Source organism: Dunckerocampus dactyliophorus, chromosome 20 (assembly GCF_027744805.1).
Source record: "Dunckerocampus dactyliophorus isolate RoL2022-P2 chromosome 20, RoL_Ddac_1.1, whole genome shotgun sequence".
Taxonomy (NCBI): domain Eukaryota; kingdom Metazoa; phylum Chordata; class Actinopteri; order Syngnathiformes; family Syngnathidae; genus Dunckerocampus; species Dunckerocampus dactyliophorus.
The window spans coordinates 3,053,474-3,196,724 of record NC_072838.1 but is presented as its reverse complement, the minus strand read 5'-3'; the positions used below and the strand labels follow the sequence as shown (position 1 = coordinate 3,196,724).

General features: G+C 42.4%; 6 protein-coding genes across 24 annotated transcripts in view; 5 read left to right on the top strand and 1 right to left on the bottom strand.

Annotated features, from left to right (window-relative positions):
- Window positions 1–2,167, bottom strand: part of crtap (cartilage associated protein) — a 5,713-nt gene extending 3,546 nt beyond the window's left edge. The window contains exons 1-3 of the mRNA XM_054764317.1: window positions 1,478–2,167; window positions 866–1,015; window positions 622–793 (exon numbers count right to left, since the gene is read on the bottom strand). Of these exons, the coding sequence (XP_054620292.1) occupies window positions 622–793; window positions 866–1,015; window positions 1,478–1,945 (790 nt within the window). The 5' untranslated portion in view covers window positions 1,946–2,167. The remainder of the gene's footprint in view (window positions 1–621; window positions 794–865; window positions 1,016–1,477) is intronic.
- Window positions 1,466–24,284, top strand: fkbp9 (FKBP prolyl isomerase 9). Of its 2 annotated transcripts, XM_054764316.1 has the most exons (11): window positions 1,466–3,145; window positions 3,236–3,572; window positions 4,692–4,837; window positions 7,000–7,189; window positions 8,192–8,337; window positions 10,024–10,213; window positions 16,074–16,219; window positions 16,384–16,573; window positions 16,653–16,798; window positions 19,006–19,169; window positions 21,447–24,284. In XM_054764316.1, the coding sequence occupies exons 2-11, from the start codon at window positions 3,370–3,372 to the stop codon at window positions 21,624–21,626; spliced, it is 1,701 nt and encodes a 566-aa protein (XP_054620291.1). In that variant the 5' UTR covers window positions 1,466–3,145; window positions 3,236–3,369; the 3' UTR covers window positions 21,627–24,284. The 2 variants fall into 2 exon arrangements, with proteins under 2 accessions (XP_054620291.1, XP_054620290.1); XM_054764315.1 differs by having other exon boundaries at window positions 1,466–3,572.
- A 29,500-nt stretch (window positions 24,285–53,784) lies between these two features.
- Window positions 53,785–101,155, top strand: LOC129172948 (uncharacterized). Of its 10 annotated transcripts, XM_054763244.1 has the most exons (30): window positions 53,785–54,007; window positions 74,868–74,930; window positions 75,422–75,490; window positions 75,608–75,632; window positions 75,742–75,762; window positions 76,172–76,237; window positions 76,634–76,770; window positions 76,936–77,040; window positions 77,176–77,233; window positions 77,315–77,362; window positions 77,601–77,669; window positions 79,169–79,305; window positions 80,640–80,765; window positions 80,844–80,901; window positions 80,988–81,068; window positions 87,277–87,717; window positions 87,789–87,929; window positions 88,048–89,646; window positions 89,728–89,849; window positions 89,932–90,042; window positions 90,118–90,175; window positions 90,239–90,358; window positions 90,460–90,516; window positions 90,759–91,358; window positions 91,428–91,517; window positions 91,594–91,727; window positions 91,800–91,934; window positions 92,008–92,065; window positions 92,146–92,217; window positions 92,380–101,154. In XM_054763244.1, the coding sequence occupies exons 1-30, from the start codon at window positions 53,963–53,965 to the stop codon at window positions 94,674–94,676; spliced, it is 7,143 nt and encodes a 2,380-aa protein (XP_054619219.1). In that variant the 5' UTR covers window positions 53,785–53,962; the 3' UTR covers window positions 94,677–101,154. The 10 variants fall into 10 exon arrangements, with proteins under 10 accessions (XP_054619219.1, XP_054619220.1, XP_054619218.1 ...); XM_054763245.1 differs by having other exon boundaries at window positions 53,785–54,064; window positions 89,756–90,042; window positions 92,380–101,155; XM_054763243.1 differs by having other exon boundaries at window positions 89,756–90,042; window positions 90,762–91,358.
- Window positions 101,156–102,818: 1,663 nt separating this feature from the next.
- si:ch211-199g17.2 (uncharacterized) lies at window positions 102,819–113,958 on the top strand. Of its 7 annotated transcripts, none has more exons than XM_054764167.1 (13): window positions 102,861–102,962; window positions 106,635–106,743; window positions 107,655–107,733; window positions 107,815–107,886; window positions 107,992–108,134; window positions 109,284–109,406; window positions 109,490–109,547; window positions 109,614–109,862; window positions 110,947–111,083; window positions 111,188–111,304; window positions 111,365–111,422; window positions 112,354–112,416; window positions 112,508–113,958. In XM_054764167.1, exons 3-13 carry the CDS (start codon window positions 107,709–107,711, stop codon window positions 113,470–113,472), a joined length of 2,010 nt encoding a protein of 669 aa, XP_054620142.1. In that variant the 5' UTR covers window positions 102,861–102,962; window positions 106,635–106,743; window positions 107,655–107,708; the 3' UTR covers window positions 113,473–113,958. The 7 variants fall into 7 exon arrangements, with proteins under 7 accessions (XP_054620143.1, XP_054620138.1, XP_054620141.1 ...); XM_054764164.1 differs by having other exon boundaries at window positions 107,638–107,733; XM_054764169.1 differs by having other exon boundaries at window positions 102,862–102,962; window positions 107,638–107,733; window positions 108,002–108,134; window positions 112,508–113,956.
- Window positions 113,959–114,248: 290 nt separating this feature from the next.
- On the top strand, window positions 114,249–125,114 carry LOC129173349 (regulation of nuclear pre-mRNA domain-containing protein 1A-like). Of its 2 annotated transcripts, none has more exons than XM_054764171.1 (7): window positions 114,249–114,594; window positions 121,238–121,367; window positions 121,449–121,555; window positions 121,636–121,730; window positions 121,953–122,079; window positions 122,990–123,165; window positions 123,362–123,760. In XM_054764171.1, the coding sequence occupies exons 1-7, from the start codon at window positions 114,444–114,446 to the stop codon at window positions 123,419–123,421; spliced, it is 846 nt and encodes a 281-aa protein (XP_054620146.1). In that variant the 5' UTR covers window positions 114,249–114,443; the 3' UTR covers window positions 123,422–123,760. The 2 variants fall into 2 exon arrangements, with proteins under 2 accessions (XP_054620146.1, XP_054620145.1); XM_054764170.1 differs by lacking the exon at window positions 123,362–123,760 and adding an exon at window positions 124,611–125,114 and having other exon boundaries at window positions 114,251–114,594.
- Window positions 125,115–125,863: 749 nt separating this feature from the next.
- Window positions 125,864–140,735, top strand: si:ch211-13c6.2 (uncharacterized protein LOC100000125 homolog). Of its 2 annotated transcripts, XM_054764288.1 has the most exons (13): window positions 125,864–126,181; window positions 126,291–126,359; window positions 129,038–129,062; window positions 133,371–133,457; window positions 133,535–133,680; window positions 133,758–133,877; window positions 134,738–134,777; window positions 135,601–136,414; window positions 136,480–136,603; window positions 136,683–136,748; window positions 139,881–139,982; window positions 140,064–140,265; window positions 140,354–140,735. In XM_054764288.1, the coding sequence occupies exons 1-13, from the start codon at window positions 126,122–126,124 to the stop codon at window positions 140,605–140,607; spliced, it is 2,109 nt and encodes a 702-aa protein (XP_054620263.1). In that variant the 5' UTR covers window positions 125,864–126,121; the 3' UTR covers window positions 140,608–140,735. The 2 variants fall into 2 exon arrangements, with proteins under 2 accessions (XP_054620263.1, XP_054620265.1); XM_054764290.1 differs by lacking the exon at window positions 129,038–129,062 and having other exon boundaries at window positions 126,102–126,181.
- Window positions 140,736–143,251: the final 2,516 nt, after the last annotated feature.

Here is a 143,251-nt window from a genome sequence, read left to right as displayed (position 1 = left end):
TCTTTTAAATTTTCTTCTTGTAATTACAACTTAATTCCCATAATATTTTGACTCTCGTGACATTGTTACATAGTTTTGTCCGCAACCTAATTGTCCCAAAATTACAACTTTATTCGTAGCGTTGTTGTTTTTCATAATATTACGACTTTTTTTTACAACTTTATTTTGTTTTGCTTCTATAGTATTTCTACTGTTTTAATTTATTCGCATAAAATTGAAACTTTTTTCTCTTAATATAATTTTGACTTTATTCTCAGAAAATTACAGCTGTTGTTTTCCCATTTCTGCTGTTTTTTTTAATCTTCTAACTATTTCAACTTTCTTCTCGAACTATGACTTATTCTCATACTATTTTGACTCTCATAACGTTATACGTTTTTTTCCGCAACCAAATTTTCCAAAAAATACAACTTTATTTGTGTTTTTCATCATATTACAACTTTTTTAAAAATAACATCTTTCTTTAATATTTCAGCTTTATGCTACTAAAGTGACAGTACGACCTTTTCTCGTTAGATTACAATTTCTCTTTATATTTTCACTTAATTTTTGTATAATTACTGCAAGTGTCGAAAATGAACATAAAGCCTTGTGTCCCAATACTTTTGTGTATTTACCAACCCGCTATGGAGGCGTAGAAGTCCTTAAAGTCCTTCACGTCCCTCGGGCCCTCCGAGGCGGCCAGACACTCGTCGTAGACTTTGAAGAAGTCGCGCAGCGCCAGCTCCATGTCGGACACCGACGTGCGGAAGTTGTCGCCGTTGTACGCCCGCACCGCGCGCACGAACAGTGTCTAAGAACAGTGTCACAACACAAAGACTGCCATATGTGTCGCATTTGGAGCGTTACGCTTGACAGGCAATACCTCGTAGGATTTGGTCTCCAGGTCTTTAAGGTGCTCCTCGGCCCCCGGCAGGCTCTTGTAGTAGGCCATGTTCTTCTGCATCATCTCGTCGTTGGGGTGCTTGAGGAGGAAGGTGTGGGCGGCCGACACCGCCTTGGCCAGCTTGTCGGACTGACAACGACACACAACAAATGACATGTGCGGCGCCCCCTCTGGGTTGCTTTGAAAGACATGCTGGCATCCTTTGCTTGATGGCGGCCATGTTTTTCAACCAATTGTGCTCAAATTTCACAGACCCCTAAAGGTGTGTACCAAATTTTGTGGCGCTTTGCCTAAACACCCTAAAGTTAGAGTGGGCTTTATGTAGAGCTGTGTGAGAAATTTCAAGTCAATGCAACTTATGTGGTTTAATAACAGCGCTACCGTGTGACGCATCTGTCATAAACTAGTAGATCCCTCCTTTTTAGTGCAGGAGTGCATCCGTGGCACTCATGTGACGTCATGACGTGTTCTGCGTCAGCACTCACGTAAAAACAGGAGTTTTCAACGTTGTTATTCGGGCACTGCCAATCAAAACAGGGCACAGGAAGACTTTTCGCAACATATTAATCGCGCATGCGCACACCCACTCACCTTAAAGTAGGCATACTGCAGGTACCTGTACGGCTCCCTCCTTTCGAACTCCTCCAGCGTCTCCCTGCTGGGCATGGCCTGCCTGAAGGCGGGCAGGCCGTGCTTGCACCGCTTCAAGCACCGGGCCCGCTGCAGCACGTTGCCGAAGGCTCTCAGCTCCGGGAAGTCGGCGAACTTGTCCTCGTCGTGGCGGCGCACGGAGCTGCAGTTGAGGTTACAGAAAGCCTCGCTGTCCCGCAGCAGCCGGTAGAGACGCAGGGACACCTCCATGTACTCCACCGTGTCCCCCCACTTCTCCCCGGTGTACTGATCCAGCGCGTACTTGTAGGCCGACTCCAGCGGCATGAGTTCGTGTCTGGGGAAGCTCCGGAAGCTGTACTTCTCGTACTGGCACAGAACCGAACCCAGGCCGACGACGACCAGGACCGACGTCCAGAGGAGCCGAGGTGGAAGAGTGGAAGGTGCCATGTTGTTGTTTTTTTTTTTTTTTAAGGGGGGGACGAGCACCGCCTAGACTTGTAATCGGACCAAGACTCTCCGGGTATAGGGGTAGATCGATCCAAATATAGATCTAATCGATACCAAGGGTAGTATAGTATCGAATAGATTCTAGCGTGACGAGATCGATATTTTTCAGCTATCGTCTTTCGTATGTTTTTTATGTCTGTTGATATTGTTACATTGATATCAATGGTAGTTTTTTGCCTTGTTTTGAAACTTATTTTGCATTATTGACGTTATTTTGCTCAAGTAATTGTATGTCATCAAATGTAATAATTGTATCGTTTTGTTTATATTCTGTTTATGTTGTACTCAATTGTTCACAAACAAGTTTATTTGTTTGCCTTTATTTTAACCATCAATAAATTAAAAGCAAAATAACAAAATGTAAAAAATATCTATCTGCAACACTGCTCTAGCTACTTGGTATCGAATTGATACCAAAATAAGCAGTATAGCCCGTCCCTACAAGAGGAGGGTTGCTGGAGCTCCTCCCACACTGAAATCACTACTTTTTATTATTTTGTTGTTGCGCCACAACTTTCACAGCCAAATACTACAATACTACAAGACCTAACTTAACAAGTCATTTAAGTAGTATAAGTTGTTCGAAAGCTGAAAAAAGGCGGCAAGTTTGCTCTTGGTGGCTAATTAGACCCCCGGCGAGGTGTTTGCCCTGCCCACTGCCACGTAGAGGCATTCCTGTCCAGCTCACCCCCATCCGAAACCTTCAAAGTAATCCCCAAATTTTACTCACTCATAATCTTTCACTATTATGCCGTCAAAGCGCGCAAACACTGCACAAGTTTAGTTTTACGATGTGCACGCGAGCGCGGCTCAACCCGGAAGTACGTAGGGGGCGTGTGTTCCTGCGTGGAGTTTACGTGCAGACCCCTACCACCTATGCCTACCACGTTGACACTTGGCCGAGGCTCCACTGCGCATGAGCAATACGTGGTAACCCCGCTAAAAAACTACCCCATTCAAGCCTGTTGGACTTATCAAGTCCACGTTACGCGAAGGTAACTTAGACCGGAAACTATACTTTTTGTTTCACAATAAGACATCAGTAATCTCACTGTAATTTAGCTCTGTTTGTTTTTGTCACTCACGATGAGATTATTTATGATGACTCCATGATTGTTCTACTTCGTTACATACATTAAGGTGTGTTAAATGGAAAGGTGAGCTCTCTTGTAGTCGAAGCTTAACCGGATGTGGTGTTAATCCATGCACCTTTACATAATATCTTTCAAGCGCTTGGACCGGGAAGGCAGGACGTCGGTCCAACTCGGCGTAGACTACGAGGAAACCACCCGGGAGACACACACGTACACGCCACCACGATAGTTACTTTTTAACCCTCCTCAAAGTTTAACCCCAGTCCAGAAATGCTGCAGGGCGTGCACAGAGTGGCGTGTCTGTCGGTTCTGGTGGCCTTGGCCGCCTGCAGCGCTCCCCTGGTTCCGTTAGACGACATCCTGATCGAGAAGACGTTCGTGCCCGAGCAGTGCGTCCGCGCCGTCAAGGTGGGCGACTATGTCCGGTACCACTACAACGGCATGTTCCCGGACGGCAAGAAGTTCGACTCCAGGTAAGAAGTTTGGACCTTCCGCACCGTCCGTTAGAATTGACCGGGGTTCTGGTTTGAGGGTGCTGAGAGCCACGCAGGCAGGCAGACTGAGCTGTGGGGCCACTCATGCTGAAGCAATTTCAAGTTTGGGTCCATTTTTTACAGTCTAAAAAAGTGGTCTCCAGCGTGTTTTCTTGGGAGAGCTACTTTTACAAAATGAAAATGGCCGAGAGCTACTCCTTTTCGTAACATTTACTTTCACAGCTTTTTTTCAACCCAAACAAACAGCATACAGTATGCGTGTTTTACCAGAACATTAACTCACATTTCGTATTTCAGAATGCATTTCTTTCTAGTGTTCTCACATAACTGAAAACCTGAATGAAAAGCAGGCTTGCGGGCGTCTCATGTGGTCGTGGGGGGGTACCTGGTGCCCGTTGGCACCGCGTTTGGGACCCCTGGTCTAATTACATCAAAAGGAGCCAAACCAGTTTGCTTCAAGTTGTTGGAACAAAGTGGCTCAGGTTCACTTTGCCTTGTTGGTGTTGTACGGCCCGAGGCCCATTCAGACCAGAAGTGGACCAGAAGGAGAACTGGCTCTTCTTTAAAGTTAATATCCAATGTGAACACTCAATCAAATTGAATCCACTTTTCGTTGAGTGTTTTTACACATACAGTCCTTGGTATTGGTACTAAAGTGAACCAACAGTAAAGGGACTCAACCCTTCTTACGTTCACATTGTGAAATCATTTGAAAGTGGTTCCAGGTGTCCTTCTGGACCACATACTGTAGCAGCTGGTGTGACTCCACAGTTCATAAGAGACAAATTAAACCTGAACCGCTTTTTGTTCACGTTGCTCAGGTTCAGCACACACCAAATGTTGACCTTTTAGTCCACTTTTTTAAAGGAATGAGTTCAGAATGTTGAAACAGTTTCCACAAATGAGTACTGGAGTAACACGGGAACCAACAGAAAAAGGTGAGAAGGAGGCCTCGCGGTTCATGTAAAGTGGCATCAGAAAGCAAAGACAACCTGAACCACATTGTGTTCACATTGCACCGGTGGGGTAAACCACTTAGTCAACATGAAAAAGTGTGATTTAGATGAATGGAATCCTGATGAATGCATTGTGTTCCAGCTACGACCGAGGGAGCACCTACAACGTGTTTGTGGGCAAGCGGCAGCTGATCGAAGGCATGGACAAAGCTCTGGTGGGAATGTGCGTCAACGAGAGGAGGCTGGTGAAAATCCCGCCGCACCTGGCCTACGGGAAGCAAGGATACGGTGCGTAGCTTCACGGTCTGGCACGCCACGACCCCTTCCAGCTTCTGGCACGCCTTCAGAGCGGTTGTGGCCACACTTGCGGAAGAAGAACAGCGTGTAGGGATTGTAGTCTTTGGACTGAATGTGGTTTTGTGGCGTGCTGAGGAATCCGGCTCCAATTGATGCCTTTTATTCAGTCACAATTTCAATGAACTCCACAAGAGGGCAGCACCTGCTTTTTGAAGTATCATGAGCAGCTTTATCTAGCTCTGCATGCTCTTGAAAATCTTGCTACTCAGCTGTTGGAGTGAAAGTCATCCATCCATTTTCTATACTGCTTCTCCTCATTAGGGTCGCGGGGGCATGCTGGAGCCTATCCCAGCTGACTTTGGGCGAGAGGCGGGGTACACCCTGGATTGGTGGCCAGCCAATGGCAGGGCACATATAGACAAACAACCATTCACACTCACATTCATACCTATGGACAATTTAGAGTCGCCAATTAATGTTTTTGCATGTTTTTGGAATGTGGGAGGAAACTGGAGTACCCAGAGAAAACCCACACACACACACGGGGGGAACATTCAAACGCCACACAGAAATGCCCAAGGGAGAATCGAACCCAGGTCTTCCCGATATCCAGGCTCTTACTGTGTTGCACAACATGCTAACCACTAGACCACCGTGCAGCCTGGAGTGAAAGTCATGTTTATTTGAACTTATGTTTTATATAAGATGTTATTCAAATAATTCTAAGGTCAAGAGTGCAGTCGGGGTGGAACGCTACGCCACAGTCACGGTTCAGTACATACAGTCATGGAAAAAATGATTAGACCACCCTTGTTTCTTCAGTTCATTTTAATGCCTGATACAACTAAAGGTACCATTGTTTGGACAAATATAACAATGACAACAAAAATAGCTCATAAGAGTTACATTTTTTGGCAGTATAATGCTATAACTATTCATGTAAGAACTTAAATGATTTTGGTTGTTATCAAGAAAAGCACGGAAGTTACTAGATATCAGCTCTTAAATGAAACTTTTATGAGCGATACTTGTTTATCATCGTTATATTTGTCCAAACAAATGTACCTTTAGTTGTACCAGGCATTAAAATGGATCAATGAACTGAAGAAACAAGGGTGCTCTCATCATTTTTTTTTCCATGGCTGTACATCAGTTTTAAGGTCATTTGGGTTCATTTTGGGTACACTGTACAAGGGGTGTCCAAACTTTTTCCAGCGAGGGCCACATAGTGAAAAATGAAAGGATGCCACATGTAGATATGTTCAGAAGTCATATATATTTCACGAAAAAAAGCATCTCAACTTCACTCTTAGCGCTTTTTCCCCATTTTTTTGTGTTTTTGACATTTTCCAAATATTTCAACTTTCTTTTAAATAATAAAGTCGATTTTCTTTTTTTTTTTTTTAATTATATCTTTAAAAAAAGAAAATCTGTCTTAAGTCTGTTCTCCTAAAATTGTGTTATTTTTCCTCATAATTTGAAAAGTTTGTTTTTGTATAAAGTTGTGACTTTTTTGTTAGAATTCAACTTTTTTCTCTTAATTTTCTCTCTTTTTGACTTTATTCTTCTAAAATGACAGCCTTTTTTAATTTGTGATGTTTTTTAAAAATTTTCTAAATTTTTTCTTAATTTTTTAAATAACTCATTCAGCTTTGTTCTTGTACATTTCTTCTTGTAATTATGACTTCTTTCTGTAATATTATGAATTTATTCTCATGACATTCAAACTTTTTCCACAATCTAATTTTTCAAAAATTCCAACTTTATTTCTTGGAAAAAAAAAAAAATTATGCAACTTTATGCAACTAAAATGATATTTTTCCTTATATTATTATGACATTATTCTCGAAAAATTACGACTTTCTTGTTATATTACAATTTTTTCTCTTAATATTTTGACTTTATTCTTGTAAAATTACGACCTATTTTTCCACTTTTAAAATTTTTTATTGTTAACTTATTTTTAGAATGTGCCATGGGCCAGTAAAGAAAAACAACAACCACCACCGGCCGCAAGTGGCCCCCGCAATAAAGCAACAAGGCAACAAAAAGCAAAAAACAAACCTGCTTAGCTTTGGTGTAAATTAGCATTACATTTTTTTTCCAGGGTATTTTCAGGGTTGTAATCTACCGTGTTCCGCTCTGCCTTTCAGGTGACATCATCCCGGCAGATGCCATCCTCCACTTTGATGTCCTCTTGCTGGATGTGTGGAATCCCGAAGATGGCGTGAAGATCGACACCTACCACACCCCCGCCACCTGCTCCAGGAAGGTGGAGGTGTCCGACTACGTGCGCTACCATTACAATGGCACGCTGCTGGACGGCACGCTGTTTGACTCCAGGTAGAGCACGCACACACGTTAAACCAGGGGTGTCCAAACTTTTTCCACCAAGGGCCGCATACTGAAAAATCAAGATGTTTGTGTTATCGTTGACAAAGCATATTAGTTTGAATTAACTTTTTCTCTTCTTATGTTACGCTGTTTTTGCTCGGTTTTTCCATTTTTGCTGTTTTTATTTCTTTTTTTTTCAAATATTTCCTGTACATTTTTTCTCCTAATATTATGACTTTTTTCTCCTAATATGATGTCTTTATTCTTGTAAAATTACTGCTTTTTTCCCCCCCATTTTTGCTGTTTTCATTTTTTGTATTTCCTCTTGTAAATGTTTTTCCTCTTAATATTAGGCCTTTATTGTCATAATATTTTGGCTTTCTTATCATCATTTTATAACTTTTACTTACAACCTATAGTTGGAAAATGACATTTTTAATCTTTACCATTTCAACTTGACAACTTCTTGTACATTTTCCCCTCTTACTATTATGTCTGTATTCTCATAATATTTTAAAATTATTATTGTAATGTTATAACTTTTACTTAGAACCTACATTTCTTAAAATTGCAACTTTATTTTTTGTTTTGGTTTTCATTGTGTTCCTATTTAAAATGATATTTTGAAGTCTTTAATATTTCAACTGTATGCCTTTTTTTCTTTTAATCTTAACTTTTATTCTCCTGATATTTTGTTTTTATTTACATAAGATTTCTTCTCTTGTGTATGGCCCCCGGCCCGCACTTTGGACACCCCTGCGTTAAACACATGCATGTAGTTTCCCTGCTGCAAACTGAGAAAACTTATTAGAAAGATTTTAGCATGGAAACTGAAAGCATGAACTGTTTTCGTGGAAGTGGATTGCTCAATTTTAAATACATGTTCAGTGGTGGTCAAAAGTTTGGAGACACTTTTGCATTGTGCTGAATGAGATAGTGTCTTCAAACTTTTGACTGGTGCTGAACACAATCCACGTGTGATACAACGGCGGTCCCCGCTGTGTCTTGCAGCCACACCCGCATGCGGACGTACGACACCTACGTGGGCATCGGCTGGCTGATCGCCGGCATGGATCAGGGCCTGCTGGGAATGTGCGTTGGCGAGAAGCGCATCGTCACCATGCCACCGTCCCTCGGATACGGCGAGAACGGAGACGGTGAGCAATCACGAAATCCTATTTGTTGCGACTAACCTTGCTCCTGACTAAATCGGGCGCTTCGATACGCCCCCTAGTGGCTTGTGATGACATCGGCGGACGTGCTTGGATCTTCTGGTGATCGATCCTTGCTTTGGGTTTTATTCTTCTTCATGCAGAAAGTTCCAGAAAAACTAAATAAGCTTGCTGTGCTTAAATTAGTCCGTTTTGTAACAGCCTAAATGTGATGGACAGAGGTAATAATACATTCACTTTTTCATTAAAAATGTAAACGAAAGCATGTTAATGTTAATATTATGAATACAAATAACCATAACAACAACAATAAGAATAGGAAGACTGACAGTAATAAGACAAACGTCTTATTTGTCAGGGTTTGTATAGTTGCATCTATTTGGTACTCATCTTTTATATTTGCATTGTTCTTTTTGTAATCCTTTAACTGTTTTAGGAAGACAATAACATCTGTCCAGGGACATTAGATGAAAAATAGCTTTTTGGCTAATTGTGGTGCATTGCCAGCAATGCTATTTAATGTACACTCTCCCCGTCAAACCAATTTCAAAAAATGTAATAATATAATAACTATAAATGAACTGGACTCCCTCGACAGCTGGGCTGCGCCTCGAAATTCTGTCCATGAAAATTATGAAAAGAATCAGTGACATAGGGCAGCCTTGGCGGAGTCCAACGTTCACCGGGACAGGCTGGACTTACTGCTGGCAATGCAGACCTGCCTCGGTTGTAAACGGACCAAATGGCACTTAGTATCATATAATAAATGCATATTAATAATAATACATAGGACTATTTCATTAAAAAAAGACTATAATAAGATATAATTATAATATAATTATACATATAATATCCATCCATCCATCCATTTTCTATACCGCTTCTCTTCTTTAGGGTCGCGGGGGTATGCTGGAGCCTATCCCAGCTGACTTCGGGCGACAGGCGGGGTACACCCTGGACTGGTGGCCAGCCAATGGCAGGGCACATATAGACAAACGACCATTCACACTCACATTCATACCTATGGACAATTTAGAGTCTCCAATTAACCTAACATGCATCTTATCAAACAATATGATATACATATACTGTATATATTATAATACTAATAAATAAATAAATAAACAATGCATAGAATTTGTAAAGCATTTTTCTGAGTTGCTTTACAGCACTTTAATATATGCAATAGTGAATGCAAATACAGAATAATATTACAATTAACACATATTTAAACTGAATTATTAAATAGTAATTATATTATGAATATAATGTATGTGCATATTATACTGTATTATTACATGTAAATTCAAAGTAAATATGTATTTAGCAATTTATCACAATTTATTCTTATTATTACATAGGGATTACAACAATAGTATTTTTGAGACATAAAACAAAGCATTTGTAATGCACTTTTTATTCGGAAACGTCAAGGTGCTATGGGGAAACCATCCATGTTAGAATATACAATCAAAAACAAAACTAAAAGAAGCATATTAGTTATTTAAACCAACTATGAACACAACCAAATTGTGGGTAACATTTATTTTAAGGCCATTTATTTGAAGTATTACAGAAAAATACATCAATAGTTTGTAAGAAAAAGCTGACATATTTGTGTGTGTGTGTGTGTGTGTGTGTGTGTGCGTGCGCGTGCGCGCGTGCGTCCAGGTAGCGACATTCCCGGCCAGGCGTCTTTGGTGTTCGACGTGGTTCTGCTGGACCTCCACAACCCACGAGACGGCATCGCCGTGACCAACCAGCAGGTCCCAGAGTCGTGCAGTCGCAAGACGGTGGAAGGAGACTTTGTGCGCTATCACTACAACGGCAGCCTCCTCGACGGAACCTTTTTTGACTCCAGGTTAGTAGCGCACGTGACGTTACCTAAAAAGCCTCAACGTGTCACTCCGCTCACAGCCGCAAGGTGGCAGCACCCGTACGTGTGCCGAATTGAGCAGGCCCACAACTTCCGATTCGAGTAAGGACCACTAGTAAGTACTGGTCGCACCCGCCCGTGCAAGCCGCTGAAGCCAAAGAGACGCCATCTTACTACTCACATCGCGACTACATTGGCACAGCGTACATAGTGTACAAAGCAGATGAAGAGGCTCGCAGAACATCTATATTTGACTTTACAAAGCGGGGAGATTCTCCCATTCCTTCAAGTAACGCAACCTTCGTCCCTTAAAAACGATTTGATACGTTATTCTCTATCTTTTGGCTATATTAAATGTACTTTTTCCCCTTCCAATTCTCATTGCCTTTGGGACAAAATTCTACTGTGCACCCTGGCTCAGCACTCCCCTGTAGCAATGATAGTTTTACTCCTCTAGAAAGAGATTTTAATTTTAACTGCAATCCCATCCCTTTTTCCACTAAAATCCATGCTCATGATCCTTTACTTTTTCTTACCTTCATACAATTCACTATATGCTCTCGTCTGTACAAAATATGAATCATAAAAGAGAGAGTTTTAAAATCATTTAACATTTTGCTGATTTTTTCAGATTTTTTTGTTTGTGTTATGAAATAGAAATAACCCCTTTTCTGATATAGAAATATATTTTAACAAAAACCACAGGAATAATATGTAATATAATATGTAATAATATATAAACATTGTCTCCATATGGGGGTTCATTTGAAATTCGGGTAAACAAAAAAACCCCGTATTTTTTAATATTTGCAAGCAACCGCAAATGATTTAGTAGTCTAGTCGCGGTTGTTTGTTTACATATCCCCCACGGCCCCCCATGTAAAGCCGTTATGACTCAGGTATTGTATGATATCCACAGAATTTTTAAAAATGATCATACCCGCGTCCTTATGACTAAGCTCAAGCACACCTGTTGTGCGACGTTAGACTAACCTCGCATTTTGTGTGAGTGGGTAACAAACTAACAACACACTTAACAACTCACAAGTTCTCACATAAGCCATTGTCCGAGTGTTTCGGAAGAAGTGTTTCTTGCGAGTGGCAATATGGCGACCGCGTGGCTTCACAAGTCATCGCCAATGAGCTATCCAGATATCTTGTCAGGAGTGGCTGGAGCCACGTCAGAGGGCTTGGATCCCAACGCAAGACAAAGAGAAAAACTTGTAATAAAAAAGGTTTAAGAAAACAAAGTGTCCACCAGGGGAAAGTACAAACAAAGGAAAATCCACTACGGGTAAGAAAACACAAAACACTGACAGCAGAAGGCTGTCAGGAAAAAAACTACAAGTAACAACAATAAACACTGAAGGCTAACCAACAGGAAAACACTAAGGCAATACAGAGCAGGTCAATGCAAGCAACACTAATGAGCCAGAAAGCAGGGCAAGGGTCGTGGAGCCGGACTGAGCGGGAGCAAGGAACAGGAGGTCAGGGAGTACAATCTGGCGCCGAGCAAGGGTTTGCACACAGCTTAAGAGTCCTCTGTGATTGAGATTGTCCACAGGTGCGCTCTGTTGACTCCGCCCTCGCCTGCTGAGGTTGCACTGGAAACAAATGACAGGCAGGCGGCAGCAGAGCGACAAGCCAAAACGTGACATATATTATACAGATCAGTGGTAAGGACACGCTGGAGCACACTTTCACAAGTAATTTTAATTTGATTTGGAATTATTTTCACTTGTCAACATGAAGACAGTTGAATCACTTGGCGAATGTTTTCCCTGTTCATATATGATAAGTAAGTAAGTAATAGGTTGTACTGGTACTTCTAAGCAATGATGGGAAACACTGCCGTGAGTAGAGTTCATTTATCTGAGTGTGTGTGAAACAAAAGCGTTCAAGGTCGTCCGGAAGCAATGCGTGCGTGGGGGTGCAGCTGCAAAGATACGGTAGGCGAACGCTAACAATCAAACAGGAGGGAAAGAAGCCTTGCATCCATGCGTGTTGTGACTGCACGATAAGAACAATGGACCAACAATAAATTCAGGGCCGCGGCGCTGAAGGGAACACAACAGAAAAGTATTATCCTTGACATAAACATTTCATTCTCTACTCTTATGCCACCGGCCCGTGGCACATTCAAAAAGTATCATTCAACAAGAAAACAACAACAGCACAAAAGGGAAACATTTGTCAAAATATTACGAGAAAAAAAGTTATCATCTAACGAGAAAGAGACATAATTCTATGGGAACAACAAATAATGTCACTTTAGTAGCATATCAAGTTGAAATGGAAAAGAAACAAACAAAACAACAAAAGAAGGTGTCATTTTTGGACAATTAGGTTGCGGAAAAAATTATAATATTACAAGAATAAAGTGAAAATATTATAGAATAATATTATAATCATTTTTAAATAATTTTTAAAAATAAATTACAAGAAGAATATCTACAGGAAGAAAGTTGGTATAATTGAAATAAATTAAAAAAAAAAAAACAGCAGCAGAAATAGGAAAAAAAAAACAGCTGTAATTTTACAAGAATAAAGTGAAAATATTAAGAGAAAAAAGTTGCAATTATACATGAATAAACTTTCAATATTGTGAGGAAAAATCATGTCATTTTAGTAGCAAAGAGATGACATGTTAAAGACATTTTTTAAAAAGCTGTAATATTATGAGTGAAGAGACCGACACCCGTCCTCGTTCGGTCTGGTCGTGGAGCGGGTCGAAGCAGTGAGGAGGCGATCCGGTGCACACAGGAACTTTATTTTCTGAGCTCAGGATGTCACATAGAAAACAACGATACAGGAATGAGTGATCTCTGCAAAATGACACACCAAGGGATACCATCCATCCCTTTTTATACTCTTCTGCTGTACTTGCTGTTTTTCTATGGTTATAAAAGTTATTACGTTATCATACAGCTGGAAGGATGTTTTTCACTGAGATGCAGGTCAACATGACTTATTGCTGCTTTTAATATCTTATAATGCATCCTGTTGTCTGGCTGCTGTTCACCAAGTCATACCACATCCTTTGTCCCAAACCTGACCTCAGCCGACTCATATAAGTGTTCTATATGTGAATATATCCAATGAGTACATGTTTTTATCCATTGAAACCCTTCATGAGGAAAACACTTTTTTGTGAAATTAGGTGGGGAAGAAGTTATAATATTATGGGAATAAAGTCATAATATTCCCAGAAGAAAATGACCGAAGATAATTTAAGAAAAAAGTTGCAATATTTGGAAAATGTATAAAATAACAGTAAAAATGTCAAAATCAGCAGTAGTTTTGCAAGGATAAAGTCTGGATAAAGTGGTAAAAATTGAGAAAAGTAGATAATTTTGTGGGAATAATGCTGTAATGTCGTGAGGAAAAATAATGTCATTTTAGGAACATAAAGTTGAAATATTGTTTTTTTATTTTATTGTTTTTTTATTGTTTTTTATGTCGTAATATTGTTTCTAATATGATGAGAAACAAACAAAACAACAAATAAAGTTTAATTTTCGGCCAATTAGGTTGCAGATAAAAATGAGATTGAGAAAAAAGTGAATATTTTAGTCATAATTACAAGAAGAATATTTACAGGAAGAAAGTTGGAATAATTGGAAAAAATCCAAAATACACTAAGTCCCCAACTTACGACCACAATTGGTTCCAGACGACCGTTCTTATGTGGAATTGTTCTTAAGTAGGGGAAAAGGTAATATAGCAATGATATAGGTACTACATGTACGTGTATACATATACAGTATATGTGTATGTATGTAAATATGAGTTTGGATGCAGTAGTAATATTAAACCAGGATAATTAATGAAAAAAACAATAATAAAAATGATACAATAAATGTTATTTACCTTTGAAGAGGAGTGGTCGAGCATACGTTGTTGTGGTGGAGCTGGAGGAGGAGTTATTGAAAAAAAGGACAAATGGTCGTTGTGGTTAGACTCTTCTAAAAGAGGTAGTGTTCTGTGGGTGGTGTAGAATTAAGCAAGCCTATTAACTCTTCATAAACTTTAATCACACGCTCTGTCCGGGTTGTATAATTTAGCTTTCCATTTAGCTTTATCTCCCTAGCGTCTAACTCTTCCTCTGTTGGTCCCATTAGCTCTAAGGCTGCATTAGCAGTGTCACAGTGCCCTCTACTGGTCAAGCATGTACAGTAGCAGTAGAAATACTGATTGAGCGACTACAAGGCAAAATAAAATAAAATATACTGTAGACCAGTCGGCTTGTGTTCGTATCCGCGAGTGTTCGCTAGTCGGGTGTTTGTAAGTTGGGGACCTAGTGTATACAGCAGCAGAAGTGGAAAATGCAGCAGTAGTTTTACAAGAATAAAGTTAAAATATTAAGAGAAAAAAGTTGCAATTCTACCAGAATAAACTTCTACTATTGTGAGGAAAAATGATGTAATTTTCATAGCATAGAGGTGAAAAATTAAAGAAAGGTCATTTTTAAAAAGCCATAATATTATGAGAAACAAACACAACAAAATAAAGTTGTCATTTTTCATAAAATTACGTGTGTGCGTGTGTGTGTGGGGGGGGGGGGGGGGGGGGGTTGGATTATAATATTATGGGAACAAATAATATTCTGAGAAAAAATTACTGAAGATCATTTAAGAAGAAAGTTGAAATATTTTATTAAAACGTATAAAATAACAACAGCAAAAATGTAAAAAATCAGCAGTAATTTTGCAAGAATAAAGTTAAAAATATTCAACGAAAAAAGTTGTAATCTAATGGGAAAAAGTTGCAATTTTATGGGAATAGGGTTGTAATTTTATGAGGAAAAATAACTTCATTTTAGTAGCATTAGGTTGAAATATAATTTTTTTATATATTATGTTACGGGTGTAAAGTCAAAATATTATGGGTATAAAATCCTAATTCTGAGACGAAAATTTACAAGGGAAAAGGGAAAAAAAAACCAGCAGAAATGGGGAAATAACAGCTGTAATTTTATGCCAATAAAATCAAAAATATTGAGGGGAAAAAAGTTGTAATCAAATGAAGAAAAAGAATAAACTCGTAATTTTATGTCAAAACATGTAATTTCAGTAGCATGGAGTGTAAATATTTTATATGTTTTTATATTTTTCTTTTATATTATATAAGTAATTTTATTTGTTTTATATATTTTTTTAAAGTTCTAACATTAGGAGAAAACTAAATAAAATAAAGTTGTCATTTTTGTGAAATTGGGGTGGGGGGAAAGTTATAATATTATGGGTATAAAGTCCAACTACTATGGGAATGAAATCATAATACTACAAGACGAGAATACCGAAGAGTATTTGAGAAGAAAGTTGAAATATTTGGAAAATTGGAGGGGCGAAGTTGATATTTATTAATAGGCTTTTCACACCACTGCATATGACACAGCTGACATGCTTTTTCTTTCCCTCATTGTGTGCGGGTCCCTGACTCCCTCAGCCCACCAGGATGAGTTACAGCAGGGGTCGGGGACCATGAACGCCACATGCTTGAAAATGTATTCCTGTGAGAGCCATATCATATTTTTTAACATCCAATACAAGTAAATGTGTATCAGCCAATGCCGATACTGATCGGTGGCCAATCGATCGGAGCACCCTTACTCACTATAGTCCTTGGCACCGTTGCTAAATAGTTCCATTCTATCTAGTGACCCCATATCCACCCCCACCCCCGACCTCCCCATTCATTGCACTGCTAGTTTCATACCATACAATTAATACGTTTTTATTTTATTATTTTTTATATTCATAAAATATGACTTTAAATAACTTTTTGTGTACTTTTATTTATGTAAAATATTTACATTTTCTTGTTTTAAATGTATTTTTGGCAGCTACTCTCGTAACCGTACATACGACACCTACGTGGGGCGGGGCTACGTGATCGCCGGCATGGATGAAGGTCTGATTGGCGTGTGCACCGGGGAGCGGCGCACCATCACCATCCCTCCGCATCTCGCCTACGGAGAGGAGGGCACAGGTACGAGTCGCCAAAACATCCTCGCCCGTCACGTTGGCTTCCTTTCCCGCTTCTTTCAAGATTCGGAGGTTCCCTTTTCATAGCTTGAGTCACAATTTGGCGTGCATGGGAAAGTGGAAGACGTCAGGAGGTTGCCCACAGCCACTTTTCATGCTTCTTTCCAGGTTCCAAGATCCCCGGCTCGGCCGTGCTGGTGTTCGACGTGCACATCATCGACTTCCACAACCCGGCAGACACGACGGAGGTGACGGTCACGCACAAGCCGGACGTTTGCGAGAAGATGAGCAAGAAGGGTGACTTTGTCAAGTACCACTACAACGCCTCGCTGATGGACGGCAGCGCCCTGGACTCCACGTCAGTCACATTGTCTTTGATCCTGCTGTCATGTGTCATGTACACCTGGCATCTCTCATGTGCGTTTTTTCTTTTTCAGCTACAACTATGAAAAGACGTACAACATTGTCCTGGGAGCCAACCAGGTGGTCCCCGGCATGGAGGAAGGGCTGATAGGAATGTGCGTGGGCGAGCGGAGGCACCTCGTCATCCCTCCTCACCTCGGCTACGGCGAGGGTGGCGTCAGTAAGTCCGATGCCCAACAACATCTCATGAGTTCATACACAGCAGCCAAGCCCTTTCATACGCATCACGCGGGTCAGCAAGAGCAACATGAGCCCAGCAGAAGCCTCAAAAAATGAGGGAAAATAAAAGAATATGTTTTTCATTTTAGAAAGCAGCTGCTTTGTGGTACTCACTGTTGATTTTGACTTAAAGAAATACGTGAACTGTATAACCAGGGCGTACAGACGGTTACCAGCGAGGGCCGCATACATACAATTGAAAGGGTGCTGGGGGGCATTTTGAGACATTTTGTGCTTTTTAAAAATGTAGTTATCTATTTATCTATGTATGGATGTATGTAGTTATCTATTTATTTATTATTATTATTATTATTATTTATATTTTTTAATGTCTTTTTACATTTTGTATTTTATACAATGTTTATGCATATGTATATATGATTTAATACTTGTATATTTTCATTTATTCATCTGTTTATCCATAAATACAGTATATATATATATATATATATATATATATATATATGGATGCCATAAATATTAGCACCCCTGGTTAAGATGCGCTCTTTAGCTTCTAATACATTTTTTTTGTTTTCTAAAAAAAAATATCGGGCGGCAATGGAAAAAAAGAGGAAAATCCCAACTTTAATTCAAGTACATTTTAAGAAAATGAATCATCAAATCATGTGAGCCACAATTATTAGCACCCCTGATGTTAATACTTTGTGCAACCCCCCTTTGCCAACAAAATGGCACCTAATTTTCTCCTATAATGTTTCACAAGATGGGGGAATACAGAAAGAGGGATCTTTGACCATTCCTCTTTGCACAGTCTCTCTAAGTCATCCAGCAACCTGGGTCCTCTCCTCTTTAGCTTGCTTCACAGCTTTTCAGTGGGGTTGAGGTCTGCGGACAGAGATGGGCATGGTAGGAGCTTGATTCTGTGTCTGGTGAACCATTTCTGTGTAGATTTGGCCACATGTTATCTTTCTGAAAGACCCAGTGACGATCCATCTTCAGCTTTGGGCAGAGGCCACCAGATGTTGCTTTAAAATGTCCTGGTATTTCAAAGCGTTCATGTTCCCAGGGCCTTTGGAAGAAAAACAGGCCCACAGCTTCACCGATCCTTCCCCGTACTTCACAGCGGGCATGAGGTGCTTTTCCGCATCCTCCTCCTTTTGCGTTGCGCCAGACCCACTTAGAGTGTTTGTTGCCAAAAAGCTCTAACCTTGGTCATCTGGCCAAAGCTTAACGAACGGCACACGTTTACGTTTACGATTGGGAGTGAGAAAAGGTTTTTTCTGTCCACGCCTCCCAAACAGCTTCTTGGCATGTAGATAGCGCCTGATGGTTGTTTTGGAAGCTTTGTGACCCCAAGATGCTACCATTTGTTGCAATTCTTGAACAGTGAGCTTTGGAGCATTTTTTAGTTCTCTTACCATCCTCCTCACTGAGCGTGGTGGCAAATTAAACATGCGTCCTCGTCCAGGCTAGTTTACCACTGCTCCAGTTATTTTAAACTTGTTCATGATTCCTCTGACAGCAGATATGGGCAGGTGCAGGTGAGGGGCTGTTTTCTTGTAGCCATTGCCTGACTTGGGAAGGTGGACGCACATCTGGTGTGTTCCTTTTTCTTTCCCATGTTGAAGAGTGGATAATAGAAATGGCTTCTGTGTCACGTCAGACTTATACCCCAAAGAAACAGGAAGTGATGAATTACTAATTAAATGTTCCTCAATACGCTGGTCAACTTTGTAAACTACTGTAGAAATGACAGAAATACTTCAATTGCATTTATTTCCTCGGAATTGTCAGGGCTGCCGATAATTGTGGGATAGGTCATTTTAGGAAAAATAATTATTTCTTAACTTGGGATTTTTTTTTATTTTCTCAAAATTCACTTGAGATGAAGGTTACATTTTTCCCCAATTTTCAGTATGGGCCTATATTTTTTTTAGAAAAAAAATCAAATTATTAGAAGCTAAAAACAAATCTTAACCAGGGGTGCCAACAATTATGGAGGGCGCTGTAGATAGAGAGAGATTTACCCGGCCCACAACTTGAGAGTATTTTATCAAAAGAACTTCCTAGGAAGTAACATCATTAAAAAAAACAAAAACTGAAAAGAGCAGGATGGGACCCCCTTAAATACAAATCCAGTCATCATCTAGACTGTTCAGTCATGGCTGTGTGTGTGTTTGCGTGCAGCTGGTGAGGTGCCGGGCAGCGCCGTGCTGGTGTTCGACGTGGAGCTGGTGGACATGGAGGAGGGACTTCCTGAAGGCTACATGTTCATCTGGAACCAGGACGTGTCAGCTGACCTCTTCACAGAGATGGACAAGGACAATAACGAGCAGGTGGAACCTTCTGAGGTACGGATACCCTCCCGATACTTCATTAACCATCACACGTGTAACCGTTGGGAATATACCAATTCATAAATCTTGCTGTTAAGTTGGGATGTCGGCTGCCGATCCGCTGTATTTGTGAAGATCGGATAATATCGGCTTCCGCCATGAGACCAGGCCGATCCGGTTGCCATATCACGTTCATAACTCTGAGCCACATTCCAACATGGTGGGTGCAGTAATGCGCCTCAAAGCTGGAGTCCCTAGAAGAACGAAACGCAACACCACCATGCAGGCATGTCCGTGGTGAAGTTAGTTGGACGTTGGACGTGGGATATTCGGCTCCGTAGCCTCAGAGGTACGTAGTTCCCTCTCACTGTGCCCGGTGAAGGGAAGTGCCGCTCTAACCGCTGGGTGCTTGTAATCGGGACCGCACAAACACGACTAAACATGTGGAAAACTCCTCTGTTACGGAGCGTGAATGGAAGCTAGCAGAGTTGGCCTACTTTAGCTAGTGCAGCAGTGTGTGTGCACCCGGCGGGTATCAACCATCAATTGCCATTCTCAACACACACGACACATTCCGGGTTTCAAAATAAGAGCGCCCTTTGTCACATTTGTCATTGTGTAAACAAAATAAGGGTGTCATTCAAATATCTTACATTAATAACGCGACTGGAATGACATCTGTGACTCCATCTTCCTCAACCACAAGCACGGCCATTACAGTTTGTTGAAGGTTTTGTAGCGATATGTGACAAAGTTAGCCAAGCTACAGTACATCCATTTCTCAACGACTGGACAAAATGGGCCATCAATAAATGGAAGGATTTTTGCATTTTATTCACTACCCCAAACAGCACACACTCTATGCTGGACAAATAAGTGGAGAAGATAAAAAACTGAATTCTAAAACATTAAAACGGGGAAAAAAATAAAACGGATTTCATAGGGTCTAAGAGAGTTTGTTAAAAAAAAAAATCGTATTCTAAATCACACCACAAATTGATCTATAATCACGTCAAATGATTAGCCCTGCCCTAAAAGTATCTTGCACACCCATTTTTTTCCAATTTGATCTTTTATTGGATCATTTATTGGATTAGGGACCTGAGGTTGGTTACAAAAGCCAAACAATATTGTTGGTCGTGCTGTGGAATAAAAAAGTGCATTCAGCAATACTTTGTTTGCATTTGAAGAGTTATTTTCATAACCACATTCAATTCCAAAAATGCATCTTTGTAACAAAAGTTACAAATGATTAAAACAAACAAAAAAAAACAAGCAGAAAAAACAACAAACGATCTGTATCGGATCGTATCCACAAGACAATTAAAAAAAGTAAATAATTGGATCAGCTCGGAAGCCCAAAAATGTGTATCCGGACATCCCTACTGTTAAGTGCTTGAATACAGCCTATAATTAGTCAAAAAAATACGCATATTTAAGAAAATGTTTCCTATTTTTGCCTAAATGAAGCATTCTCAAGCATTAAAATGTCTAAATGAAGTAAAATAGAAATATAAGGCATTCAGAAGACACATTGAAAGACGTTGTGATGCTACGTAGTATTCTACACTGGTCTCTAGGTGTCGGTAATGTTACCTTGATGAGACAATAGCCACCACCGGAAGAACTGAACAGAAACGGGAAGTAAAAATGGAGCAACAAAAAGGACGCTAACGTGGGAGTCTGTTATGTCTTATTTATGTCTTATTTTCTTGAATCATGTCTATAATATTGGGTAATGTTTGTGTGACTATAGGGCTGTTATTTCATGGCTACAGGCTCTAATAATGTTTAAAAGGGTATTTAGAAGGTTGTAAACAGGTTTCCTGCCAAAATAGTCATACTTCTCCACACACGGGGACAGGTGGCTGACAATGTTGACTGACAGCCAGCTATTTGTGGAACGTGTGTAGGTCCGTGTGCTAACTTTACCCTGTTGCGTGTGATTGATGTGTAGCGAGCGCTGCAGGAACGTAGAAGCTCATCATGTCTGACTTTCGCGCCCCACAGCTGTGTCGCAACATTTTAAAGCGCATGCAGAGCTGAAGACAAAGGGATAAAGACAAGATGCAGGATGCTGAACCCTCGTGACTACTTCAAATGCAGCTACTGCCAATGTGTGGAGTCAGGATGTCGCCTACAGCCACAGCAGTTAATGCCAATTTTTTATATTTTTTTTACCTAATTTGAGACCCCCGCGGTTATTTGCTCTTGTCGACCACGCCGCTGCAACCACAGGAGACGATACAGCATATACTGTAGTGGATTGACTTGTCTTTTTGTCTTGGGTAGTTCACAGACTACATCATGCGGCAGGTGAGCGAGGGCAAAGGTCGCCTGGCCCCCGGCTTCGACCCCTACCGCATCATCGACAACATGTTCAACAACCAGGACCGCGACGGCGACGGCAAGATCACGGCGGCTGAGTTCCGGCTCAAAGCGGACGAAGCCGCCGCCCATGACGAGCTATGACGGGGCTTGAGACCCGGGTCAGCGTCTAAAGGAGCGGGGGCGGGCTTCAGAGTGTGGGGCTTGTACTTTTTTTTTTTTTTTTTTGTACCGATTAGATTTTTTATTTCTTTCCACTAAGTGGATGCTCAAATGAGCCAAATGAGTCCGGACGTTTTATATTGTTTTGTTTTTTTTAATGGTTACAAACGTGTAAAACAACCAAGCCAACGTCTGCTTCACCTATTGCACCTTCTCCAATGCACGGTACCTGCTTGCTTCTCTCATGCACAGTACCTACTGGACGGTACCTGCTTGCTTCTCCGATGCACAGTACCTACTGGACGGTACCTGCTTGCTTCTCTAATGCATAGTACCTACTGGACGGTACCTGCTGGCTTCTCTCATGCACAGTACCTACTGGACGGTACCTGCTGGCTTCTCTCATGCACAGTACCTACTGGACGGTACCTGCTTGCTTCTCTAATGCACAGTACCTACTGGACGGTACCTGCTTGCTTCTCTAATGCATAGTACCTACTGGACGGTACCTGCTTGCTTCTCTGATGCACAGTACCTACTGGACGGTACCTGCTGGCTTCTCTAATGCACAGTAACTACTGGACGGTACCTGCTTGCTTCTCTAATGCATAGTACCTACTGGATGGTACCTGCTGGCTTCTCTGATGCACAGTACCTACTGGACGGTACCTGCTTGCTTCTCTAATGCACAGTACCTACTGGTGGATACCTGCTCGCTTCTCCAAAAGCGTTTACAGGTGATGTAAACCACCGCTTTCACTGTTGCTGTCCTGTATTCTACTTCACAGTCCACACTTTGCTGCCCTCTGTGTCCTCTAAAGATAAAACGTGCCTCCTCACGCCAAGACTGATGCGTTCAATGCGGCGGGGTTTTCCTAGTTTCCTGCGATACTGCGTGGCGGAGAAACGACACATTGTCGTTCGGTTGAAGTCCAATCGGTGGCATTGTTTGAGGAGACCTTCTAGAAGGGGCAAACACACATGCTAACGTTAGCTTTCCCAGTCTCCACTTGGATGAAACGTGGCTTGGCTTTTGGAGTTTCCTGCAATACAAAACTCATCAGGTTTTTTAGCTTATTATTTTTGTTCTTTAAAATGTCCAAATAGCTTGTCTGTTTTCACTTATGTGGTATGAAAGTGCGTTGTGGATTCACGGCATCAACACGACACTCCATGGAAGGATGATTCCGTGTAGGAAAGTGTGACTGCTTTGTGCATTTTATTTCTATTCCATCATGTTGGCGGAATATTTAAAGTTGTGTTCTTATTCCTTCAGAGCAAAAAGGTCAAATGCGTGTTTGCTCACATGTTTTTTTTTTTTTTTCAAGGTTTATACAATAAGTAGGATTTTTACCCTTTTAAGCAGCGGACTGTCTCGTCTGCATAGGAGCATGTGTGCCGCAGCTCCCCCTACAGTCCCCAAGTGGCATTTCCCGAAAAGCCAAGAATATTCAAACGTTTCCTCCAAGAAAGTTGAAACTCAAGGTGAAAACTGACTCACCAAAGATGATACCTCTTCGCTCTGAGGCCTCCCATGTGACACGCGCTTGTGTTTTATGGCCTCGGGCTGCTGGCATGACGTTAACGACACTTTGTTGTCTGTGGGAGTGTGCACTGCGGGGGAGGTTACACAGACTATGTAGTGGGAAATGTGATTTTTAATAAAAGGTGGGAAAAGATCAAAGGCTTGTCTTCCATCTTGCAAGGTCACATGAGCACAGTAGTGAAGTCCGGATCCATCCTGAAATATCGATACTTCCGATGGTCACACTTTCCAATAAGGTACACAGAAACACTGTAGTTACTGAGGAACTAATGAACTGATGACTAAGACGCATACATTTAGACAACTTACTGAGGAACTAATGAATAACTAATGAGTAGTGGTGAGGGTTAGGTAGGTTAGTTCCTCGTCAACTACTGGAATTTTGTGTACCGTCCCTTATTGTAAAGTGTTACCATTCCGATACCAGCCCTTCATCCTCTAAAATCAATTCTCAAGTAAAAAATGTATACTTTTGTCAGGCTCAGGGAGCCGTGTTACTTGGATCCCGGAATGCAGACACAGGGGTTAGTCCAAAAGTTCAAAATATATTTAATGAACAACAGAGGAGGCACAAAACAGGAACTCAGGGTGACGGTGCAAAAAACTAAGGAGGGCACCGTGGGCAGAAAACAAGAACAGCTATGAACTAAAGAGTGCTGGAGCTACCACTTGAGCTGGACGGAGGTCTGGTGTAGCAGGTGGACTTAGCTGGTTGAAGTAGCGTGAAGAACTGCAACAGGAGAATACAGGTAAGCAGGAGAAGTGCACATGGTCTGGAAGCACCAACATGGAGAAATAATCCAGCACTGGCTAGCTGCAGGTGAGGAGACTAAAAAGGTAGCTGATTGAACACAGCTGCAGGGATCCGGTAGCTCCGCCCAGCTCAGGAGTTGTCACAGTCTGAGCAAGTAAACAGAGGAGAGGTCAGCAATAACATACAACATAATGGAAAACAGCACAAAACTAAAGCAGGCGACAAGTGTCACCGTAGCGCGTGACAACTTTTGGTACTTCAGTCATTTGCGGTAATGGTTGTCTGTTGAAACGATGACCGATCATCAACAGAGCCATGTGTGAATTCTGAATGAAGTTTTCATGCTTAAGTTAGTTCATAATAATTCATCATTTATTTAATGGTTTCATTATTGTACTTATTTTCCTTTTTTATGTTTAAAAAATCATTTTCACATAATTTATATGATTTTGTTCTCTGTTGTATATTAGTTATATTAGGCTATATTGTACAACACCCCACTACCTCTATATACTTCAGGGTTTTAAATAAAAGACTTCAATTCATTATTAATTTATTTAAATGTATTATTTAAGTAATTGATCAGAAAATAGTGACAAGGTTTTTGAACTTTTCTTTTGCTATGCAATCCAAGTTGCCAACATGTTGCGTATTCGTCTCCGTTTGTGTATTCTCATTATTTATGTTCAGATTTGAGCACCAAATGATTTCATATACCGATCAAGTTCATTCTGCAGTTGCATGTATTAGTTTTTGATTGAGAAATGTATTTATTTGTTTGTACACTAAGTCCCCAACTAACGAGCACAATTGATTCCAGACGACCGTTCTTCAGTCGAAACAAAATTAATATTAGCAATGATATAGCCTGGAGGAGGGGCATGATGGCGAGCGTCTGGTGGCCGGGCCTACGCCCATGGGGCCCGGCCGGGCACAGCCCGAAGAGACAACATGGGTCCCCCCTCCAATGAGCTCACCACTCATGGGAGGGGCCAAAGGGGTCGGGTGCAGAGTGAGCTGGGTGACAGCCGAAGGCGGGGACCTTGGCGGTCCAATCCTCAGCTACAGAAACTAGCTCTAGGGACATGGAATGTCACCTCTCTGGTAGGGAAAGAGCCTGAGCTGGTGCATGAGGTTGAGAAGTTCCGGCTAGATATAGTCGGACTCACCTCAACGCACAGCAAGGGCTCTGGAACCAGTCCTCTTGAGAGGGGTTGGACCTTGTTCCACTCTGGCGTTGCCAGCAGTGAGAGGCGACGGGCAGGTGTGGCAATTCTTGTTGCGCCCCGGCTTGTGGCCGGCATGTTGGAGTTTAACCCGGTGAACGAGAGGGTAGTTTCCCTCCGCCTTCGAGTGGGGGGATGGGTCCTGACTGTTGTTTGTGCTTATGCACCAAACAGCAGTTCAGAATACCCACCTTTTTTGGAGTCTCTAGAGGAAGTACTGGAGAGTGCTCCCTCAGGCGATTCCCTTGTTCTGCTGGGGGACTTCAGTGCTCACGTTGGCAGCGACAGTGAGACCTGGAGAGGCGTGATTGGGAAGAACGGCCCCCCTGATCTGAACCCGAGCGGTGCTTTGTTATTGGACTTCTGTGCTCGTCACAGATTGTCGATAACAAACACAATGTTCAAGCATAAGGGTGTCCACATGTGCACTTGGCACCAGGACACCGTAGGCCGCACTTCCATGATTGACTTTGTGGTCGTATCATCGGACTTGCGGCCATATGTTTTGGACACTCGGGTGAAGAGAGGGGCGGAGCTGTCAACTGATCACCACCTGGTGGTAAATTGGCTCCGATGGTGGGGGAGGATGCCGGTCAGCCCTGGCAGGCCCAAACGTATTGTGAGGGTCTGCTGGGAACGACTGGCAGAGTCCCCTGTCAGAAGAAGTTTCAACTCCCACCTCCGGGAGAGCTCCGACCATGTTCCGAGGGAGGTGGCGGACATTGAGTCTGAATGGGCCATGTTCCGTGCCTCTATTGTCAAGGCAGCTGATCGGAGCTGTGGCCGTAAGGTGGTTGGTGCCTGTCGTGGCGGTAATCCCAGAACCCGTTGGTGGACACCAGTGGTGAGGGATGCCGTCAAGATGAAGAAGGAGTCCTATCGGGCCTTTTTGGCTCATGGGACTCCGGAAGCAGCTGACAGGTATCGGCAGCCCAAGCGGTCTGCGGCTCTGGCAGTCGCTGAGGCAAAAACTCGGAGATGGGAGGAGTTCGGAGAAGCCATGGAGAACGACTTCCGGACGGCTTCGAAGAGATTCTGGACCACCATTCGGTGTCTCAGGAGGGGGAAGCAGTCCACAGTCAACACCGTGTATGGTGGGGATGGTGTGCTGCTGACCTCAACTCGGGATGTTGTGGATCGGTGGAAAGAATACTTCAAAGACCTCCTCAATCCCACCGACACGTCTTCCTATGAGGAAGCAGAGCCTGGGGACTCCACGGTGGGCTCTACTATCTCTGGGGCTGAGGTTGCTGAGGTTGTCAAAAAGCTCCTCGGTGGCAGGGCCCCGGGGGTGGATGAGATCCGCCCGGAGTTCCTTAAGGCCATGGATGCTGTAGGCATGTCTTGGTTGACACGACTCTGCAGCATTGCGTGGACATCGGGGGCAGTGCCTTTGGATTGGCAGACCGGGGTGGTGGTTCCTCTTTTTAAGAAGGGGGACCGGAGGGTGTGTTCCAACTATCGTGGAATCACACTCCTCAGCCTCCCTGGTAAGGTCTATTCAGGGGTTCTGCAGAGGAGGATCCGCCGGATAGTTGAATCTCGGATTCAGGAGGAGCAGTGTGGTTTTCGTCCTGGTCGTGGAACTGTGGACCAGCTCTACACTCTCAGCAGGGTCCTTGAGGGTGCATGGGAGTTTGCCCAACCAGTCTACATGTGTTTTGTGGACTTGGAGAAGGCATTCGACCGTGTTCCTCGAGGAATTCTGTGGGGAGTACTCCGGGAGTATGGGGTATCGGACCAGCTAATTCAGGCTGTTCGTTCCCTGTATGACCGGTGTCAGAGTTTGGTTCGCATTGCCGGCAGTAAGTCGGACCCGTTTCCAAGGAAGGTTGGACTCCGCCAGGGCTGCCCTTTGTCACCAATTCTGTTCATTATTTTTATGGACAGAATTTCTAGGCGCAGCCAGGGCGTTGAGGGGTTCCGGTTCGGTGGCTGCAGGATTGAGTCTCTGCTTTTTGCAGATGATGTGGTCCTGCTGGCTTCATCAAGCCATGAACTTCAACTTTCACTAGATCGGTTCGCAGCCGAGTGCGAAGCGGCCGGGATGAGAATCAGCACCTCCAAGTCCGAGTCCATGGTTCTCGCCCGGAAAAGGGTGGAATGCCATCTCCAGGTCGGGGATGAGATCCTGCCCCAAGTGGAGGAGTTTAGGTATCTTGGGGTCTTATTCACGAGTGAGGGAAGGATGGAACGCGAGATCGATAAGCGAATTGGTGCGGCGTCTGCAGTGATGCAGACTCTACATCGGTCTGTTGTGGTGAAGAGAGAGCTAAGCCAAAAGGCAAAGCTCTCAATTTACTGGTCGATCTCCGTTCCTACCCTCACCTATGGTCATGAGCTTTGGGTAATGACCGAAAGGACAAGATCGCGGGTACAAGCGGCCGAAATGAGTTTTGTCCGTAGGGTGGCTGGGCTCTCCCTTAGAGATAGGGTGAGAAGCACTGTCATCCGGGAGAGACTCGGAGTAGAACCGCTGCTCCTCCGCATTGAGAGGAGCCAGATGAGGTGGCTTGGGCATCTGGTCAGGATGCCTCCCGGACGCCTCCCTGGGGAGGTGTTCAGGGCAAGTCCGACCGGTAAAAGGCCTCAGGGAAGACCCAGGACACGTTGGAGAGACTATGTTTCCCAACTGGCCTGGGAACGCCTCGGGATCCACCGGGAGGAGCTGGACAAAGTGGCCGGGGAGAAGAAAATCTGGGCCTCCCTGCTTAGGCTGTTGCCCCCGCGACCCGATCTCGGATAAGCGGTAGAAGATGGATGGATGGATGGATGGCAATGATATAGGTACTACATGTACGTGTATACATACAGTATATGCGTACGTATGTAAATATGAGTTTGGATGCAGTAGTAATATTAAACCAGGATGATTAATGAAAAAAACAATAATGAAAATGATATAATAATACGTAATGATAAATGTTATTTACCTTTGAAGAGGAGTGTTTTTTCCATCTCTCCCATGCATTTGCCTCTCCTCTTTGTACTGATAGTGGATGCCATTGGTGCAGAAGTCTTCACATGTTCCAGAATTCCAACCTTGCCTTTGTAAATTGTTCCTATGGTTGAGCGATTCACTCCATAAGCATGCGCTACATTAGCCATTTTCTCGCCATCGTCCAACTTCCTGATGATGGCCACCTTCGTTTCCATAGAAATTGCTTGAGGTTTCCTGCCACTACTACTAGCACTTGCACTCCATTTATCAGCCATGATAACGGATAACAAACGTCTCTGTAAAGTATCGAATGGGGTACAAACGGCGTGCTCTGAGATGTTATCGGCGACGAACTGAGAAAGATCGCGCGAGAGGGATGCTACCTACCATTCGTAGCGGCGGAATGGCGCGCAATACAAAAATAGTGCCTTTGTATTTCGAAAAAATGTAAATGACAAAATATGGCAATTTTCGAAAAAAATCATGAAAAAAATAGACCAGTCGGCTTGTGTTCGTAAGTTGGGGACTTAGTGTATTGATTTTCTATGTAGCCTGGTTAGCATTGGCAACACAGTAAGGAAGGGAAACGTTTCTTTCATACTTCTGCAAAGACTTTTATGTCGCTGGACTGTCCAACGCTCATCGTCACTCTACAAATTTTCCTACTCCATACAATGAAGACATGTTGTTGGAGGATTGTGCTTATTGAAAAGTGAATGCAGCTTTGGTGAGGAAAAGAGGCATCATTTTTAAAGAACTCTTTTATTGACGGTTAAAGGTGGTATCCATCCTTGTAAATCACGCTTTTTCACTCAAAAGTATAAGAACACCAGCAAGCAAAAAATGTACACACACACACACCAAGTCTGTATTGTGAACTATTGTGGTTTGAGCCAGGCAAAAAGGAATGCACAGGAACGCACGCATGTACGCAGTCTCACAAACACTATGGGCAATTAGCAGTCATGGCTGAGCAGGAAGCGGGGGTGGCATAAAGGCTGTTGGAGCGTTAGCGCCCCCCATTGCAGTACCTAACCCTGACAGGATAAAACAAAGGATTAAATGTATCATTTGAAGTACATAAGTGAGGTCATCATACAAATCAAAAATGTATATTTTTGCATAAAAACAGATATAAAAGCTCCTCATTGTCGTCGAGTGAGACCAAAGCATGCTTTCTCCATCAGGTCGTGTATTATTGCTTCGGCAGCACCAAGAAGTCTCTCTGTACTTATAACAACGTATCCTGGTTCTACACATGACAGCTGCTGAAGTGCGGTTTTCGGGGTAGGACGGAAAACGTAAAAAGTACCCTGCTGTAGTGGTTGATGTAAAAGACACTTCCTCGTTCATTTAGACATGAATGCTGCACATGGTTTGGATTTTGTGTGATGCAGCCTTTGCATTCAGATTGTGCTATTTCCCACGCTGCGTGATTCAAACATTTTTTCAGAGGTTCGAAAGAGGGTGATCATGTTTGCAATGAATCTTGTCGCCCTTCCAATATCTTCAGATGGGGCTGCGTCGCCGCCGTTCTTGATGATTCTTGTACGATTATAAAGAAAATAACGAGATTAGAAATAAAAAAACAAGATGAACTGTATTGATGAGAAAGTATGTTTTGCTGTGGGTAATGTATCTGTTATTTACCAGTAGTCTTACGAATTTGCCCGGCAACACAGGAGTATCAAGCATATTTTGATGAGGATGTCAGAGATAAAAGGAAATCTATATCATATGTATATACAGTCAAACCTGTCTTAGCGGCCACCTTTATAGAACGGCCACCTGCCTATAGCAGCCACTGAAAAATCCCCCGCAGCAAATTTACATGTTATAGACCCTGTGTATAGCAGTCACCTGTCCAACGCGGCCAGCGGCCACCCATTTTGTCTCCCTTGGTCAATATCTGACTGCATATAGCGGCCAAATTACCGACTCAAGTAGAAGCTTCATGCACGAAAAAGTTTAGTTTTTCAATCAATGAAGCCGTCGTGTGTAGACTTTAATTACTGAGTCCTAGCTCAGTCTCAATCATTCACAAGATCCACACAAACTGTCAGTTGTTCCACATAAAAAAGCCGTCTTCTTTTGAGCTTGCTATTTCCTGGTCAAACATGTAACTTTAAGAGCATTTGCACCAAAACATTACCGCAAAGTAGGCTGGGAACAGGACGTGCTCCCAGCGACGCTACAATAAAAAAAAAACATACGCTAGCATGCATGCGGCAGCGGGAGCAAAACTGAGTTGGGTTGTACTTAATTGAAGTATTTTAGAATGTACTCACGTTATTTTTCATCAATCCTCATCCACAAATCCATCAATGTCCTCATCTTCTGTATTCGACACAAACAAAGCCGTCTTCTTTGCCGTTCGCTACTAGTCTGTTAACTTGTCAGTGTTATTCAGCTCCGAAGCAAAGAAGGAAACTTCTCCTGTTGCTTCTGCCAACTTTATTTATTGAACGCGGCCACCAGACAGCAGCTCAGAACACACACACATCTCTCAGCATCGTCTCTCCTTCCTGCTTGCCCACAAGGCAAAGGTTAAACAAGCCCCACTACATAGCTGTCCAGCCAATGCCTGTAACAAGTGACACCGTTTATTTCCTGGTGTGCACTGGTCAATACTGTAATGCCGCTTGTTGTGGGGAAGGAGAGACTCACGTCGCCGATGCACTTTAATGGCTTTATTAACAGCGGAGAACACTGCAGGACTTTACATCCACGCCAACATAAACACACTTCCCAACTCTCTCCAAACTCACAGCTAGCACTGAGCCTAGCTCTCCTGCTCGGGACGCCCACCGTCACTTCCCGTCACTTCCTGATGAACTAAAGCTGTAATGACACTCTGCCGTATAAAAAGTAAAATATTAAAAACAAGCGTAAGACATTATTAGCACAGCTTTGTTCTGTGGGTCGTGGATAATAACAAGCCTAGTACTTGTAGTGCTGTACAACTTTTATCCGCAGTCCCACAGTGCCCTCTACTGGTCAACATTCAAACTGGACGCCAACCTGTCTATAGAGGCCACTCTTGCAGTCTCCCTCTAGTGGCCGCTATAGACAAGTTTGAGTGTATTATGTTATATACTTTTATCTAATGAGCCCTTTTTAAAAACAAATATTTGTCAAAGTTGATAAAATAGTGTTTTAGATTGGGTTAAAATACCGCTATAGGAATTTCTTATGATGGGAATTTTCTCAAATGACGGGTGATGGGTTTGTGGTAGTAAGTAAAGGGTGAATATTACCTGAAGACTTCTTCTGCGCCGTGTTAGGGGGAAATAGGGGGAAAGAAAGTGTCCTTCTCTCAATCAAGTCCCAGATGACGGTAGAATGTAGTGAGTACAGTGGATGGTTTTCAGGTGTCTGTGAAAAGGGGGTGGAGACTGAGGAAGCATAGCTTGCCTCCTGACGACCCCCGTGTCCTGGAGACCAGTCATGACATGTTTGTTTTTGTTTTTTTTTAATCAAATAATGTCTGCTTTTGTATTTGAACGCTTACAGTATTCCGGCAATGTGGAGCATCCTGTTGTAACGAGTTTAAAACTGTTGTTAATTTCACCAAAACGCTTACAGCATAACTGTATTGTTATATTTTGTATGGTGCTAGTGTTGCGTCAGTGTGTGCTGGAGCGTGGTGACGTAGTTACGTGACGGTGCGTGTGCGTTCTCGTCCACAAGACGTGAAATGTGCTCTTTCCCTGAAAGTTGCGTGAAATGTGTGTGAAGAGTTAATGTGCTGTGTTGTATGTAACATTATGGATGTCTAGTGAGAGTTTGCATCATATCAGTACCTCAAGGTTTCATACAGATTTCATGCACGGGTAGCATGCGTATTGTGTCATTACCAGCCCCTTGAACGCAACGTTCTAGCAGTAAGAAAAAGAAAAAATGAAGAAAGAAGTAAAAGATGAATAGTACACGTAAGTACTAATTAACTGTGATTAAAAAGGACACAATGAAAGAAATAAATAGGACTAATACAAAACATCATATCTGGACAGCTACACAAAGAATAACAATAATAACAACCACTAACCAATCTCTTTGGGTGCATTAACACTCAGTCTACCAGAATTCTGCAACTACTAGAATGACCATAGCAGTCATTTGGACTCTTTGTATATAATTTGGATTATCATTAAAAAGATCTAAAAATAAATTGGTGGAATAGACAAAAAACACATCAGGACACTAAATGAAAACTGTAGTGATGGAGTGTTTGATTGAACTGACACAACATAACTTCTCTGCAACTACACATGCAAACTCCAACTGCAACCATTTTGTCTGAAGCAAGGCTAAAGCCTCCATAGCTGTCACCTTCTTTCTACTTGTCATTTTTGTCTCTCTTGGGTTTAGAGTGACGCTACAGCTAGGTTTTAGCATCACAGAGCATAAAAAACAAACAGCCAATAGAGCAGGAAGAAGGGTGGGAAAAATGTAGCAAATGGTGAAATATGACACCCCCTGTAAAAAGCAGGCAGTGAGTTTGACTGCTATGGTCATTCCAGGTAGTAACACTCAGATCTCTTTTGTGTTTTGAAATTTTAATGATAAAACAATGTTAGAATAAAATATAGACACATTTAGGAAAAGTCAGGGTCCTATGGGTACATAGCTTTTTTTTAACCAAGTTATGACATTGCAAATTTTGAAAACAGTCAAAATGACTAACTGAGTGTTAAAAGACATGACGGTAACAGTTTAACTGGGAAAAAACACATTTTGGACAATGCAAAAACACTACATTTGGACAATAAAGGTACATAACTACAAATCTGGTCTTCTAAAAACAATAAATATTAAAGGTAATTTTTTTAAGTACGTACCAAATTAAACTGACATGGAATACATGGAATCAGAGATCAGATAGGCTGGAAGCGGAGGAGGCACTGTGGGGGATCGTCACCCCAAAGAAATGGGCGGTGAAAGGATATATTGGTCTTCTATTAGCATGCTAATGGGAGTGATAGCGTTATATGTAGTATGGCTTTGGTATATATATATATATATATATACACATAGTGATAATAAATGTAATATTGGTCATATGTAAACAGTATATGTGTCTTTTGTTTCTGTCACTCACATTGCTGGAATAAATCTAAGACGGTAAATCTGAAATGTACTACTGCTTGGTGAGTCTTCATTTCGAAAATAAACGAACACGGTGGGAAGAATACGTATAGTGCATTCTTGTATTTGAGCACTTGCAGTATACTGGTACTGCGTTTGGAAAGAAAGAAATAAAATGGACGTAAAAACAAGGAATAGAAATAAAACATTGTCCTCACTGGGTGGGTGTACATTGGGATTTTTTTTCCTGCAAGACTCGATCAACATTAAAGCAGACACGGTGGGGGACGTGGACATCCTTTCAACATCCAAGGTCATTTCTGTTTTTCTTACATAGTCTGCACTTTAAAGTTGAATAAGTATTAAATGCCCAAAAATACATGAATTACCATACATACATAATATGCTTCCATTGCCTTTCAATAAATAGAACAGTCATAAAAGGAACAACACATAAAAAACAAAAGATAGTTTGATGAAATGATAGCTCTTTCACATCGAGAGGAGCCAGTTGAGGTGGCTCGGGCATCTAGTCCGGACGAGGCAGACCTAGGACACGCTGGCGGGATTATGTCTCACAGCTGGCCTGGGAACGCCTTGGCCTTGGCGTGGAGCTGGAGGAGGTGGTCGGGGGCCGGGAAGTCTGGGCTTCCCTACTGAGACTGCTGTCGTCGTGACCCGGACCCGGATAAGCGGAGGAACATGGATGGATGGATAGTTTTTGTAAGTATCACTTCTCACACACATAAAGTATGTCTGTGTGCCGGACCCCCGCTGTGTCAGGCTAAACTATTGTATTGACCAGCGATTGATAAGTCATGGGGGTGATGAGACAGTTGGCCCCATATTTCCTGTTTTTTATGGCTTCCTGGCTCCTTGGTATGTCGCCTTTATTTGTTTTCATGGATAACGTCTGTTTTATCCCGTGGGAACCCCAAGGGGTCAAGCTGATACTTGTGTTTTCTCAACAATCATAGTATCGGCTGGTTGGGGGGGCGGGCCTAGATGGGGCCTTCCTACTTTGCTCTTGGAGAAACAAGGCTGGTGGATGGACGGCAAACAGGTAATCATGATGTTTTTAGCTGTAGTAGAAAGGTGGTAGCTAAGGATGTAATGTTTTTTGTAAAAGCACGTCGTCATTAGGTCTGCTAAACAATAAATATAGATTATAGTTGGAAAAGTATTAAATTGGGTGGACTAAAATACAAGAAAGTGGTTTGCAATTGACTGTTTTAGCGCTTTATTGGTTTGTATTTTTTAAATGGGAATGTGGTAGCTGAGGATGTCATGTTTTGACTGTTTTAGCGCTTTACTGGTTTGTATTGGCCGCACGGTGAAATGTACTTTTCCCATTTAAACAGTGCAAACCATCCATCCATTTTCTATGCCGCTTCTCCTCATTAGGGTGGCGGGGGCATGCTGGAGCCTATCCCAGCTGACTTCGGGCAACAGGCGGGGTACACCCTGGACTGGTGTCCAGCCAATGGCAGGGCACATATAGACAAACAAGCATTCACACTCACATTCATACCTATGGACAATTTAGAGCCTCCAATGAAGCTAACATGCATGTTTTTGGAATGTGGGAGGAAACCGGGTGAACTTAATTCAAAAAATGAAGACATTGAAATGGTAATGGTGCTGAGGCGCCATGACGGGCCCAAGAGACATTATTATTTGTTGTGGGGGTTTGGGACCCCCAAAAGGCGGGAATATATTGTAAAGTGACGCTTTTCTTGTGTAAACTTCAGAAGACTCTTTTTCTTCTTGATGAACTTTGGTCCAACTTGGGAAGTGACATGTGCTGATGGAGGCTACGTGACTCAATGGTTGTACACGATATTTGGATGTTATCAAATTCCAAGATGTTCTGCCAAAACAAGTCATTCCAGTCACAAGTTATTTCCAAATATGGGCCGGATTTTGATAATTCACATCATTGTTATTGTCCACGAGGAGCATTTCAGTGGTGTAGTGAATCAACGAGGGAGCTCTTCTCCCCCAACTGCAGAGACGGGTTGTGTCACATTATTGGCCGACAGCGCTTAACTTAAAAATGTTCTAATTGTATTCTGCGACAAATGAAGCTGAACGTTTTACGAATTACAACACGCGAGCAATTAACAAACGACACGATTAAAAAAAATGTTTTTGTTTAAAAATATTTTGCTCAGCACAAGCTGTTATAGTTTGGGAAAATACTGAACGTCGGCTCGCCTTCAAAGTAAGGGTCCTAGGGTTCAACCTACTATTGGTGCCAAGATGATAATACGTACTGTATAATAACGACACATGACACACAATATTTATCAAATGTATGTTTTATTCGTTATTTATGCGTCTGTGTAGGCTCTCAGTCGTACAGGAGTTGTCCATCGAGGAAAAGGCTTCTTGAGACGTCATCTGTACTTCTGTGAAGAAGGTGTCGGACGTTTCGCTCCTCATCCGAAGAGCTTCGTCAGCGAACTAATAAGTGCTGGTAGCTTAGGCTTTAAATACAGTAAGAGTGGGCGGAATTGGTGTGCCAACACCCTCCTCCTATTGGTTCGTTACACTAAGCCTGGGCGGAGTAGTGGTATAATCCTATCCTGTTATTAACACCTCCGATAAAAGGGAAGTGTCGCTCCCTGAATAGGGTATGAACGACTCTGATACTGGCTTGTTAGCATCTATTGTTCTGGCTCGGCCCTGCCTTCACCTCATTTGCAAGACTAAGAGCTGTGGGTTTTGGTCTCAGTAACCTGCTGAACACAGGGTCCAAATTAAACCTCAAACCACCATTCCGATTCAATGATGGGTTCTGTTGTTTGACAAAAATAGCTTCCTTTACTCCTCTTTCAAACCATCTGTTTTCTTTGGCCAAAATCTTTACCTCGCTGTCCTGAAAAGAGTGATTGGTAGCTTTCAGGTGTAGATGTACTGCTGATTGAGGACCACTAGCATTGTCCCTGCGATGTTGATAAAGCCTTTTTTGGAGCATTTGCTTAGTTTCCCCAATGTAGTGCTCTTTGCATTCCTCATCTTTACAGTGGATGGAATAGACCACATTGCTCTGTTTCTGGTTTGGAGCCTTGTCTTTAGGATGCACTAATTTTTGTCTCAGGGTATTTACTGGTTTGAAATAGGTAGGAATTTTGTGTTGCCATAAGATCCTCTGGAGTTTTTCGGAGACCCCCGCTACATAAGGGACTACCACTCCTCTCCTTTTTGCTTCTGTGGGCTTTTGGGTTTCTTTCCCTACTCTCTTCTTTTGGCATTTGTTAAAAGCCCACCGTGGGTACCCACAGGTTGAGAGCGCTCTCTGAACATGTTGTGTCTCCTTTTTCTTTCCCTCAGCACTAGTTGGTATTTGTTCCGCTCTATGTTGGAGGGTCCTAATAACCCCTAGTTTATGTTGTAGTGGATGGTTTGATTCAAAAAGCAGGTATTGGTCAGTGTGTGTGGCCTTTCTAAAGACCTCTGTAAGTAGCTGTCTGTCCTTTCCTATAATTACCTTGCAGTCTAAGAAGGCTAGTTGGTTTTCTTTAGTGTCCTCGCGAGTAAATTTGATATTGGTGTCCACCGCATTGATGTGATCTGTGAAAGACTGAATTTCTTGTTTTTTGATTATGACAAAGGTGTCATCCACGTATCTAAACCAGTGCCTTGGTTTTGTCCCTGAGAAGGATGTGAGAGCCTGTTTCTCCATCTCTTCCATGTACAGATTCGCCACTATGGGTGAGACTGGTGAGCCCATCGCACAACCATGAATTTGTCTGTAGAATTTCCCTCTAAACTGAAAATATGTGGTGTTAAGGCAAATTTCCAGTAATTGGCAGATGTGGTCAGCACTAAGTTTTGTTCTCCGATGCAGAGTTGAGTCCTCGAGCAGTCTCTTCCTCACCACCGAGACTGCTGCTGAGGTGGGGACAGATGTGAAAAGTGAAGTCACATCATAAGACACCAAAGTTTCCTCTGGCTCCAATCTGAGGTCTTTGATGCTCGCCACAAACCCTTTTGTGTTCTCTATATGATGATCAGTGTTGCCTACCAATGGGGATAAGACTGTTTTTACATATTTCGCTACATTGTACGTGGTAGAGTCAATGCTACAGACAATGGGTCTGAGGGGAAACCCTTCCTTGTGGATTTTTGGAATCAGCAGTACATCTACACCTGAAAGCTACCAATCACTCTTTTCAGGACAGCGAGGTAAAGATTTTGGCCAAAGAAAACAGATGGTTTGAAAGAGGAGTAAAGGAAGCTATTTTTGTCAAACAACAGAACCCATCATTGAATCGGAATGGTGGTTTGAGGTTTAATTTGGACCCTGTGTTCAGCAGGTTACTGAGACCAAAACCCACAGCTCTTAGTCTTGCAAATGAGGTGAAGGCAGGGCCGAGCCAGAACAATAGATGCTAACAAGCCAGTATCAGAGTCGTTCATACCCTATTCAGGGAGCGACACTTCCCTTTTATCGGAGGTGTTAATAACAGGATAGGATTATACCACTACTCCGCCCAGGCTTAGTGTAACGAACCAATAGGAGGAGGGTGTTGGCACACCAATTCCGCCCACTCTTACTGTATTTAAGGCCTAAGCTACCAGCACTTATTAGTTCGCTGACGAAGCTCTTCGGATGAGGAGCGAAACGTCCGACACCTTCTTCACAGAAGTACAGATGACGTCTCAAGAAGCCTTTTCCTTTATTCGTTATTGTCACACGAGTGTACAGAACACAGCGTTCAATACATTGCAAAGGCAAGACTACATACAGCATGTGCACCATCAGGCACGTATGCTTACAATTCCTCTGGAAAGCTTGAAAAACAATGTAACTATCTCCTCAAATTGCAAGTTCATAAAAATATAATCTTGTGACGGCGGTAAAGCCTCAAATAGCTCAATGTACAATGATTCATGACTAAGGTAGAATGTGCAAGCTTAACACGGTTCAATGAAATAGTTTCCTTCTAAAATCTAGGCAGTTCAAAGCTTTTTTTTCTGCTGAAAAGCTGCAATGTACACTAAAGTGTGAAGTAATGCACCACGCAGACGTCAGCAATGCCCACAATGAGACATGCCAGGATGGCACCTACACTTGGCCATTGACGAGTGAGGTGAGTTTTGTGTGTCTGTTGAAAGTACGTTACACAAGTCAATTTATTCAACAATAGTCTGAATGAAATTCCCCAAAATGATTTAAAAGCACATTTTACAAACTAATTGCTGTAGTCATACCAGGAAGGAGTCACTAATGTGTGAGGTGAGTTTTGTGGTCCTGCACGTTACTGAAGTGAATTTATTAACAACCTAATAAAAATTGCCCTAAATTATGTAAAAGTCCATTTTCACAAACTTGTTGCTTCGTAACCTGGGTTGGATTCTCCCTTGGGCATCTCTGTGTGGAGTTTGCATGTTCTCCCCGTGCGTGTGTGGGTTTTCTCCGGGTACTCCGGCTTCCTCCCACATTCCAAAAACATGCATGTTAGGTTAATTGGTGACTCTAAATTGTCCATAGGTATGAATGTGAGTGTGAATGGTTGTTTGTCTATATATGCCCTGCCATTGGCTGGCCACCAGTCCAGAGTGTATCCCGCCTGTCGCCCGAAGTCAGCTGGGATAGGCTCCAGCATGCCCCCGCGACCCTAATGAGGAGAAGCGGTATAGAAAATGGATGGATGGATGTTGCTTCGTATATAATTTTGTAGTTCTAAACATAATCAAGGTGTTTTTATTTAGTTTTTTAATCTATCATACTTGTTTTGTTCCTACATCTCTGACAACATCATATGCAAACGATATGCAAACTAGCCAACGACATCATCTATGGCCTTCCAGCCAATAGATCCTTGTCTTACTGAGGATTTGTCAACATTGATGCCAACCACCTAATACAGAAGAAGAAGAAGACATTTGTAGACAGTCCCTGCGCTCCGGTCTCGCTGCCGGCTTCTCCAAGAGATCAATGTAAGTCAGATGCACCGAAGACGGCTTGTTTTGATAAAAACTGTGTTGTAGCTGTTTGTCTGTGTTGCCACGGTTGGAAAGCGGTATGGTTGAACCATTCACTTGGGAGTTATTGATCCCGGAAGTTTGAATATGTGAACATGTTTCTAACTTTACCGCAGTCTCTTAAACAGTTTTGCGTTCTCTTGCAAACGTTTGTTCTTTTTTGGGGGGGGATATTTTTTTAACCATCATATTTTTTTTCTCCATGTCCCCTCCGGAAATGAGGAAAAACAGGAACAATAGAAAAAACAAAGTGGAATATGTTTGGCAAAACAAAAATGGGAAAAATAAAACACAAGAAGGGAGAAAATGAAAAAAAATGGGAAAATAAAAAAACAAAACAAAAGGAAAACCTGTTTGGTAAAACGAGAACAACAGGGAAAATATCTTGAAAATAAACAGGGGGAAACGAGCAAAAAGAGAAACAGGAAATTAAAAAAAAGGTGAAAATGTTTGGTTTCATTTATTTTGTACATGCATACAGGTTACATTGGAATACATTGGAACACATTGGAATACATTGGAACACATTGGAACACATTGGAATACATTGGAATACATTGGAACACATTGGAATACATTGGAACACATTGGAACACATTGGAATACATTGGAATACATTGGAACACATTGGAATACATTGGAATACATTGGAATACATTGGAACACATTGGAACACATTGGAACACATTGGAATACATTGGAATACATTGGAACACATTGGAACACATTGGAATACATTGGAAGACATTGGAATACATTGGAACACATTGGAATACATTGGAATACATTGGAATACATTGGAACACATTGGAACACATTGGAATACATTGGAATACATTGGAACACATTGGAACACATTGGAACACATTGGAACACATTGGAATACATTGGAATACATTGGAATACATTGGAACACATTGGAATACATTGGAAGACATTGGAATACTCCATGTTATAATTGTAATTACACACAAGAAGCAGAGCTTACTTAATCCTACCCACTCTTTGTTTCACATCTCTGGCTAATACATTTGTTCAACATGCACTATTTACATTATTCTTCCATATAATACAAGCATGTGATTGTAAAAAAAAATAAAAAAGTTCCTTTGTCGTTGTGTAGCATTCTCCAATCAATCATTTGTAGTCTTTAAAGCTAAAGGTTATATATATATATATATATATATTTTTTTTTTTAAAAAGGAAAACGGGAAAAAGAAAAAAATAGGAAAAATAAAAAACAAAACAAAGTGAGAACCTGTTTGGTTTAATAAAAGAAGTAAAAAATGGGGAAAATAAAAAAAAAACTTGTTTGGTAAAAACAGAAAAATAAGGAAAATCAAATTTAAAAAAAGAAAAAAATGTTTGGTAAAAGAGAGAAAACTTGGAAAAATAAATTTTAAAATGGGGAAAATATTTTTAGAATATGCAGAATGTGCAAGAAAGTGGTAAAAATTGAAAAAATTTAAAAATGTGAAAAAGGAGAAAAAAACACAATGAAAAAGAAAATCTTTGGTAAAAATACAAAAATTTAGAAATATTTTAAGAATAAATAAAGGGAAACCAGTAAAAAAAAAAAAAGAGAAAAATTGAAGTAAAAAGAAAAAAGAAAAAGGGAAACATTTTTGGTAAAAAGAATTTATAAAATACATTAGGGGAAAATGTTTGGTAAAATTAAAAAAAAGAGAAACATTTTTTTTTAATTTAAGAGTGAAATGGGGTAAATAAGTGAAAATAAATAACTATATTAAATAAAGTAAATAAAGTGTTTGGTAAAAAGAGAAAAACAAGGAAAATATTTAAATAAGAGGAAACTAGTAAAAAAAAAAAAAAAGAAAAACAAGAAACATTTTTTTAATAATAAAAGAAAAAAGGGTAAAATGTTGGATCATGTTAGATACTTTATTCATCCCCAAGAGAATTTCACTTTTCCCCCTAAAATCTATCACTTTTTCACCTCACATTAGAACTACTGAGTCTCCCGCAGGGGAGCAGCAGCCGGCCTGCTGCTTTCTGAGGTTTGAAAAGAGGAAGTCGCTTCATACTGTTGTTTTCCGCTCGTTTTCCGGAGACTTCTGATCATGCAACGTGCAAAATGCAAACTTTCCATTTGCAGTTCCCTTTCTAACCGGTTCTATCTGGTTTGCAGTGCTTTGCACATCTGCAACTGCAAAGGGCATAATGCTAATTATTGATAGTTTGCGGTCTTTTCTTTTTTACCATTTCCTTGGTAGAGGCCACTGTACAAACGTAAAAGTGTCACGATTCACGCTCCCTTGTTTTGTCAGCCAACCTATATGTGCCCTGCGATTGGCTGGCAACCAGTCCAGGGTGTACCCCGCCTCTTGCCTGACAGGTGGGGTCCACCCTCACATTCATACCTATGGACAATTTAGATGAGGGCTCACCAACGTTTTTCCTTGTGAGAGCTACTTTTACGAAATGAAAATGGCCAAGATCTACACATTTTTGTAACATTTATTTTCAGAGCTTATTTTAAACCCAAACAAAGCGAATATGCTTGTTTTACCAGAACATGAACAAAATGCTGGTGTCCACAACTCACATGTTGTATTTCAGAATGCATTTCTTTCGACTGTTCTTTCATTATTAACTGAAAACCAGCTTGCGGGCACCTCATGTGGTCATTCAAGATTCAAGATTCAAGAGAGTTTTATTGTCATGTGCATGTTAAAACAGCAGTTATACTATGCAATGAAAATCTTATTCTGTTCATTCTCCCACGAAAGAAAGAAAACACAAGAAAGAATAAGAACATAGAAACATAAACATATATACCAATAAATTAAGCAGCAACAAAAAGAAGAGACATTAATACAAATAAATATACAAATAAATAAGTAATAAATAAATAAAGTGCTATGAGTGTGTGTTGCGTGTGGCGTGTGTGTGTGCTTTGTTGAGAAGCCTGATGGCCTGTGGGTAAAAGCTGTTTGCCAGCCTTGTGGTCCTGGACTTCAAACTCCTGTAGCGTCTGCCTGACGGTAGGAGTGTGAATAATGAGTGTTGTGGATGTGTGCTGTCCTTGATGAGGTTGTGTTCTTCGTAGGACTCTAGTTTTATAAATGTCTTGCAGTGAGGGGAGGGCCACCCCAACAATGTTCTGTGAGGTCTTGATCACCCGCTGGAGTGCCTTCCTATCACGTGTTGTACAGTTACCGTACCAAACAGTGATGGAGGCGGTAAGGACACTTTCCATAGTGCATCTGTAGAAGCAACTCAGGATTGTGGTGGACATGCCAAATTTCCTCAGTCTCCTCAGGAAGTACAGTCTCCTTTGGGACTTCTTCATAATTTGTTGGGTGTTGTGAGACCAGGTGAGGTCCTCGCTGATGTGTGTGCCAAGGAACTTGAAGGTTTTCACCCTCTCCACCTCAGTCTCATCAATAAACAGGGGTCTATGCGGCTCCTTTTCCCTTGTTCTTGGGTCGATGATCATCTCTTTAGTCTTATCTGTATTGAGAAGGAGATTGTTATCACGACACCAAGCTATGAGGTCCGCCACCTCTCTTCTGTATGATGATGTTTCAACACCACCAGTGATCAGTCCGATGACTGTAGTGTCATCCGCAAATTTAATGATGCTGGTGTTGTTCTGGGAGGCCACGCAATCGTAGGTGAAGAGTGTGTAGAGGAGCGGACTCAGCACACACCCCTGTGGGGTCCCAGTGCTCACAATTCTTGAGCTGGATGTGCGATTGTGGACTCTGACTGACTGGGGCCTGCCTGTGAGAAAGTTAAACACCCAGTTACAGAGGGAGGGTGACAGGCCAAGTGTGAGGAGCTTATCTGTGAGTTTGTGGGGGCAGACTGTATTAAAAGCAGAGCTATAGTCTATAAATAGCATTCTGACATATGTGTCCTGGCCCTGTAGGTGAGAAAGGGCTGTGTGGATGGCAGTGTTGACTGCATCATCCGTGGACCGGTTCTGGCAATATGCAAACTGTAGAGGGTCCACAGTTGCCGCCGGGATGCTCTTTTTGATGTGGGTCATGACTAACCTTTCAAAGCACTTCATAACAATAGGAGTGAGTGCTATAGGGCGATAGTCATTCAAGCAGGTCACGTTGCTCTTCTTGGGTACGGGCACTATGGTGGTGGACTTAAAGCAGGTCGGTACAGATGCTTGTGCAAGCGACAGGTTAAATATGTCAGCAAGCACATCAGCTAGATCTGATGAGCAAACCCGAAGTACACGTCCTGAGATGCTGTCTGGGCCTGCTGCTTTTCGTGGGTTTGTTTTGTTTAGAACCCTGCGCACATCAGCTGATGTCACCATGAGAGGTGAGTCCTGTGTGCTCCCCAGGTTCAGCCACCCTCTCTGCTCATCAGGAGTTTGGGTGTCAAAGCGGGCATAGAACTCATTCAACTCATCAGGAAGTGTGGTTTGGCTGGACGTGGCTACGCTACTCTGCTGTCGATAGTCTGTGATGTGCTGGAGCCCCGCCCACATGCGCCGAGGGTCTGAGGTGGAATAGTAGCCCTCCAGCTTCTGTCTGTACTGTCTTTTGGCCTCTCGTATGGACCTCCTCAGGTCATATCTGGCCTTTTTGTAGTCATCAGCGGTGCCCATGACAAATGCAGTCGAACGAGCACGTAGCTTAGCCCTTACATCACAGTTCATCCACTGTTTTTGGTTAGGGTATTTTCTGTAATACTTGGTGGTGGTAACAGTCTCTATGCATGTGCTAATGTAGCCAGTAACAGCAGAAGCATATTCATCCAAATCAACAGTACAATCTTCCCTCCCCGCTGCAGTTTTAAACACATCCCAGTTTGTGCAGCCAAAGCAGTCCTGAAGTACTTGATCAGTTTCTTCATTCCACACTTTAACTGCTGTACTTACAGGGGGAGCTTGTTTAAGAAGTTGTCTGTATGTTGGATAAAGGAATATAGAGAGGTGGTCAGCCTTTCCAAAGTGGGGTCTTGGAACAGCCTTCAAAGCACCTTTCATGTTGCTGTAGACTTGGTCCAGGATGTTATTTTCCCTTGTGGGAAAGCTCACATGCTGGTAATATTTGGGGAGGACAGTCCTGAGGTTACAGTGGTTGAAATCGCCAGATATAATAAATACAGCGTCTGGGTGTTTGGTCTCGTGTTTATCAATGATGTCATGCAGGAGGCCTAGTGCGTTAGCGTTGTTAGCTCGTGGTGGGATGTAAACAGCAGTTAAATACACAGCGCTAAACTCACGAGGCAAATAAAAAGGTCTGCATTTCACCATCAGCAGCTCAATGTCCTGCGAGCAGTGCTTTTCCATCGTCTGTACGTCTGTGCACCACCGTTTGTTTACGTAAACACAGACGCCGCCACCTCTGTGTTTACCAGACGCTAAAGTCCGATCTCCCCGGTAAGCAGCAAATGATTCCAACTGGATCGCCGAGTCCGGTATATCCTCCGTCAGCCAGGTTTCTGTGAAGGTGAGGACACAGCATTCCCTGATCTCACGTTGAGCTGTAATCCTTGCTCTTAGTTCGTCCATCTTGTTTTCGAGGGAGCAGACGTTGGCTAGCAGCAGGCTTGGTAGCGGTGGCCTAGTCGCTCTAGCTTTTAGCCTAGCATGCAGGCCGGCCCGCTTGCCTCGTTTACGCCTCGGATGCTTTGCTCGCCGGGTATTCAGCTCACCAGGCCCGCAGGCTACTGCGTTCTCCCGGCGCAGAAGAAAGGCAAAGTCTGAGAGGCTAAATGAGAGTTCATGGTGAACCCTGCCGATGTTTAAAAGTGTCTCTCTGTTGTAATGTACTGCGTGAGTGTGTTGAATGTCCCAAATGAACAATAAAATAGCAAAAAATAGAAAAAAAGCGGGAGAGTGTCACAGAGACGTCTGCCACGGAGGGCGCCATCTTTGATATGGGGGGCTAACTGGTGCCTGCGGGCACCACGTTGGTGACCCCTGATTTAGAGTCTCCAATTAACCTAACATGCATGTTTTTGGAATGTGGGAGGAAAACCCACGCACGCACGGGGAGAACATGCAAACTCCACACAGAAACGCCCGAGGGAGAATCGTACCCAGGTCTTCCCGATCTCCAGGCTGTTACTGTGTTGGCCAACGTGCTAACCACTAGACCACCCTGCAGCCCATTTGTCCAACCCGTTATTGAATATTATTTTAGAAAATTGTGGTAATAAGGAAACTGGTCGGTCATTTGTAAATTGATGTTTGTCGCTGTTTTTGATGATTGGAACTACTTTAACTGTTTTCATTGTTTGAAATTTGGGAGGATTTTAAGGATGTTAAGCAGGCAGTGGCTGGCATTAAATCACATAAGGAAGACGTAGTCGTCTTTTGTGAGGAGATGGAAGCTCTCGGAGCATCCTATTATCTGAACGGAATGGAAGTTCAGCAAAGATGGATGACAGCACTGTCCATAGATTGGTGTACCTGCTGTGGTGATTGGAATCCTCGGGGAGAGGACGGAATATTACCACAAGACAGCAGAGAACTGGAACACCGAGTGCAAGGATTGATCAACCGAACCATTCGACGTTTCCGAAAACGAGCAGATTACACCATCATAGGTAGAACTCACAGCAACCATGTGAAACATTACAGAGCCAGAATAATAGCAGTGTTCAAAACAAACAGCGGCTTAAGCGAAAATGATGACCCACAGGGTCCTTTTAAACAACAGCTGAAAAATGCGTACACGCTAACTCAAACGACGCTGTAAGAAAACATTACATAAATCAGGCACAGGCACGCTAGAAGAATATGTTAAACATGCCATACATGCCGAAAACATGACAAAGGAAAAAGTAGAGGCTCAAAAATGAGATACCTTCATGACTGAAGAAGGTCAAATCTACTTTCAAGGTAACATACCAAACAGGGGCAGAGGCGTGTTTCGAGGCCGAGGATAAAGAGGGCATGGCTGAGGATTTGGAAGAGGACAGTTTAAACAAAATGCGTCAGGCTGTTGGTGTTGCGTGAAAGAAGGGCATATTGCACGCAATTGTCCAGAAATGAAAAAAACACCAAGAATAACACAATGCATGACTAGGCCATGGAAAGGCATGTCAGTTGGTACCACAATGTCCTGTCAGTCTGCTGGGGAGAGATGGCTTGTCAGTCCCGGGACTAGCTGTAGTTCCAACTAGTGATGGAAACATGAAAGAAAAGGTTCATTTGTAGTAAATTCCCCTCTCACTACTACTCATTCAAGAGATTCAAGAGAGTTTTATTGTCATGTGCATGGTAAAACATTGGACATACCAAACAAACCACGATGTGTAGGAACCAACCTCCTACAGGAGGGACAAACATTACAGCAAAATATCGAGGACGAAATGTTACGATCTATGGGTTAGCCCGCCTGACAGTTTAGTGTGTTTACACTTTTATGCCTTAGTTCCTGTTCTATGCTCTTATTTTGGTAGTGCTTCCTGTTTTGCCTGGTTTGTGTCCGCCCGCTTTGCTTTCTTCTTTATCTCTTGCACCTGTTGCTAATTTGAGTTGTCCTTCTATTTAGTTCAGGTGCGTGCATCTTACTTGTTGTTGCATTGCGTTTGTGTTCGTGTAAGCCTGACACGCTACTGCAAAGCTTTCTTTATTGAGCTCCTGCCGCTGCGCTGCAGCCATCATTAAAAGATAAGTTTTTCCTGCAACTAGTGCCTGCTTTCTGCTTACTGGGGTCATCGCCACTATGCCAAAAACAAGACGGGACACGAAATGTCAAATGAAAATCTTCACATAACCTGATATTACCGAGGTACTCTCGGACCAAATGCAGGACTCACCTCTCCACATCAGGCCCACCGAGCGCATTAATCCGGCCCACCGGGCATTTCAAAATTCCTTTTTTCGAAGACTTGCAGAACTACTGTGGCACGCTGGAGTCGCCAAAATAGTCAGTAGACAATCTGTAGCTTGTACAAAAAAAGCCATACAAACAACACAAAACAACACACACGACGCACAAAGTCAACTACCTACTGCACCATGTGGACATACAAATAAATATCTACGCACAATACCCATGCCAAAGAACACCCATACTGTATATTCCTGTCGCAAGGTATGCTGTGGTACATTTTGCCGTGTTTGCCACATTTTTGCTTGATTGTAAAATATGTTGAGGTCGTCAGAGAAGTAAACGAGGAGTTAACATACTCTTATATTCAATGTTTTATATTCATATTGTTGCCACTGGACTACCCAGCATGCCTTGCGGGCATTTGGAAATGACAGTTTTAAGTTACGTGTTATGTTTAGCTCTTAGTTGTTTATCCCCCACATAGTAGTTGATCTGTGATGCATTAACTTGCTGTGGGTGGGTTTTTTTGCACCCTGAGCGAGCATATCACTCTGCTTGACCACCTACATATAAAAGACCCGTCAATTTTTTAACACAATGTGGCCCGCGACTCAAAAGGTTTGCCCACCCCTGATCTACACCGATAGCCAATATGCATATGCTACTGTGCATACATTTGCCCAATATTGGAAAAACAGGGGCCTGGTGACATCGACAGGCAAGCCAGTTGCACACGCGCGCCTGTTACAGGAGTTGTTAGATGCTGTTTAATTACCATTAAAACTTGCAATTTGTAAATGCGCTGCACACACCAACAGCACTAATAAAATCACAAAAGGAAACGCATTTGCAGCTAAAATGGCTAAAGCTGCTGCTGGAAATGAAATGGCCGGATTGACAGCACAACAACAACACCAAGATAATGAGGTTCTCAAAGGCATGCAACAACAAAGCCCGTCGTCTGAAATTGAAATTTTGGAAAAGACAAGGGGCTACACTAAAAGACGGCATCTATGTTGACCAAAACTTGAAGCCTATTTTACCCAAAAATTAAATTAAATAGGCGGTTATTTTGAGCCATGGTGTGTCACATGTCTCAACAGGAGGGATGCTTAGTCAGATACATCAAGATTTTACTACCTATGGCTTTAATTCTTATTTTAAAAAATGTTTGTAGAGCCTGTCTAACATGCGCAAGGCACAATCCGCAAGGCAATTTGCGCCTGCGACGTGGTCGTTTTCATTTTCCAACACCACAATATCCTTTCCAGGTAATACATATGGACTTCATAGAGCTAAACAAAAGCGAAGGAAAGAAGTTTTGTTTGGTCATCACAGATGCATTTTCTAAATGGATAGAACTATTCCGCTTTGACGGTGGCAAAAGCACTATCATACCAAGATATGGCATACCTGAAATGATTTGTAGTGACAATGGCTCCCATTTTGTAAACCAGATAAGACAGAAAATAGGAATATGTTCAATATCAACCTGAAAAATCATTGCGCTTCCCCCCCTCAAAGCGCAGGACTAGTGGACCTAGTGAATGAACGGCACAATACAAAATAGACTCAAAAAGTGTATGGAGGAAACAGGGAGACCACGGACGCAATGTCTTGATCTCGTCAAGTAAACATCAATATAACTGCTTCAAACGGACTAACAGCATACAAAACCTTATTTGGAAGACCATATAAACTACCATACTTCTAAAGCCAATGGGATGCTAAGGACTCTAATCTCGCCGACTATATGAGACGCTTATTGAAAAGACAAAATAATATATGTCAACCTGCTGAGGATTCTTCTGTCTCCCAGCAGGAAACCCAGTTAGTTCAACCAGGCGATTGGGTCCTCATCAAAAGCATCAAAAAGAAGCACTGGCATTCACCAAAGTGGGAAGGTCCCTACTAAGTATTGTTGACAACACAAACAGCCCTACAAATAGCTGAAAGATCAACCTGTATACATTTAACACTGTAAAAAGGTCCTTTCAGCAGAAAACCCCAACGGGAAAGGTGAGCAAACTTCTGACATCAAGGTGGGTGCAGACATATAGAGTCTGAAAATACCTGACGGTCAGTGAAGAAATTACAAGACACCAATCCTACTAGAGGCGGGAACTTCTAATGTTTTCTGTGAAATGACGGTAATAAGAGCACAGTATTTTGTAGGGGAATGGGTAACTATTATGTTCATTATGGGCATAGGGCTGCTTGTATGGGATCAGACTAACAACCTCAAAAATATAGACACACTTGCCGCCAATGTAACCCCACTGACAGGCCAAAGCAAAGCACATCAAAGACAGTACATTCTGTACACCATGGATTATTAGTTAGCCTATAACAATTCCATCCAAATGACTATTGGTCTGAACACAACCACAGTGGATGGGTGACCAGGATCCCACATACATTGATGCCATTGGTGTTCCTCGAGGTGTGCCACATGAGTATAAATTGGTTAACCATATTGCGGTTGGATGGGAATTCATACTTCCATGGATTACTGTCAGTAAAAACGTAGACAGGATTAACTACATCCACTACAGTGTTCAGAAATTGGGCAATTGGACACAAGTCGGATTTGAGGCGGTCAGAGAACAACTTAAAGCCACGTCCCTGATGGCTTACCAAAATGGGATTGCGGTGGACATGTTGTTAACAAAGGAAGGAGGTATGTGCAATGTTTGGAGAACAATGCTGTACCTTCATTCCTAACAACACTGCTGCTGATGGCAGCCTGACACAGGCCATTGAAGGCCTCCGCACCCTGAATGGTAAGATGAAGGAACACTCTGGGGTGGATTCCTCATGGTGGGACAGTTGGCTTGACATGTTTGGCAAGTACAAATCCTTGGTGTCATCTCTATTGTTGTCAAGTGCTGTTTTTGCAGCTATCTTAACCTTGTGTGGATGTTGTGTTATTCCCTGTGTGCGTGGTCTTTTCAACAAATGAAAAAATGCAGCTATTCTACCCATGGAATCTAAAATGGCACAAATGAATTTTTGTTGGATCCGGAAGGGAACGAGAAAGAGATGGAGACAGCTATAGACATGGAGGATGACTTTCACATGCCTGATCTGTTTCCAGGCCAGGTGACTATGAGTAAAATTCACATTTGACTCTTAGTGTAAATGTGTTTGTGTTCATAAAAATGATTTCTTGACTGAAAATCTGAAAGGAAGTTGTTATAGAATGATATGAGAATTTGAGCAAATACAGTAGACGCCCCTACAACGTAAATAATCCGTTCCAAGAACCTTTATGTTATAGTGATTTTATGTTATACGAAGCGTAAAATACATGTAAATAGCCTAATCGGTTCCAAGATCTTCCCAAACTCACCCCTTTGGCACTTCAAAATATTCAAAGTCCACCAAATATGGTGGGAAAATATAAGAAAACATTAGCATAAACATAGTAGAGTAACATTCCAATATAAAATAAGGTTACTGTAAATTAATAAAACTGAAAAACAAAAACAATCCTACCGTTCACGAGATGTCTTGATCAGGAGCGCAAGTGGAGGCAGGAAGGAGGAGGAGGACTAGCCTGAGTCGAAACGCGACTCAAAGAGTCTAAGAGTCAGCTGGTCTCACAGACAAACGCACACGCACTACACGATAATGCTGTGTGCAAAAGTTTCATTTGTAACTTCACTTAATTGTTTAAGTTGGTTTAAGGGGGACTATGAAGAGGAAGGAGTTTGAAGGGACGAGCCTGTCTCTCACACAAACTCACGTACGTGCTGTATAACTCAGCCAATGAGATGAGAGCGTAGGCGGTGCCCCGAAAATCAGCCAATGAGAGCGTGATGCGTCAGAAGGCGTCACCAAGTGTTAGTCTGAACTTGCACCGACTTGAGGCATTAATAAAGTTGATTGGAAAAAAAAAAGACTTGCACTGACTTGACGCTTCATGTTATATGGAATTTCTTCTGTAATACGAAGCAAAAACTTTATATAAATTCTTTACGTTCAGTGGAATTTACGTAAAAGGAGGTTTATGTTATGCGAGGTACTACTGTACACGATAAACAGGAGGGAAGTGTTGGAGAAATGTATATAGATCTTACCATATATTTGTTTAAATAATGTATCTTCCTTTGTTTGAACCGCTATAACCACTGTATGTGTGTGCGTTAAGTAAGGTGATTCCTGCAGCCATACAGAAGAAGAAACAGGAACTGCAAAAGCACAGAGATGCTTGGAATGTTCCGCTGTAACTGTTGGGTTTATGATGATGATACACACAGACACACAGATGCTGCGTCATCCTGTCCACCTGAACTTTTGAACTTCCTGTTTTTGAGCCCGCTGCACGACAGCAGCTGCACACTCTTGATTGTTTGTTTGTGCATACACACGCACACACACACACACACACACACACACCCACACACACACACACATGCACACACACACCCGCACACACACACACACACACACACACATACTGTACACAGAGAGAGAATGTGCTGACATGTTACAGCTTGTGTGCTTCCCCCTCCTTAGAGCTGCAACGTGCTCTGTGTAACTAGGGAACGCCCCAACAGAATAAAAGTGAGGAGATGGTAGAGTTTACTCAGAGCGGGTGGAGGTTGTAAACTGAGTACATCTCTGTCCGTTCTCCTCGCGAGTAAAAGCAATCTCGTTGTCTTCTTTGGGGAGCACACAGGACTCACCTCTCATGGTGACATCAGCTGATGTGCGCAGGGTTCTGAACAAAACAAACCCACGAAAAGCAGCAGGGCCAGACAACATCTCAGGCCGTGCACTTCGGGTTTGCTCATCAGAGCTAGCTGATGTGCTTGCTGACATATTTAACCTGTCGCTTGCACAAGCATCTGTACCGACCTGCTTTTAGTCCACCATAATAGTGCCCGTACCCAAGAAGAGCAACGTGACCTGCTTGAATGACTATCGCCCTATAGCACTCACTCCTATTGTTATGAAGTGCTTTGAAAGAATAGTCATGACCCACATCAAAAAGAGTATCCCGGCGGCAACTGTGGACCCTCTACAGTTTGCATATCGCCAGAACCGGTCCACGGATGATGCAGTCAACACTGCCATCCACACAGCCCTTTCTCACCTACAGGGCCAGGACACATATGTCAGAATGCTATTTATAGACTATAGCTCTGCTTTTAATACAGTCAGCCCCCACAAACTCACAGATAAGCTCCTCACACTTGGCCTGTCACCCTCCCTCTGTAACTGGGTGTTTAACTTTCTAACAGGCAGACCCCAGTCAGTCAGAGTCCACAATCGCACATCAAGCTCAAGAATTGTGAGCACTGGGACCCCACAGGGGTGTGTGCTGAGTCCACTCCTCTACACACTCTTCACCTACGATTGCGTGGCCTCCCAGAACAACACCAGCATCATTAAATTTGCGGATGACACTACAGTCATCGGACTGATCACTGGTGGTGTTGAAACATCATCATACAGAAGAGAGGTGGCGGACCTCATAGCTTGGTGTCGTGATAACAATCTCCTTCTCAATACAGATAAGACTAAAGAGATGATCATTGACCCAAGAACAAGGGAAAAGGAGCCGCATAGACCCCTGTTTATTGATGAGACTGAGGTGGAGAGGGTGAAAACCTTCAAGTTCCTTGGCACACACATCAGCGAGGACCTCACCTGGTCTCACAACACCCAACAAATTCTGAAGAAGTCCCAAAGGAGACTGTACTTCCTGAGAAGACTGAGGAAATTTGGCATGTCCACCACAATCCTGAGTTGCTTCTACAGATGCACTATGGAAAGTGTCCTTACCGCCTCCATCACTGTTTGGTACGGTAACTGTACAACACGTGATAGGAAGGCACTCCAGCGGGTGATCAAGACCTCACAGAACATTGTTGGGGCAGCCCTCCCCTCACTGCAAGACATTTATAAAACTAGAGTCCTATGAAGAACACACAACCTCATCAAGGACAGCACACATCCACAACACTCATTATTCACACTCCTACCGTCAGGCAGACGCTACAGGAGTTTGAAGTCCAGGACCACAAGGCTGGCAAACAGCTTTTACCCACAGGCCATCAGGCTTCTCAACGAAGCACTCACACACGCCGCACGCAACACACACTCACACTCATAGCACTTTATTTATTTATTTATTAGTATTATTTATCTGTATTAATGTCTCTTCTGTTGTTGTTGCTTAATTTATTTGTTAATATGTTTCTTATGTTTCTTATTCTTTTTCTTGTGTTTTCTTTCTTTTCTTGGGAGAATGAACAGAATAAGAATTTCATTGCATAGTATAACTGCCTGTTTTACTGTGCATATGACAATACAACTCTTGAATCTTGAATCTAATATTTCAACTTTATTCTTGTAAAATTCCTGCTGATTTTCCATTTTTGCTGCCATTGTTGTTTTTCAGTTTTCTTGTTAAAGTAATTTTTAGAATGTGCGTGGACAAATAAAAACACAGTCGTGGCCCACACTTTGGACACCTCTGTATTAGATAGATAGATAGATAGATAGATAGATAGATAGATAGATAGATAGATAGATAGATAGATAGATAGATATAGAAAAATTCACATTAGTTTGTTATTCTGCTGGTACACACACACATGCAGGCACACGCACGCACACACGCAGGCACACACACACACACACACGCACACAAACAAAAACATCAGTTCAAAAACAAGAATGAACCAGCTGAAAGTGAAATAATTTCCCCGCCAATGACTCGTCTGACCAATCATCAGGCTGACAGTGGCGGGGGTGGAGGGCTCGGACCCCCTTTATGAGCGCCCCTTCGCGTCGCCAGCACTCACATCATGATTTCACCTGCTGGGTACGTGCAGCTGCAGTTGCTCCTTGTCCCTCCAATTTGTTCAAACTGTTTTGATGTGCTTGTTTTACGGAAGTGCGACAGAACGACGACGTTGCGTGTGTTTTGTTTGAAGTTTTTAGTCTTTTTTATTTTTTGCTGCTAATTTTTTTCGACATGTTCTCCGGAGCGAACGTCTGGAGCTCCAGTTCAGCCTGTCAGGTGAGTGCTAACTGAACCTCCGAAGACACTACACAAGTCGTGTGAATACTATGCACAGTAAGTACACTCGCCGTGTTCACTTAGCTTACATATGACATATATGTAGATACTTTGATTGAATGAACTGTGTTTTTTCTCATTGTGTGGTTATCAATTGACTTTTGGCATTATTATGTGGACATTTTTGACGAAAAAACGCCAGCTTTAGTTGTAGTTGTAGTTGTAGTTGTGTGCGTCAGACAATGATGATTAGGAAAATAGTGCACAGGTGTCACAAGGGAAGTGATTTTATGACGCTATCTTCGAGGCTTTGACTGCTGAAGTAACAAGAAAAAGGCGTATGTTGGACATTTGAGGGAAGAATGACAGTGGATAAAGTTTTATTACATTTTAGTATGAATTCAGTGCGTCTTGATGAACAGCGGTAAGGATGCCAGGTTGTACCACAACTGACAGAGAACAGAGAAATAACAATATGGTCACAAGGCACAAATGGTTCATGGTATTAATTCATCCTGAACATGCATGAGTCAAACAGTAGCATATCACATAGTACAATTCACAATTTTGCATGTCCAAAAAGGAGTAGGAAGAAGCAAAGCTTATTTAATCCTACCCCTCATCAGTTTCACATCAGTTGCAATACATTTATTCACCTCTTGTTCTTCCAAGTGTACTTTGTAGGTCTACATGACAATGTAGTGCAATCATAGCCAAGGTTTTTACTTGCTAAAAGGAAGCTAGAGACTTAATAACTGATAGAATGGTTGAAGAAGTGTTTGATTGATAATGAGTGAGTACAGACCATGTACTCACCACTTTGAAGAGTTAGTAGTCAGTGTAGTAGTGGTTAGATATGCTGTAGTATTGTATGTACACAGTAGTTCAGGTCTCTTCTTCTTTGTAGTTTGTGAACATCAACTGCTTGTACTTTTTCTTAAAATCGCTCATTGTTGTGTATTGTTTGAGTTCCTTACTCAATCCGTTCCACAACTTGATTCCACATACAGAAATGCTGAAGGTTTTCAGTGTAGTCCGTGCATATAAGTGTTTTTGGTTAAATTTTCCCCTCAGATCATATTCCTCCTCTCTTGTTGATAAGAATTGTTTTACATTTTTGGGTAGAAGGTTATTGTTTGCTTTATGCATAATTTTAGCCGTCTGAAAGTTTACTAGATCCGCAAATTTTAATAATTTTGATTTTATAAATAAGGAGTTCGTGTGTTCTCTGTAAGCAGCATTATGGATTATCCTAAGTGACCTTTTTTGTAGCACAGTTAGTGGCTGAAGTGCACTTTTGTAGTTATTACCCCATAACTCGGCACAGTAAGTTAGATATGCTGATATCAGTCAACAGTAGAGAGTGTGTACGCTAGTGCTTTTTGGTCAAGGACAAATTTAGCTTTATTCAGTATTGAGGTGTTTCTTGCCACTTTATGTTTTAAATTTTTAATGTGAGATTTCCAGTTCATCTTCTCGTCTATTGTAACCCCAAGAAATTTATTTTCATTCACCCTGTCAATGTCTACACCATCAATTTGTATTTGCTGGTACGTTTCCTTTTTACACTTACCAAATAGCATTACTTTAGTTTTACTGAGGTTCAGTGATAGTCTGTTTTTATCAAACCATCTTTTTAGTATAATTAGTTCATCTGTGATTTTTTTAAAATTTTTTTTAAATTATTATTATTATTTTTTTTTTTACTAGCTCTGGTGTATTGTCTCCAGAACACAATGCGGTTGTATCGTCTGCAAATAATACTAGCTTTAGGTCTCTCGGGACTTTACAGATGTCGTTTATATATAGATTGAATAGTTTTGGTCCTAGGATTGACCCCTGGGGAACGCCGCATGATATGTTTTAACCCCTCGGGCGTATGTTCTCCTAGCTTCACATATTTTCTCCTGTCAGCCAAGTAGCTTTTAACCCAGTTCAAGACTAGCCCTCTGATTCCATACCTTTCTAGTTTAGTGATTAGAATATCATGATTAATTGTGTCAAAGGCTTTTGTTAAATCCATAAGTACTGCAGCCGCGCACTTTGTGATCTATAGCATTATTGATTTCCTCTGTAATTTCAATTAGTGCCATGGAAGTTGAAATGTTACTTCTGTATCCGTATTGACTGTCCACGAGTAACTCATTTTTATTTATAGAATTGTCAACCTCTTATTAAATATTTTTTCAATGATTTTGGAAAATTGTGGTAATAAGGACACTGGTCGGTAGTTTATGAATCGATGGCAACATTTCAAAGCTATGGAGCCCCCTAGGGGACGTGGGGACAAATAATTTGGATTGGTAAAAAAAATAGAGAGGGAAAAAAGACAAATGTTTGCTCGAGCTCTCAAAACTTTTGCAAGATAACTCAAGATGGGGTTGGAAAAAAGGGAAAGACTTTTCCGAGATCTCACCAGGCACCAGAGCCTCACGACTGAGCGGAATTAGAAAAAGATTAGAAGTTATCGTGCAAAAGTTTTCCGGGCTCCGTAAAAAGCGCATTTTTTTTTAAAATTGCAATTGCTTGGTCTTTAATGTTTGCTTAAGATGAGACAAAGAGGAAGTATTACTGCATGCTGACCACCCTGATTTTTTTTTTTTTTCTTTTGGCTTTCAATTTTTTGTGTCCTGCCTTTTTTTCGGACATTTAAAGGAATACGGCTGCATGAGAGGATTGCAAATGGAAGACGTTAAAATGTGCACCCCTTATTTGCCTGGATTTTTGTCTTTTTGGAATATCTTTATTTTCTATCCCAGCTGACTATGGGCTGGTCCCCCACATAGTAGTTTCGACAAACCCATTCACACCTATGGACAATTTACAGTCTGCAATTAACATAACAATCCAATGTGCTTGGGATGTGGGAGGAATGAGGAGTGCAGGGAGAAGATGCAACACTGATGTTCCAACGAAGTGGGTGGGCGCACTAAACCGCTGCACAAACATTTTCTTTTTTTGCTTTGACATTAATTTTTATGGAACAACAATTTCTGAATTTTTGGGGTTTTGGCGGTTTTTTTTGGGCTGGGGAATGTTTAGCTTTTTTTTTTTTTTTGGTCAAGATCTTGCAAAAAAAAAAAAAAAAACGTCTGACGTTGCTTTTAGCCAAAACTCTGAGGACGACTTTTTTTTTTTTTTTTTTTTAAGATTATTGTATTTTTATCTTTCCTCTTGACCATCGTCGCTTTATTAAGTACAAGTCTTCCACTCGTACTGTCTGACAAAAAAATGGAAAGTGGGGATCATGCTGACCCGTCGACTGTGGGGCCCGTTTAACTATATAGTGAGCAAGATGGCAAAATCAGAACATAATCTGATGAAAGATGGCACACTAACTCATTTCTTCAACCTTGTGTGGTTGCATGATGTGGCGGTAGAACCACCAAATGTGGTTTCAGTCGCTGTGATGGAAACAGGAAGGATGCAACTGTTTATTCTGATGAGGAACCAACATGTTGCACGCATTCTTGGTGGAAAATACATTCTTTCAAGGCAATCAGGGTTCTGGTGTGGTGTGGTGTGATGTGATCTTGGATGTGGCTAGAGAACCAGCTGGGTGAATGTTTAGGACCCAACTAACACTGGTCCTTTTTTATAAGGAACTAAAGCTGAAAGTAAGCAACTAGCATGCAATCTTGTTTGTGACCAGACTTAAAAGAATTGTGGATAGATGCATATTTTGGTTTGCAAAGTGCTGTTGGGTTTCCTCCCCTTCCCTTCCCTTCCCCATCCCATTTTTATTTTTCCCCCCCAACATTTGAAGCATTTTCTGCTTGCACTTGTATTGACTTTAAAGGCTCCTGACATTTTGCTTGGGGATGAAGATTTGCGGCCTCTCAGTTGACTGGCGACCGGATGGTTTTAGGAGGAGAGTCTTCAGTGCACACCAATCCACACTCCTGAGACATTCCGGAGGAAGGCTGCCGACGTTCTGCACCATCCATCCCGTTTTGTGTGCCATCTCTTGGTGGGAGATTGCACTTTGATTTGACTGAAATAAAAACATAAACAACCTTTTTGGTGTGCTTTACCGCTCTTCTAATATTGCAGAATTATCCTGATGACAAACGGCAACACTGGCTTTCTGGGCGTGGACACCCCCTCAATGTCGCGTTTGCTGGAAACATTGCAGGCAACAAACCAAGACTTTGTCAATCGTGATGATCAGACCATGCAGGATTTTGCAACCAATTTTTCAACCAATTCCTGAATCCCTGTGTGGCCTTGCCTCTTCGTCCAATCCCTGAAACTTCTCTGCACGCTTTGGCCCTGGAATTTGTCCCTGAGCAGCACTCAAATGCGCACGTCAACTGTCTAACCAATGAAATGTGTCCCTGCATGGCCCACCCACGTCCTCACTTTTTTTTTTTTTTTCCCCTCAACATTAACAAGAGAAATGGATGTGCGATGGTAATCTATTCTCAATTTTACAAACAAAAATAACCACGATAGATCCATCCATCTTCTGCTTATCTGAGGTCCAGTCTTGGGGGCAGCATCCTAACTAAGCAGGGAAGCCCAGACCTCCCTTTTCCCGGCTCCATCATCCAGCTCCCAGGCAGTTGAGAGACATGGTCTCGCTGACATGTCCTGGGTCTTCCAGGGAGGCAAATGCCCAAGCCACCTCACCCGGATCCTCTCAGTACGGAGGTGCAGTACTTCTCTCCTTGTCTCTAAGGGAGAGCCCAGCGACCCTTTTGGAGAAAACTCATTTCAGCAACTTGTACCTGCGATCTTATTCTTTTGATCACTACCAAGGTTTGAAAACACGGATAAACTACATGCAATGTGTTGGTACATAAGCATACTGGGGGGTGGGGATGTGATCGTTTTTACTAAGCTGTCAAAGCACTTCATCATGAGGGGGGGTGAGTGCAGCTCGGCAGAAGTCATTTTGAGAGGGGAGTGTGTGGGCTTTTTTTGGGTACGGCGATGATTGTGGCAGTCTTTAGACATGCTGGCACCACAGCCTGGTCCAGCGAGGTGTTGAAGATGTCTGAACACCCGGCCTGTTGTATTGCTTCCCGATGGGAGGGGTGGCTTTGTCTGTGATGACTTGAATACCCTGCCACATTTGTCTGGCCTTCGGTCAACGTCAGCTTTGTAGCTCCTGTAGGCCAAACCCTCACTTGCCTCAGAGTGACTGCAGTGATCACACCTGATGGCCAGGGGCTTGTATGCAGGAATTAGCATCACAGCGAGACGAGTGACACAGCGAGTGCCTTGACATGAAACGAAAATATTTCCCCACATTAACGTTTTTTCTCATGATTACAGCATTTGATTCACATTATCAATTTCCGTGCGATTCTGTTAACACGGAAATTCTAGAGCACTATATACTTTATGTGGATTTCTGTTCACTGAGCATGGTAGAGAATGTTCAGGGTCAAAGACTGCACCCGGCTCTTTTGTTGAACAGCTTCAGGAATGAGGCGATGATGGTTAACAGAATTTATTGAACAAGGTGACCTGTAAGGTCGACAGCGCTGGTATCAATTTGCAAGTACAGACGCAAGATCTGTTCAAAGTGAGCCCCAGTATTAGGTCATAGTGTCTTAAGTGTTATGGCATTTGCATATCTTGGCCAGACACAACTCCACACAGTGTCACATCCAGAAGTTCTCCGACGACACAGCCATCGTGGGTTGTGTTTCAGAGGGCAATGATCTGGAATACAGGACGGTCATCAGGGACTTTGTCAGCTGGAGTGAGCTTAACCAGCTGCAACTCAACACCAGCAAGACAAAGGAGATGATCATTAACTTCCAGAGGAAAACATCCCACTTCACACCGGTGAACATCCAGGGAGCGGACACAGAGTTGGTAGACAGCTACAAATTCCTGGGTGTTCACCTTAACAACAAACCGGACTGGTCCGTCAACACCCACGCCCTCTACAAGAAGGGCCCGAGTTGCCTCCACCTGCTGAGGAGACTGAGGTCCTTTGGTGTGTGCAGGACTCTCTTACGGACCTTTTATGACTCTGTGGTGGCCTCAGCCATCTTCTATGCTGTGGGCTGCTGGAGAGGGGGCAGCACGGACAGGGACAGGAGCAAGATTGATAGACTGATCAGGAGAGCGAGATCTGTCCTGGACGGTCCTCTGGACTCCGTGGAGGACGTGGGGGAGAGAAGGTTTGTTGGCTAAGCTGACATCCATCATGGACAACACCTCTCACCAGCTACATGACACTGTGGTTCCCTTAGCAGCAGACTGTTACACCCACGGTGTAAGAAGGAGAGGTTCCGCAGGTCCTTCATACCGACCGCTGTCAGGCTCTACAACACCTGCACCACCTGAACCATGTTGTAGTCACAATGTATTCTTTACTTGCGTATCTTGCTTGCTGCTGTAACAAGTGAATTTCCCCGCTGTGGGATAAATAAAGTGCAATACAAATACAATACAGACAGTGTGGGGCAGGCCTGTACCTATGCATACTGGGCCATTAGTTAAAGGAAAACTGCACTTTGTTTGGAGTTTTGCCCATCCACAATCCTTGAGACATGAGCATACATCCTTGTCTTTTCTGTGTGTTTGAAAGAAAGATTAAAAAAAGCGGCAGCTCAGTTGTGCAGGTGATGGATACACCAATGCTGCTTGCAAAGATCGCTACTAAAATGCCTCCAAAAACCAATAACGTTTTAAATACATGCTGTAACCATGTAGTAACAGGTACATTCATGATAACATGTAATACTTGCAGTATTGTGTATTTCGGCCATTCTTAGCATTACCGGAGCTTCCATGCTCGGTGCATTGATTTCACATAGAACGTAGATAACGCCTACACCTAGTGGTAACTTTTCCAAACTCCAAATAAACACAGCAGCAGTGCAGCATCTCGACGATGTAGCCTTACATTTTGATAGTGTCTGAGGTGGTTCATAAATACACAGGACTTGATGGAAAAAGTTTGTGCCATTAGATGGTAATCCACATGCGGCGTGGATGTTGAGTGGCGTGGGAACTATCTCAGCCATGGGAAGGTTGTACATTTTGGGACACCTCATCAGTGGTGTACCTTTTTTATTTTTTTATTTATTTTTTTTTATTTATTTATTTATTTTTTTAATCTGGGTGTCTCAGCCTTTCAACACACCATCGACACCCTCATCAAAGGCGGCCAACTACAGGCTGATCAAGCCTGAGGCTGTGTCCCATGCTCAATCATGAGTAAAGTAGTGCCTGGAAAGTGGAGAGAGAGAGGAGCTAAGCAGTAAGGTCCCGACCTGGGATTAAACAAAGAAAAACTGCCAGGTCATTGCTCGGCTTCGCCCCATGCCCCACCCTTCGAGTAAGGGCGGGGGGGGTAAAAACTTCCTTAGGGTCGTCAGGTTGCTGCCCTCCTTCATCGGTGTTTCAATGATAGGACCATGACACCTCCCAGAGAGCTCATCGGCAACACCTGGCGTCACAGGCGTGTGCCCCCCTCTGCTTGTCCTTGCGCTTGATCCATAGTGTCAGGTTCAAACAACCTAAAACATTCAAAACACGATGAGAAACAAAGAAGACAACGGGTATTGCTTTTACTCACAAGGTGAACGGACAGAAATGTACTCCGTTTACAATCTCCAGCCGTTCTGAGCGCACCCTGCCACCTCCTCTCTTTTTATTTCTTTAGGGCGTTCCCTAGTTACATAAACCACGTTGCCGCACTGAGGGGAGGGGAAGCACACAAGCTGCAACATGACAACACAGTCTCTGATCTAACTGGGTGTGTGTAGGAGTGAGTGTGTTTGTGCGTTCACACAATCAAGAGTGTGTAACTGCTGTCGTGCAGCGGGCTCAGAGACAGCAAGTCCAAAAGTTCAGGTAAACGGGATGACGCAGCAATTTGTGTGTGTGTTTGTGTAAGATAATGTACATAAGTCTAAAAGACGCCTCCGTGGTTAAGCAGTTCCTGTTTATTCTTTGTAACCACATAAATCATCTTGCTTAGCGCGCACACACACAGGTTATAGCAGTTAAAACAAAGGAAGATACATTATTTAAGCAAATATATGATAACATGTATGTATATTTGTCCAACATATAGCCACTGGTGGCTTCTTTCGGATGCTTCAGAGACCGATCTTATCTGTCGGAAAACCTGTCCATGAATGCCAAGGTCTTTTTTTTCATAAGTCTGATGGTAGAGAAGCCACAAAACCTCTGCATCATAGTTCAGCTGGATAGACCTTGGCCTTCCATCGTCGTCGTTGTGCATCTGATACCAGATCTGTGTACTCCCATGGCACTGTGAGCTCTATGATGCACCTGGTGCAGCATTTCTGACGGTCTGATTTTTAGAGTCCTTCAAAGTCATCTATAGTCCCACTTTAGAGCACTTGTATTCTTCAGTGAGGCTTGTAGTAGTTCAAGGACTCTTTTGCCATAGATTCTGATGTTCATCAGACGGCGTGGAACGCCAAGCCACTTCTTCACATACGAATTTATGTTTTGCTCCATCTTTTCTACTGTTGTTATTGGGACCTCGTAGATCATGATTGGCCACAATACTCTCGAAGTCCAAATTGTAGGCACCAGAGTTTGAGCTTCCTTGGCAGCATTGTCTTGTTGATGGTGTCCAGACTGTTGGTGATGTCCTGCCTTAATACTAGTCGCTAGCCAGCTCGTAGCGAGCCGGTGTGGTATGGCTAGGTGTATGTAGTTCAATCGGCGTAACAATGTTAGTAATGACAGTGTCGCTGTAGCTTGGTTAATATGCACCTCCACATTACATGTAAAATTTTTCAGCCAACTAAGACCACATAAGGATTGTGGATGATGGCAAAATTCCGAAAAAAGTTCAGCTTCCTGCCACTCTCCCGTTGTCACTTCAGAGGTTATCCACACGGAAACATTTTCAGGTCAAAATGGAAAAGTATTTCATGGTTTCAGCCTTTCATCCACATGGAAACCAGGGGCGGCTCTAGCTTTTTTGAAAAGGGGGGGTGTGGCCGAGGCCGTTGGCCGAGGCGTTGGAAATGGAGCGGTGGGTCTGGGGTCTGAAATTTTTTAAATTAGATCTCATTTCCTGCAATCTGGTGATTTCTGAGGCCAATTTTATGTCCTTAATTTCAAGAGTTTATTTTTATCCTTGGAATATATAGTTTAAGCCAAAACATTCTATTTATAAAATTACCGGTACTAGGAGGAACCCATTTTAGCTCAATTTCCTGAAATATTTTCCAATTTGAAGCAGCTGTAAATTCCGAGGATTTGAGTATAATTTGATGTCACTGGGGATCGCTTTTCTGGTTCATTTTCATTGAGAATAGACAACAGTTTTCCTTATAGTCATGATGCCGGAACCTTTATTTTGCACCTCCACCTGAATAGCCATGTACAGCACACGTTCAATGTCCAATGTAAATTATCAGCTTGACAGTGGGTTCAGGAATAGCATGCGTCTCGCTTGCATTCTGGCATATGCGTCCACCACGCGCCCATAATTTAGATGCATGTAAATCAACGTGTACTGGTTTAGACATACATGTACCTTCACTGGGACTGGGTGACTGGAATTATCATTTGATTAGCTTTTATTGTGGTAAAAAAAATCGTGGGTGCCTCAAAACGGGGGTACACCCCCCACACCCCCCTCTAAATCCGCGCCTGGAAACAGCGTTCTGGGTGACCTGAATTTTTTATTTTTTTTTAAACTGCTTCCAGAGTGGAAAAATCTGAATCCGCTGGCTTGTTTTTTTTTTGTGTAGACAAGCAACCCACTTTTTTGGAATACAATGTCACACATCCAACTGAGCATTGCGTTGGATGCAACTATTTACTAATCCGGTACAGTGTGGATGCAAAGTTGTTTTTTTTTTTTTTTCAATCCTCCAAGAAAAATCTCATGAGCATTCAGTGTGGACAGGGCATCAGTGTCCGTCAGTGTCCAGTGTGGTTGTTGTGGTAGCTTGTATATCTAATCAAGCCGGGTCAGCAGGCCATTGTTTTTAATTCCTCCTTACATAGCTGTTACTTTTACATTGCAATCACCCAATTGATTATCATGATGTTCAAGGGTGCTTAATATATATACAGCACGTGGAAAAAGTGTTGGTTTTTTTGCATGTTTGTCTCACTTAAATGCTTCAGATCATCAAACTAATTTTAATATTAGTGAATGACAACACTAAGTGCCCCCTAAAGCTAATAACTGGTTGGGCCCCCCTTAGCAGCAACAACTGCAATCAAGCGTTTGCAATAACTTGCAATGAGTCTCTTACAGCGCTGGGGAGGAATTTTGACCCACTCATCTTTGCAGAATTGTTGTCATTCAGCCACATTGGAGGGTTTTCCAGCATGAGGCGCCTTTTTAAGGTCATGCCGCAGCATCGCAACAGGATTCAGGTCAGGACTTTGACTAGGCCACTCCAAAGTCTTCAGCCATTCAGAGGTGGACTTGCTGGTGTGTTTTGGATCATTGTCCTGCTGCAGAACCCAAGTTGCTTTCAGCTTGAGGTCACCAACAGATGGCCGGACATTCTCCTTCAGGATTTTTTTGGTAGACAGCAGAATTCATGGTTCCATTTATCATTGTCTTCCAGGTCCTGAAGCAGCAAAACAGCCCCAGACCATCACACTACCACCACCGTGTTTTACTGTTGGTACGATGGTCTTTTTCTGAAAAGAACACACACCTTCCAAAAACTTCAACTTCAGAGTGCTTTCCCAACTGTCTTGGGGATCATAAAGATGGTTTCAGGAAAAATTGAGACGAAACTGAATGTTTTTGTTCAGCAGTGGTTTTGGTCTTGGAACTCTACCATGCAGGCTGTTTTTGCCCTGTCTCTTTCTTATGGTGGAGTCATGAACACTGACCTTAACTGAGGCAAGTGAGGCCTGCAGTTCTTTGGATGTTGTTGTGGGGTCTTTTGCGACCTCTTGGATGAGTCGTCGCTGTGCTCTTGAGGTCATTTTCTTTAGCCATGTATGCATGTTCCCCTCATTGAAATCCCATAGAGAACATTTGGGGATGGATGGCAAAGGAAGTTTATAAAAATGGCCATCAGTTCCAGATAGTTGTTGCCTTTGGTGAAGCCATCTTCACCACTTGGAGCAATGTTCCCACTAGCCTCCTGGAAACACTCGCATCAAGCATGCACAAAGCCGTTTTCGAAGTGATTAACAAGAATGGTGGAGCTACTCATTACTGAGTCCTACTGAGAACATTTTTTGTTCTGGTTTGGAGAGCTTAGTTGGTTTTTTTGAGCGATGGTGTTAGCCAGCTATTTCAGTTTGTTTTCAATAAATTACTTTTTCAAAGTGCTTTTTGTCTCACTCCCCCTTCTTGATTTTGCATATTGTAGCTCTACTTAAAACGTGTAGCTCTACTTAAAACTTAAAGCGTGCGTGGGTGCTTGTGTGCGCGCGCGCGCTTCATAAAGTCATGGGATTAAGCATGCTAACGGGATTATTAAGTCTCTTGACGCTGTCCTCGAGGCGTTGAGGAGACATCCTGACCAGATGCTCGAGCCACCTCATCTGGCTCCTCTCAATGCGGAGAAGCAGCCTGCTACTCCGACAGTGCTTCTCACATTATCTCTAAGAGAGAGCCCAGCCACCCTATGAAAGACACTAATTTCAGCAGCTTGTACCTGCGATCTTGTTCTTTCCGGCACTACTAAATTAAATATAAAGGCTCTTAAAAATAAATACTATATTGTCATAGTTAACGTTAATGAAAGTTTTCTTTAATGGAGAATCGTGCAGGTCCTGTTTGACCCTCTGCCCACACGGTAGTTTGAGGAAACAAACATTGGAATAAATATTGAGCAGAAATTGAGAAAGAAAAGGGTATATTTTAATTGGTTAGCTTCAAAGCCCTGGCAGATGTCTCTCAACAAGTCCAAAGTTAATTGTATCTACTGACGCTGTGATGTGTCACAGATTACGTCGCCTGACAGAGAAAAGCGAGAAGTTACTGGAGCACTGTCGGTATTTTATTTTAAAAATGGTATTTTAAAAAAAAAAAGGTACCCATGTTTTGAGTCTGATTGTTTTGCTTTGAACTGCAAGCTAGCCGAGGACAGCTATTTGGCCGCTTGTGTCAATGTGACCATGGCTGAAGTCAAGAATGGATGTAAATGGCATTAGCAGTGCACTAGCTAGTCACCGGGATTTCCAAGATTTTCAACAAAACATATACATAGCCATGTAAACATTACATAGCCATGTACTGTAATTCTTATTTATTATGTGTAAAACTATGACAGGAACAACATCAAATTAGAAGCACTAAATGAATACAGAGCAACCATCCACCAGTGTGAGCCTGGAGTTTGTTTTTCAGGAAGGTGCACCACACAAATATACTCATTAAGGTCATTGAGTCTCACATTTATACTTTCCCACATAGTATCAGCATTTGGGACCAAATACGAGATAAAAGAAAAAGGGTAAAAATACAGCAAATGTTCCCTTGCTCTATCGCGGTTAACCTTTCGTGGATTCGCTGTTTCGCAGATTTTTTGGTGCAATTTTAGTGTATTGTGGGAAGTTGAGTGTCTCTCTCTTCCCACTCGTCTCTCTGCACGGGTCATTGACTTCTGCGTCCTGATTGGCTGTAGACCATTGTCATTCTCCTTCCTACCGCCGTGCCGTGTCTCCTGTGTCATCACTAGCTTGCTTGCTAGCTTGTAGTCTTTGTATGTTTGCAAGTTTCTCCCCGACAAGACTCACAATGTTGATGAAACGAAACGGCAGAGGAGGATGCTAACTACCGCACAAAAGGTTGGACTTGTGAACATGCTGGAGGAATGTAATTACACGGCCGTAGGGCTCCATTACAGAATTTAATGACTCTTTGGTTCGGGGAGGACTGCAACAGGAGGATACTGCAGCAATATGTTTTAACAAGGATACAATACCTGTACAGTACAGTAGAACGCGAGGACAAAAAGGCATGGTCAGAAGAAGGAAGTACGCATGAGGCACTTAATATCTTGTGTCCAACCTCGCAGGTTGAACTTGAGTGTTTAAACAAGATACTCAATGAAAATATAAACGCAACACTGTTTTTACTCCCATTTTTTATGAGATGAACTCAAAGATCTAAAACTTTCTCCACATACACAATGTCACCATTTCTCTAAAATATTGTTGACAAATCTGTCTAAATCTGTGATAGTGAGCACTTCTCCTTTACTGAGATATCCATCCCACCTTCCAGGTGTGCATATCAAGATGCTGATTAGACACCATGATTAGTGCACAGGTGTGCCTTAGACTGCCCACAATAAAAGGCCACTCTGAAATGTGCAGTTTTATCACACAGCACAATGCCACAGATGATTTGAGGGAGCGTGCGATTGGCATGCTGACAGCAGGAATGTCAACCAGAGCTGTTGCTGGTGTATTGGATGTTCACTTCTCTACCATAAGCCGTCTCCAAAGGCGTTTCAGAATTTGGCAGCACATCCAACCAGCCTCAGAACAGCTGCTGTTTGCATAACCAAAGAATCGTAACCAACTTGAGTGGGCAACTGCTCACATTCGATGGTGTCTGGCACGTTGGAAAGGTGTTCTCTTCACGGATGAATCCCGGTTTACACTGTTCAGGGCAGATGGCAGACAGCGTGTGTGGCGTCGTGTGGGTGGGCGGTTTTCTGATGTCAGTGTTGTGGATCGAGTGGCTCGTGGTGGCAGTGGGGTTATGGTATGGGCAGGCGTCTGTTACGGACGAAGAACACAGGTGCATTTTATTGATGGCATTTTGAATGCACAGAGATACCGTGACGAGATCCTGAGGCCCATTGTTGTGCCGTACATCCAAGAACATCACCTCATGCTGCAAGGATCTGTACACAATCCCAGTTCTTGCATGGCCAGCATACTCACCGGACATGTCACCCATTGAGCATGTTTGGGATGCTCTGGATCGGCGTATACGACAGCGTGTACCAGTTCCCACCAATATCCCGCAACTTTGCACAGCCATTGAAGAGGAGTGGACCAACATTCCACAGGCCACAATTGACAACCTGATCAACTCTATTTGAAGATGTGTTGCATTGCATGAGGTAAATGGTGGTCACACCAGATACTATTTCTGAGTCCCCAGACTCCAATAAAACAAAACTGCACATATCAGAGTGGCCTTTTATTGTGAGCAGTCTCAGGCACACTAATCATGCTAATAGCACCTTGATATGGCACACCTGGGAGGTGGGATGGATTATTTCAGCAAAGGAGAAGTGCTCACTATCAACAATATTTGAGAGAAATGGTGATATTGTGTATGTGGAAAAAGATTTTCATCTTTTGATTTCATCTCTAAAAGTGTTGCATTTATATTTTTGTTGAGTGTAGAAATGTTAATGGCTGTCTGAGAAAAGTGTATGAAGCGTGTGTTGAGGGGTTTTGCAGCCTTAAAACATAATTGTTTAAAAAAAAAAAAAAAAGCTGCCTACTCAATGGATTTGACTTACTGCAGGCTATTTCGGAAACCTATCCCCCACGATAAACGAGGGAACACTGTAGTCTCTGTGCAGTGTGGGAGAATGTTAGGTGCCTTCAAGGACCGTCAAACAAAGCGGGACAAATCGCTGCTTGCAAACATGCAAAAACTGGGGGATTTATAACTTTTTTTTTTTTTTTCTAAAATAAATAAATATAAAGGGGCAACCCAAACCACCCTCCCACCCAGGGGAGATAGCTCCGCGGGGGCAGCTGGGCTCAGGCACCCGCGCCCCCACCAGGGGGAGAGGCCGGCCCCCACACCCCACACCGGACGACGCCACGCGGCAGCCGAGCAGGAGGGCCCAGGGCAGACCCGGCCCCACCCCCAGAGGCAAAGGAGGCGAGGGAGAGCCAGCGCCACCAGCCGCACACGGGGCCCCCCCAGCAGCAGTAAGCGCCCGGCACCCGCAGGATGCAGCACCCCGCCCACCCACCACCCCAGGAGGTCAACCAACGCCGCCCCCTGGACGGCCCCCCCGACCCCGACCCCGCCCCCGCCCCATCACCCGACCCGGACCCCTCCCCACCCCCACCCACCAGCCCCCCCAGGCAGGCAGCCCAGCAAAGAAGACCCGAGACACCAAGCCTGCCCCGGTCTGCCCCCGAGGTACCAGGGCCACCCAGCGACCAGGACCACACCCCATGCCAGATGAACGAGACCCCCAGGGGCAGAGACAGATGCCCTCACCCCCCTGAGAGTGAGGTCAGGGAATTAATTATTGGCGCCCATATAGACTGAAATTCTGACATTTGTTCCTTAGATTCAGCAGACATTCTCTCCATAGCTATATGATCTAACACAAGATTTTTGTAAAGAGCTATGTTCACTTTCTTCCTTGATTTCCAATTGATGAGAATGGTTTTCATGGCGATGCTTAATGCAGTGATGAGAAGCTGTGTTTGGTTTGTTTCTACATCAATTGTGGAGAGATCGCCCAGCAGGCATAGTAAAGGGGAGGTAGGAATGGAGAACCCAAGTGCCAAAGATAGGTCCTCACACACTCCGTGCCAAAATTTTTTAATGGGAGCACAGGTCCACATGGAGTGTAAGTAGTCATCTATTCTATGGTCTGAGCAGTGTGTACAGATGTTAGAGTCAGTTAAGCCCATTCTAAACATTCTATGTCCTGTGTAGTGTACTCTATGAAGGATTTTAAACTGAATCAGCTGTAGGTTGGGATTATTGATTAACCGGGAAGCATTGAGACATATTTGCTTCCAGAATTCAGGGTCACAGCTTGTAGATAAATCTGAGCTCCATTTGGAGATTGGTACTCCGATTGTGTTGTCATTTTTGGAAAGTAGAACATATAATTCAGATAATGTTTTAGGGGCAGATATTTTTAAAAATTGGTCAATAGTGGCATTGCTTTCCCATGATATGGTCCTGAAACTTGCTTTAATTATAGATTTAATTTGTATGTATTCAAGAAATTTGTTATGATTTAGTCCATACTGTGTAACAAGGTCGTTAAATGAGATAAAGTTGTTTCCTATAATTATATTTTTCATACAATTTATTCCTTTTTCGTGCCATGTTGGGAAATTTAATGGTTTCTTTTTAAGCAAGATGTCAGGATTATTCCAGACGGGAGTGTATTGGCGAGGAATGAGCGAGAATCTAGTTATTTTTAGAAATTCCCACCAAGCTGTCAGAGTGGTGCTTATATTTATACTTTTAAAACAATAATTTTTCCGGAGGATTTGGCTAATGAAGGGCAGGTTACAAATTGGGATTTCATGGCTAAGTGATTGTTCTATGTCTAGCCATAAATAATCCAATGGGTTAGGTTTGATCCATTTTAAGATATACTGTAACCTGTTTGCAAGGAAGTAGTTGGAGAAGTTTGGGGGTTCTAAGCCCCCATATTCTTTAGATTTTTGTAACGTTTTGAGACTTATTCGTGCTGGCTTATTTTTCCAAAGAAATTTATTTATATATGAATCTAATGACTTGAACCAAATTATAGATGGTTTGGTGGGGATCATGGAAAATAGATAATTAACCTTTGGTAAAATCATCATTTTCACGGTGGATACTCTGCCTGTAAGTGAGATGGGCAAGGTTCTCCAACGTGCAAGATCATCCTCTATTGACTTCAGTAGTGGAGTATAATTCAAGCGGATCAGGTCTGACAGGTTGGAGGAAATGTTAATACCCAAATACTTAATGTTCCCTGAACTCAGTGGTATAGAGGGGGTGCTCTGGAAACCAAAGTTAATGGGCAGTACTGTGGATTTAGACCAGTTAATGGAGTAATCTGAAGGTGCTATAATTGTTAATGAGTGAGATAGAATGTGACTTATCTAGGAAGAGTAATACATCATCAGCATAAAGGCTTATCTTATGATGAACATTTGTGGTGTGGATCCCTTTTAATATTTATATGTTGTTGAATTGCAGCTGCAAGAGGTTTGATAAAGATAGCAAATAGTGAGGGAGAGAGTGGACACCCTTGCCTAGTACCTCTTTGTAAAGTAAATTCTGGAGAGATGTGATTGTTGGTCCGAACAGAGGCCTTCGGGGTGTTGTATAGTATTTTAATCCATGTTCTAAATGAATCTCCAAAGCCAAATTTTTGTAGCGTTGCAAAGAGAAATTTCCTGTTTACTCTGTCAAATGCTTTTTCAGCATCCAATGAGACAATTGTGGTTTCTAAATTATGGATGATAGAGTAATCAATCAGATTGATTAGACGGCGTACGTTGCTAGTTGAGTTTCTCCCCTTGATGAATCCTGATTGATCAGGGTGTATTAGCTGAGGGGTAACTTTTTCCAGCGTTATAGCTAACGCTTTGCATATTATTTTAAGATCTGCATTAATCAGTGAAATTGGACGATAACTGGAAGGTAGTGTTGGGTCCTTATCCGGTTTCAGCAGGAGACTGATTGTAGCTGAGTTCATGTTTGGAGGCAAGCATGAACTGTCTTTAATTTCTAAAACCATTCTAAGAAATATTGGAGATAGTAATGACCAGACCAGTTTTATAAAACTCGGCAGGGAAACCGTCAGGTCCTGGTGCTTTGTTATTCGCCAACCGCTGTAGAGCGTTATGGAGTTCTATTAACGAAATGGGTACATCTAAGTTGGTCACCTGTTTGTCATTTAATTTTGGTAATTCTATGGTGTTGAGAAATGTTTCGATATCTGGGAGAGATGGTTTAATCTGAGGTGTATATAGATTTTTAGAAAAGCTCCTAAAGACAGAATTAATTTCTTCCGGGAGGTGAGTGATGTGACCTCCTGAGTTTCTAATGGAGGAGATAGAGCTTTTTTCTTTATTGACTTTTAGTTGGTTAGCTAAGTATTTTCCGTGTTTATTGCCATGCTCAAACTTTTCCAAACGTAGTCTCTGCAGTTGGAACTGAATTTTCTTGTCAGTAATTTCTTTTAAGTCTAGTTTCAGTTTCCTTAGGTTACTTAGGATATGCTCATCTTGTGAGTCAGCATGAGCTGCTTCGAGGATTTGGATTTTTTTCTCCAACTCTGATTCTAGTAATCTCTTTCTTTTTCTTATATGATGAATATGAAATGGTTTTTCCGCGCATTACTGCTTTTGCTGCCTCCCACAGAATACTAGCCGAGACACCGGGTTGGTCATTGAAGTCTAAAAACATTGTCCACTCTCTTTCAAAGTATTTTAGGAAGTCTGAGTCTTTTAGTAATGATGTATTTAATCTCCAGCATCTAGTAGGAGCGCTCATAGTTTGGTTAGTGAGAAAAAGAGAGACTGGGGCGTGGTCACTAATGGTGATAGGGTGTATGTGAATGTTTGAGATGTCTGATATGATTGAGTTGCTTGTCAAAAAGTAGTCAATACGAGAGTAGGTGTGGTGCACTGGTGAGAAATAAGTATATTCCCTGTGAGTAGGGTGATAAGAGCGCCAAGCATCACAAAGACCAAAATCATTCATGTATTTCTTCAGTATCGATGTTGATTGAGACTCACGATGTCTCCCAGCTGGGCTAGACCTGTCCACTTCTGGGTTAAATACTAAGTTGAGGTCCCCTCCCAAGATCATACTTGTATCCAAATGTGCAGAGAGAGAAGAAAAGAAGGCGTGAAAGAAGGAGGGATCGTCAACATTCGGACCATATATGTTGTCAATGCAGAAATGTACATTATCAACAGATATGTTCAATATTATATATCTCCCTTCTGTGTCTGTAATAGTGTTGTGGAGTGTAAAATTCACCCTCCTGTTCATTAAAATAGCTACCCCTCTCTGTTTGGAGTTGTAACTTGCTAAATATGTGTGTGTGTGTATGTACAAATTTTTTGTCTTTTTTCTATCGACCCAACTCCCCTAACTTTCCAAGTGACAAACTGTAGTGAGTTCATCCTACACTAGCTTTGGGTGATGTGTGTGTGTGTGTGTGTGTGTGTGTGTGTGTGTGTGTGTAAACAAGATCAAATGTGAAGTATGTGTACCTGGAAGTAAAATTAATGGGAGTATATACAGTACATTTAAATGTATGCTTAATTTGTACATAGGCAAAGTGTAACATAGTAATCCTGAATGAACTAAGCCAACTAAAGTGAGGACGTGATGTGGGTTTATGCATAAGTGAGATGAGCGTGCTTGTGAGTAGTTGTGATATCAATATCAATAGTAGAATATGATGTGTATGTGTAGGAGAACGCGTGCACGTGTGTGTATTTGTGTGAATAGTTTGAATTTGGTTGAGTTTGGACTTTGAGGGTGTATGATGTCACTGTGAAGAGATGCTGATTGAAGGAGACAGCTGGCAGACAAGAGGATATGTGACAATATGAGGAGGGGAGAAAACGTGAGACAGAGGGGGGAATAGAAGAGGAAGAAAGAGAAGAAAAAAGGACAAAGAGAAGAAAGGCTGTGCATACATACAGTGGGACAGAAAGAGGAAAAAAAGGGGGGGGAGGGGTAAAGTGGAAGCAGACAGTAAAAGAAAAGTTACCTGGTTGAGATAGAGCATTAGTTACCATATCAATACAGCCACGGTGTTACTTCCCGGTCGCGGTAAAGTTGTCCATTGACGAAGAGTTTATCCACCGTGATGACAGCTCGGCATCCCTCGTTAATGAACTTCCTCCGAACAAGGAATAGGCGTCGGCGCCTGTCGAGGATTTCTCGGGGGAATTGATCGTTGACGCTGAAGTCCGTCCCCTTCAGCTCCCGGCCTCGGCCCTTCACCTGTTCCTTCTGCTTGAAATGTTCGAATTTCGCCACAATGGGTCTCGGCCTACGGTTCTTTGGCTTCTTGGCTCCCAAGCGGTGAACGCGGTGAAAAGTGATGTTTTGGATGGCGTCCGCTGGGAGTTTAAGTTGTTGTGCCATGAAGGCCCTCACCGATTCTTCCGGGTCCTCCTCAGATTTTTCGGGAATTCCCGCGAAGACCAGATTGTCCATGCTCCGGGCCTGGAGGTCTAAGATCGTCTCCTTCATGGTCTTATTTTCTTGGACGAGTTGTGAAACTCCGTCGGTGAGGGACTTCACCAAGTCGCGGAGGGTGGCGTTCTCCGTAACCAAGGAGACGATCTGGTTTTGGCTGAATTCCAGAGATTCACGGATGGCCTGGAATTCTTTGTGAAGCACCTCGACGAGAACGAGGCGGCCGTCCAAGCAAATCAGCCTCTTGTTGATGGACTCAAGAATGTCTCTGATGTCAGTGCCTGGCGGAGATATTTCTCCAGATGAGTCCTCCGGGCGGCTCCGTTTGGGGTTTGGTGTCTCCGGTGATTTTCCCATAACTACACGTTCGAAGCACCCGTTGATGCTCTCCTCCAGATCTTCCAGTTTTTGGGTTGGTTTGGCGTCTAAGGTGTTTAATATGCTGGTTTTGTGTCGAGATATTTTGCGGATGTTTTAGTACTTGATTGTTTGTCCTTTTTTTTCCAGAGCGCTATGTTCCGCTTGTCTGTATTCCGCGTGTCACGCACACTCTCGCGAGATTACCCATACTTTTTAAAAATAAAATGGCTCATATTTCCAAAATCGATGTCCCTTTTACATACAATTTTATGTAGTTATCGTTGTAGATGTGTATCAAATTGTCTACCACATAGATTTACATCCCTTCTTATAGCTAAAAACTTAGTTCTATATGTTGATTAATTATGAGTTAACTATGGACAAAATGTGATTAATCACAATGAAATGTTTTAAATTGATTGACAGCCCTAATTAAATGCCTTAATGTGACACCACATTGTGTGTGTCAGTTACAAAGAACACTTGCATTAACAGCAAAATTATAAAATCACAAGCTGATGCAATGTTGTGGAAAAATAAGCCCCAAAACATTTTGAAAAAAATCTGGCATTTTAGGCCGCAACAATGCTCAAAATGACTTATCCTAGTAAGGAGCACCAAGACCCCATGATTTGAGGTATTCATGTGTTGTGTACTGTTTATCCGATGCAGCGTCAGCGTCGTCTTCGAGGATGGTGGACGACTCCGTACTTGCAAAGGTCTTTGACTTGTAAGGTGAGTTTTTTTGTTGTTGTTGTTGTTTTTGTTTTGTTAATCTGCTGCTGTCATTTCTTTGCAAACAAACCATGGGATTTTCAGGTGTTCTTGTTTAATAAATTGTCATTCCCGATCTGGAAATCAGATTCCTCGTTTGAACTTTGGCCTTCCAATGATTGCAAAGGACCTAATGCGTTCTTGTCGTCCGTTCTCTGAAGCTGGAGACTGAATTGTTATTGTTATGTTAAACATTGTTATTGAAACTGCCATTGACTTGGTTTGCCAAAGGTACATAGCGCTTAATGCAAGACACCTTCTGATGCTTCTTGCCCCCTTTTGAAGCATAATTTCCTTTCATGACTTTTTTGTGATTTTGCTGTCACTTGTTTTTTCCTTGGACTTCCTCCTTTGAGACGCTCTGCCTTTCAGGTCATGTGACTTCCCACAGCCCTAGCCTTAATGCTCAAAGGCCTCTTTCCTCATGACGATTTGCCCTTTTTACTTTGTAGGTCTGCCTCTTTGAATCTAAAACGTTCCAGGATTTCAAGAGCCATATCAGATCAATCAAGCATCAACAGGTGGGTCTTTTCAATTTGGCATATTCTTCCCGAAGGTTTAATTTCCCTTTACTGCTGAGTCAAGTTGTAAAAGCTCTGAAACTGTCTCTGCACGTGTCCCTTTTTTTATTGTTCCAGAAAATGAATGAAGTATTCCAGACAGGTATTGTTTGTTGCCAATTTTGTTATTTGGATAGAAGTACTACCCACATGTTGGGTCGTTTTTGTTATGTTTGTAACCACTTACCTTTCTGTACTTAATTTTTATATAGAGTCACCTGACTGGCCTGACAGTAAGTCATCTTTTTTCCCTCAAACAGTTCTTTGAGACATTGCGACTATAAAATCATTAAGTCAGAGTTCTGATGACTGAACTATGGAGCGTGACTACCTGCCGCTTGTTGAGGTAGAAGATGGTCGGGCTTTGCAGACCTTTGAGTGTTGCAGTGAAGGAACAGACAAGCAGTCATTATGTTCTTTGTTACCTCTGCCTGCTGCACACACTGAAGGTGGTTTGAACTGGTTTAAGTGCCAATCTGGCAATTTTTTGTTTTTGAGGACTGTGTTCCGACAGTTCATTGTTACTACGCCTTGCAAGAAGTATCAAGGATCAACTTGAGAGAGTGACTTATGAGGGTACTTTATAAGATTGACAGTTGACGATAACTCCTACTGAACTTGAGACTATTTGTTTCTGTACAGGCAAGCTCCCCAACATTGCCATTATGGATAGAATCATCCAACAGAACGTGCAGCAACCCTTTCTAGGTTTGTAAAATGTATTGAAGATCATGACTATGTGTAGTCCTTGTGAAGCCATCACTAATTCTTTTAGTCAGGATTGGATGGTATTTGTAACTTGGGGAACATCAACAAAGGAAAAGTAAGCCACCATAGAACCTCTACCTTGTGTCTTTTTAATGGATGTACTTCACAAAAGGGTCTGTAGCTGTGCCATTGTTGGTACCAGAGGGATTTTTGGGGCCGATACCAATATTATCCAGTCAGTTGATCTTAAGTGGTACCATTTCTTGTTTTGCTCATTTAAAACCCTCATAAACAAGCCACGCCATTGTCAAAGTGTATTTGTTTGCTTCACGGGAGAAAGACAGCCTCTTTTATAGTGCTAGCCAAATGACTGCTTTTGAATATGCATTCTTGTAGGTCTGCATTTGCTGACGGTCTGTTATAGTCCGGGAGAAATGAGCGTTTTTTACCTGTGCCACATCTGTGAGGAAATGTTGCTGGACACCCAGATATTATCTCACCTCACCTCCATTTGCCATAAATTCAACTACTTTGTGAGTTCCAGGGTATACCAAATTAAAATCAGCCAACTTTTTGTCACATTGGGTTCCAGTTAAATGTTTTGTTGTATGTGTGTGTGTGTGTGTGTGTGTGTGCTCGCTCTTGCGTGCGCGTGTGTGTGTGTGTGTGTGTGTGTGTGTGTGTGTGCGCGTCTGCAGAACTACACCGATCCAAATATGCTTGGATTCTCCTGGATGCCCAGCAAAGACTTAGCGATCAATCGAGATAGGCGACGAATGACAAACCTGTCAGGAGAGATCCAGGTGTGTATGTGAATGCACAAATATCAATGTAAAGTGAGGTTGAATGCACCAGGTAACAAAGCCAATGAAAACCAATGTTGATTTGAAATGTCAAAATCTAGTACTGATTAGGACTTTTCTCCTCTTCCTGTTCAGATGTTGAATTTGCCTGAAAAGCTGTTTGCGCTGTACAAAACATATAGCTACACTAAAGGTACACAATTCTCCAGTCTTACCAAGCAGGAATGAAATCTTATTTGGCCGTGATGTAACGCAGTCTGCTTCCTCTCACCAGTGATGTACTCTCTCAGTGAATATGACAAGCTTCCCAAGCTACTGGAAGGTAGAGACGTTCACTTCAGTACACACCTTATTTTCAACAGTGTTTCATGTCTGGCACTTTTCCTGAAAGGTCAATGATGATGCTGCTCTGGTGCCTTCAACCGCATTGCACTCTAATGATGGCATTCACTTAGGGAAATGGATTACATTATGTAGGATTCAATGAGGGGAAATGGATTAGCATCTTGACCTAAATCAGCATTCATGTCTTATTTTTTATTTTTGCCTCATGTTGGTAGATGCTGAACGAAAGAGAGTAACGATACAAAAGTACCATGCAGATGGCCAAAGGAAGTATCCACTTCTTGGTGAGTAACCATTTCTTGTTGTTCCTTCTTGAAATTTGAACTGTAGTAGTTTTAGTAGTGTTTTGGTAAAATCTGTTGGTAAAATGGCATTTGACCAAAGACAAGATGTTTATGGTTCAGAGTAGAAAATGTTTCCTTTTTTTGGGGGGGGGGGGCAAAAATACTAACTGATCCTGCACGCATCTTAAATCAGATCCATTCCATGGGTTTTTTTCTTCAAGGAGAAAGTTTTAAGATTGGGCCATTAGTTTGTCAGGAATCTCCCTTAAGAATTGAAAGCCTGAACATGGCCTTGCGCTGTTTTAGATGCAAACCAGATAAAAATTGCTTAAATGGAAATATTTTCATTTATTTGGAGACCAGAGAGGTCATGCTGTAATAAGAAAAAGACCACGAGGTTATGTAAACCACATAGCAATGATGATTCACATGAACACAATGGCAGCATGAAAACCTCAAACAGCACAAGTGCCAGGGACTTTGATACAGCTTTACAACAGTTTACCAACAATTGCTTCCAAGTTTTTCCAGGTCGTCCAACAACCTGACAGTAACGCCTTGTATCGTCCACCAAATGTTGCAAAAGGGTGTTCTGAAAGTGGAAGTAACATCCAAATGTGCACTCCTCAGGTATTGTTAAATGATAAGGGATAAGGGCCTGACCAATGTCACGATTCTATTGTGTGGTGTGTTTTTGTTCAGCAGTGGTTTGCCCAGTGTCTGTCTTATGGTGGAGTCGTGAACGTGAACATTAACTGAGGCAAGTGAGGCCTGCAGTTCTTTGGATGTTGTTGTGGGGTCTTTTGTGACCTCTTGGATGAGTCGTCACAGCACTCTTGGGTCATTTTGGTTGGCCGGCCACCTAGATACCGCTTTTAGTCAAACGAACCAAAAAACACAAGTGTAGTTGCAACTCATGCCAGATGGACATTGAGTCCATTTATAGGCGTTTTTGCACCCTGGGGGCGTATTTAAAGAGTGGAAAGTGGCCGCGAGTGCACAGGGTGTGGCGACGGTCTTGCTTCGTTTGATGTACACTTCCGAAAAGGCTGTGATTGCTCTGCTTGTCCAACATTATTTCCTGTGTGCATACAACTTGTTCAGAGGGCGCACAGTCCACCTTAGCGAATGCTTCATCTGGTTTCAGAAAAATGGGGAAATGCACAATGTAAGGAGGAAAAGCAGAAATGTGAATTTTAATAACTAATAATCCCACAAAGCTCCTGCCTGTATCAGGTGACACCTGAGATTAAGTGCTGGACAGAATCAGCGTATCGGATATCTGTAAGAAAGCCAACATCGAGCATCTACATTTAACTGGCGCACAAGTAATATGACCCGAACAAATAGAGACTTAAAGAACAAAACAAAACAAAAAAGCAAATGGCACTGGGCTTTATAGGACCTACAGCGTCAGAGTCCAATCTTTTGTCACTGGACCGGATGGTCTTTCACCTTTTGGTGTGCGTATCCAACGTCCTCTAACCACTGTCTTGTAGGCATGCAACACCTTATCGAATGCACGTGCAAGGAGACTGAGAGGACGTACTACCTTTGCACCCTCTGCAAACGGACGCTCGCTGCCCGCACTGTCATCAAACACGTCCTGAGCTTTGACCACCTCTACTGTTACTTTGTAAGTAGTGGTGACCCTACATAGAGCAACAGTGCGTGCATAGTTGGAATGTGGGATGTAGAGTACGGAGAGGAACATTTTTTTTTTCCCGGTTATCCAATTCTCCACAAGTGTTAAGGTTCTGCTGATTGTCAGGGTCAGCTACATAATAGGCAGACAGACAAATTCAAACTATAGTCGGCAAGTGATGAACAAGAACGGTGGAGCTCCTCATTACTGAGTCCTACTGACAACATTTTTTGCTCTGGTTTGGAGAGTTTGGTTATTTTTTGAGCGATGGCCTTAACTTTTGATCAGCTGATAAACAGCCTATTTCAGTTTAATTGTTGTTTTCAATCAATGACTTTTTCAAAATGCTTTTTGTCTCACTCTCCCTTCTTGTTTTTGCATATTGTAGCTCTACTTAAAACCTCAGTAAGATCCAAATGTGAAAAATGCAAAATCTAGCAATTTTTCAACTGGTCAGGAGTGTATTATGAGGACAAATATGTCATTTTAGTAGCAGAGTTAAAATTTTAAAGAAATTGTATTTTTAGAAGTTGTAATATTAACAAATCAAAATAAAGTTGTAATTTTTAGAAAATTTGGTTTGGGGGAAAAAGTTATATAATGGGAAAGTCAAGATATAAAAAATAAAATATAGTCATAATATGATAAGAAAATTTATAATTTAAGATTAATATATAATTAATATAATAATAATATAATTATTATTATTAATAATATAATTTAAGATTAATATTATAATTTAATTTAGGATTTAAGACAGTTGACCCCCCCCCCCCAAAAAAAAACACAACAGTGGGAAACAAAAGATTTTTTTTTACTGTACTATACTAAATATACCGTAGGTTGTTTCACCTGTATCACAAAGCTGAGATGCAGTTTTTTTCTTGGACAATATACATTGCTTCTTTGCATCCTTTGATTTTTCACTGTGGCCCTCGCTGGAAAAAGTATGGACACCCCTGTTTTAAATGATAACAAATGAGGTGGTATTACCAGAAAAGTTCCTCCTTTTCTTTTTCCGGGAATTGTGGAGCATTTGGCAGACCCAGATCTTATGTAAGGGGTGCAAATCAACACTTAAATGGTATTTAAAGGACAGATGTTGCACAACACTCGGGTCACGTTGACTTCCTCACTGCAGCTGGAGCTCACATGTCATGCTACAATACTGTGCCACGGAGGTCCGTGTTGCAAAAATCCATCCTGTTTAGGGAAATGGTGCTCTATGTGCTTTGAAGAACTTCTTCGCAATTGAGGGATTTTACTCAAGCGGTCTCCCAGTGTAGCGTCACAGTAAAACTGAGGTGATGTCATTGTTTGTGCAGAATGCCTGGTACCCCTGCATCTTGAAGTCTAAGCACTGTTACACCAGGTACTCGCACAAATTTGTGTCCATGATGCTCAGTTTGGCAAAGGAGGCGGAGAAACATCATGGAGCTGCAAACATGAAGGTTGACACTTGAGCTTGGTGCATTCATTCCAGTTTTCTTTCTAGTTTTTCTTGTTTTAACGTGATAACTGACTTTCAGCGACTGAGTCTGGAGCCTGGTGTCTTCGCATCAGTCAATTTCTCCTGTTATAGTGCCGGTGGGTGTTATTTTTTTCATGAATCTGTGTAGCATTTCTCTTGACTGATAGTACCTTGACTGTTTTTTATTATGTTTTTATTGTAGCTTTGAACAAACTGGAGGCCATCACAAAGGAAAATGAGGGGAGCAGCTTGAAAACCTGCCTCCACCCTGCGGGCCAACTAGGTATGACCATATTCATCGTTCAGCTGGTTGCTGGTTTCATACCACGGAAAGAAAAAGTCAAGGTTTCAAAACCACTAAAATTGTGTGTCACATCGTTTCTATGATATGAGAGAAAGTGGAGGTCCAGCGTGGCGACAATGTGGAAATACTCATATCACGGCCTGTGCTATTCCTTGCAGTTGGAACGGGGCTTCGATGTTGCCAAGTCGATAGCTGCCTTGTTAGTATTGAGCATCGGCGGAATGGCTTCGGTGTTTCCTCCGTTGTCGGTCGACGTATTACTCGCGTTGAATGTGGAGATGTGATTGAGAAGGAGACAGGAGTGGAGGATAAGTGGTATAAAGCGTTTATTCTCCACTATGCCTGTCACGATAACAAAATTTGCTGGACAATATTTGTATGACAAATTATTGTCGATAATCGATATTATTAGACAACATTTTTTAGACCATTTTTTCATTTATTATATTATATTAATGCGAGTACATCGTATCAAAAGCAATAAACCTTAATTTTGCAACACTGGAATGTCAAGAGCTTTTAAATAAAATAAACAACATAAATTCAACAAAAGACAAAAAAAAACAATTGAAAATAAAAGCAAAAATTGCACTTAAATAAAAATGACAATCATAACCAAAAATGATAAAAAAAAATAGACCCTATCTCTGTTTAAAGCCAAAAAAACGACAACTATTAAAAAAAATTGGAGTGTCAAGTCTCTGTAACAAAATTGCACTAAAAATTGCAATAAAATTGCAATAAATAACAAACATTGGGTATTATTCCTTAACAGATAAAGAACATCAAGTAAGCAAAAAAGACTGCAGACTAGCCACTGGTCATATGCAAATCTCTAGCCACTTAATTTGACAGATTGAGAGCAAGGAACACCAGCATCTTGACTTTGTGTGGTTTAAGGCAGGATCTCTATGGCGTAGCAATTTCTCTTGGAGATAAATAAAGTATCTACAGTATGTTACCAGCTGTGCCAGTGTGCCAGTGCTCAGAACTGGTACTTGTTGGACAAGGAATTGTTGTTTGTGACATGTACGTTCTCTCAGGAAATCTGTACTGTCTGTCAAACATTCCTAACACTTCCTGAAAGGTTTGGCTTTTCAACCACATTGAAGGTTGCATTTCTTTTGCAATGTAGTGAGCATGCACCATTTTGCGCTGTTGGTTCATATTTACTTTGCCGACCAAACGTCTCAGTAAACGCCCTAACTTACTGGGGATGTGGCGTTTGCCTCAGAAACCATCGCTTTTGTGCATGAGGCTAACTTGCTGCTAGTACTCTGTGTATCCACTCACGAGTAGCCCCGCCTCCACCTACTGGGACAAAAAGGCTGAATGTCCGAGAGGGTTCATTGACGGCAATGGAACTGTGTTCTTAAAAAAAAATACAAAAATAAAACTCTGTAAAACACGTGCAGAGCCATCCAAAAGCTTCAGGTCTCACTTCCAAATGCGCAAACCTCATTATCTGATGCGTTGACATTGTTTAACATGAGAATACAACATTGTCACAACATTTATAGGTCAGAAAAGAGTAAAAGCATAATAGGGCTATTTCGCAGTAGCACGCCATTTAAAAAAAAATAAAAAAATAAAGACAGCGAGACACAAAGACTTGGGGTGCTTCCGTGTAATGATACAGTACAGTTTTTTTACGCACAATATAGTACGAGACCGAGGTAAAGTCGGTCCATACAGGGGTTTGCTCCGTGGGGTCGGGTGCTGGGTTATACATCTCTGCCACCCGTGCCTCCGTGGAGAGTGTGCCTCCTGCATCCCTGGGCGGGGCGGCCATGTGGCGGGGGTTGGCCCGGGGCGGGCCGGGCTCCGCTCCCTGGGGGTGGGTGTGGTGGTGGGGGAGGATTGGCGCTCCCGGCGTGGACGGGCTTCTTTCTGGTTGTGGGGGCGTCTCTGGGCCTGCCGGTGTGTGGCCCCCGGTACTCGTCTGCCTTTGTGGGGTGTGATCTCTCGCTGGTCTCAGGGGTTGGCTGTCCTCCGGCCCGCCGGCGCACTGTCTTTGGCTGGGATTACTTCTGCGGCCCCTTGCTGGTCTTCCCGGGGGGGGGAGGGCTCTCTGGGCTGGCTCTTGGGGCGCTGATCTTTGTGCTGCCTGCCCCTGTGGGCCTGGTGGCCTTCTGGCGGCAGGGGCTCGGCCTGGCTATTTGGGGCGGGGCTCTCTGGGAGGTGGAAGGCGGCCCCTTTCCTTTCATGCATTCTCAGTGACAATTACACGCCCACACATTCTTGCACCTTTTATATACAGACCCTTTCCAAAAAATTAGAATGTCATGGAAAAGTTGTTTAATTTCCATAATTCCATTCAAAAAGTAAAACTTTCATAGATTATAGATTCAGGGCCCACAATTTAAACGATTTCAAGTGTTTATTTGTTTATTTTTACATAATTTGGGCTTCCAGCTCATTAAACCCACGAAAACAGGAATTCAAAAAATTAGAATACTGTGAAGAAATCACCATTTACTTCTCAGTTTTTGCAGGAAAAAAAAGAAATTAGGATCACATCAAATCAATCAAAATATGGTACTTTCAAAACGATATGTCAATCTTCAATACTTGGTTGGGAATCCCTTTGCCTTAATCACTGCCTCGATGCCACGTGGCATTGAAGCAATCAGCCTGTGGCATTGCCTGGGAGTTATGGAAGCCCAGATTTCCTTGATGCTTGCCGTCAGCTCTTCTTTGTTGTTGGGTCTGGTGCCCCTCATGTTCCTCTTGAGAATACCCCATAGATTCTCAATGGGGTTTAGGTCCGCTGAGTTGGCTGGCCAGTCAAGCACTGTGATGGCATGGGCATCAAACCAGGTTTTGGTGCTTCTGGCGGTATGGGCAGGGGCCAGGTCCTGCTGGAAGATGAAATCTGCATCTCCATACAGATCCTCTAAAACATTCTGGTAGACTGTTGCGGTGACCTTGGATTTAAGAAAGCAGAGTTTACCAACACCTGCACCGGACATTGCACCCCAAATCATGACGGACTGTGGATATTTCACACTGGACCTCAGGCAGCTTGGGTTCTGTTCCTCACCCGTCTTCCTCCAAACCCTTACTTTCATCGGAAAAGAGGACCTTGGACCACTGGCCAATGTGTTGGCTCAGGTTCAGAAGTGGCTTGACCCGAGGAACCCGACAGTTGTAGCCCATCTCCCGGATGCGTCTGAATGTGGTGGTTTTTGAAGCTGTGACTCCCGCCTCATTCCACTCTTTCTGGATCTCTGCCAGATTCTTGAATCTTCCCTGTTTGATAATCCGCTGAAGCCCACGGTCATCTCTTTTGCTGGTGCATCTTCTCCTGCCACATTTTGCCCTTCCTCTAGACTTTCCATTGATATGCTTGGACACAGCACTCTGTGAACAACCAGCCTCCTTAGCTATGAACTTTTGTGGCTTACCCATCCTATGGGGGGTATCAATGATGGTCTTCTGGCCAGTTGTCATGTCTGCAGTCTTCCCCATATTGAACCCAACTGAGACAATTTAATGACACCTGGGGAAGCCTGTGCAGGTGATTTGAGTTTAGTAGATGATTAGTGTGTGACACTCACTTTAAAACATTCATGCCCTGCAAAATTTGGGCTGATTTCTTCACAGTATTCTAATTTTTTGAATTCCTGTTTTCGTGGGTTTAATGAGCTGGAAGCCCAAATTATGTAAAAATAAACAAATAAATACTTGAAATTGTTTAAATTGTGGGCCCTGAATCTATAATCTATGAAAGTTTAACTTTTTGAATGGAATTATGGAAATTAAACAACTTTTCCATGACATTCAAATTTTTGGAAAGGGTCTGTATATGAAGTCTTCCCCACATACAGAGATACCTGTACATATGCACACTCACAGTACATACGTACTTCCCCACATTACTCACTGAGTTAACCAGGGTGTTATTATGTTGTTGGTTTTATTACAGCGACGGTGATATCAGCAGTATGACTATAGTTTTTTTTTTTTTTTTTTTTTACAATGATGTGCATTACAGTAATTATCATTCTGTTCACTATCATAATCATTTCATTACTACAATTATGTGTGACTGTTTCAATGCAGTATTGTCATTGTGATCACTATCATAGATAATCTTTTCATTACTACAATTATGTGTAATTGTCTCAATGCAGCGTTGTCATTGTAGTTGTTGATATTGTTTTGTCCTTATGTCCTTGTTCGTCTTTATAGTTGTCACAGACATTTATTTGCTGATGTCGTTCTGTATGTTTCTGTTGTTCTGTTATTGTTGTCACAATTGTTGTTGTTACTGCTGTTGTTCTTGTCTCGTCTTTTTTTTTTTTTTTTGTCCCCCTCTTATCCCTGCACCCCCCGCCCGCCCTCCCGTCCCCTCCTGCTCCGGTCTGGTCGCTCCAAATTTGCTTAGGCATTTAGATTTACAATTCTATCTGCTTTAAAGGCTGGACAGGACAGGGGTAAGAAAAAAAAGTTTTGGTGAAAATTATTTTAGAAAACTGGGGCATTGGAAAATTGAGGTTTTGAAATAAAATCCAATGAGAACGAGTCAATAACGAGTAAAATTGTGTTGAGTCGAGTAGATGGCGTTCAGTGGAAAAGTGTGCATTTGAATGTGCATGTTCAATGCTTTGTTTTAAAAAAAATAATTAATAAAAAAAAACACATTTGTCTCTAATATGCAGAACTGTGTCATCCCCTTTTTGAGCTAGTAGGCAATTAGTTTCAGCACGTGCAAACTTACACAAAGCTAAGCTACGGAGAATGCGTGACAATCCCTTTGGCGGCAGTACAGGCTCCGTTCTATGCCGCTTATCTTCACTAAGGTCGCAGGGGTATGCTGGAGCCTATCCTAGCTGATTTCGGGCAAGAGGCGGGGTACACCCTGGACTGGTTGCCAGTCAATATAGACAAAAACAACCATTCACACTCACATTCATTCCCATGTGCACTTTAGAGTCTCCAATTAACCTAACATGCATGTTTTTGGAATGTGGGAGGAAACCGGAGTACCCGGAGAAACTCCAGAGACTCCCGAACAGAGATTTGAACCCAGATCTTCCCGATCTCCTGACTGTGTGGCCAATATGCTAACCAATAGCACAGTGTTATTGGAATTCTGTGGAATGGAAACGATTACATCTTTTTTTTTTTTTTTTTTTTAGTTTGGACTATAAATTTATTACGTCTCCAACGGTGCAATCGAGAGGAACGGAGAAGAAGGCAGGAGAAAATCAGAGTTAGCCATCTCGGTAACAACCTAGAGCCTTGAAGTTCAGCTATCAAATTCATCTATGTTTATTCTTTTAATAGGGATTTTTTTTTTATCTCTGAGCAGTACATTTTTACTTGTTTATATTTATTGGGGTAAGAGTACGAGACTGCTTCATTATCTTTGTCTTTGTTGGAGATGAAATTCTCCACAACCTCCTAAAGGACAAAGGAACCACTTTGGAAAATTAATTAAGCCAATTTCACCTCCCCTTCACGTTCTCTTTAATCTCTAGTTATGAGAAGGAAGAAAGACTCACAACAAATTCGATTTTTTCCAAATGTATTGAAGAATAAGTCAGACATAATAATTGAAAGATAAATCAGACATAATCCCTGGTCCTTACCAAGAGAAACTAACCATAAGAGGGGGAGCAGCTATAAAGTAGAGGGTTCAGTATTGTTAAAATATAAATAGGTTACTCTATTGTCCTACCGGTCCCCAGGAGGCGTCCGGTTGGCAGATGCCCGACATTACTGCAGACGCTGCACCAATCTGCCCGCTGATCTAGCATCTATCCTGCCCTCATCCGCGAGTAGGACTCCAAGGTACTTGAATTCCTCCTCTTTGGGCAGGATATCATCCCCGGACCTAAAAATGGCCCAATACTGGTCAATTTAATGGGCCAAAGAAAAACAGTAAAAACAGGACATTTGGTCACTCTATGTGTGTCTAAAAATAGATCTTATTCAGAATCTCCTCAAAGTAGCGTACGTTAGATCTCCTTCAAACTTCCCGAAAGTATGTTGAAAGCAAGAACACAAGTTCTCTCTAAAATCCAAAGTGCATGTTTTAAATGTTTTGAATACGAATACCAACCAAATACCATGATTGTACAAAAGCTAAATAGTAGCATGTGCTAGGTATGCAAAAAATGTGCAGTATTTCTGACAGCCATGACAAATTGAAAGGAATAGTAAACACTGTATGTTCTAGTCCCGACAGAAGCCCAGATGGCATGGAACCAAGGGTACAGCTTGATGCCCTCTTGGAAGAATACCAATCAAAATCCTCCAGACACTAGTCAGAACAAGCCGCCAAAAACGTTGTTGGAGGTTAAGCCTGGCGTAGCCGATGAAGGCCACATTGAAAAAGCGTCAGCGATTTCTGTTAAGACAGAAGGGCATAATGAGAAGCCAAAAAGCTGTCACATACCGGCTAAAGCAACGACAGAACTGACCAAAGATGTCCAGATGATCGCAAGCCAAGGCGGTGACCGAAAGAGGCTGAGTGTCATCCGGGAGACAGATGTGATTGACAATGACATGGCCCATAAGAGACAGCGCCTTGACTCCAAGGACGCACCATGTGAAGAAATGTTGAATACGGCGACTGCAGCCATGGAGGAGGAAGAATCAAAAATGGTGATCAGTGAAGGTATGACGACAGCTTCTCTTGACTTACTGCCTCTCTGGAAATTTTCACCTTATTTCCGGTCATGTTCTTAGTCTCTGAACCAAATAGGTGGCATGAAATAGCCCATAAGAGACAACGACTCGACTCCAAAGAGAACACACTATGTGAAGGAACGCTGAAAATGGGGACCGTGGCTATCAAGGAGGAAGAACGGAAAACGCTGATTAGTGAAGGTAAGATTACAGCTTCTCTTAACACTATAGACCTTTTTAGCACCAATTTCTTCTTCTCAGCAGTTGAGGTTTATTTCGTCTCCACAAATCTTCACCTAATTTCCTGTCATGTTCTCAGTCTCTGACCCGCATATGGGACATGGAGCTCAGCAGCGTACTAAGCAGGAAAATACCCTGAAGATTGAGCCCCAAGAAGCCCACCTGACTCTTTGTCCCAGCAGAACAAACGTCAAAGTCGAAAGCACACGCAGCACCAAAGTGACCCTGTTGACCAAAACGACTACTTCCAAATTGCCAACACCTGCGTTGACTACAAATTTCCAAAAACGTCCGACCAGCATTACTCAATTGACTGTAGGCGCCCACAAACACAGAGAACGTGACTCCGTTAGCGTTATAAAAAGTGAAATCGCAAACACCAAGTCTTTAGTACCTGCAACCTTCTCAAAATCTATTGCAAGCACCACCAATACCGCTGCAGACAACACCGTCTGTGCTGTAACAAGCTCTCATTTTACCGCAACAACCATAAAGTCGATGATTGTTGTGGCAACTGCCATCAAGCCAACTGCACTTACCACCAGTTGTAGTGCCTCCACAAAATCCAGGAGGACGACAGCAACCAGCTCCAGTGCATCTGCTATCAGCACGACAACAACCCTTCCGGCTGCCTGCATTGCAACAGCCTCTAGAGTTGCTGCAACCACCACCAGATCAACAGAGTCTGCCGGCAGGTGTGGTAAGAAATCCTGTCGAGTTACAGCGAGCACCTCAAGTGCAACATCAGCCACCTCCAAGTACACAGCACCGACCAGCAGCAGATGTATCTCTGCTGTTGCAACAACTTCGACTGCAATCACTGTCAAGCCCACAGTATCTTCTGTGGCCTACGATGTGGCAACGTCTAAATTTTCCATCATTCCCACAAAGTCCACAGCAACAAACACCAGTGTTGCTGCAGTAAGCCCTAAATTTACTCCAGCCACTACCAAGTCCACAGCGTATGCTTCAGCAAACTCTAAACATACTGCAAATGCCACTAATACCAAGCCTACATCTAAACTTGCTGCGGCCACCAATAGATCTACAACACCTACCACCAGTTGTCCTACAAAATCAGCTAAAGTGACAGCAACCACCTGCAATGTAATTGCAACCACAAAGTCTACACTACCTACCACCAGTTGTATTACAACAGCCTCTCCAGCAGCAACAACCCCCAGTGCAATGACAACCACCAAGTGTGCAACAACCTATAATAGTACTGTACCGGCAAGCACCACCAAATCCACAGCGCATATCGACAGTTGCACTCCAGCAAGCTCCAGCTCAGACTCTAAAGTGCCGTCCACAGTGTCTCCATCACAACACCAGAAAGCACCAGAAGGCAGAACAGGAGCAGAGGCCATATCAAATGAAGCGTTACCCGTCCTTCGTAGATCGTCCACGGACATGCATGAAGTCACTGGCGGAACTGCACAGACTGCAAGGAGAAGTTTGGACAACTCCTCACACACTAGGGTCACGCTTGTAACGACTGCAGTTGGAGGCAAAAATGCAAAGGACTCTGCAAAGAAAGTACATGTGAAGGATACCAGGGAGTCAAATGCGGATGCAGAACGATGTATCCAGAAGAGTAACCCTTCTGCTAGACATGCAAGCACAGCCAAATCATCACAAAGCAAGGTGAAGCCAACTAGAAGTGTTCCTAAAATTGGTGAGTGTTTTCTATTAAAAATGCGCTAATGAGTCTTAATCATTGTTCTATGTAGTTAATTAATTTCTGTTTTAATTTTAGGCTTAAGCTATATAATTGTGGTTAACAGTAATGAAAGGAAGCAGTCCTACTGCACTTTGTGCCACATCCGATTGGAACGGTCTAGTCACACACTGGAAAACGTTCACCAGTATAACTATGTGGTGTGTACATCCTCAGAAGTATGCCATATTCAAGTCGAAGTGCTATCAGAACAATGTTCAGTGTTTTAATTTTCCAAACAAGAAATCAAGGTTCCCAGAGGTGAATGATGAGCAGCTGGCGGACATCAACCTGGAGAAGTTTGTAACCTTCATGTCTATGGCAGAGAAATGTTTAGGTCTTCGGTCCATCCAGGTGAGTTTGTGCTTTTTAACTCATAGTTTGGCCGTTAAGATCTTCTAAAGGATGTGCTTCTGCTCATTTGGTTAGACAATAGACGTGACAAACGAACAGTACAATGAGCTGTCTGATCTTCCGGAAGCCAAAGGTAAAAGAAATTAAATAAAAGTTCTTGCAAGACTCCAAACTAAGCATTGGTCTTTCTCTCCAGCTTTACACAGATTAGAGACTGTCTTTGGAGTGCCATCATCCTCCGGTAATGGCACTTCACTGGCTTTAAGACAACGGGTTTTGACTAGCCCCTCACAGGATGTTTCAAGCCCAGAATATGGTAACTGTTTATATGAAAGGAGTCACGCATGTACTCTTATAGATTGGTAGTTGATACCCAACTGTATTTACTGCCATATTAAGATGGGCACTTTTGTTTAGACACTCTACAGGACAAGTTTGAGGCCATTACAGAGGCTGACACTTCCCAACTTGCTGGTAAGTACTAAACACAGTTGGTTTGATAGGCTCCTTCCTTCCTCTACTCCATATCATTGGAAAAATGCTTAAGATTTTTCGCTGGCCTGTTGGTTTTGAGGATATTTCAAGATCTCTTCACTGGTCGTGAAACTAACTCACTGACTTCAGTCACCGAATTCTCTTCATAATGAGTTTCTGGAGCGTCGGTGTATAATTAATTGAGTTGCATCATAATCCACTGAAATGTCATCTTCTCTAAGCAGCATTAGACATAGAAGCTGAACACACCAGTGTTGCTGTTCCACTCGCTGACCCGGAACCTACTGGAGAAACTGAATCGATAGTGGAAATGGACACATCTGAGCCCAAACAGCAGCAGGAAATTGTCAATTGCGGTTTTAAGAATACCAAGGCGACTCCGGAAGGGTCTAATGACCAGTCAACATCTGTATTGATGGGACCAGATCGATCTCCTGCTTCAGTGACCAGAGAACAGTGGAAACTGGAAGGCTCTAATGGGCAGTCACCATCAGTGTTGCTGGGACCAGATCCACATCATGCTTCAGTTGCCACAGAGCAGCAGAATCTGGAAGCCGCTAATGAGCAGTCACCATCATTGTTGCTGGCACTGGATCAGCCTCCTGCTTCAGTGACCAGAGAACAGAATCTGGAAGTCTATAATGGAAAGTCACCATCATTGTTGATGCGACTGGACCCACATCCTCCTTCAGTGACAACAAAACCGTGTAATCCAGTTGGAAGCTGCCAAAATGCTGAAAGATGGTCCAGTCTGCCTATAGCACCGATAGACCCTGAATGTAACCAGGGTCGCAGTGCCTCTCAAGTGCACCCTCTTTCAGGTAGGTTCTGTTTTTACCCTAATCAAACTTTGAGAACATAGTGCCTGATTAATTACCTTGTCGTCGCAGGCAAATCAAGTAATTTGCGAACGTTCTTGTGGGTGAAGGGACTGTACAGCCCGCTGGTGAAGGAAGGATTGTACAGCCCGCCAATCGTAGGTAGGTAGGAAGGAGCATCCCTCTCATGAGCCCTTGCGGGGAATCAGTGATGTTAATGATAGCATGCTCCGATCAGGTCTGGCGTCAGTGTACGAGTGTCGTGGTGGGTCTGGCGATTCACTCTACTTGTGCAACAGCTGTAGTCAGAAACTCATGGTCAGGGACATTTGCCAGCATGTGGTTGGCCCAGACCACCAGGTGAACTACATGGTAAGGGGTTGCAAAGTCTGCAAGTGTGGACTGAGTTGCTCTCTATGGATTCAATTAATATTTTTCTTACAGCTAAGAGCATATCCACAGTATATGGATAGATTTTGGGGTGACATTAATCTGCAACCAGAGATGAAAATGGAACTCTTAGAGGCCGTTGCTGGAGCGGTCTCCCTGCAAGAGCGTGCTAAGGGGATGGATGCACAGGTAGCTTTGAGGTGCCATGACTAATGCATGCTACATACACCTGGTTCTAATTCCTTCCTTTTCTCCTTCAAAGGTGTGTTTTCTCGTTCCAGACGTGTATAACTATGTTTGTACAGCACCGTTCAATGAAGGTAACAGCATAGGTCACTTAGGACTGAGTTTACTGCCTGTGAGCAAACACCGTATCAACTGTTCATTTCTATGGTCAAAGCTCTTGACGTGCTGCAAAACGGACAGAAGCAGAGTTTCGTCTGTCAGCCCGTCATCACATTGCAACAAAAGCGTGAGTCTTGTCATTTTTTTTAGGTTTTTCCTCATTCTTGTGCATGTTAAAGACAATGGAGGGCGTAATGGTTTAAGCAATTATAAGTTTTAAAGAGCAGGAATCTTATCATGCAAGCAAAATGACACTTCTATTTTGTTTATTCTCCACTTTCTCTTGTAGAAGCAGGCCAGAAATCAAAAGAACAGATTGGACATTTGTATGTGAATGGCGTTGACTCTGTTGAGCCTTCATTCTCTGAAGCTAGCATGTCCCTCAGTCTACAAGACAACCACAGAAGCTCCATTTCAAGTCCTATCTCCAAGACAACACCTGTCTGTCAAGTACAAGAGGAACTGATGTCCTCAGAGCCCACATCACTGGGACCCTCTCGTTTTATTTCCAAGCCACCCCTTACTTTTAAAATGCAGGATAAATTTGGATCTCCTGGTCTCATATCCAAGACGCCACCTAGCTTTCAAGTGACAGAAGATCTGGTACCCTTAGAGTCCACATGTCCTGTAACTGTTGGTGCTATCTCCAAGACGCCGCTTAGTTTTCAAGTGAAAGATGACCTGTTATCAGAGTGCAGCTCAGGTGTGTCTACCGGTCGTTCGGGGAAAAAGCCACCAATTTGTCACGTGAAAGATGAACTGAGGCTGCAGCAATCTGGACCCCCTTCAACGTATGCACCTATCTCAAAGACACCGCCTGGTTCTCAACAAGTTAAAGAGGAACGGGTACTCATAGAGTGCAGATCACATGTAAGCATCTCCAAGACACTGCCTCAGGCTCAACTGAAAAGTGAACTGGTACTCACAGAACCAGCAGTTAATGGAGATCCTGGCAATCTCTTGAAAACACAGCCTCATGCTCAAGTGAAAGATGAAATGCTCTTAGATTACAGATCGCCTGCAACTACTGGTCCCGTGCCCAAGATGCCGTCTAGTTCTCGAGATAAAGATGAACTGGCACTCTTGGAGTGCAAATCTCCTGCAAATACTGTTCTCTTTTCCAAGACACCTCCAAGAGTACAAATGAAAAGTGAATTGACTGCCTCAGCATGCAGAGTCACTCCCCTCGTTGAGAAACAGTCTAGCTCAGACCCTCCCATAACTGTCGGTTCAACGATTCGCCAAGATGAATACCTTCCTACCAAGAAGAGAAAAACTCTTAAGTCTCTAGGTGAACTCATTAGAATTTATTCCAATACGAACAGAATTGATGATCCTCAGCAATCCAAATGCACACGCAACTCCATTGTTAATCCTTCGGATGATCGTACTCCTAGTGACCAAGAGGTCTCTATGGTAGAAATCCTAAACTTGGGCACAAAAACTGATTCAAAGAAACAAATTGCTGCCGTCCCTGCCAAACTTTCTGTTGCTCCAACAAAGACATGGTGCTCAAAGTCTGTGCAGTCTGTCTCCTCCAGTGCTGAAGATAGAAGGGGATTGGACTCGATGAGTTGTAAGATTGAAAGTGACCTGTCCCCAACACCTGTGTCTGGCAACAACGGCTCTCCGCAGGTGCATACCTTCATACCAGAAAACCCTTTGTTTATTTTGACGGAAGACAAGTCAACGGGCACGGACAACCCCAATGACTCCGCCTTGCTGGGAGGTTTTCAGCACAAAAACCTGCTGGATGATGTAAAACCCAACCAAAATCTTGCTCAGTTACCACAGCCTCAAGGCAGCAAAGGTGGCACAGAAGGTTTTCTGCATCAAAGCACAGTTTGGGCAAACGATATGGGTACTGAGTCAAACCATCAGCTCATTGCTGTGGCAGCAGGTCCTACGTCAACTGGCACAGACAACCCCGGTGACCTTGCTTTGCTTGGAGATTTTGAGAACAAAAACCTGCTGGGTAATGCTTCTGTGAAAACCAACCAAAATCTTGCTCAGTTACCGCAGCCTCAAGGCAGCACAGACGGCACAGGAGGTTTTCTGCATCAAAGCATAGTTTGGGCGAACGGTATGGGTGCTGAGTCAAACCATCAGCTCATTGGAGCTACAGCAGGTCCTACTAAGACTCAGCTGCCAGACCTAGGTGGTTTTGATTTCAGTTGTACCACAAATGCTTACATTGCACCTACAGGTTACCCTGTGCCTGATAATAACAATGTATCCACAGGTTACCCTGTGCCTAATTATAATGCGTCATATGTGAGCGTCAATGGAAATGAAGGCTCAAGGGGACTATATGCGGTCCAAGGCAGCCACTTAAACGACCCGCTGGCAACAAGGTGGATGAACCTACAAATACAGCAGTGGATGCAGCAGCAGCAGCAGTACTCTACATGGGCAAGGCCAGTGCAGACCACTCAAAACGTCACCAATGGCGCCACCTACTTCTGTGCTGTTCCTGCAGTGTACTCCAACTATTCCCTGGTGCTGAGAGACATGAACGTGCACGGCAACTTGGGTTCATCACAGTATAACTTTTTGACAATGGCACAGTCCTCTAAAAAGGACTGAAGTCTCTTCATCTCTTGTCCCAATGGTTTCTAAAGTTTATATATTGACATCAACACTCTTTTGCTGGTCTGCTGACTATGTACAAGTCTGGAAAAAGACTTCAGTAACTCTAATTTTTAACATGCAGCCAGTCTTCATGTCCAAGTATCTGCTGCTTTTGGAGATGCCTTTTTTTATGTTGCACATTAAAGTGTAAAAACTGTTCTTTCGTATTTTACAGTTTTACAGAGTCCCTGTGAATATATTGTTTACATGGGCAGACTTTTTTTTTTTAAGTATGTGGAAAATAAATGACACTTTCTAGAGTCTTAGTGGGTTTTGACTTTCTTTTAGTTAAAATGACCCTCTTGACAACAGTCTGCAACCTAATGCTAGCTAGGAAAGCCCAGAAACAAGACTGGCACATCCTGTACAACTAAGGCAGCACCCCCAAGCAGACTCGAGTCTCGCCACCCCTATAAAAGGGTGGCACAGAAGCTCTTTAGTTCCATCCCCAAAGACCTGTCAAAAAAGGCATGGCTTGAAAGTTCCTGGGAGCAGGAATGTGAGTTGGCCAGGACCTCATGCCTCCCGTCATCACTGATTGGACCCCGGGAGACTGAGTTGAAGGAGACCCTGCCGAACTGCCTCTGTACTGCATTTCACAGTTCCACATGTTCAAAAAGGAGTAAGAAGAAGCAGAGCTTATTTTAACCTACCCCCCCATCCTTTTCACATCAATTGCAATACATTTGTTCCCTTTCTGTATTCCAAATGTACTCTCTGCTAGTTCAATATACACAGGAAAACGATAAGGTAATGTCTTAAAATAGGAGATTCTTGTCACCATAAAATAATTTATATAAGATATAATATATACATAAAATAACTCATGAAAGGGTTAATAGCTGACAGAACATATTTGAGTGAGTACAGATGTACTGTAGATGTATTCACAAAAGAATGAAGAGTTGGTAATGAGTGTGGTAGTGCTTAGACAGTGTAGTGCTGGATGTCCACAGTGGTTCAGGACTCTTACTTGTACTTTACACACATCAACTGCTTGGATTGTTTCTAGAAATGGCTCATTTTAGTGCATTGAGTTCCTTACTCAGTCCCTTCCATAATTTGATTCCACATAGGTTTTTAACATTGTTGCATATAAGTGTTTTAAAGTTGAGACTTTCCCGAAGGTCATATTTCTCCTCTCTTGTTGGGAAGAATTATGACATTTTCGGGTAGCAGGTTGTTTACTGTATGCATAATTTCAGCTTTTGGCTTACATTTATTGACAATTTCAATGGTTTCCTTGTTTGTCATATCAGTGAGGAACATGGAATTGGGATTCCGGTCTAGAGTTTCATTCTGTTCCTCCGCTGACCAGTATTTTGGGATCCCTCAGTTTTGGGCCAATATTTACAAAGTAGTTATTAAACCTTTCAACTACCTCATTCATATCATAATTACATTTTTTCAGATCATCAAACTAATGCAAATAATAGTCAATGACAACACAACTGAACACAAAATGCAGTTTTTAAATGAACTTTTGTTAAGGTTGAAAAAAATCCATGGCCATGTGTGAAAGTGATTGTTACCTAAAGCTAATAAGTGGTTGGGCCCCCCCTTAGCAGCAACAACTGCAATCAAGCGTTTGTGATAACTTGCAATGAGTCTCTTACAGCGCTGGGGAGGAATTTTGGCCCACTCATCTTTGCAGAATTGTTGTCATTCAGCCACATTGGAGGCTTTTCCAGCATGAAGCGCCTTTTTAAGGTCATGCCACAGCATCTCGATAGGATTCAGGTCAGGACTTGGACTAGGCCAAGTCTTCAGCCATTCAGAGGTGGACTTGCTGGTGTGTTTTGGATCATTGTCCTGCTGCAGAACCCAAGTTGCTTTCAGCTTGCAACAGATGGCCGAACATTCTCCTTCAGGATTTTTTGGTGGACATCAGATTTCATGCTTCCATTTATCACAGCAAGTCTTCCAGGTCTTGAAGCAGCAAAACAGCCCCAGACCATCACAATACCACCACCATATTTTACTGTTGCTATGATGTTCTTTTCCTGAAAGGTAGCGTAACTTTTACACCAGATATAATGGGACACACAACTTCCAAAAGTTCTCGTCCCAAAGGACTTGGGGATCATCAGGATGATTTCTGGCAAAATTGAGACAAGCCTGAATGTTGTTTTTGTTCAGCAGTGGTTTTGGTCTTGGAACTCTGCCATGCAGACTGTTTTTGTCCAGTGTCTTTCTTATGGTGGAGTCATGAACACTGACCTTCACTGAGGCAAGTGAGGCCTGCAGTTCTTTGGATGTTGTTGTGGGGTCTTTTGTGACCTCTTGGATGAGTCGTCGCTGCGCTCTTGAGGTCATTTTGGTTGGCCGGTCACTCCTGGGAAGGTTCATCACTCTTGCATGTTTTCACCATTTGTGGATAATGGCTCTCACTGTGGTTCGCTGGAGTCCCAAAGCTTTACAAATGGTTTTATAACATTTTAGAGACTGATAAGATTTCAATTACTTCCTTTCTCATTTGTTCCTGAATTGCTTTAGATCTCGGTATGATGTCTAGCTTTTGAGGATCTGTTGGTCTACTTCACTTTGTCAGGCAGGTCCTATTTAAGTAATTTCTTCATTGAGAACAGGTGTGGCAGTAATCAGGCCTGGATGTGGCCAGAGAAATTGAACTCAGGTGTGATAAACCACAACACTAGAACTACCAAGAAGGGGCCATTGTAGGGGCCATGGTAGTTCTAGTGTTAAATTAGGTTTTAACGATGGGGGCAATCACTTTTTACACAGGGCCATGTAGGTTGTTTTTTTTTCTCTCTCTCTCTTAAAAATTGTTGTTCAGTTGTGTTATTGATTATTTAAATTTGTTTGATCTGAAACATTTAAGAGTGACAAACATGCAAAAATAAAGAAATCAGGAAGGGGGCAAACCACTTTTTCACACCACCGTATGACAGTACATCCATCCACTTTCTATACTGCTTTGTCCTCATTAGGGTCGCGGGGGCATGCTGGAGCCTATCCCAGCTGACTTCGGGCGACAGGCGTGGTACACCCTGGACTGGTGTCCAGCCAATGGCAGGGCACATATAGACAAACAACCATTCACACTCACATTCATACCTATGGACAATTTAGAGTCTCCAATTAACCTAACATGCATGTTTTTGGAATGTGGGAGGAAGCCGGAGTACCCGGAGAAAACCCACGCGCACACGGGGAGAACATGCAAACTCCACACAGAAAGGGAGACTCGAACCCAGGTCTTCCCGATCTCCAGGCTGTTCCTGTGTTGGCCAACATGCTAACCACTAGACCACCGTGCGGCCATGACAGTACATGGAAAAAGAAAATAATTTGACAAGCATTTCAGTACAGTACAATCCCCAGATGGGTAAGTGCTTGGTCTTGACCGCCCCACTGTTGCCTCTGCTTCTCATCCAGACTGAAATTTTTGTTTACAACTGCCGGATTGTGAAATGATGGCGGGGTAGCTGCTTCTACAAGAGCTCCTCCCATCTGGACAGCCTTTCCTTTTTTGGGAATTAAATTTATTGGCGAGCTCGCATGTTATGCAAGCAGACGGAGGTGTTTTTGGCAAACACAGATGTTATGCAAGCTACGTTTATGTAATGCAAGGGGTCACCTCGACCTCATCTCACTGAAGCTGGAGTTCATAATTAGTTCATGCTACAATACCCGTCAGTGTGACGTTCCATCATTTGCATCCCTCACCTCCCTCTCTGTTTTGGAATGTGTCCAGTCAAACCTATGATTGGGTTTTTGTAGCCATGTGTTCTTCAGTCTTCCATCTACCGAAGTTTAACAGGTAGGGCGCTAGGACCGTTTTAAGAGAGGTAGCACTTAGGCTAGAGCGAAAACGGTTGCGCTCTCACGGTAACTCCAAAGCCATGTTTGTAAGGAAGTAATTGGCAGACCGCTCAGGTATTCATGCATGTTACCAACGCTGTGGACTTTTTTTCATTTGTTATTGTTTAAAAAACATTTTCACATATTTTATAAGATACGCCTGTATATTATTATTGGAAATCACACCGCTACCTCAATATACAGTCAAACTTGTCTATAGCGGCCATGAGAGAGAGTCTGCAAAAGTGGCCTCTATAGACAGGTTGGCGTCCAGTTTGAATGATGACCAGTAGAGGAAAAAAAAGGGGGGGGGGATTTTCTAATGTTGACCAGTAGAGGGCACTGTGGGACTGCGGATAAAAGTTGTACAGCCCTAATAGGATTATTATCCACGACCCACAGAACAAAACTGTGCTAGTAATGTCTTACGCTTGTTTTTAATATTTTACTTTTTATACGGCAGAGTGTCATTACAGCTTTAGTTCATCAGGAAGTGACGGTGGGCGTCCCGAGCAGGAGAGCTAGGCTCAGTGCTAGCTGTGAGTTTCAAGAGAGTTGGGAAGTGTGTTTATGTTGGCGTGGATGTAAAGTCCTGCAGTGTTCTCCGCTGTTAATAAAGCCATTAAAGTGCATCGGCGACGTGAGTCTTTCCTTCCCCACAACAAGCGGAATTACAGTATTGACCAGTGCACACCAGGAAATACACGGTGTCACTGTCTGCAACAAGCTCCAAAGAAGACGGCTTTTTTATGTGGAACAACTGACAGTTTGTGTGGATCTTGTGAATGATTGTGACTGAGCTAGGACTCAGTAATTAAAGTCTACACACGACGGCTTCATTGATTGAAAAACAAAACTTTTTGGTGCATGAAGCTTCTCCTTGAGTTGGTAATTTGGCCGCTATATGCGGTCAGATATTGACCAAGGGAGACAAAATGGGTGGCCGCTGGCCGCATTAGACAGGTGACTGCTATACACAGGGTCTATAACATGTAAATTTGCTGCGGGGGATTGTTCAGTGGCCGCTATAGGCAGGTGGCCGTTATATAAAGGTGGCCGCTAAGATAGGTTTGACTGTATTTCAGGGTTTTAAATAACTTAAATCAATTACTCATTTATTTAATTCAATAAATTATTTACTTAATACATGAATTTACTCTCTTGTATTCTCTATACTATGATATGAAATACACAACTTTTTAAAATTGACCTGACACATTACGTGAACTTGCACAAAGTATCAGTATCAGATCAGTATCGCCAATACTAGCCTGAATTTTACTCTGTATGGGATAGAGAATGAAATCGTTGGTATTGCACTGTTTACAGCTCGAGACAGCCGAGCTAACCAGTTAGCCTCAAATTTATTTCTTCTAAACTTAAGAAGCCCAATACTTACCACTTCCACACGGAACGGGAAGAGATGGTCGTTTTTTTTTTTAGTCTATCATGTTTGTCATGCCATGGCTGACTTGATGACATGACATCATGCAGTGTTAAGTTACCAAACAGCCATCATTTAGTCATTTCTGAAAAACTGCAATATAGTGAGGGAGCGATAATTGAATCCGATATTGCGAGGGATGACTGTAGGTGATAGAGCATGTTATTAGTATCTGCTTTGATCTTTGCTCTTTTTCCAATTGTTGCTGCGTTTTAAGTCTTCCAAATATTTAAACTTTGTTCTTAAATAATCTCTGTAAATTTTCCTCTCGTAATACTGTGGCTTTCTTCATATATTCAAACACAGATGTTATGCAATATATTCATATTAAAACTTTAACCAACCTAATTTTCCAAAAATTACAGCTTTATTTTGTTTTCTTTGTTTCTCATAATAACACAATTAAAAAATATATATATACATGTTTTATCTGTGCTACTAAACTGTGCTATGACTTTTTTGTTCTCTATTTTGGCTGTATTTATTTTATATATTTTATATTCATTTATATTCTATTTACCTATTTTCTATAAGTTTTTGCTGGCGTTTATCTGTCTGGGTTCAAAATAACTTGAAAAGTTCTGAATGGATTTGGATGAAACTTTCAGGAATTGTCAAAAATGGGATATGGAAGAACTGATCAAATTTTGGGGGTGATCCAGATTACCGTCTGGATCCAGCAATTTTTTAAAGCATTCTTTAACATTGGAAGATAGGACCATTTTCTGCATTTGTGCATATAACTCCACAAAAAATGGTCGGAGCCCTTGGAAAAAAAATATAGGACAAGTTTCCAACAAGTTCTAGAAAATATCAAAGACTGATCCAAAAAAATGTATGATTAGTTTGGTGTGAATCACAATGGGGGGGGGAAACTATGGCGCTTGGCGGAGGTCTGCGCCCTCCGAGTGCAGAAGCGGGATAGAAGATGGATGGATGAGAATATAAATGCATTTTATATATGAACTATAATATAATTTATATTGTTATTTATTAAAATTACAGCTGCTTCTGCTGTTTTATTAAAATTTTCTATTTCAACTTTCTTCTTGTAAATTTTCTTATAATTCTATATTCTATAGACTATTCTATAAATTTCTATATTCTATAAATTTTCTTCTCATAATTCTATATTCTATAGACTATATTCCCACAGCGTTCGAATTTTTCTGCCACCTCATTTTCTAAAAATTACAACTTTATTCTCATAAAATTATGACTTTTAAAAAATGTCTCTGACTTTTAAAAAATGTCTCTTAATTATTTCAACTTCATGCTCCAAATATGTTAATTTTCCTCCTAATATTGCGTTATTCTTGTAAAATTACAATTTTTCATAATATTTTCTTCTTGTACAATTACTACAGATTTTTTTTTTTCATTTTTGCTGTTTTTTTCTTTTTTCATGTTTTCTTGTTAAATTATATTTTTTGAACGTGCTGTGAGCCAATAAACTCTTTGGACACCCCTGGCCTAACCTGTAATTATTTCTGTGTGTGTGTGTGTGTGTGTTAATTCAGTTTACATTCTATTTAGCATCACATCGGTTAACCCACATGAGTCATGAGCTCCGTGCGAAGCTGAGAGGCTCTGCAGGATTTGTTGAAGAAGCGAGCAAACAAGCAAAACATTTCCTGACGTAGGACCACAAACTTTTGGGACAAAGCTTTTTGAAGAAAGTTCTTTGTTCTCTTCTTTATTACAACAACATCATCTTCTCATCCAGGAAGAAGACAAGCTTGACACACATCAGGAGCAGCCAGAAATCCTCTGGACCGTGGTGACGGCCCGTTGGGCTGCCTTCCTGTCTTCTGCTGTGCAGCTGGAAAACAATAACATTAGAGACATAATCGATAAAAAGAACCCACATATTGCACACAGACACACATATTTCACAACAGGAAAAGACTATTAACAGTTGTGTGTCATAAAGTCTTATGGCTGTGGGGAGGAATGACCTTATGTAACGGATGCCAGCCTGTGAGACTGTAGGCGTTGGTAAAACTCACTCCCTCTGCCTCAAAAGCTGCTCTGAACAAGCGGCCGACAATCCGGACTTTTAGTCGCGTGGTCAGCGCCCTCGCCTCCCATTACGAAGTTATGAGTTCGATCCCGGCTGCGGGCAGGTGCGAAACAGGACGGGCTACACTTAGACCTTAGAGTGCTCCTTCATATATATAGGAAGTCAACGTATGTAAATAATGTGGAGTCATAGACACCAGTATTATTAAGACTAAAAATCAATATCGAATGTTTCATTTATTTTATCATCATATCAACTCGTGAGCTAATGTTCTTGTGCTTATGCAGGATATGCTTCTTAATAAGTGCATTGAAAAACTTGGCAGTAGCTGATAAAAGAGTGTGACCTCGTTATTAAGCACTTTTACACCAGTTGCACTCCAAATGATGAAATACCCATCATAAATTGCATTTATTTTTTAAGTATACAGACTTCCAATAGATGCACAATTTAATTATTTTTTTTCTTGGTGGATTGCAAAGGATTACAACTTTAATAATTATTACCTCGCACCCCTCCGACGCATGTTGTAAAGACCCGATTGTTTCGACTGTTATTTTACTGGCGTGCCTCTTGTATTTTGAAGGCCTAACTTTACGAGCCGTTACGGACATTACCACTCCGGTGTTGCCCGAGTGTTTCCGAGCGAACCGGAAGCTGTGCTGCTCGACCAGGTTTTTAAAATAAGTTTGAAGTACAGGAGGACACAATACGACAGTTTCCCAGTGAAAACGGGTGGGGTGATTAGTTTTTATAAAAAGTAAACAAGTCGAAAATGTGCTTTACGGATGGTATCTTGTGCGCATGCGCCTTCTTGAAAGGCGGAAGTGTATGAAGTAGATGCGAGTTGCCAAACTTTGTTGTCCATGTGGGTTTCGATTTCCCGACGAAAAGCAAAGATTTCAAACCTTTTATCCCCTTCTCGCTGACGGGACGCGGGATAAATAAAGTAAGTAACAACTTAAAGGCTCGCTTTCTGGTTGTTTCGGTTTGATTAAAAAAAGAATAAACGTCGTCTCGCGACATGATGAAGATGAAACGTAGTTTGATGTTTCAAACAAGCTAGCAAACTTCCCCCCTTTCTGTTGCATGCAGGCAAACGTTTGACTCACAACTAAGTAGATTCCTAAATTTGGCGAAGATGATCTGAATTACTCGATTTGTTTAGAAACCAACGGATGGACATTTGAAAGATTCTGTTTTTTTTTTTGGTCACATAGCAACAGGTCAGCTGTGATACACCACAGTTTTGAATAATGTTTCCACACTTCCATTCCACTTTTTGGTGGAACTTTAGAAGCCGAATGCTTGGAATGTTCCACAGAATTTACGCGACACTAAAAGCCTGGCAATAAAACACATATTTGAACGAGTTTTTGGACACCGGGATCTGTTTCGGGTCTTTTGGGGATTCAGTCAGTTGTGCTTTGGGATGGCGGCGCCATCTGGTGGACAATGAAAGCACTTGCAGGCATACTGAAGTCCATCAGTAGATAGTCTGTATAAAAAAAAAAAATCCAACATCGCTGTAATTTAACACTTTTGTGATTGTAGCGTCACCTGTCAGGAGTGTTAGGATGTTTGTGCCATTTAGTTCGTGGAACAAGGGCATATTTATTACTCCGGCCTACACTGGAATTGCTTTGTTTCAGCCTGTTAGCTTAGCACGCACATACTGGAAAATGAAACTATGCAGGACATGCTATGAAGTTTTTACATACATTATATATATATATATATATATATATATATATACACACACACACACACACACACACACACACACACACACACACACAAAACCCACTTCCAATGAAGTTGAGATGATTTGTAAATACAAACAGAATACAATGACTTGGAAATTATTTTTCACCCTATATTTAATTGAATACAGTACAAAGACAAAATATTTAATATTCAAACTGGTAAACTTTATTTTTTGCAAGTACTAGCTCTTGGAGTTTGATGCCTGCAACATGTTCCCCAAATAATGCTGGAACAGGTGGCATAAAAGACATGAGAAAGTTGAGGAATGCTCATCAAACAACTATATGGAACATCCCACAGGTGAACAGGCTAGTTGGGAAAAGGTGGTGCCATGATTGGGTATGAAAGGAGCTTCCTTGAAATTCTCAGTCATTCACAGAGCAAGGATGGGGCGAGGTTCACCACTTTGTGAACAACTGCGTGAGCGAATAATTAAACGGTTTAAGAAAAATGTTTCTCAAATGTACAATCGCAAGGAATTTGTGGATTTCATCATCTACAGTCCTTAATATCATCAAAAGGTTCAGGGAATCTGGAGAAATTACTGCACGTGAGCGGCAAGGCCGAAAACCAACATTGAATATCCGTGACCTTTCTCGCTATCTCTCTATCCATCTATCTAAGGAAAAACGGCATCTCAGCTTTGAAATATAGGTGAAAGCCTATTATTTCTATCAGCTTTGGTCTTTGCTCTTTTCCCCCCAAAATGACGTCCTCATAGTACGAGTTTATTCATGTAAAACTACGGCTTTTTTCCTCATTAGAATACGACTTTATTCCCATAATATTTTGACTCTATTCTTGTAAAATTACAGCCTCCACTGCTCCCCCATTTCTGCTGTTTTCATTTTCCAACTATTTCAACTTTTCTTCTTGTAATTTTTTTTTTCTTGTAATATTTGGACTTTATTCTCGTGACTTTTCCCGCAACCTAATTTTCAAAAAATTAAAACTTGTTTTGTTTTTCATACTATTATGACTTTAAAAAGCGAACGTCTTTCTTTAATATTTCAAATTTATGCTACTATGATATTTTTCCTCATTACATTATTCTTGTAAAATGACGGCCCTTTCTTGTTAGAAAACCACTTTTTTCTCTTAATATTTTGACTTTATTCTCGTTAAATTAGCTTTTTTTTCCATTTGTTGTTACCTCCACCAAGCGTGGAGGTTGTGCTTTTGCTGGCGTTCATCTGTTTGTGTTCAAAATAACTTAAAGTTGTGAATGGAGTTGGATGAAATTTTCAGGAAATGGGATATGGGAGAACTGATTACATTTTGGTTGTGATCCGAATCACCGTCTGGATAAAGGAATTTTTAAAAAATAGGATTCTTTAACATTGGGAGACAGGACCATTTTCGGTGTTTGTGCATATAAACTGCCGGTCAAAAGTTTTACAACACCCCAATTTTTCCAGTTATTGACAGAAATTGAAGTCATTGAAGTCCAGTGAATAGCTTAAAATGGTGCAAAGGTAAGTGAGTGGTGAAGTGCTACAGGTTAAAAAAAGGTAAGGTTACCTAAAACTGAAGAAAAATGTGTACAGTGTTCCCTCTTTTGTCGCGGGGGATAGTTTCCCAAAATAGCCTGCAATAAGTGAAATCCGCGAAGTAGCCAATTTGACTACCAATTATCATATATGTTTTTTAAGGCTGTAAAACCCCCCACAATACACTTTGTACACCATGCCACTTGACGGAGGTCTGCGCTCTCCAAGTGCTTCTCTAGTGCCCCTGAATCAGGGGTGTCAAAGTCGTGCCATGGAGAGCCGAGACAATGCAGGTTTTCTTTCCAGCCGGTCACCAAAGCAGGCGATTTGAATGATCAACACCTCCTTCAGTTTGAGAGAAGGAGCTCATCAATTAAATCACCTGCTGAAGAAACCGGTTGGAGAGAAAACATGCAGCGTCTCGGCCCTCCATGGCGCGAGTTTGACACGTGCCCGAATATATTGACTTTATTCCCGTAATAAGAAAAAAAATGACCATTTTATTTTTTGTATTTTTTATGTCATTTTTTTCTTTTAATATTTAAACTCTTGAACCAAATTTTTGTTTCTCATGCTATTATAACTTTTTTTAAAAAGTATTAAAATAATGTAGTGAAATATTTTTCTTATATTACGAGCTTACTCTTTTTTTTCCAGTGCCACTTGTTTCTCCTCAGATTTTGACTTTATGCTCTTACAATTACTTCTGATTTTTGCTGCTACTGCTGTTGTGTGTGTTTTTTTTTTTTCTTGTTAAATTATATTTTTTCTAATGTGCCGCGGGCTGCAAATGGACTAGGGCTGCAACTAACCTATTTTAATAAACCAAATTAATTGGTCGATTATTTTTTCGATTACACTAGGTCCCCAACCGCTGTCAGGCTCTACAACACCTGCACCACTTGAACCATGTTGTACTCACTATGTATTCTTTACTTGCGTATCTTGCTTGCTGCTGTAACAAGTGAATTTCCCTGCTGTGGGATAAATAAAGTACAATACAATACAACTTACGAACATCCGACTTGCGAACATTCAGAGATACGAACACAAGCTGACTGGTCTATATTTTCATGTACACTAAGTCCCCTACTAACGAACATCCGACGTGTGAACACTCAGAGATACGAACACAAGCCGACTGGTCTATTTTTTCATGTGTTTTGCCTTATAAGTCCATATTTATACTGCTACATGCTTGACCAGCAGAGGGCACTGTGACACTGCTAATGGCACCAACAGATACAGGGAGACGAGGAAGAGGAAAGAGGAAGGCTAAGAGTTTTATGATACAACCTGGACAGAGCGTGTGATTAAAGTTTATGAAGAGTTAATAGGCCTGCTTAATTCTACACCACCCACAGAACACTACCTCTTTTAGAAGAGTCTAACGACGACGACCATTTGTCCTTTTTTTCAATAACTCCTCCTCCACTACCACGACGACGTATGCTCGACTACTCCTCTTCAAAGGTAAATAACATTTATCATTACGTGTTATTATATCATTTTTATTATTGTTTTTTTCATTAATTATACTGGTTTAATATTACTACTGCATCCAAACTCATATATACCTGGTATATATGTATACACGTACATGTAGTACCTATATAATTGGTAAATGACCTTTTGTTGGACTTACGAACAAATCGACTTGCGAACGGTCGTCTGGAACCAATTGTGTTCGTTAGTTGGGACATAGTGTAATTGATGAGTCTTATTTTAAAACAAAAAAACCCACTTAATTTCCGCTTTTTTATGCAGAAAAAGGATTTGAACTGACAGAGCAAATAAGTGCACAAACACCAGGTTGCCGCTTGAATAATCTGTTTAAAAAATATGAAATAATAAAAAATGTAAATGTTTGTCAAACAGCTTCAGTGAAACGATAAATGTAGACAAAAATCCAATCATGGTCATTTTCTTGGTGGACTCATCTGATATATTCACATTTGACAGGCTGAAATGGGAGGATATTTACATATTAGTAAATATTCATAAATCAAAAAACAATCAATTACCAAAATAGTTGTCGATTAATTTGGTAATTGATGAACCATCGATTAATTGTTGCAGCTCGACTTTGGATCAATTAATTGTTGCTGCTGGACTTTGGACACCCTTGGCGTAGCGTGAGGGTGATTGATTAGAGCTGTATAAAGTGAGCGCAGCTGCGACGCCAATCATTGATGTACTTATCATTGACGTATCAGATCTCATTTGTTGTGCCGCTGATATTGTGGCCGTACAAGCTTGTGTGCGTTTCATTTTTAGCGTTTTGTCATTTTGAGTGTTTTGTCCTCCTGAAAGTGCCAGCCATTGTGGGGGAGGTCACGTTGTTCTGTGCCCGTCGTATCTTATCAGGGTTTTACGCACAGCAGGAAGCACCTTGACGAGACCGGGACGCTTCACTCTTGCTTTCACGCCGCTCGGACATGCAGCCCTGCGCAACTCAAAAAGGTAATTCAAATCCTGTGCTTTAAAGAAAAAAAAAGAAAGCACTAGTGTGCACATACAGTATTTGCCTCTTTTCTTTCCCAGCAGTCTCCAGTGAGCTGTTTGAGTCTCTGAAGCTGTACTTGAACAACAAGAACAGACTGCAGCCCATCATCGGTGTGTGCCAACTTTTCTATCCATCACTGTTCTATCGCTTGTGTGTGTGTGTGTGTGTGTGTGTGTGTGTGGTTTAAAAGAGCTGAGACTGTGCGTCCCTTTTAGGGCTGCGCAGCATCACGGAATGCGTGAAGGTGGGCTCGCCCAGCCGAGAGGTGCTGTACCTTTGCGAGGTGTGCGAATGTAGACTCAGCAAAGGCGACATGCGCAACCACATCATGGGCAGCCTGCACAGATACAACTACACCGTAAGTCCCGGAACCGTCAAAGCCTCGCTTCTACCCAAAGCCTGTGACATCATCTCAAGTATTGTTTTTTTTAAAGGCCACCTGTGATGCAAAAGTGACTTTATGATGTCATAACAGGAGTGCGTTGCCCTAGAGCCTGTTTATGAGCACCGAAACGTGCGCTCAAATGCTCCCTTTTGTAGTTACTGTACCTTCCTTGTGGACATGACGTTGCTTCAGACCCACCCCTAGCTGCATGAACCCATCACGAGGATAAGGCCATCGCTTTGTGTCTTTTTTTAAAAAAATCCAAAAACACGTGGGAGCTGTAAGTTTGATCATTTTGTTTTTGTCTGGCGTGACGTTGCTGTTAAACTGTGAGGGTCGTGTTAGCATTTTAGCATCACACAGCTATGCTAGTGTTGCTAATAACATTGGAGTCCTCCCGCCCGAGAGAATGACGTAATATTATGAGGGAAAATTATGTCACTTCAGTAGCATAAAGTTGAAATATTAAAGAAAAATGACTTCTTTTTTTTGTCGGAATTTGTCGTTTTTTAAAAATTAGGCTGTAGAAAAAATGTTACAAGAATAAAGTCAAAATATTATGGGCATAGTCATAATTATGACGCGAAAATTGACAAATAGTTGGGAAAAAAAACAATAGCGGAAATGGTACTTATGTTCTTACAAGAGAAAAAGAGAGTAACCTCATATTATGAGGAAAAATGTCATTCAAAGTTGAAATATTAAAGAAAAAAATGTGTTATGTAATATTTTGAGAGACAAAACTCTGGAAAATTAGAATAAGAAGAATAAAGTCAAAATATTATGGGAATAAAGGCCTAATTATGAGAAGAAAATTAACTTTTTAGCATGTCTTTACAGAATATCATTAAAGTGGCAAAGTTTCATCTTTTGATTTGTCACTTATTTGGCCTTTTGACCCCCCTGATATATGCCAAAAGTGCATACAGTGCACCAATCAATCGATAAAGTGCTAAATAGTGCTGGAGAGGGGAGTGCACAAACTCTGCTCATTTGTATTACTGTAAAGCCCCCCCCACACACACACACACACAACATTGTGTGCTACTAAAAGCACTATCAAACTTGTGTAAATTCCAGTTTGGGCACCTAAAATTTGGGATGTTTTCTTTGTTTTGACAGAAAGCGTGGTACCCTGACCTGCTGTCTGGCGTGAAGGAGGACAGTGACATGTCTCTGCTGGCCAGGCCGCTCATGGAGATAGCCAGGACACTGGAGGACAAGGACGGCCCCGGGGACATCAAGGTCAATCTAAGAGTTTGACACGTGCGTGCCTGCGCGTGCGTGCGTAAAATGGTATAAATGGTGACTGTGTGTTTTGACCCAAGCTGCTGGAGGTTGAGGATGCTGCGTTCCAGAGGATCAAAGGATACAGTAACAGCGAGGGTCAGTCTTCTCTCAATGTGTCCCCCTCACCCCCAATTTTGTTTAATAGCATCCTCCCCACCACAGCAATCAATCTGATCAGGCTCCTCGCGCATGGGCCCGCCCAGACCAACACCCGCTCCAACTCGGCGTGGACGGAGCAGGACGACGATCGGTCTCAGAGGGTGGTCTTTCTGGCCCACAGTGAGGTCCTCGTCCCTGCCGCTGAACAGGATACCTCGTCCGAGGGCGTGGTCCATCAAGCCCCTCTTGTGCGAGTTCAGGGCAGTGGCCGCAACTTCCTGAATGGCTACAAAGGAGGGAAGCCTCTGATTGGTGGGTGCTTTTCATGACCAGTCCATTGCCGTGTTTGTGTATACTTGGCCTCTTACCAACCTTTCTACTTCACTTCCTACTTACTTACTATACTTACTACTCCCTTTTTTTCCTTAGGTTAAAGCCATACATTTACCAAATTTTCCAGTCAAAGATCCTGTATGTGACATGAGCGCTTTTCTGCAAAAACGCTAGTCAAACATCCTTTGTAGGACAAGAACACTGCTGTTTTTAGGACTCTGCTGCAAAAACGCATGTCAAAAATCATTCATAGGATCGCTGATATTTTTAGGAATCTGTTGCCAAAACACAAGTCAAAATCCTCTATAGAACGGGGGCTCTGCTGTTTTTAGGACTCTGCTGCAAAAACGCGAGTCAACGATCCTTTACAGAATAGGAGCACTGTTCTGTTTTTAGGAATCTACTGCAAAAACGCTAGTCAAAGACCCCTTATTTGATGAACGAGTCTGCTGCAAACACACAGGTCAAAGATCTTCTATGTGACAGGAGCGCTTGGCTATTTTCAAGCACCTACTGCAAGAAATTGTAGTCCAGAGATCCTCCATAGTAGAGGAGCTCTTCTGTTTTTAGTACTCTGCTGCAAAAATGCTAGTCGAAGATCCTCTATAGGACAGGAGTGCTGCTGTTTTTAAGCACCTACTGCAAAAATGGTAGCCAAAGACTGAACAGAAGTTCCGTGCTGTTTTTATGAGTGTTGTAAAAAGGCTAGTCAAAGATCCTCTACATGACAGGAGCGCTCTGCTGTTGACATGAAAAGGCTGCAAACATACTCGTCAAGAGATCCTCTATCGGATAGTTCTGTCCTGTTTTTTAGGAATTTGTTGTAAAAAGTTTTGGAACTGGACTTGCTGTGTGGGCCGGTCTGACTTCATTTGCGGGCCACCAGTTGCCAAGCCCTGAAGCCTGACTTGCTTGAAGAATTGCACGAGTCATTGTTTTCGTTCTTCTGACAAACAATGGCAGCGGTGTATGCCTTGTTAGATTACCCAGTTTCTAGATGGGAGACGAGGAGAACGCGCGTGGTAACTAAAATGTCTAAAACGTCAGACGTTGGCTGCTGCAGGTCTTCACAGGGTGTCCGAGTGCATCAGCGACAACGGCTACACTTCCTGCTTCCTGTGCCACTGCTGCTGCACGCGAGTCAACAAGAGGGGTCTCATTGACCACGTCAGCAGCTCGGGTCATGTCTTCAACTACCTGGTCAGTGTGTGTGTTTTTGTGTGTATGTGTACATGTGTGAGAGATCCGGCTGCAGCAGGGCGACTGGGGGGAGTGTGACGCTCAACGACAAGGTCTGTGTGTAGATGGAAACCCGCCATGAGCAGGTGGAGGTCATGGGGCCCGATGTTCATAACAAATGTCAGCTTCTGCAGTCGCTGGCTGAGCAGGTGGAGCGCGAGGAGGGACGAGGAGACATTGAGGTAAATTGCTTTTTAAAAACCACCCCCACTCTTCTTCTGACGACGATGTTGTGTTCGTAGGTGATCAATGCACCCCAGTTCCTTACTGGCCTCCTCCCTACTAAAAGTTACAACTGGTGTAAGTACGCATGCTTAACCCCGCCTCCACTGCCATGTTGTTCATGTTCACGGCATGATGGCCCATGCACGAGGAACCACATTTTGTCATTGTTCCCTCAAGAAAGTTCAGGTCAAGTTTTTTTTAATAATTTTTAATTTATCATTTTATTTTATAAAAAATAAAAGAATGTTAATAATTTCTAAGAAGTATTTATTTAGCCATACACGGCAGCCAAAACAATAGAAAGTTCATGTCAAGGTTTTTTATTTGTCATTTTATTTGATAAAAAAGAAAATAAGTTGAATAATTTGTAAGGCGCTAAAGGCAGCTAAATCAAAAAAAGGTGTTCATTTCCCATACATGGTAACCACAATAATAAAGTTCAGGACAAGTTATTATTTTTTTTTGTTATTTTATTTTATATTTAAGAAAATATTTTTTTGTCTTTTATTGTGCATTGTAGCGGGAAAAAGATAAATGGATTATATTGCATTGACGAGGATTGCAGATAATTTAGTTGCTCCTCACCAGTTTTTAATGACATCCACCACCTTTCATCATAGAAATAACCGGAACAATCTTCTGTGGTAGAAATATCTATCTATCTAACTATCCATCCATCCATCCATCCATCCAATCTCGGACGTCCAAGGGCTCAAGTTTTGCTGATCATGCATGAGCACGTGAGCGAACATAAAATGTATGATATAATCAATGTGGTTGCTCCTCTCGCCAGTTATTGATGATAGCCTCCACCTTGCACAATAAAAGGAACCAGAACGACTCAAAATTGAAACGCTAAGTTTGCTCACGCACAGGCTCATCGTGCACAACCACCAACGAAGACGTGTCATATCAACGGGATCGCTCCTCCTCCTGCTAGTTATTAATAATCAGTAGGTCCTGATAAATGTTAGCATTTTATGCCTTTTTTGTTCTTTTTTTGCAGGTATCAAAAGGCTTTGGAAGAGGAGCCACCCAAACGCCCGCAGGTGGAATAAAGCCGTCCAAGGTGTGTCTTTCAAAGTCGCTCGCCGCTTTTTGTCTCGCTGTCGACTCTTCAACGTGTCTGTGTGCTCCCCTCCCCCGTCCTCCCATACAAGGTTCAAGGGTCACCAGGCCGCCCAAAAAGGGAGAGGTTCACAGGAAGAAGAGAGGGACGGAGGTGAAAAACACAGTGTTCAAGGTAAGCCTGCCTCTTACTGAAGGTCCGCTGCTGTTGGAGAGGACGTGTTTCAGCCAGGACAGCCCGCCTGGGTCGCCGGTCTCCTGGCCCGAACCCCAGGAGGAGGAGCCTAATTTGGAGGTGGAGGAGGAGCCTGATTTGGAGTGGCAGGAGCCCAATTTGAACGTTGACTCTGAACCATTTACCGAGAACCAGTCCTTTGACACCGATCGGTACACGCCAGCCGACTTGACTGTCACTCACTTTGAGCATCAGTCTGACATCGGTGGCGACGTGAATCCCGACAGACTGCAACATTTCCAGGAAAGCACAGGGAGGAACTCGAATTCTTGGCAAAGTCCCGCGCCGGTTGCCGAGTGGTCCACGTACAGTCACGCCTACTCGCGCCAGGAGGGGTACGCCCTGCAGTGGCACAACTCTTCTTTACCGCACACGGCACACCCAAGCTGCAACGCTCACGTAGAGAGACAAGACCTTCCCACTATTACTTCCCAATTCGGCTACCAGCCGCATCCCACCGCACAGCCCGCATCACACGGCATCAGCGGTGTTGCGGGGCACCACATGAGCGCACAAAAGTTGCCGCCTCCCTTTGCTTATCCTCCAGCCGTTCACGGCAACGGGACAATGCCGGGACACGGACTTCACTTTCACGGGATCAAGCAGGAACAATATCAGACGTACACGCAATTCCAAAGCGGTCCCGTCCCAGCGGCCCAGACCTACTGGACTCAACCTGTGGCTTACCAGGCCGTCCAGGGGCAGGTGTACCAGGGTTATCACGCGTCGCCCTGGTCGCAGCCCACGCCCTACTGTCCACACCCACCCAGCCATTGGAGGGCACACCCCGATGCGTTCGTCCCACCAGGGCCAGCTTTCTGAAGCCACAAGCTCTGTTCAGTCCATCCAGCAGTTGTTTATGCAAAAATACCAGTGTTATGTCATGTTACTTTAATGGACACTTTTTAGTTTTTTTATTCACTTAGTTTGGGGACTATCTCACATATGCTGAGAATATGGGGACACTGAATGTTAATTCCCTAAGAAATGCTGTAATGTTGGACATTTCAGACAGCAAGTTTGTTGTGCAGTCAGGTGACGGCACAAATATGGCCATTAGATTTATGTTTATACCGAATTGTTCACATCACTTTGAATGTGATAACTGACGCAGAAGACACTGTTTATGCTTATTGTACTAATCATAAAGTTGCACGCACGCACACACTTTTGTTTTGTGCATTGCATCAAGATTCAGGTTTGTTTTGCACCATGTTTTACCTGATGGTGCGTTTGTGTGTGAAGAGATAGAAATTATAATATTTTCTATTTTGTTAACGTTGGATTTCGTATAAAACTATCACAAGTCTGTGATGCTTTTTTGTGTTGGTGTTTACAGCTACGCCTTTTTGAAATTGTGAAATTGGCGATGTTACGTCTCATTTGAACGTAATATGGGAGCAAAGAAATATTTTAAAATAAAATTTATCGCTAATTTGGGTATAGTCATTTAATTCCCAAGTCTTACATTTCATAGCTAATAAATACACAAATAGCTGATCTATACGAAATAGTGGGAGAAATTCAGATTTCCGGTTTTATTGAACGCATCATGATGAGCATGCGGAAGTGCCCCGTTCAGGCTGCCATGCTAGCTAGGCTAACTAGCCACCTAGCTAGTCTGTGTACGCCGTTGGCAGTTGCGTCGCTGTGTTGGTATAATTTGTGCGAATTTATGAACGTCTTGTGAACACCCAAATTGAAACTACAACAAACAAGACGGGACAAAAAATAACCGAAGCCCCCCCGCTCTCGGTTGAACACGCAAAGACGACGTTTTTGGTGTGGCCGAGATGTCCTCTTTCTCCGAGGCGGCTCTAGAGAAGAAACTGTCCGAGCTCAGCAACTCTCAACAAAGTGTGCAGACGCTGTCGCTGTGGCTCATCCATCACAGGAAACACTCCAAGACCATCGTCAACGTTTGGTTCAACGAGCTCATCAAAGGTAAGCGGGCGGCACAGGTAAACGGTGGTGCGAACAAAAGCATGCTAGCATCCGCTTAGTGCAGGCTAACTTAGCAATAGCACTAAGCTAGGAACTTTTCCCATGACTAGTTTTATTTTAGTCAGTGCAAGGTTCTACCAAACAAAAAACTTTAACCTCACCAAATGTCAAAACAAGCAAGTGTGTACATGGGTCATAGGTTTTGAGGAACTACTGCAAAAAGCCAAGACAAAGCTCTTATCACAGGGGTGCGCGGTTGTTGTTATGCACCTACTACAGTGAATGTTGGTCAAAGATCCGCTATATGACAGGTGCGCTCTGCTCTTTGGATTGTCTTTGAGGACCGACTGCAAAAAGCCAGTCATAGATCCCCTGTGTGACAGCAGCTCTATATTATAGGTGTGCGCTGCCATTTTTGGGGAATCTACTGCAAAAGCGCTCGTCAAAGATCCTTAATGAGAAAGCGAGGCTTGTTGAGGACCTCCTGCTAAAATGCTAGTCCAAGATCCTTTACATTACAGGAAGCTATTTTTTAGGACTGACTGCAAAAAGACAATCCTGTATGAGCGCTCTGCTGTTTTTAGGACCTACTACAAAATATGCTTTTCAAAGATCCGCTATGTCAGTGGTTTCCAAACTTTGTACAGTGGCGTACGCCTTCAGAAATTTTACCTGAAGCAATGTACCACTACTACTGCACACTTAAAAAACATTCTTATATTAGGGAACTTGAAATAATGCACAAAGTTAATTGATTAATTAGTTTAACAGTAATTTCGTGTCAAAAATGTTTTTTGCATGGTCACATTTTGATCAAGTTTGATGACATGAGCACTGATAAATAGTTAAGTAATCATCCTGCATATTTTTTTATTCCAGGCTGATGTTGGCATCCTTCCATTTGAATGGATTGAATTTGAGCTTCACTTTTTTTGTCTGCTCACGATGGGCGTGGTTTAAGGCTGCATATTCATTTCATACCAAATTGAAGGGGAAAGTTTAACAATCATCAGTATCGGATGTACAAAAACCAATAGAAATAAAATTTTTGAGATTAAACACTTAATGCACAAAATAATCATTAAACCTACTTATTTGTTCATATGATGCACACACAGTAATGAAGAACTTCATGCTCAGGCTCCTTTCTGCTCCGTTTTCCTTGCGCAGGGAGGCGTTCAGGCACACTCGTAATTGAGAGCGTTTCATTCACATACCCATTGACATTACACGTACCCCACTTTTGGAACCTAGGCTCTATATGAAAGGGGTGTTCTGCTGTTTTCGAGGACCTACTTGCAAAAAGCCAGTCATAGATCCTCTGTGTGACAGCTGCACTCTGCTGTTTTTAAGGACCTATTACAAAATATGCTTCTCAAAGATCCCTTATAAGAAAGGGATGTTCTGTTGTTTTTGAGGACCTATTGCTAAAATGCTAGTCAAAGATCATGTACATTACAGGAAGCTGTTTTTGAGGACTGACTGCAAAAAGCCAATGATCATTTTATGTGATAGCAGCGCTCTGCTGTTGTTAAGGATCTACTGCAAAACAAAAAACACTAGGCAAAGGTCTATATGACGAGCATGCTGCTGTTTTTAAGGAGCTACTGCAAAATATGCTTGTCAAAGATCCTCTATATGAAAGAGGTGTTGTGCTGTTTTTAAGGACCTACTTCAAAAAGCCAGTCATAGATCCTCTATGTGACAGCAGTGCTCTTTATTATTGGTGCACGCTGCCGTATTCATCAATCTGCTGCAAAAACACGAGTCGAATGTCCATTATAGGAAAGGGTCACTCTGCTGTTTTTGATGACCTACTGCTAAAATGCTAATCAAAGATCCTCTACATAACAGGAAGCCGTTTTTGAGGACTAAGTACAAAAAGCCAAAGATCTTCTATATGACAGCAGCACTCTGTTTTTGAGGACCTACTCCAAAAAACGCTTGTCAGAGATTCTCTATAAAACAGGAGCGTGCTGCCGCTTTTATAGGAATCTGCTACACAAACGCGAGTCAAAGATCCTTCATATGAAAAGGGGCATCCTGCTGTTTTTGAGGACCTACTGTAAAAATGCTAGTCAAAGACCCTGTATATGACAGGAGCGCTGTGCTGTTTTTTGTAATCTGCTGCAATTCTGCTGCTGTGGCTGCCGGTTACAGCAGCTCTGTACTTTTCTTCCACCTTTTAGTGTTTTTATAGTATTTTAGTCTTCTTCTTACTTTTTCTTTTGGTCGCATCTGGTCGAGTGTGCAGTTATGGAGGTTGATATTGTTACTTTTCTAGTTTGCGCCTTGATGCTCTTTGAACTTTTCAGTTCAACTGTGGGAAACCTCTTCAGCCACGGCTCCCCATTCAACCAAGGCTCCATTGTTTACACCCGGGATCAGCTGTTAGCCCTGTGCCACACACCCCCTCTCTGCGCGGAGAGGCCGGAGATCCCCAAGGAGCTGCGGAGGAGCAGAAGAGGATGCAGGTCGGGAGTGAAGTGCAAGAAGCGGAAAAGACGGTACAAGCCATGTCTACCGTCTGTCATCATGGGGAACGTAAGATCTCTCCCCAACAAGGTGGAAGAGCTAACAGCGCTGACCCGACTGCAGAGGGAGTACCGGGAATACAGCCTCATGTGCTTCACGGAGACGTGGCTGAGTGAACTTTCTCTGGATTCACACGTCACAATGGACGGATTCCAGCTGGTACGAGCGGACAGGAATGCAACGGAGAGCGGTAAGAAGAAGGGAGGGGGAATCGCTGTGTTTGTGAATGATTGATGGTGCCACCCGGGACACATCTGTGTGAAGGAGCAACTGTGCACCAGAGACGTGGAACTGTTAGCGGTTAGCATGCGGCCATACTACCTTCCGAGGGAGTTTTCACATGTTATTGCTATGACTGTGTACATCCCCTGCTGCAGCTATAGAGCAGATCCACACCATCGTCTCTCAAGTTCAGAACCATCACCCCCAATCCCTCCTCCTCATCTCCGGTGACTTCAATCATGCTTCCCTGTCCTCTGCTCTTCCCACCTTCACCCAGTATGTCAGATGCCACACTAGAGACAATAAAACTTTGGACCTCCTGTATGCAAACATCAAGGATGCATACACCTCATCCCCCCTCCCCTCGCTGGGTCGTTCTGATCACAACCTCGTCCATCTCGTCACAGACTACACTCCAGTAGTGAATAGACAACCCCCTGTGAAGAGGCCTGTGAAGCAGTGGTCTGAGGAGAGCAGTGCTAGGCTCAGAGACTGCTTCCAGACAACAGACTGAGAAGCGCTCTGTAGTCCCCATGGCAGTGACGTTGACAGCATGACACACTGCATCACAGACTGTATCAACTTCTTTGTGGAGAACACTGTGCCCTCCAAGTTGGTGCGGTGTTTTCCCAACAACAAACCCTGGATGACCTCTGAGATTAAGGCCCTGCTGAACATGAAGAAGAGGGTCTTCAACTCGGGGGACAAGGAGGAGCTGCGCAGAGTCCAGAGGGAACTCCGGCATAAGATCAGGAAGGGGAAGGACTGCTACAGGAGGAAACTGGAGAAGCGGCTGGAGGAGAATAATGCCAGGGAAGTCTGGAGAGGCCTGCAGACCATCACAGGCCATGGCAAAGAAGTGGGGAGAGACCAAGCCAGTGGGGACAAGATCTGGGCAGATGAACTCAATCTGTTTTTCAACAGATTTGAGTCTGCCCCCCCCTCCCTCCTCTACCCACTCACCACTCTTCACCCCCACATCCCAATCCCAGCCATCCTCCACCCCCCTCTCCATAACTGATGATCAGGTGAGAAGTCAGCTGAAGAAGATCAAGGCAAGGAAGGCCCCGGGACCGGACGGCATCAACCCTAGAATCCTCAAGGACTGTGCTGACCAGCTCTGTGGAGTTCTCAGGCACTTGTTCAATATCAGCCTGAGCCTGGAGAAAGTCCCGGCCCTGTGGAAGACCTCCTGTGTGGTCCCGATACCAAAGACACCGCGTCCCAAAGAGCCTAACCACTTAAGGCCTGTTGCCTTGACCTCTCACCTGATGAAGACCATGGAGAGGATTATCCTGCAGCACCTGCGACCCCTGGTGGGCACTCAGCTGGACCCCCTGCAGTTTGCTTACCGGCCTCGGATCGGAGTAGACGACGCAGTGATCTACCTCCTGCATAGATCACTGCTACACCTGGAGGACAGCGGGAGCGCTGTGAGGGTCATGTTTTTTGACTTCTCCAGGTCCTTTAACACCATCCAGCCGTCACTACTCAGAGTGAAGATGGAGAGTGTGGGAGTAGACCAACACCTGACTGCATGGGTTATAGACTACCTCACCAACAGACCACAGTATGTGAGGCTCCGTCACTGTGTGTCTGACATGGTACTCTGCAGCACAGGTGCCCCTCAGGGTACGGTGCTCTCCCCTTTCCTCTTCACCCTCTACACCTCGGACTTCACACACAACTCCACACAGTGTCACATCCAGAAGTTCTCCGATGACACAGCCATTGTGGGTTGTGTTTCAGAGGGGAATGATCTGGAATACAGGACGGTCATCAGGGACTTTGTCAGCTGGAGTGAGCTTAACCAGCTGCAACTCAACACCAGCAAGACAAAGGAGATGATCATTAACTTCCAGAGGAAAACATCTCACTTCACACCGGTGAACATCCAGGGAGCGGACACGGAGTTGGTAGACAGCTACAAATTCCTGGGTGTTCACCTTAACAACAAGCTGGACTGGTCTGTCAACACCCACGCCCTCTACAAGAAGGGCCAGAGTCGCCTCCACCTGCTGAGGAGACTGAGGTCCTTTGGTGTGTGCAGGACTCTTTTACGGACCTTTTATGACTCTGTGGTGGCCTCAGCCATCTTCTATGCTGTGGGCTGCTGGAGAGGGGGCAGCACGGAAAGGGACAGGAGCAGGATCAATAGGCTGATCAGGAGAGCGAGCTCTGTCCTGGACGGTCCTCTGGACACCGTGGAGGAAGTGGGGGAGAGAAGGATGTTGGCTAAGCTGACATTCATCATGGACAACACCTCTCACCCGCTACATGACACTGTTGTTTCCCTGGGCAGCTCCTTCAGCAGCAGACTGTTACACCCTCGGTGTAAGAAGGAGAGGTTCCGCAGGTCCTTCATACCGACCGCTGTCAGGCTCTACAACACCTGCACCACCTGAACCATGTTGCAGTCAATATGCATTCTTTACACTGTATTCTTTACTTGCGTATCTTGCTTGCTGCTGTAACAAGTGAATTTCCCCGCTGTGGGATAAATAAAGTACAAATACAAATACAATACAATAACAAGTCAAAGATTGTCTATTTATGGCAACACTGCTGTTTTAAGGATGACCTGCAAAAATGCTATCGAAGATCCTTTCTATTGTTTATACCACAAGTGGCAAACTCAAGGCCCGCGGGCCAAATGTGTCCCGCCACGTCATTTTATGTGGCCCGCGAGAGCAATTAAATAGGTCAAAAGCGTGCTTTGATCAAAAACTACATTTCCCACAATGCCTATCAATTACAATACGAAGTGACGGCTCACCGCTACTAAACGGCAGTGTCTCCACATCAATGCCAACGAGTTCAATTGACAAATAATGATCCCAAAATGTCCAGTGAGAGAAAAGTTGATGCGGATGGAAGACCGTATCAAGAAAGATGGGAAGGGGGGTACTTGTTTGTGCTTCAAGGAGAAAGACTGGTATGTCTTTTGTGTTACGAAGCGGTGTCGGTTGTTAAAGAGTACAATCTGCGTCGGCATTTTGACACTAAACACGGAGCTAAGTACGCCAAAGCTTGTCTTCAAGAAAAGTATCAAATTGCCCAAGAATTAGAAGGCAAACTGCACTTGCAGCAGAGTGTGGTCACGAAATCCACAACCAAAAACAGTGCGGCAGTGGAAGCTAGCTTTATTGTGGATGAAGAAATTGCCCACGCTTCCAAGTGTTTTTCAGAGGGAGCGTTTTTTTTAAGCAGTGCATGCTGAAGGTCTGTGAGCAGGTGTGTCCCGACCAATTACAGATTAAAAAAATATCAATTTTTAGGTTAGTTACTAACCTAAAAACTTGACCAATATACTGAGTCAACTTTTATTTTGTCATTTTTAGTTGATTACATATTATTTCTATGTAGCTGCTGTTGCAATTATTTAGTATTTGCAGGTTTTATGTTTGTATGCAGACAAATGATTGTAGTCAAACCATCAGTTGGATGCAAGACTGTGTAGCCTTTTTTTTTTTTATAAAATGCTACATCTGTCATACAAGTGTTGATTTTACAGCAAAGTTAATGTCATCACTTGTGTTTTATGTTATTTTTCTTAATTCACTTGGATAGTTTGATCGTTGATTGATGGAGTAGTGTGGGTTTCATAAGCTGACAAATGCAAAGGATTTATGTTGTAACAGAGCAACAAGTAAAGATATTTTTTTCTATGCAACTGTAATGTTTGTCACTTGAATAAGTCATAAATTTAGAGTTATTTAACATTAAGGAGTTGTTACGTTTATTTTACATTACATTCGATTACATTTAGTTTTATTCATAAGTTACATCTGGCCCATTGAGGACAGCCATTATGTCGATGTGGCCCTAAGTGAAAATGAGTTTGACACCCCTGGTTTATACAGTGTGTGCATGTGTGCGTGTGCAGCTCAGGTATCCCGCAAGCTGACCTTCTTGTACTTGGCCAATGACGTGATCCAGAACAGCAAGAAGAAAGGACCAGAATTCACGCAGGATTTTGCGCCGGTCATCGTTGACGCGTTCAAACACGTTCACAGGTTACACATGGACTTGTTGCTGTTGTTCTTGCGTTGTTTTGCTCAGTGTGTGGATTTTAAGCGTGTGTGTGTGTTCTGCAGGGACGGAGAGGACGGCTGTAAGAAGCATCTGGGTCGGGTGTTGTCCATCTGGCAGGAGAGAGCCGTGTACGACAATGACCTACTGGAGCAGCTCTCCCAAGTCCTCTGTAAGCTAACCAGCTAACTAGCCTAGCTAACTAGTCTTCATGAATGCACATGTGTAACAGTCTCCTGTGCTCCTGTCCAGACAGCGACAAGAAACCCAAGAAGAGGTCCTACGAGTCCATCCAAGCTGCAGATGAGGACTTTGCATCCAGGAGTTCTCCAGTGGAACCCCCACAGGTTCTGTTCCTGACAGTGTAGTAAGGAAGGACACTTTAGAACATGTCCACGTGTACACGGTCCTTTGGCTTTTTCAAACTTTTTTTAAGCCCTGTACATGTGGACATAAGCTTAGGCGACTAATAAGATGTTTTTGTGAGCATTTTATTCTTGGAGCTTTTCTCCAGAACATCTCAAGCTTTTATCGGACATGAACTAAACGCGTCCGCCTCTCCTGCTCAGACGTCCGAGCTGATCCGAGCCCTCCAGGAGCTGGAGAACGCCACCTCAGGAGACTCGCTGCTGCGTCAGCGCATCTCCTCGCTTCCCGCCGAGGTGCAGGACGCATCCCTGCTTCACAGGATCACAGGTGGGGACTAATGAGGAGGCGGGGCCCAACAAGGAGTACACGCGTTCTGATGAATCAGCCAGTGGGAGTGTCTTAATAATGCAAGACACTCACCAGCCACTTCTTTCAGCAGTGTAATGATAGTTTATTCATCCTCTGAGGCCTCTGAGGGTTTGAATCTCCGTTTGGGTATCTTTGTGTGGAGTTCGCATTTTCTCCCCATGCATGCGTGGGTTTTCTCCACCCACATTCCAAAAACATGCATGTTAGGTTAATTGGTGACTCTCTGGTCCATAAGTGTGAGTGTGAGTGTGAATGGTTGTTTAAGTTATGTTTTAACTTTTCACACAGGGCCATCGAGATTTGGATTTTTTTTCTCCCCTAATAATAAAAAGTTTCATTTAAAAACTGCATTTTATGTTCAGTTGTGGTGTCATTGACTAATATTTTAAATTTGTTTGATGATCTGAAACATTTAAGTGTGACAAACATGCAAAAAAAATAAGAACTCAGAAAGGGGGACAAACACTTCACACACCACTGTGTGTGTGATATATATATATATATATATATATATATATATATATATATATATATATTAATACAATATTCTAATTTGCTGTATATATATATTAATACAATATTCTAATATGCTGTATATAATATATATTAAAATTATATTATCATTAAAATATTCTGATATTCAGCATATAATAGATTTAAATAATATGAATATAATAATAATAATAATGTTGTATTAGCCAGGTGTAGCCAATAAGTGAAGTGTCTATCCCTGTGGCGTTGGCTTGATCACTTGAAAACACGATGAAACAATGATCATTTATAGTCATTATGGAAGGAAGCCACTGAAAAGAAATATCAAAGCAAAACAGGAAGTTTCTCAATGTGCTTTGTCCTCCTGACCCTCCAGATAAGGAGTCGGGGGAGCGTATCTCCCGGCTGGTGGACGACGCTTGCATGCTGCTGGCCGACTACAGCGGCCGTCTGGCGGCGGAGGTCGACGACCGGCGGCAGCTGACGCGCACCCTGACCAGCTTCCTGCAAAGCCAGAAGGACGGCTTGGTCCAGAACGAGCAGAAACTTGAAGTGCGTACACACTTTTTTTTTTTTTTTAAACTTCAATGACTTGTTTTTTTTTTTAACATGCATGTCCTTTCAGCTTTCATGAGTGCTGCGTGTCCTGCTGCACACTGATATTGCTAACACACACTTTAAGCCTGTTATTTTTTAACACAATGCTCAACATCCGAATGAGATTTTCATGCACTTTGGTTGTTTGCAGCTGACACTCAGGAGGCAAATGCAGGAGAACGTCGTCCCTTTCTGTATTGTCACTTTGTAATAAAAACCTCAATTCAAATAAAGGAAAGTCATCTTGTCAGTGCTCTATCTTTTCTGATGAGGTACAATTTTCAAAATGAGCAAATGTTCGGGTTCTTGTTTTAATAGTTTTACATTTTTTACCATTTTATTGCACTGTATTGTTTCCATTGGAAACTTTTTATTATGTTTTTTTGTATTTTATTATACTCATCGTTTGCATAGGAAACTTTTTATTTTTTGCTATTTTATTTTATTATACTGTATTAATGTTTCAATCTGAAGCCTTTTAAAAATCATTTTGTCCTATTTTATTTTTGTTATACTGTATTATTTTGTCCATTGGAAACTTTTTTTAAAGGATTTTTTTCCCATTTTATTTTTTTTATACTGTATTATTGTTTTATTTTATTTTATATTCTATCCAATAGGAAACTTTTTTAAATTATACTTTTATTGTTTGCATAAGGAACTTTTTTGCCATTTTATTTTATTGTACAGTATTATTATTTCTATTTGAAACTTTTAAAATAGTTTTTTCCAACTTTACTTTTTTTATACTATATTATTGTCTCCATCTGAAAAGTTTTTTAAATAATTTTTTCCGATTTCATTTTTATTGTTCTGTATTATTGTGTATATTAGGACCTTTTTAACATTATTTTTTCAGTTTTATTTTATTTTATTATACTGTATTATGGTTTCCATAGAAAACTTGTTTAATTATTATTTTTCCCCATTTCATTTTATTGTACTCTTATTTTTTTTCCTGTACATTTGCATTTTTTCAAAAAATATTTCTTACCCGTTTTATTTATAATACTATATTGTATATTATATCCAGAGGGAGATCCAATCCAAAAGCAAAATTGAATGAATTTTGTTTTTGGTAAAAAGACATTTTAAAACTTTACGGTTGATGTAAACTTTACAATAAAGATGAATACAGCCACCATAAACACTTTATGATTATATATCATTGCAGAGTTCATCAAATGTGAATTTTAATGGGGGGGTTTTTCATCACTTCAAATACATGCCAAATACCAGCAATGTGTATTCTATCGGTGCTCTTTTTGGGGAGGAAATGTGTGCTTAAAATAGTTTTTAAATGTGAAATGTAATATACGTAACATGTATCAGCACAGGTGATAAGTGCAAACATTGGCTGTGAAGTCCCACCTGTGATGGATCTTTTCTGTCCTTTCCAGGAGTACAAACGCAAACTGGCCAGGGTGACTCAGGTCCGCAAAGAGCTGCGATCCCGCTTGAACAATCTCCCAGGTGGACTCCGCAACTCCTCAGCCTGATGATTACACACAGACCCACGCTGGACCCTCACTGCGTTTTCATGATTTTTCCCAATTCTTTATTCTTTTAAACCTTTTTTGTCCTCTTGGCTTTTAATCTTCATTGTTGAATGCATTGCTGTAGTGCATTAAACTCTCCCTCCCCCACACCTTTTTGTAAACTAGCTACTGTCTCTCCCCTCTCTTAATTTAAGCTGTTTTTTCTGTATGTGTTCAGGATATATTTGCAAAGGAATATTTTCAAACAAGAGAATGAGGGGGCGTGTCTCTCATGTCAGTGTACATAATAACAACCTACAGTTGCATGTAAATATCTATATTTGTATTCATGTCAGACTTCATTACACACTTGCTTTTGTTTTTTGTATATATATCTGCTGGTATTCAAATAAAAACATGATGGACAAAGTCCCTGCTTTTGAATTGTTTTTGCAGTTAAGCTTCGGGCCGAGAGGGGGCGGCCCTCCGCCAACTAGAAAAAGCTTTGTGAAAATCCATCCATTTTCTATACCGCTTCTCCTCATTAGGGTCGCGGGGGCATGCTGGAGCCTATCCCAGCTGACTTCGGGCGACAGGCGGGGTACACCCTGGACTGGTGGCCAGCCAATGGCAGGGCATATATAGACAAACAACCATTCACACTCACATTCATACCTATGGACAATTTAGAGTCACCAATTAACCTAACATGCATGTTTTTGGAATGTGGGAGGAAGCCGGAGTACCCGGAGAAAACCCACGCGCACACGTGGAGAACATGCAAACTCCACCCAGAAATGCCCAAGGGAGAATCAAACTTACGTCTTCCCGATCTCCAGGCATTTACTGTGTTGGCCAACGTGCTAACCACTAGACCACCGTGTGAAAACAATTTCGATCTATTTTGTAGCTTTCCTGACTACAAACGATGGGAATTGGTTTATATGACTCGACTCACTAAAATAAGAGTCGACTCCCAAAAAGATTTGTCATGTTTGCTTTTCTTGACTTTTTTTGCAGTATCACCGGTATCACCCAACCCTGATTACCATTAGCATAAAAGCTTAAAATAATATATGCTTACGGTATGCATGTTCTAAACAAACCATTACCAACGGATATTTCCATATTTATAGTAAGAGACCTCCCCGGAAGTCGATATTATTGACGAAGCACTAACCGGAAGTAGCAACAGTCAGTAGACGAGCGGTATTAATAGAACAAATATAATAGAAATAATAGAGTTACACATTTATTAGAACTGCCGTAATCGCTAGCTAACGGCCTCTTAATTGCGCTGCTATCCCCGCTAGCTTGAATCCAGGTCGTGACGGTTGGTCAAGCTAGTTTTGATTTAGCCTAACCTAGTGGCCAAGCTCACCGTAAAGAAACAGAAAAAAGTCGATAACGTTTCGCCGTCAAATTGATCAGCAATGGACAGTTTAGAAACGCCATACGAAGACGACTCGGCGACAGATTTCATCGAGTGCACGGTGAGTTTGCTGGCCGTGACCTGACACAAAAAAGAGAAGGCGTGTTTAACAAATGTTGCTAGCTAGGCTATGTCGCAAGCCGTTCAAGTGAGCTCCTTTTTATCTTCAGGTCTGTGACAAATCGGCAAGGGGCCTGAGTTTGTATAAGATACACGTGACGACGCAGGGACATTTAAAGGTAAAATGTAATGTGATAAAATGACACAATAAGCTGTAAAAGATCTGGTGGAAACGTGACCCAAATATGTGTAGTTTGGGCAACTACTTCCGGTTGACAGTTTTTGTTCTGTAAATGTGGTGAACGATGGTAGGTATGTATCCTCCCTAATGCATGCATTCTTGACATAAGAAAATGTTCATTAAAAAGTCTCTTGGAACGAAAAAGATTATTAATTTTGTCTGATTACATTTTTTTGTGTGTAGTTACGACGATCCAGATTCGCTAGCATGTTCATGTGCACTTGTATCTCTTCGTACATTTTGCTCCGTTGGACTCAGGAAATAATCCGCGGAGGTCCTCCTGCAGGTACACATACGAACAACGCGGATTAACACTTTCTGTTTAGGGCTTTTCTTACCCTGGCATGCCCTTTGGATATTTTTCAATAGCCACCAGCAGTGAAGTAACAGATAAGGTGTTCTACATCACTCTTTTTTTCCCCTTCATGACTGCAAACATTGCTAAACCTTCTTGGTTATCACGACTTGGCAACCAGGAGAAGAATATTCACCCGTTGAAGACAATATGTGGCCATTTTGGAAGCAGTCCAACAGGTCGTCTGCTTTTTTGGTCCATAGCAGCTCTTGAACCTTTTTCGTTTTGTGGGTCATTACCCCAACAACTCAATGCCGCTCTGCCTTACTCGGACAATGGTTCTTGTTGGTCTCTAACTTCACCTCGAGTCTGAAGTTGTCTTTTATCCTTGTTCTTATGGAAGACCTTTTTCATTTTGAAGATTTAGCAATACTTGGTCTTCTTTACCTGCAAACATGGAGGACTTCCAGTGTTTCCAACAGGACTGCCATCTATATTTGGTGGTGGTGGGTAGGGTCTACATGACGTCGTCTAAATTGCATAATTTGTTGTGACGCATGTGCATGAGAGGAATAAGGCTGTGGGAGAGACAAATAGTGAGTAAAATACGAAAGAACATTACTCTATCGCTTCTTTTGGGCATTTTTTTTAAGGTCACAAACAAGACAGAGCTTTCTGTTAGTGTTTTTAGATGGGGGAGGGGCCCACAGCACCACCCGCTGCTCGTTGAGAAGAGCAATATGTGCTTTCATGTCAGTCTCCAAAGAGACCAAAAAATGTTGGTAGATTTGGGCAGGTAGCGGCAAATGTATTTGTGGCGGCCCACCATAAAAATGTAAATGATGACCGAGAATACTTCTAGAGCAGAGGAGTCCAAACTTTTTCCACCAAGTGCCACATACAGAAAAATCAAAGGATGCGGGGGCCACTTTGAGATTTGTATTATTTTTATAAAAAAGCTAAAACATCTAACATCTATTTAAAGCCAAAGCTCTGTGTTATTATTAGTATCAAAATGTTATCTTTTTTTCTTTGCATTTTGCCTTTTTGCTCTGTTTTTCCCATAATGCATTTTTTTCGTGTTTAATTTTGTTTCGACAAAGTTGTGGGCCGCACTTTGGACATACCTGTTTTTTTAACCTCACTCGGGTAGATATGAAAATGTTTTTGTATTTAAAGAAAAAAAAGGGTTTTTTTTATCAGTGGCAAATCGTATTAGTATGAACTTTTTCTCCTTACATGACACTTTTTTCTTTCTTTTTTCTTGTACATTTTTTTTTCTTGTAATGTTATGACTTTAGTCTCATAATATTTTGATTTTATTATTGTAATATAACTTTTTCCCGACCTTAATTTTCCAAAAATGGCAACTTTTTCTATATTTTGTTTCTCATATTAAGACTAAACATTATGCAAATTTTTTCTCTTAATATAATGACTTTACTCGATTAATATTTCAACTTTATTCTTGTAAAAAAAAATAAATAAATAAAAAAAAAAATAAACAGCCATGGGCTGTAAATGGCCCCCGGGCTGCACTTTGGACACCCCTGTCCTAAAGCATTGGCGCTTCGTTAAATATTTTTATTATTTTGTTACTCCATTGCATTTATTTTTGGGAACGTTTTTAACACAACAACCCACAAGTAGTTTACTGCATTTATGAAATGTTTTTTAGGATGACCCCCAACTCAAATCACACTGGTTTTAGTATTTTATTAGTATTTTGGGAGCTAGAGTACTCCGGTTTCCTCCCACATCCAAAAACATGTATGTTAGGTTAATTGGCGACTCTAAATTGTCCATAGGTATGAATGTGAGTGTGAATGGTTGTTTGTCTATATGTGCCCTGCCATTGGCTGGCCACCAGTCCAGGGTGTACCCCGCCTGTCGCCCGAAGTCAGCTGGGATAGGCTCCAGCATACCCTCGCGACCCTAAAGAGGAGAAGCGGTATAGAAAGTGGATGGATGGATGGAGTAGGTACTGTATGTAGGTAGCTCAGGCGGTAGAGCGAGTCGTCCAGTAAACGGAGGGTTTCTGGTTTTGAATCCTACGTCCTCCATCACAGTCACTGCTGTTGTGTCATTGGGCAAAGACACTTCACCCACATTGCCTCCAGGGTTACCCACATATGGACGCAGATCCGGTCCCTAGGCGCCGTAGGATGCCTGCCCACTGCTGTTTAAATGCAGACACATTTGGCTGTACCTTGTACATGTGACAAAATTAAGACATTTCTTTTTTTCTTCTAGTAAATGACTATTAAAGATGTCTCACGGGTGCATTGATTGACTTGTTGCTCTCCTTTCATTCCTGGCAGAAAGAGGAAGCTGTTGTTGCCGCCGGTAAGTACACCTTCCACATTCAGGCCGTTGGACGCCATGATGGCCTCACGTAATGTTGGCTAGCTCACCCTTATTCTGTAAGACGGTTGAATAGAGACAGGTACACACATTGAAGGTAAGTCATTGTTGACTGGTCCACCGTGGAACTGCCCTCAAGTTGGCACAAAGGGCAGCACCTCCATGTTTGGTAGCAACCTTTTGAGGCTTTATTGCTGATCATCTCGCTCTACGTCTGTTAGTAATTTGAACAAGAAAGCAGCACTTCTTCCCTAAAAAAGGGTCTTGTTGGGGCGACCTTTTCTTGACTTTAACTAGCTTTCTGAAGTTCAACCATGAAATCCACGCTGCTGCAGCTTTATGGACCCACACCAACCAATCGCAGTAAACACGGGAATCTCATTTTGTCTGCTGTCTCTCTGTGATCTAATTCCCTCAAATCTCTCTATTCTGTGAGATTGGCTGGGCTCTCACTTAGATAGGGGGTCAGAAACTCCGTCATCTGGGAGGATTTTTGAGTAGAGCCAGTGCTCCTCCATATTGAGAGGAGCCAGATGAGCTGGCTTGGGCATCTGGTCAGGACACCTCCTGGATGCCTCCCTGGGGAAGTTTAAGGGCACTACCACCTGGCAGGAGGCCTCGGGGAAGACGCAGGACAAGGTTGAAGAGACTCTGTCTCTCAACTGGCCTGGGACCACCCCGGAATCCTCTGGGAGGAGCAGAACGAACTAGCTGGGGAGTGGGAAGTCTTGGGTTCTCTGCTTTGACTGCTGCCCCTGCGACCCTAGGTGAGTGGAAGAAGATGGATGGATGGTATACCACCCACTGCATGTGCTTTTGGCAAAAGCACCAGAAGCATTTTTCGGTGAACGAACGCAGTCCGTTGTCTTCATTTCCGCCAGAGCTTGGAACATTTGGCAAATCAGAACGCAGGGGAATGGAAAGTATCTGCACTGCACCTCCAGTCCAGTGGGTGGCAGTGACAAGAAGACCTAAGCTTTGTCTGCCCAGGCTTTCTGTTGCACTAAGACTCCGTAGTAGTTTAGGTTGGAAATCTGAAATGTGGATTGTGTTTCTGTCAGTGTGAGGTGCACTGTGGAACAATGGATGCTGCCAATGAGTTTTATTGATCGTAAACAAGATGCAGACACTCTATCTCTTTTCCACTCGGTTCCCGGAAGCTCTGAGTCTCTGTGGACCAGGCCTTGGTAGGATTTCTACCGCTGTGGGCTGAAAACTGGTACAGATGCTTTCCCAACAACCAACCGTGCTAGCACTTCACCTGTTCTGGATTGCTAGCTTGTTTCTGGAGTGTTTCAACTAGATAGTGCCCCAATTTGCTACCCAAACTTTCTTATCTTGATGATGACGATGGAGACGAGCCCTGTGTCCAGATTGTGGACGTAGCAATGGTGTGTGCTGATGTAGTGGTGCTAGCATAACCATTAACCAAGCAACTTGGATTGCAAACGTACGACATAGTCTCAGTTGGTGACTGTTTCCAAGCTGTGACTGGTTTTTGACACAAGTTAGCAACCTTTTCAAGTCTTGTGGTTTTCTTTGACAGCGTTGTCCGTCGTTCAACAACGGCCGACGCCAAATCTGCTGGCTGTGCAGAATGTTGAAACTCACTCACCTTGCTGATTGATCATTGAAGGCCTGGCAAGGAATGATGAAGTGCAATACTTTGTTGTGTGCAAGCATGCATCAAGAAGGGAATGGGGGCATGTTCAAGAGTGGATCCCTGCACATTTGCCCTTCAGCATTTGCCCAAATTCAGATTTCTTATCAAAAAATTATTTTTCCACGAAAATAGGCAGTTTTTCTTGCAGAAAGTTTCCAGCATCTCATTCACCCTAGGTCAATAATTGTTAAATATACATAGCGTGTACTTCACGCTGACATCACGCCCTGTGTGTCGCTGCAGTGTGTGTAGAGTCTACCCAGCTTTCTTCAAACCCGACCTCAAAACACACAGCAAGGTCAACACAAGTTAATATATGATGGTATGTCGTTACTGGAAGGACAACAGGCAAGCAGTGTGGATTATGTTGACGTGGCTTGGAGAAACACCCTCTCCGACAGCCAGCCGAGACGACCCACATACACTATATTACCAAAAGTATTTGCTCACCCATCCAAATGATCACAATCAGGCGTCCTAATCACTTGGCCTGACCAGAGGTGTATAAAATCAAGCACCTAGGCATGCAGATTGTTTTGACAAACATTTGTGAAAGAATGGTTAGCTCTCAGGAGCTCAGTGAATTCCAGCGTGGAACTGTCATAGGATGCCACCTGTGCAACAAATCCAGTCGTGAAATTTCCTCGCTCCTAAATATTCCACAGTCAACTGTCAGCTTTAATATAAGAAAATGGAAGAGTTTGGGAACAACAGCAACTCAGCCACAAAGTGGTAGGCCATGTAAACTGACGGAGAGGGGTCAGCGGATGATGAGGCGCATAGTGCAAAGAGGTCGCCAACTTTCTGCACAGTCAATTGCTACAGAGCTCCAAACTTCATGTGGCCTTCAGATTAGCCCAAGTACAGTACGCAGAGAGCTTCATGGAATGGGTTTCCATGGCCGAGCAGCTGCATCCAAGCCATACATCACCAAGTGCAATGCAAAGCGCCGGATGCAGTGGTGTAAAGCATGCCGCCACTGGACTATAGAGCAGTGGAGACACGTTCTTCTGGAGTGATGAATCCCGCTTTTCCAATTGGCAATATGATGGACGAGTCGGGGTTTGGAGGTTGCCAGGAGAACGGTACATTTCGAACTGCATTGTGCCAAGTGTGAAATTTGGTGGAGGAGGAATTATGGTGTGGGTTGTTTTTCAGGAGTTGGGCTTGGCCCCTTAGTTCCAGTGAAGGGAACTTTGAATGCTCCAGGATACCAAAACATTTTGGACAATTCCATGATCCCAACCTTGTGGGAACAGTTCGGAGCAGGCCGCTTCCTCTTCCAACATGACTATGCCAAGGTCCAAAAACACATGGATGACAGAGTCTGGTGTGGATGAACTTGACTGGCCTGCACAGAGTCCTGACCTGAACCCGATAGAACACCTTTGGGATGAATTTGAGCGGAGACTGAGAGCCAGGTCTTCTCGAACCAACATCAGTGTGTGACCTCACCAATGCGCTTTTGGAAGAATGGTCAAAAATTCACTCCTCAACCTTGTCGACAGCCTTCCCAGAAGAGATGAAGCCGTAATAGCTGGAAAAGATGGACCAACATCATATTGAACCCTATGGGTTAGGAATGGGATGGCACTTAAGTTCATATGTGAGTCAGGGCAGGTGAGCAAATACTTTTGGTAATATAGTGTACCATTGCTGGTTGCTCTAGAGCAGGGGTGTGCAAAGCTTTTTCCAGCAAGGGCCATCCACATGTGATAAATGAAAGGATGCAACTTTGCCACTTTGATACTGTGTAAAGCAACACATGTATAAAATTGCAACTGTTATTGCAACTTCTGCTGTTTTTCCCCCAACTATTTAAATTGTCTTGTAAATTTTTGCGTCGTATTCCTATAATGTTTATTTACTTTTAAAAAAAAGTTGTTTTGTTTCTCATATTATGACTTTTTTAACTGCCTTTTTTCTTTAATATTTCAACTTTATGCTACTAAAATGATCAGAGTCTTAATGTTGTGACTTTTTCTAGTTAGATTACTACTACTATTTTCTCAATATTTTGACATTGTTGTAAAATTACTGCTGATTTTTTTTTTTTTTGCCCTTGGCAAAAAAACCCCAGCTGCGGGCTTCCAATGGCCCCCTGTTTTAGAGGGAGGTGGAGGTGGCCCCACAGTAGACGTAAGCGTGGTTGTAGCACAAGCCTGACGACCAGGCGAAAGGCTAGACTGTGACGCCGATTCTGTTTTATCGATCGTCAGTATCATTTAGTGGTGACTAGCTACACATTTTATACTTGAAATGTGTTTAATAAGTGTTTGGCATATTTAGGGCTTGAACCTGGAGTGTGTGGTGAGTGAACAATAGCGTTTGAAGAGAGAAGGGGAGGGTTATGGAGCTGGCTCTACTATAATATCAACAACACTCACTTTTATTGTAAACGTTGATTCATAATCAGAGGAGGAGGCTAGCAGGAGGGTTTGGAGGGGGAGGAGCAAGCCGTATTGTCAAAAACAGACTTTTTTTTTATGGGTGCATCACTTTTTTGGGTTTTTTTTTCCACACAAGGTGGCTTTCAGTGTTTTTAACACAGTATAGTGTGTTAGTTCAACATATCACATCCTACCGCCTCTCTGTTGTAATGTTCCTTTCCCTGATGACTCCCTCAGGCACCCGTGTCAGAGAACGCAGCGTGCCGGTGTTTAAAGATATTTTACACTACCTGGATTACCTGAAGCTGGACGAGCCTATCATTGGTGAGTCGCACAGAGCACGCTTTTCAGCAGCACTTCCCCAAAGTTAGCTGCGTAACCATTTCGCTCTGCTGTTCCAGGCTTGGATTACGTGGAGGAAGTGTACAGACACATGCCCAATTCCGACCTGGGGCCCAAGTACACATGCATCCTGTGCAATACCACCGCACACCTGCCAGAAGTAGTCAGTCACATCATTGGGCGGAAACACAGACAGAAATACATGGTACTGCAGCAAATTGGACATCTTTTTGACATTTTATTGGCATGGTAAATACAAATCGTCTGGTTCTGTACACGCAGGAGTCCAAGCGTCCAGACCTGGTGACGTGGGACAAAGACTCTTTGATTGCGCAAGGAGGGAAGATGATACGCACTAGAGCTGAGATCATAGAGAGGCAGGATGGACGTGGACACCCCGTGGTAGGATACAGCAGTCTTAAAGGAAAACTGCACTTTTTGGGAATTTTGCCTATCATCCACAATCCTTATCTGAGGCAAATGTCTTTCGCTTTTCTGTGTGTTCTAAAGATATATAAAAACAGATAAAAAGAGCGCGCTCATTACTGCATGTATGGGAACCACTTATACTACCTATAAAGCCTTCTGGAAAAGACTCCAAAAAGCGGCAACAATGCTCCATTTACATACAATGTTACAACAACATTGTTGCGTTTATTATTATTAACATTAACATTGTTACGATCAAACTACGTTACTGGCTCATTGACACACCGGCTAGTGACTAGTTTCACCACAGACTTGCACGCAGCGCGTCAGCTTCACGCTCGGACCACTACCAAAAGGTAAGGCTACATATTTGAGCTGACACCACTGCTGCTGTGTTTTTATATTTATTTACGTTAATGCTGGGTGTAGGCATTCGTTTCTATATTGCTATGTGAAATCAATGCACCTAGGAAGTTCCGGTAATATTTAAAATGATCAAAATAGGTCAAAGTACTGTAAGTATTACATGTTATCATGAATGTACCTGTTAATGCATGATCACAGCATGGATAGAAAATGAGAAAATGTTGTGACGGGTTTTTTTGACTTTATAGTCAAAATAGGTGTTTCCCATGATGTGCATTGTTAGCTCACTCATGCTAACTTGTTTTCTCTCTTTAGAACGCACAGAAAGGGAAAGAAATGTGTGTTCATGTTTCCCCTTAAGGATTGTGGATGATGGGCAAAATAAAAAATAAAAAAGTATATTATATATAAAGTGCAGTGTATTATTATACAGCCACAAAAAATAACACATTTCTTTGTCTTTCAAGCTCTTGAAGAAATGGGAGAACATGGGGCAAGAAGTCTCAGGTACTAAATACAAATGGAGGACCTCTTTGAGCATATGGTGTGAGGTCTTTTTTTGTGGTATGCCAAAAATCCACCACCGGCTAATGCATTGCAGACCACCTAGATGGAGATTCAGACTACTGACTTTATAATTTGGTCGATAGAATACTTCTACTACTTAACATTATAAGAGCCCTCTAGACATGAAATAAGACCACTATAGTCACCTTTACACTACATAATAAGAGAAAATATGATATATAAAACATAAATTGGGTGAACCGTGATAGATATTTTTGTAGTTTCTTTTTTTTAATGTCGCAAACAAAACAGAGCCACTTGCGAGGCTGTTAGAGGGGGGAGGGGCCCCACAGCAGCACCCACTGCTCTTTGAGAAGAGCAATACGTGCTATCATGTCAGTCTCCAAAAGTCTCTTTGCCAAATTAATCGTTTTTCTTTTTAAAAGAGTAAGTAACTCGAGGGGTGTCATTGTTCCCTAAATACAGCGACAAAGCTACTAAGATGGCATCAATGATCCCTCCTGCTACATCTTATTCTCTGGCAGACCAGGTGCATTATGTGGTTTTATGAGCAACAGATTTATTTCATTCATTTGATTATTCACGACAATAATATACAAAATAAGACTTTCCAAGCATGAGCGTTTCGATTTGTGGCCCCTTTTTTTTGTTTTGTACTCTTTTTAACACATCAACTTTTTAAATTATCTTCTGCGTGCTCAGGTGTTTGCTTTCCCGTGCTTATGCATTTGTTGCATGAAATAGAAGGAGGTCTTTGCCGTTCAACTTTCTGTTTTGTGTTATTGTCCTGTTCTTTGCGTAGCTCCCCCAAGACCGAGGCAGAATGGCAACCCCCAGAACTCCCAGACTTTGTTCAAACTGGATCTTCCGCCGTGTCCGCCCAAGCGCCAGGACTTCCCAGAGTCGCAGCGTGGGATGTTGCCCCCGGACGCCTCGCACAGGACTTCCTTCCCTCTAGCTGAAGCCCGCGGGCTGAACGCCGACAGTCAGATATACCAGCAGGATGACTGGCAGAGGGAATTTAGCAGGCGACGCGACCTGGATTACCGTCAGCAGGAGTCGCAGACAAGAGGCGTTGACCCCGGGGAGGAGGTGCCCCGTGGTGGATGGGCACAGCGTTACCCAGACGAGGACCCTTCCTACAGATGGACCCCGCTGGAGAGCAGTAATGTGAAGGAGGACGGAAGGCACGGGAGTTCATCTGACTACCAGCGTCCCAGCTATCAAGAAGATGAACGCCGCTGGTCTCTTGACTCAAGCGTGAACACGATCGGGGATCGTGTCAGGCTCGGCTCCAGTGTTCCGGAGCCCCCCGAGGGGAACCTTCCCTTGATTCCGCACGTGGAGCATCCACGCGGACACGTCAGGGATTACAAACACGGCGAAGTGCGTCAAGGCGAGCTATTTTCCAACCCTGCATTGTCGGGCTGGAGCGGCCCCGTCCAGACGCCGAGAGTGGATTCCCGGAGCATGTCGGACATCCCAGAGCCTTTCAGGCGCTTCATGAAGTGGCCCGGAGATAACGACGATGACAGCGGCAAGGCATGCGGCAAAAGAAAGAGGAAGAGTCGCTTCTCAGACGCCACCGCTGAGGAAGTGCAAGTGGCGCACAAGATGTAAGGGATGACTTACCCGCTTTGGGGTCTTCACTCCTAACTTTTCTGCACTTTTTTGGCAACAGCTTGAACACTGGATATGGACCCCCAGACCCAAAGTTGAGAGCTCAGTCCAGATCAGGCGCTGGACCATTTGAAGCAGAGACCCGCGTACCCATGTGCCATCCCGACCGCTTCTTAGAATCACAGGTAGCCAATCCGAAAATAAGGATCCATCTTAGGTAGCTCTTATCCTGAGCCGTTTTTCACCACATGTTTTCCTTTCTAGGACTTGCATCGCTCTAACAGCCTCCGAAAAGATGGCCCTGAGAAAGAAACTGTCTTTGATATGCTGGTAGGATTTGGATATATTTATTACACTGTTTGCAATCTTTTTAACAAGAAGAAACAACAGCAGCAAAAATGAAAAAATCTGCAGTTATTTTTATAAGAATAAAGTCAGAATATTAGGAGAAAAAGTAATTTAATTTCACAAGAATAAAGTCATATTATGAGGAAACATAATGTCATTTTAGTAGCATGACGCTGAAATATAAAAAGGTCAATTTTTTAAAAGTTGTAATATTTTGAGAAACAAAACAAAGAATAAAGTTGTAATTTTTTTTTAATTAGGTTGGGGAAAAGTTATAATATGGAAAAAGTCAAAATATTACCAGAAGAAAATTTGCATGAAGAAAGTTGGAAAATAATTTTTAATAAAAAGCAACAGCAGACATTTTACAAGAATCAAGTAAAAATGTTTTGAGAAAAAAACTCATATTCTAGTGAGAAAAAAAGTAGCATTTTTTTGTGAATGAACTAAAAATAAATTTAAAAAAAATATGAGGGAAAAAAAAACAATTTTAGTAGCATAGAGTTTATATACTGTATATATGTTTTAAGATGTACCGTATTTTCCAGACTATGTCTTGCTTTTTTTTTTTTCCATGGTTTGGCTGGTCCAGCGACTTATCTTGGGGTTTTTTCACACTGTCAGCCTAGAGGACCCTCGAGGCTTGTGTACCAATATCTGCTACTCCACTGAAAATTTACAATGTAAACATCAACTTATAAAGACGACAAGAAAGACAGAACACAAATGCCCCCAAAAAGAAAATCATATTCTGCAGCCTACAAGCTGCAAGGAGTGAAAGATGCAGCCAAAAACGGTAATTGAGCAGCAGAAAGAAAGTTTGGAGTGAACGTGAAACCTGTGAGGGACTGGATGCTCGACTGGAGGATACTCGAACTGCAGTGAAGAAAACAAAAAAAGCTAGATGGCCACAGCTAGAGGAACAAGTTCACAAATGAGTGCTTGAACAACGTGCTGCCAGGAGAGGCTTGTCAACAGTGCAGTTACGTCTCCACGCCCAGGTAGGTGCCAAGGCCATGAACATAGATGACTTTGCGGGAGGACCTTCTTGGTGTTACCGCTCCAGGCAACACAGCTGCCTCTCTATCAGAAAGGCCGGAATAATAACCTGGACTGATGCTGAGTCTGACGACAGCCGCGCAGAAGAGGAAGCGGTGCACCCTCAACTTCTGGAGTTGGTGTAGTTGTTCAGAAGTGACAACGAGGATAAAGAATTCAATGGATTTGCTAGTGATTTGGAGTGAGATTGAGAGATTGGTAAACTAGTTACAGTATGTTATGTTGTTTAGGCTATAGTTATCTGAGTACTGTAACTGTTAATGTGTTACGTTAACACCTATTTAGCCTGTTGTTCTCCATTTTATTATTGCTATAACTTGTCCTTCAAGATGATGCGTCTGTTCTTGGTCTCTGATTTTATCAAATACATTTCCCCACAAAAATGAGACTTATAGTCCAGTGCAACTTTTTTGTGTGTGTTTTTTTTTCTTCTTCATTGTGCATTTTTGGGCTGTGACCTGCAGCGTTTATTGGGACGGTTTGCATCTGAGTGTGAAGCTTCTGGGATGAGACTCAGCACCTCCAAATCCGAGGCCATGGTTCTCAGTCGGAAAAGGGTGGATTGCTTCCTCCGGGTTGGGAATGAGGTGCTGCCCCAGGTGGAGGAGTTCAAGTATCTCGGGGTCTTGTTGACGAGTGAGGCAAGGTTGGAGCGTGAGGTCGATAGGCGGATCGGCGCAGCGTCTGCAGTAATGCGGTCGCTGTACCGGACCGTCGTGGTGAAGAGAGAGCTGAGCCGGAAGGCAAAGCTCTCAATTTACTATCGATCTATGTTCCCACCCTCACCTATGGTCATGAGCTTTGGGTCATGACCGAAAGAACGAGATCGCGGATACAAGCGGCTGAAATGAGTTTTCTTCGTAGGGCAGCGGGACTCACACTAAGAGACAGAGTGAGGAGCTCGGTTATCCGGGAGGAGCTCAGAGTAGAGCTGCTGCTCCTTCACATGGAGAGGAGCCAGCTGAGGTGGCTCAGGTATCTAGTCCGGATGCCTCCCGGACGCCTCCCTGGTGAGGTGTTTCGGGCATGCCCAGCCGGGAGAAGGCCCCGGGGAAGACCTAGGACACGCTGGAGGGATTATGTCTCACAGCTGGCCTGGGAACGCCTTGGTGTCCTCCCGGTGGAGCTGGAGGAGGTGGTCGGGGACCGGGAAGTCTGGGCTTCCCTACTGAGACTGCTGCCCCCGCAACCCGAACCCGGATAAGCGGAGGAAAATGGAATGGAATGGAATGTGCATTTTTGGCTGGTGCAACTTATGTTCCGGAGAGACTCATAGTCCGTAAAATACGGTAATATGGGAAACAAAACAAAAATACAAAGTTGTCATTTCTGGAAAATTAGATTGAGGAAAAAGTTTATAATGTTATGACAAAGTCAAAATATTATGAGCATAAAGTCATAATTACAAAATGTATAAAGAGGAAAATTGAAAGAGTTAGCAAAATGAAAAACAGAAATTTTAGAATAAAGAAGAATAAAGTCAAAATATAAGAGAAAAACGTCATAGTCCAATGAGAAAAAAAGTTGCAATTTTACGAGAATGAACTTGCAATACTATGAGGAAAAATAATGTCATTTTAGTAGCATAGAGGTAAAAATTTAAAGAAAAAAACACAATTTTTAAAAGTCATAATATGAGAAAACAAAATAAAGTTGTCATTTTTGGAAAATTAGGTTGGGGAAAAAGTTAATTTGCAGGAATTAAGTCAAAATATTACAAGAAAATATTGTGTGTGCTTTCTTTAGACAGCAGAAATGGGGGGAGAGAAGAATAAAGTAAAAATATTAAGAAAAAAAAATTGTTCTAATGAGAAAAATGGCTGCAATTTTACGGGAATAAATTTGTAATGTGAGGGAAAAATAACATCAAAGCTGAAATGCATTTTTTTCTCTTGAAATATCTAGAACTTCTTGGCGTGTCTATATGGGTTGGTTTGTGAAATACCGTATTAAACTGGCAAACTTGCATCCTTTCATTTTTCACTATGTGGCCCTTGCAGGAAAAAGTTTGAGCACCCCTGTTTGTTTACTTGACCCTGTGCTTTATTCCATTAGAACGACATCGAAATAGAGAACGTGGAAGAGGCTAATTTCCTCAAGAACAAACTGACCGGCCTTCTGAAAGAATTCAAGGCCATAAAAACAAAGAAAAGTGAGGTACGTGTCCCGCATTGACTTTCTTGAAGAGTACACGTGCCAAAGGTAGATGACGTTTGTGCTTTATTTGCTGTCATACAGCAAAAGAGTCCAGCTCCGCAGATGTCCGCACAACACCAGCACGGGAGGACGCCTTGGGGAGATTCCGACTTAAGACGGACAGAGGAAGACAACCGGGGACGAGGGTGGAGGACGCATGAGACTAACGTGCATGACGGGCAGCAAGAATACCAGTATCATATGCGCGGGGAGCCCAGTGCCTCAAGCAGAAGCCGTTATGAAGGTACAGTACATCCGCTGGCCACACAATTTGGTACACTTCAATCAACCACACTTTCGAAGACATGTTTTTTTTTTTTTTTGTCCATTAGATGTTTCTGTCCCACGTGAGATGTACCCAACACGTCGTCCGGATGAAAGAGCGCAGCATCCTGAGCGGTTCCAGGAAAACATCGCAGCGCACCGTGACCTCCGGCCTGTCTCCGAGGGGCATTTTGACCCGCGCCCGCCCCTGCCCCGCGACATGGAACGAGGAGTCGCGATGAACCGGGGTCCTCAGTACTCCAAAAGCCTGGAAAAACTCACGTCCACTCTCTTGGAGCTAGTGTCAAGGAAACAGCAGTAAAAGTAGTACACCAAATTCAATTCAAATGAAATCTACCATCATGTTTTTGTCTTGCTTAAGTAGCTGATTTGTTGTTTGCAACAAAGGTTTCCCAGAGACTGAAAATATTAAAACATTTGTCCATGGCGGCCGTTGTGCTTGTGGTTTATTTTTTTTTGGCTAATGCCACTTATATGTGAGCGTGTGTGTCTAATATAGTTTTATATTAATATACATACAGTTTTATTCTTTAACCCATAAGAACCTAGACCCATTTATCCTTAAAGTAAAATTATCCGGGCTATACCACAGGCCAAGTGGACTACATAGAACACATTTCTAAAGTTTTTTTCAAAATAACACATTTTATTACCAAAGATCTGTGTTGTTATATATTTGTTACATTGGGCGTTAGTGTTAAACATATTCCTTCTTTGAAAATAAGTAAACCTGATGTTTTTTACGAGTGATGGATGGACAAATGAAGCTTCATAAGCACTTGTGATATTTTTGACTCCTCTATATGGCACTCTTGGTTTAAAGATGCCGTGGAATTTTTTTAAAATATCACAAGTGCTTCATGAAGCTTCATTTTCCCATCACTAGTTTTTACTGCTTGGGGCCAAAAAACTGCCTTTTTATTTGTATTTCTATAACATATGTAAAAACTGTGACTTCAATGGCAAGGTTTAACAAACTTCATCAGTTTTGCTTTGCATCACAAAATATGCCAAATGCATCAAAAATAAATAACACTGCTTATTTGGGGACATTTGCAATAAGCTACCATAGCTGCAGACCTACAAACATAAATTGTGCAAAAAAACGTAAACGCTGAAGAGAAATGAAACTGTTGTATCATCAGCACCTTGTCCAAAACATTTTCTCAGTTCTTATGTCTGGCAAGTCTCTTCAGCCATTTAGCCTAAGTCAGATGGTAAGACTTGAAACAGTTTCGTTCCTCAGTGAAGCAAAGACGCACATCACATTTCTCACAGAGAGTGGTGTTGCATCGACTTTGCAGAGTTTGCAGCAGCCATGTTTGTCACATTTGAAAGACCAATGTGCGACTTGGTCAGTGCGAACATCATCTGCATCTCCAACATGAACCCTCTTGGGCAGCGGTGGTGGTAGAAATGTGGCATTGAGTGATGGGCGGCCTCTTTGTTCCTGCCAAAGAATGAGGCTAGTGGCAACCTCTGCCTGGAATCTGTAGCTTGCCAGTTTGATACATCCGTGTTGTCAATGAAATGCAGAGTTGCCAGCAGGTTCTGAAAACAATTACTTGACATGACGTCAGCTACCATGGGCCACCTTGTGTCATTTTCCCAGTATGCACGATTTGCCGTCAGTTGGCAAAGAGCCATGCACAGGTAGAGGCCAATCAGCATTTCCAGGTCTTTTCCACTGGTGTTAACATTGTTGTGATGTAGAGATTTTTGTACACTGTACAAATTTGTTTGATCCTTTAGTAACTTAGCATTTCTGCTGTTATGAACTTTCTGAAGTACTCCAGAGGACTATGAAGATTGTCTGGAGTGGGTCCTTTGAATGTACACTCAGGGGCTTCAAATGGTTTCTTCCCCCAAGAACATAGTTTTTTCCCTTGGACAGTTCCTTCTTCAGTTCCTTGTTTTTGGCCATGGACAGTTTCTTGTTTTTTGTTTTTTTCTTTTGCTGCCCTGAATTCATTTGGTTGTGGCACATCATCTGGTGTACTTGATTCACTACTGTCCGAACCACCACACTCACTTGACTCGTCACTATCCCCGTCTTGATTTTTGGGATTGTAAAGAGGGTCATCAGGGTCTTCATCTGAGCAATCGTCACATCCCTCAAACTAACTATCATCTCCCAAAATGGCCTCCAGTGCATCATAAGGAGTGCAGCGTATGTTATTTCTCATACTACAAATGAAATCGGAATAATAGAATATTTAATAACAAGAATAACACATTTAAATTTTTGTAGGATCAGCATAGGATGGTAAAAATGTGTTAACATGATGTACAGATTTGCAAAAACGGTTTTGTAACACAAACCAAATACTTTCACATTATTTTGTGTTTCTAATTGTTCAGTACACTTTTAATTGGCCAGCAGAACATATTTCATCTTAATATAATGGAAACAGCTAAATTAATTGGGTGGTTTATTTGCATTTTTGTTATTGTGACAAATGAGTCACATCAGGTTCTTCATTCTGATTTTAAGGCTAAAACCCCTATGTAACATATATGTTACAGCAATATTTCTGTTACTTTTTTGACATTACTTTCTTCAACAAATATGGTCAGACCAGGTTGAAAGTAATTTAGGACATGTTATCAAAGCACGGAACCTAAGAAATGTGTTTGAAATTACATGTGGTATCAAAAAAACAGCTCTTTGAAATTAGCTGCTTCCTTGAAGTTTGCACACAGGCCAGACCTGCATTTTGGAGCGGTCACTTCCTGCTACAGTCACATGACTGTCACATGGTCATCACACCAGGATGTTTAGTATGTGTCTTAGGGACTTAACAAGTTAAAATCAGACTTAAAGCCTTATAAGGAAGAGACTGGGACCTTCAAAGTGCTTCTTACACTCGTGTCACCATGGGTTCTTATGGGTTAAAATATAAAAAATAGTCAAAAGAAGTTTTATCATGCATAACCAATCACTC

Coding starts and splice junctions, on each gene's coding strand:
- si:ch211-13c6.2 (XM_054764288.1), top strand. CDS start 126,122: ATGGACAGTTTAGAAACGCCATACGAAGACGACTCGGCGACAGATTTC. Junction 136,749..139,880: donor AAACTGTCTTTGATATGCTG/GTAGGATTTGGA, acceptor TTATTCCATTAG/AACGACATCGAAATAGAGAA. Junction 139,983..140,063: donor TAAAAACAAAGAAAAGTGAG/GTACGTGTCCCG, acceptor GCTGTCATACAG/CAAAAGAGTCCAGCTCCGCA.
- LOC129172948 (XM_054763242.1), top strand. CDS start 53,963: ATGTTCTCCGGAGCGAACGTCTGGAGCTCCAGTTCAGCCTGTCAG. Junction 87,930..88,047: donor GAAAACGCTGATTAGTGAAG/GTAAGATTACAG, acceptor TCATGTTCTCAG/TCTCTGACCCGCATATGGGA. Junction 91,935..92,007: donor CTAAGGGGATGGATGCACAG/GTAGCTTTGAGG, acceptor TCTCCTTCAAAG/GTGTGTTTTCTCGTTCCAGA.
- si:ch211-199g17.2 (XM_054764166.1), top strand. CDS start 107,709: ATGCAGCCCTGCGCAACTCAAAAAG. Junction 109,863..110,946: donor AGGAGGGAAGCCTCTGATTG/GTGGGTGCTTTT, acceptor TGGCTGCTGCAG/GTCTTCACAGGGTGTCCGAG. Junction 111,305..111,364: donor AGGGACGAGGAGACATTGAG/GTAAATTGCTTT, acceptor TTGTGTTCGTAG/GTGATCAATGCACCCCAGTT.
- LOC129173349 (XM_054764170.1), top strand. CDS start 114,444: ATGTCCTCTTTCTCCGAGGCGGCTCTAGAGAAGAAACTGTCCGAGCTC. Junction 114,595..121,237: donor GTTCAACGAGCTCATCAAAG/GTAAGCGGGCGG, acceptor GTGCGTGTGCAG/CTCAGGTATCCCGCAAGCTG. Junction 121,368..121,448: donor GCGTTCAAACACGTTCACAG/GTTACACATGGA, acceptor TGTGTTCTGCAG/GGACGGAGAGGACGGCTGTA.
- fkbp9 (XM_054764316.1), top strand. CDS start 3,370: ATGCTGCAGGGCGTGCACAGAGTGGCGTGTCTGTCGGTTCTGGTGGCC. Junction 4,838..6,999: donor CTACGGGAAGCAAGGATACG/GTGCGTAGCTTC, acceptor TCTGCCTTTCAG/GTGACATCATCCCGGCAGAT. Junction 19,170..21,446: donor AGCAGGTGGAACCTTCTGAG/GTACGGATACCC, acceptor TGTCTTGGGTAG/TTCACAGACTACATCATGCG.